This window comes from Aedes albopictus, chromosome 2, assembly GCF_035046485.1.
Source record: "Aedes albopictus strain Foshan chromosome 2, AalbF5, whole genome shotgun sequence".
In the NCBI taxonomy this organism is placed as follows: domain Eukaryota; kingdom Metazoa; phylum Arthropoda; class Insecta; order Diptera; family Culicidae; genus Aedes; species Aedes albopictus.
In genome coordinates this window covers 199,860,471-199,985,832 of record NC_085137.1, presented here as the reverse complement: position 1 = coordinate 199,985,832, position 125,362 = coordinate 199,860,471, and the positions used below count along the sequence as shown (strand labels likewise).

At 38.3% G+C, this 125,362-nt stretch overlaps 1 protein-coding gene across 1 annotated transcript; it reads right to left on the bottom strand.

Moving 5' to 3' along the window:
• Nucleotides 1-6,856: 6,856 nt before the first annotated feature.
• LOC109425166 (neurogenic protein big brain) lies at nucleotides 6,857-95,835 on the bottom strand. The gene is made up of 6 exons (XM_029869180.2): nucleotides 95,057-95,835; nucleotides 86,658-86,824; nucleotides 76,478-76,604; nucleotides 18,006-18,213; nucleotides 8,485-9,248; nucleotides 6,857-8,397 (listed from the first exon to the last, which is right to left on the bottom strand). The coding sequence occupies exons 1-6, from the start codon at nucleotides 95,227-95,229 to the stop codon at nucleotides 7,962-7,964; spliced, it is 1,875 nt and encodes a 624-aa protein (XP_029725040.2). The 5' UTR covers nucleotides 95,230-95,835; the 3' UTR covers nucleotides 6,857-7,961.
• Nucleotides 95,836-125,362: the final 29,527 nt, after the last annotated feature.

The following is a 125,362-nucleotide window of genomic DNA, read 5'->3' as shown; positions in this document are numbered from 1 at the left end:
TTCCTGCAAGAATTCCTCCGGGGATGCATGCAGGATTTTTTTTGGGAGATTCATCCAGGAATTCCATCGGGAATTCCTCCAGGAATTCCTTCGGAGATTCATTTAGGAATTCCATCGGGGATTCATCCAGGAATTCCTTCGGGGATTCCTCAAGGAATTGCTTTGGGGATTTCTACAGGAATTCCTACGGAGATTACTCCAGGAATTCCTTTTGAGATCCTCCAGAAATTCCTTCGGCGAATCATCCAGGAATACCCTTTGGAAGTCTTCCAGGAACTCCATTAGGAATCCTCCGTAGATTCCTTCAAGAAATCTTCCAGCAATTTCTATGGGAATATCTCCAGGAATTCCTGCGGAGATTTATCCAGGATTTCCTTCGGGGATTCCTCCAAGAATTCCATAGAAGATTCCTCCAGGAATTCGTTTGAGAATTCCTCCAGAAATTCAATTGGAAATTCCTGGTGGAATTCTTTTGGGAATTCTTTAGGGGTTTCCTCTTGGAATTCCTCCGAGGATTCCTTCAGCAAGTCCTCCGGCACTCCCTATGGAGATTCTTCCTAGATTTCCTGCGGAGATTCATCCATAAATTCATTCAGAGTTTCCTCCAGGAATTCCTTCGGAGATCCCTCCAGGAATTACTTCGGGGATAATCCCAGGAATTCCTTCCTTAAATAAATAAATAAATAAATAAATAAATTCCTCCAAGGATTCCTTCGGAGATTACTTCGGGGACTGCTCCAGAAATTCCTTCGGGGATTCCTCCAGGAATTCCTCCAGAGATTCCTCCAGGAATTCCTCCAGGAATTCCTCCAGGAATTCCTCCGAGGATTCCTCCATGAATTTCTCCGAGGATTCCTCCAGGAAGTCCTCCGAGGATTCCTCCAGGAATTCCTCCGAGGATTCCTCCAGGAATTCCTCCGGGGATTCCTCCAGGAATTCCTCCGAGGATTCCTCCAGGAATTCCTCCGAGGATTCCTCCAGGAATTCCTCCGAGGATTCCTCCAGGAATTCCTCCGAGGACTCCTCCAGGAATTCCTCCGAGGATTCCTCCAGGAATTCCTCCGAGGATTCCTCCAGGAATTCCTCCGAGGATTCCTCCAGGAATTCCTCCGAGGATTCCTCCAGGAATTCTTCCGAGGATTCCTCCAGAAATTCTTCCAGGAAATACTTCAGAAATTCTTTAAAGAATACCTCCAGGATTACTCCGGGAATTACTCCATGAATTCTTTCAAAAATTCCACCAGGAATTCCTCTAGAAATATTTTCAAGAATACCTTCAGGAATTCTTGCAGAAATAATTTTACAAATTCTACCAGGAGATTCTTCCAGAAAATACTTCAGGAAATACTTCAGGAATTCTTTCAATATTTACTCCAGGAATTTCTACGAGGATTCCTCCAAGGATTCCTCCAGGAATTCCTCCGAATATTCCTCCAGGAATTCCTCCGAGGATTCCTCCAGGAATTCCTCCGGGGATTCCTCTAGGAATTCCTCCGAGGATTCCTCCAGGATTCCTCCAGAAATTCTTCCAGGGAATACTTCAGAAATTCTTTAAAGAATACCTCCAGGATTACTCCGGGAATTACTCCATGAATTCTTCCGAAAATTCACAAGGAATTTCTCTAGAAATATTTTCAGGAATACCTCCAGCAAGGATCGGTATATTCGCCTCACTCCATTCATATTCACTCCTCTTTGCTGAAGCGAATCGAGAAAGATGCAGCAAACGGATCGTCGTGATCAAACACGCAACCCCATCACCAGTGGGAAGCGATGCGCAAATTGTTTGACATGGATATTCGTAGCCGTTCGTCGCAGTTTGGATCGCACGCGAATGAATGAATGGCGAATGGTGAAGAATGCTGGTGAGCAATCGAAGCGGCTATTATCATAAGTAGAAAGGAATTTCTGCATGTAATGCATACATTTTTACTGTATTCTTGTTGAAATGCTAGATTAGCAAAGAAAATAATTCGAAAACATCAAAAATTCGTATGCACAATGGCAATCGCATCACTCACGAATCGCATTCGCTTGCGATGCGAATGTGGACGAATGAGTAATTTCCAAGTGTGGCTTCCCACCATTCGCCGGAGATTGCTATCGTCGCTGACAAGCATACACACGAACTAAAGCGACAACCGTTCGCTGCTGACTGTCTTCGAATGTGGAAAAAGATAAAAAGGGGAGATCAGGAACCCTGCCAGGAATTCTTGCAGAAATAATTTTACAATTTCTACCAGGAGATTCTTTCAGAAAATACTTCAGGAAATACTTCAGGAATTCTTTCAATATTTCCTCCAGGAATTTCTCCGAGGATTCTTCCAGGAATTCCTCCAAGGATTCCTCCAGGAAATTCTCCGGGGCTTCTACGATGAATTCCTTCTAGGATTCCTTCAAGAATTCCTGCGGCGATTCTTCCGGGTTTGTTCCGGAAATTTCTCCAGGAGTTTTCCGAGAATTCCTTCAGGACTGCTTCGAGGATTCTTCTCGAAATTCCTCCTGGAACTTCTCTTTGGAATCCTCTAGGATTTTTTTTTGAGGATTCCTCCAGGAATTCTTCCGTTTGAAGAATTCCTTCGAGGATTTCTTCAAGAAGTCCTTTAAGGATTCCTCAGGGAATTGCTTCATAAATTCCTCTGGGAATTTTCCCGGAAATTTCTACAGGAATTTCTCCAGAAACTCTTCCAGGAATTCTTACCGGAATTACTCTTTCAAAAATTCTTCTAGGAATTCTCTTCGAGAAATTATTCATAGAATTTTTCCAGGTATTCTTCCAGGAATTCTACCTAGAATTCTTCCAAGAATTGCTCTTGGATTTTTGTCAAGAGTTCCTCTAGGAATTCTTCCAGGTATTTCTCCAGGAGTTTCTCCACATTTTTTTCCAAGAGTTTCTTCCAGGAATTCCTGTAAGAATTCTTCCTGGAAAAAATCCAGGATTTCTTTTTGAAATTCTTCAAGGAATTCTTCCAGAAATTTGTCGAATGATTCCTCCAGGCATTCCTCCAGGATACTTCCGGGAATTTCTCCGAGGATTCCTCCAGGAAGTTATACGAAACCTTCCGGAGATTCCTGCGGAAATTCCTCCAGGAATTTTCCAAGGAATTCTTCCAGAACTTCTTCCATGGATGCCTCTAAGAATTCTTCCAAGAAATCTTGCAGAAATTTCTCCAGGAATCCCGACAGGAATCCTTCCGTGAATTTCACAAGGAATTCCAACAGAAATTCTTCCGAAAATTTCTTCAGAATTCCTCTAGGAAATTTCCCAGGAATTCCTCCAGAAATTCCTCTAGAAATTCTTCCGGGGATTCCTACAGGAATCCCTTCTAAAATTCCTGCAGGATTTTTTTTCTGAGGATTCCTCCAAGAATGTCTCCGGGTATTTTTTCAGGAACTCCTCCAAGTATTCCTCTGGGGATGCCTCCGGGGATGTCTCCAGGAATTCCTCCGGGGTTTCCTCCAGCAACTCCTCCGGGGTTTCTCCATTCATTTCTTCAAGAATTCTTCCAGAAATTCCTCCGAAAAATTTCTTCAGGAATATCCACGGGGATTCCTCCAGGAATTCCCCTGAGGATATCTCCAGGAATTCCACCAGGAATTCTTCCGGGGATTTTTCCAGAGATTCCTGCAGGAAATCCTCCTTCAGGACTTCTTTCGGGGATTCCAACAGGATTTTTTTTGTGATACCTCCAGGAATTCCTGCGGGGATTGCTCGAGAAATTCCTGAGATAATAGCTCCTGAGAATCGGGTGATTCCTTAACCCTTCTTTGGCATTGGGGTCATTTTTGACCCAAACCGTACACTACGTCAGCGAGCTGTTTTCAACGTGATGCAAAAAGAAAGGGTAAGAAATTCTTTTGGGCAGTCCTCCAACAAATCTTTCGGGAATTCCTGGAGGAATCCCTAGAGGAATTCCTGCAGAAATCAACGAAGGAATTCCTGGAGGAGTCTCCGGAGGAATTCCTGAAGGATTCCGTGGAGGAATTCCTGAAGGAATCCCCGGAGGAATTCCTGAAGGAATCCTCGGAGGAATTCCTGAAGGAATCCCCGGAGGAATTCCTGAAGGAATCTCCGGAGGAATTCCTGAAGGAATTCCCGGAGGAATTACTGAAGAAATCCGTGGAGGAATTCCTGAAGGAATCTCCGGAGAAATTCCTGAAGGAATCTCCGGAGAAATTCCTGAAGGAATCTCCGGAGGAATTCCTGAAGGAATCCCCGGAGAAATTCCTGAAGGAATCCCCGGAGGAATTCCTGAAGGAATCCCCAGATGAATTCCTGAAGGAATCCCCGGAGGAACTCCTGAAGGAATCCCCGGAGGAATTCCTGAAGGAATCCCCAAAGGAATTCCTGAAGGAATCCCCAAAGGAATTCCTGAAGGAATCCCTGGAGGAATTCCTGAAAGAAACCCGGGAGGAATTCCTGAAGGAATCCCCGAAGGAATTCCTGAAGGAATCTTCCTCTTCTTCTTTAGTGCTCGACGTCCCCACTGGGACTTGGCCTGCCTCGCTTCAACTTAGTGTTCTTTGAGCACTTCCACAGTTATTAATTGAAGGGCTTACTTACCTGTAAAATGATACTCTATGCCCAGGGAGTCGAGAAAATTTTCCCGACCGGAACGGGAATCGAACCCGCCGTCTCTGGATTGGCGATGCATAGCCTTAACCACTAGGCTAACTGGAGACCCCTCCTGAAGGAATTCCCGGAGGAATTCCTGAAGGAATCCCCGGAGGAATTCCTGAAGGAATCCCCGGATGAATTCCTGAAGGAATCCCCGGAGAAATTTCTGTAGGAATGCCCGGAGGAATTCCTGAAGGAATCCCCGGAGGAATTCCTGAAGGAATCCCCAGAGGAATTCCTGGAGGAATCCTCGGAGGAATTCCTGGAGGAAACTTTGAAGGAATTCAGGGAGGAACCCTCTGATGAATTGCTGGAGGAATTCCTGGTGGAATCCCGGTATGAATTCCTGCAGAATTTCATGGAGAAATCCCTGGATAAATTCCAAGAGGAATCCCCGGATAGATTCTTGGTTGAATCCTGTAGGTATCTCAGGAAGCATCCCTGGAAGGATTCGAGGTGGAATCCCTTGGAAAATTCCTAGAGGTTTCCACAAGGAATCCCTTGAGGAATTTCAGGAGGACACCGGACATTCAATCAAAAGTAATACACTATTTTCCGTGGTGCAGTTTGGATCGGGACAACCTTAGCGAAGAAATGGCAGTTCAAATGGCAGTCACCGAAGAAAGTTTCTGCCACGAATCACTCAATAAGTTTCTTGAGCGATTCCTTTCGAACTCGAAACTGCGTTTTAAGCATGACGCAGTATGTAGATATCGTAACCCTAACTTCAAAGTGTATTGGAGGCCATTTGTATTTCATGGAATGTCCAATTACTACAATATGAAGTTGTTCGTAGCATTGCGAGGTCTAATGGACATCAACGTGACCAAATTTCTTGAACAGAGTGAACACAAATGATGGTAGATCCAGTAGATCTTAAGAAAATGTATTCCAAAGTCGTTTGGATGACCTAGATCACCCAATTCATATATGTACCATGAATTTTCTAGGGGTGCTTTGAGGCTTTTTGAGTACCGTAAGACTATGTTCTGTGATCATTCATCGTGTATAACATTTGGTTTAGAATGCTGGACTTGTGACACAAAATTCGGAGTACCTTGGAGGCCTTAGAATAGCTCTGGGAAGAAAAATTCAACAGACTATGATGGATAGTAATGCACATTGCATGTCAAGGATCAGTTATAACTATTGATGGAAAGCAAAACGATGAAATTTGAGCAAAAACATATATAATTTATGAAAAATACAAAAAAGGCACGTATTTTCGGCTCCCAGAAGGAAGGCACCCCCCCCCCCCCCCCCCCCCCCTGGGGCATTTCTTAGCACAATTATTTCCCTAAAAGCCGCCGGGCTAAAGATGTTACAATGCCTACTCCCAAATTCCACGGTGTATTACGGACGATGTGAGTTCTTGGACTTGCATTGGAGACTTGGCCTCATGACCCCCTTGCGCATTAATAAAATAAAAAAAAAAATAATACAATATTTTTTTTGTATCCATGTTGTTTACATCGGAATATTCAAACAATACACACTTAGAAAAAATCATCGACTTCGGTAATATTTTACCGAAATCTAAACTGTTAAGTTTTTTTATTTTTTTTTTATTTTTTATTTACTAGGTTTAATCACCGCATGACTTTATCATAACACAGCGCAACATTTTTTTGTCTCAAGAGCAAACTAATGTGTCTCCGAAGGATTTTGGGCCGCTGAATCCGAATCCGAGTTGAACGGCTAGGTAATAGTAGTTAGATTAATACTACTGTCAGTCTAGGGATAGTAGTATTCATCTAACTACTATTACCTAGCCGTTCAACTCGAGAACGCATGGCAAGGAGATCGTCGTTGTGATTGTGTTGCTCAACAATGGCCCTCTGTTTATTTCAATTTCTGTTCAATTTCTCTTATCGCTCGCTTGCGTATCTATCCATCGTATTCTTTCATTACTTTCCTTACTCCCTCATACTCCGAGTAGTATTCATATCACCGAAAAAAGCCAATTAAAATTAATTATGATGTTAAGTTTTTTACCGGAAAAATTCGGTGATGTTTACCGAACTTCGTTAAGATTTGACAGATAAACAATAGAATTTTATCGAAATTTGGTAACTTTTACAGAATTTCGGCAACAAACCATTTACCGAACGCCCAGCAGTTGAGATTTCGGTAAAAATTATCGAACGCGACTAGCTGTGTAGAGTACGTTAAAACAGCACTGGTCCATCTTGCTCCCACCTCCCCATATGCGTCCTCAAATAATTTCATAGCAATCAATCCTGTTTAAAAATTCGATACTTTATTATAAATCCTTTCATATTTTTCTAATCTAATTGGTAGATATTTACAATATTATGATAATACAACAAGTTTACTCGACTACATTATGAAATTCCTAAACCTGACAACTGCGTTACAATCGGATTCTTTTTTTGTCTCGAAAAAGATTTTGGCATTTATTGGAGTTTGGAGTTAACTTCAAGATAATAAATTGGTTCAGAAATTACTACGAATGATTGGATCCGTTTCAATTGGGACTTTCAGATAGTTTAATTACTAGAACAAGCTGCAATGAAGAAATCATCAGAATAGTAACGGCACAATACAAAAATATATTTTCACAAGACAAACTGAAGTAAGCAAAGGTAGTATGAATGCCTTGATTATTTATCGATATCGTTATCGATTCAAATGGTTGAACACTTACTTGGACTATCTAATCCTATCTAGGGTTATGCTAAAATCCATTTTAATATATACATTTGTACTAAGTTGCTAAAACATTGGAGAATTCTAGCGGAGAATATATAAGGATGACAGCTCAGATATTTGTTTTGTTCTATCAGAATTGTGAGAGAGCATTTCGCCAACATTAAGGTCAGTCGCTGTTGTTTTTATTATTGATTTTGTTTTTTTAATATGGAGTTTGTATTGATTGATGCATTTGACGTTTCTAACTGCAACTATTCCTCACAATATGTTTTTAAGGTCTATGTTAGCCAACAATGGTTTTTAATTAATAGTTTTCTAGGAATCAAAAGTCATCAAAATCTCAACAACAACTGTTTTTCAAGGTGTATACATAAATCTCCTACACACAAAAGTGGGTTTCTATCAGTCTTTATAATGTCAATAATTCGCAATGACGTTGAAACCTATTTCAAAATGTTTAGCCCTTTCAAAGTACTTGATAGATTGGAAACTCAAGAGAGTAGTTCTGTAGAAAAAAATGACAATAAATAAAATCTCTATAGTAGAAAACTGCTTACTCAAAACACGGACTAACTAATAGGCCTAAAACTCTGCTCCTAACTTACGAACAAGAAAACCACACATTTTTACATTGTTCTATAGTCTGGCACTGGGATTCATCCAGGGAGATTCAGTTCTGCCGCACGGCGTGCGCCATCGGGTAGCCCCCCGGATGGTTCTGAAGCTGGGGTGGCGGTGGCGGAAGATTGGTGTTCTGTATACTGACGGGCGTCCGATTGCCCATGGTCTGTTGTTGCTGTTGATGTTGTTGTTGATGTTGTTGCTGCTGCTGCTGTTGCTGCTGCGAAGAAGACGAAGCCTTGCGTTCCGATTGCATTTGAGTCATCGCAACGGGACCGGGTCCGTAGTTTGGCAGCATCATGCCTCCGTTGTAGTTGCTGCTGCTATTGCTGGCGTTCCTTGTTGGGGGTGTGATGGCAGGTCCAGGTCCGTGGTATGACCCGTACGAGCTGTCATCCGATTGGGCCGATTGGACCCGGCGTTGACCGTACATGGACTCCGGTCGGGCGGAGCGGGAAAACTTGGAGGACATGGAGTCGTCGCGGCTAGAATTTTAGAGAAGTGACCTGTTAGTAGATACCGTTAATGTAGGGTTTTGCTTTCGTTCTGTGGGAATGTATTTTGAGGCTTACCTGTTTTCGCGGGGCTCCCGATCGAACTTTAAGGCATCTGAGGAGCAGTTGGAGTTATTGCGAGATCCGTAGATGGGTTGGAAGCCTTGAGGTTCGTTAGGTTGAGGATGGGGTTGTAGCTGTTGGGGCATTCGTTCCGGAGGTCCTTGCTGTCGCATTGAGCTACGAATACCGTAGATGCTTTCCGATCGCTGTTGAAGTTGGTTTTGAACGTTCTGGTTTTGTAGATGGGAGCTCTGCGGTTGGGTGACCCTCAGCGGGTACAGGCTCTGGGCAGGAACTAGTGGTCCAGGTCGGATGCTCATATCGCGGTTCAGAGCGGTGTTGCTTTTGGTGTAGACGGACTGCGATCGGTTTAGGTTGGCACGGGTAAGTGGAGGTGACTTGCAGTACATAGATTTTGTACCACCGTAGATCGACTCAACGCGATCGGTCTTCGAGGTCGGTTCGGCAGTGTAGATGCTTTGGCAGAAGCGCTGTTGGCTTACTAGGGTTCCAGTGGATGGACGGTAGGTGTGGTACTTTCCCGTCTGCTGCGGTTTGTCCATGTCCATGTCGTAGTTGATGTCTTCGTCGGAGTTGACGCTGGAATCGACGTCATCTTTGGATTTCTTGGACGTCTTCTTGGTGCTGAAGATGAACTCATGCAACAAACCGGACACCATTCCTCCTATCAGCGGGCCTACCCAGTAAACCCAGTGGTTGTCCCACTTATTCAGCACGAACGATGGCCCTAGTGACCGCGCTGGATTCAGGTAAGGCATCTAAAAGAGTAAAAAGAGCGGAAAAAATTGATTTGTTAATGTTACGGTTTTCCCGTTTCTTGATCTTATCTAGGCACGATTCAGGATCCGTAAAATTAAAGAATGCGGGACCTAAATTCGAAATTGACCTGCATGGGTTTTCTAGCAAACAGCTAGCGATTGCACCCCCACCCTGGCCACCACTATCTCGAACTGCTTTCAGCCTTCTATTATTTAGGGTCGGTTGCTGTGCATTTGGTTTCCTATCTCGACCTCTCCGAGGGAGGAATGGTTTTTAAATGAAGGAAACGCGATGACAAAGACATTCGAAATAAAAAAAGTGGGACACCGAGCAGAACAAAACCATAATGCAGCGCAGTATATGGATGTTTAAGGATGCACATGTACAGCGAAGGAAAGGCCAAATGGGGAAGTTTTTTTTCGATTATGGTTTCGTAAAGAATTCTACCTGCGAGTGTTGCTCGGCCCAGCATTTCGACAGGATAAAGAAAAAGGAGGAAATCCTTTTTCAAAAGCGTTTGTTATGGTAAGGCTTTGATTGCTGCAGATGTACGTTTAATAAAATAAACAGCAGCATGTTCCTGTTCGAACAAAACAAATGTAGAAATTCAGGAATTGGAAGCTGTACTTATCCTGTACTTCTTTTTATCCAAACTTTAAAAACTTCATGAACTACTAAATATTTTGAGAATTGGATTCCAAAAACTCTAGAAATCATAAACTTTTATTTAAATCTCGGATTTTCCAGCACATTCAATAATGAAGGAAACTGTTTTGGAAATGAACAACAATTTGACTATAGCTGAGATATAACAAAGCTCTGCTGGTAATCCTTGTTTTATAATCTCTAAAGGAATTAAACTTGTAGAGGCATTGATCTTAACCCAACACACCTGCACAGGCGTACGATCACAACTTCCAATAATGGTCAATGGCTTCTTCCCTAAACATCACACCGACCGTATTGAGAGACTTTCAAAATCTTATTCCACCTTTTATTCATTGGCAAGCTTCTCGATCACGATCATCGATCGACCTGCATGCATCAGACAGCCAGCGGTTCAATTCAAATCAGCTGGGTGGCCTGCAGGCAGCATGGTAGGCCCAGCAATCAGCGACCAAGGCGCAAAGCAAAATACCAAAACGGCAGGTGTTTCTCGCAATTTTGGTTTCTTGTCGATGTCGTTCGTTACCGGGTTGGGTTTCTTCTTTGGCCTGTCTGTGTGCAGAGCCGGGTGCTTTGCTGCAACGTGACATCAGGAAATCTTATGCTTTATAAACTGAATAGGAAAAAAAAGGAAATTTCTAAGTAATCAAGGTGCCAATAAACTAGAACCATCACAGGCCCTGATTCGAACATCAAAATGATAAGCGCATTCACTCAATTCCGCAAGATCGTTAAATGAATCAACAGCAGGTGACTAGTAATTGACTTAACGTTCTTGACTATCAACAGTGCTATCATAGTAAACTTAAAGCTGGTTACTCAAGGTTTCCAAATTTTAGAATTTGGTATCTCCAGCTGTTCTTCCAATGATTCCTTTAGAAAATCTTTCAGGGATCCCAGAAAGTTTATTGAAGGATTTCTTCAAAAAATCCACCAGTGGCCTTTTCTGACATTTCGAAACACAATTTTTTATATTTTTTTTTTTCAAAAAACTCCTCTAGAACACCTGGGAGGGTTTTCGGCGTGGCAGTCGCAATTGCAATCAAACGATCAGATATTCTCCTTCATCCGACGTTTCGATGTGATGATGATGGAGAATATCTGATCGTTTGATTGCAATTGTGACTGCCACGCCGAAAATCCTCCCATGTGTCCAGATACCTCAGTCGAAAGCTGACTCCAAGCTCCTCTAGAACTTCTCCAGAAATTTCTCAAATTGTTTTTGAAATTACTTGCAGAGTTCCTCCAGAAGTCTGCTAAGATTTTTTTCAGCGAAGCAAGAAGGTATCTTAAGATGTTTCTTCAGGTACTCTTCTAGGCATTAGGAATTGTTCAAGAGATAACTTCCTAAATTTTTCCAGAAATTTTTGTCCAAGAGTTCCCCCACGAATTTCTTCTCGATGTTTCCAAGGGTATCTCCATGAGTTTTGAAACGAATTTCTTGAAACATTTAGAACATCCTTCAGAGATGCCTCAGAATATTGTTTAGTAATTATTGTGTATTATCTTGGAAAAACTTTTGAAAATCACAGAACGTGAAATTCAACAGGAATCTCTTTAGACATCCCAAGAGGTATGTCTGATGCAAGTGCAAGAGCCATTTCTAAAAAACATCCTTGTAGGGGTTTCTGAAGAAATTACTGCTATAATAAATTTCTCAAAAAAATCTAGAAAAACCCTGAGAAGAAATTTTGAAAAAAATATGGTAGAATTTGTAAAGACATTTTTGATGAAATTCTTAAAAATTCCATGTATGAACTTTCAATGAAATCCATTTTTGATATTCCTAAAACATTGAAGATATCTCTGGAGATAAACGTATTTTCTTAAAGGAATTTCAGAAGGAATCTCAGCAGGGATTTCTGAAAGAAGCCCTGAAGTAATTTCAGGTAGAATCCCAGCAGAAATCTTAGGATGTAATTTTTGACTGAATCTCTGGAAGGCTATCAGAAGAAATCCCAGAGAAATTCTTGAAGGAATCCTTGGAGGAATTTTTCTATAACTTCCTGGAGAAATACCTGGTGAAACTTCTCGTGAAACCCATGCCCTATCACCAAGAAATCGTAGAAAAACTAAATATTGAGAGATTCGTAGGAATGTTCCTGAAGAAATCCTCAATTAAAATTTTGCAAGATTTTCTGAAAGTGTTCCTGAAGAAATCTGTGGATGAATTTCTGAAAAAAAAATACCTGGAGAAACGCATAGATGATAAACGTCTACAAAGAGCCCAAGAATAAATATTGAAATATTTCTAAAGAAATCTAAATAGATTTTTTTTGGAAATATTTTGGAAAAAAATTGTGAAGGAGTTGACGAATTACACTGCTCGACAAAATTTTTCAAAATTTGGTGTTATGGTATGAGAAAAAAATAACCGGGGTTTGGCACCCTAGAAGTGTCATAGTGGAAGAATTTTTCAAAAATATTGGACCGGGCCTTCACAGTTCAAAACCGAAGTTTGTATGGAGGACTTGGGGTGTTCAATTGATATGTGCATTAGAACGTGCCGTGCCTATTTTTAGGCGTTTTCGGTATTTGGGTTAGTTTCGTTATTGTCTAACGCCTAAATATACGCACAGCGCGTTCTAATGCACATATCAATTGAACACCCCAAGTTCTCCATACAAACTTCGGTTTTGAACTGTGAAGGCCCGGTCCAATATTTTTCGAAAATTCTTTCACTATGACACTTCTGGGGCCCCAAACCCCTGTTATTTTTTTCTCATCCCATAACAAAATTTAGTGTTGAACGGTGTTATCATTCTTAGAGTAAATGTCGGATAAATTTCTGGGGCAATAAATAAAGGAAATCCTAAAGGAATCTCTTAATGACCATCTGTAGAAATCTCTGAAGAAATTTTTACCTGAATAACTGAAAGTAAAAATGCAACGATCACTGAAGGGATTTCTGCAGGACTTTCTGAAATCCTGAAGACATTTCTGGGCACATTCATGAGAAAATTTTCAATGGAATCCTTAGAGCAATTCTTCAACATATCTCTGGTAGTCCAAAGAATTTTTTTTGAAAATCCACTGAAAGATTTTTTTAAAGCAAAGCTTCTTGAGGGAATTTCTGAAGAAATCTTTATAGAAAATTGTGGTGAAATTTCCTATGATTTTTTTCAAATGAATCTAAGAGAATTTCTTAAGTTATTCCTAGTAGAGTTTCAGAAGAAACCCATAGAAGTTTACCTAAAAGAATTCCTGGCAAAATTCATCAGGGAATCATCTGGAAATTCACAGGAAGCCCTAGAGATATTTCTTTAAGAATTTCTGGAAGAACTTCTGTTTAAAAAAACTTCCGGAAGAGTTTCTCAAACAATCCTTAATAGATTTCTGGATTTAGTTCTGAAGAAATCCATGGATCAATTTTGGAAGAAATCCATAGACTTTCAATTGACTTGGAATCCTCGGACAAATTTGTAGAGAAATCTCATAAGAAATTTTTGAGGGAATATCCATTGGAATTTGTAAAAGAATTCCTAGAAGAATTCCTGAGGGCATCTTTGTAGAAATTTCTGAAGGAGTCTGTGGATGATTTTCTAAAGCAATTCTTGGATAAATTTCTGGAAGAACCTGGAATAAATTCTCATACGAATTCCTGAAAAATCTATGGAGCCATTTTTGTTGAATCCCATGAAAGCTATTCTGGAGGATTTTTTTGGAGAAAGCTTTGAAAGATCCTTTAACGACATTTTCGAAGGAAAATCTAGAGCAGATTCAAGGAAAATGTTTTTAAAGAAATCCGGTTAAGATTTTGCCTGGAATTCCTGGATAATTTTGCCTTGGAATTCCTGGATGATTTTCTTAAGGAATCCATAAGGCAATATCGGAAGGGATCCCAGGAAGGTTTAATAAAAATAATTTCTATAGAACTTTGGAGAAAATACTAAAGGAAGCTAATAATTTTCTAAAGGTATTAATGGAATCTTCTGGAATATTTCTCAGAGAAATCCTGGAAGATTTTTTGAAGGAATCGCTGGAGGAGTTTCTGAAATACCTGGATGATTTTTGGATGAATTTCTGAAGATTTTTCATTTTTCGAATTAATCTTTGATAGATGTTTTGAAAAGACAGTAGAGTAATTTCGGGAGGAATTTACTCTTAAATAAACTTTTGGAGAAATCATGGGACTTTTTTTTTCAAAAAATCCTTGGAGGAATCTCTGGAAGAAGTCCCAGTATCAAAAAGTTTTTCATTGTACATGTGAGTACACAAAAAAAGTAAAACTCACAAAGTTAGTATACATTTTCAAATTAATAGTCTTAAACAATGAACGCCGAATTCACCAAACACGGCTGTATTTTTACTTCAACTTGGTGTTAAAGTCGCACCACTCAAATCTGTACACAAACGTGTCCAGGTCGGACTCGATCATCTGGAGGCTCATCGTAAGATTCCCCTAATGTTTCTTCTAAGGTAATTTTGCTGAATTGTTCCATGTAATAAAGTATTTTCTGGTACTCCCATTTGCGTAGCAAGCTTTTTCTTTTTTCTCACTCACTCTCCTAAACAAACACGAGATAGAGAAGGATGAAAGAGGAGGCACAGACCCCCTCTCTTGCATCTCGCTCTTTCTCGTGTTTGTTTAGGAGAATGAGTTAGAAAATAAAAAAAAGCCTGCTACGCCAATGGGTATTCCATCATTAGTTCTTTCTGGGTTTCTTGAAAGAGTTTCCTCTGGTATCCTTGCAGAAAATCCTTCCAGTATACGACCAGGAATTGCTCCAGGAGTTTCTTCTGAGATTACCGCAGGGTAATCTGGGATTCCATCTGGAAATTATTTATGAATTCGTTATGCGTTTCGGTCATGAGCTTCTGCTGCATAACGTTTAAAATTTTCTTAAAAATAAGAGACGAACCAGCCAAGGGCTGAAAGTCTCTTTAATAAAGACAAATTAATCAATCAATCTTAATAATTTCTCCCGGATTTTGAACTGGAATTCTCACAAGAACTCTTTTTAAAAATCCGCCAACAATTAATTTCACAAAGAGTTTCTTCTGGAAATCTTCTTAGAGTTCTTCAGGGCTTCCACTAGGATTTCTTTCTGAGAATCCTCCATGATTTCCTTTCAAAAATCCTTCAGATAAACCTTCAAAAGTTCCTAGTGGCAGCTGTCCTATAGTTTCTTCTAGAAATCTTCCCGGAGATCTTTTTGAAATTCCTTGGGAAGTTCATTGTGAAAATTCTTCAGGATTTCCTTGTGGAAATCGGTTAAACTTCAACCAGGGAATCTTTCAGGATTTTTTGGGACACTTTAGTAGTAAAAAGATTCCTCCAAGAGTAAGATTTCTTCAGGAGTGCTTTATGGACGTCCTCGTGGAAATATTTCCTTCTAATAATCATGTCAGAATACCTTCTTGGAATCTTTCAAAAGTTTATTTTTGAAAGATGGAGTTTTTGGAAAAATTCGGCCAAGGGAATTTCTGCAGGAATCCCCAGAAGAACTATTTAAGGGAATTTCCAGATAGATTTTCTGGGGGAATCTGCTGCAGAAATTCCTGAAAGTATCACCAGATGGCATTCCTAAAAAAATCCACAGAGTAAGTTTATGGAGATTTTCTTAGCAGAAACTCCTGAAGTCATTTTCAGATGGAATTTCAGAAGGAATTTCAATGAGAACGAATTTATCTGTTATTATCGCGGATGGGACAATATTGCTGGAATTTCTATGAGATTTGCAAGAATTTTTCTAAAACATTCTAAAAAACATTCTGGGATACTGCCAGAAATTTCTTTGAGGATCATTTGAGGATTTATCAAACATTTTCTGGAATGTTTACAAAAAGAAGACTTTCGCAGGATTTCTTAGATGATTTAAGCAAGTATCCCATCAAAATGCATTTCTGTTCTCCACAACAGGAAAATTTCTCCAGAGATTTTTTTTAGAAATCTCCCCAGAAATTTTCCTTTGCACTTCTTCAGAAGTTTCTCAAGAAACTAAACTAATCCACGAGTTCCCTCAGAAATTTCCTACGAAATTTCTCTTGGGGTTTCTCAATGGATTGGTACATAAGTTCATGCTTGTTTTTCTTCATGTATTTCTTTAAGCATTTTTCTGAAGAAATTGCTTAAGTAATATTCTCAGAATTTTTCCAGGAGTTTTTCTTTGGGATTTTTTCAAAAACTCTTCAAAAAAATTCTCCAGAAATTCTTCTAGATTTTTTTAGAGGTTTCTTCAGGAATTCTAGCAAATGCTTCTTCAAATTTTTTTTTATCAATATTCGGAAATGGTTTCCAAAACTTCTCTAGAGTGTTCCTTTGGAAATTCAGAACTTTTCAGAAATTTTTGCTTGAATTACTCTAGAGGCTCGGTAGTATTCCATAAATTCAGGGGGTTTCTCGTATATTTATTTATTCAGAAATTTCTCAAGAAATTTCTCGAAAGATTTTTCTGGGAGCTCCTCCAGGGGTTGCTTCAAGAGTTCCTGCAGGTATTCCTTCAAGGATCTTTTCAGTTTTTTTTTTCAATTTTTTTTCTCAACATTTCTTGCAGAAATTACTTAAGCATCCATTCCTTAGCATTTTCAAACAATTCTTCAGGATTTTTTACCGCAGAGTAGGCTGCGGCTTATTTTTGAAAAGTTGTTGAAACCTGGAATTCGCAAGCTCTTCTGGATTCAAATGACATAAAAACAGGAACTTCTGAGTATGAGCCAAAAATATTGAGATTTAGAGTTGGCGCAAACGCCTCAAAGTCGAATTTTCGAGTGATTAAAAGGAGCGTTCACTTAATGTGCCAAAGCTTTTTCAATTTTCAACCGATTTTCTATATATTTTCCGTGAATTTCTTTCAAATTGATTTTCGAATAGACTTGTAGAATATTAAGTTTTTCCAAAGTCACACAAAAAATGAGTTTTTTTTAAATTTCATTTTTTTTACAAAAAAAAACTTTGAAACCCTATAACTTTTTAATCGCTTGATCAATTGAAAATGTTTTAGCGTGCTTTTATAGATAGATTTGTTGCTTAAAAATGATGAAATGATGAAGGATGAACTGTTCTTTAAAAAAAAAAAAAAAATCAACTTTAAGACGTTTACGCTAAGAGGTGCTAAATATCAAACTCAAAGGTTTCTTTTTTAATGTCATTTTAGTCCAGAAGAACTAACAAATTCCAAGTTTCAACAAATTTTCCAAAAATAAGCCGCAGCCTATTTTCTAGGTAGTAGTTGAGAGATTTTTGTGTACAAACCCCTTCAGAAATCGTACAAAAATTTTACTGAGAATTCCTTCAGAGGTATCTCTAAACAAGAGTTCTTCAAAGGATTTCTTCAGAAAACCCTCCAAAGGCCCCTCAGAACATTATTGAAGGATTTCTTCAAGAATTCCACCAGTATTCTTGTCCGCGATTTCTGCAGAAATTTCATAAAGAAGATTACTTCAGGGGTTCTTCTACAGATTTTTTAGGAATCTTTCCAAAACTTTCTCAAGCATTTTTTCAATGGAATTACTTGCAGTGTTCCTCCAGTCTCGCTTTTTTTTTTAAATTTCTAAACAAATATCCAACAAGAATATTGACTGCATCATCTTGCGTGTTAGACAATTTATATAAATATAATTATGTTCAGAAATATTTTTTAGCCTTCTTCGTGCATTACTTGAACCTGAACTTCACTCCGTTAACGTAGTGCATGCTCAGCGCGCCTGTCTGGGCCATAAGGACCCCAATGCACGGCTAGAGTTAAAGAAATCTACTGAAATAAAACCGTGTTAGCCATGATTAGACCAATCAAGATCTTTTCCATCTCTCGTTGATCATTGTAGCATGGCACAAGTAGTTTTTGGTCAAAAGTAATTTCAAAATAATTTTTGTTCCAAACTTCTTAAGATTGATCTCTTCTAATGGCTTTGGATGCACCACCGCCTAGCTCAAACCCGCAGCCGTCTGCAGGGCGAAGCCCTCAAAGATCTTCTCTGTCGCCGCCGCCGCCGCTGCAGTCAAAATCGATTCCCGCCGATCGATCGATCAATAGACCGTTATTAAGATCAATTTTCCTGGAACTGCACGGGCGGGGATCACCTCGGTCGGTGATGGGCGGTAGAGGAGGTAGGTGACTGCACTGCAGCCAGCAATCGGGAATCCTTACCGAGACGAAACTGCATGCACTGTAGGCCGCGCCGATGGCAATCGCCGACGAACCGAAGTACTTTTTGTACGAATTGGTCGAGATCAGGTAGGACAGCACCACGACGAAGGTCAGGATGAACTCGACACCGAAGCGCTCCCAGGCCGCCAGGGACGAGGTGTGCGACACGGCTGCCTGCAGGTTGCCCTGATAGCCGGGCACCGTCACGCTGAAAGGAAGAAAGGAGAAAACGAACAAGAAGAAGATGGTTAACAATTCGGTTTTTTTGGTGTCGTCAAACTGAATGGATGGAACTGTAAAAAGCTGAGAAGAAAAAAAAATATGTGAAAAGGATAATTAGGGTTTGAGAGCGAGATGGACCCCGGTCCCGGTCCGGTCCGGTCGTCGGTACGCGATGTTACTGGTGTGAAGCATGGTAGCACGGTGAAAAGATATGCTAAATGGTTAAGCAAAAGCGGCGGCTCTTTGGATGGTTCACTTTTTTGTGGTTTTAGTACTTGCCCAACAATAGGAAGTCTTTCCGTTCAATTATGGCAAGAGTGTGGGAAACGATCGTTATGGAACGATTATTAGTTTTGCATAAGTTATGAAACACCCGAAACACGAAAAGCGATTTCAATAAAACGGTTGACCGCAAAAAAGTGGTCGTTTTTCTGGGGGGTGTGTTACTTACTATAACCAACACAGTATGGTTAAGGAGGGTGAAAATTGCTTGTCACTGTAACGATCAAGTGAGCGCAATACATACTTTACGATTTCGTTCCCATTGAATATCGACACATGTGACAATATTTTCGTCCAAGGGCAGTGATTTGCATATGTCAAAATGATACTTATCGATACGGCAATAGGTACAGTCCCTGAGTAGCCTTGGTTTTTTTTTGGGACATGAAATCAATAGATCGGAAATTGGGTGCGATGATAGGTCATATTTTTTTTATTCATTATATTCGAATAAAAAGAAGCTAATGAGCTATTATGCGGTCTGTGACATGGGGTAAATTCATTACTTTTCATTGGAGGGTCGTACTTTTTCGGTCAGGTTCCGAGATTTCCGGAGGTTCCGACTACTTATGATTCTATTCGATAAGCTGATTTCCAATCCGAGTGAAGTGTAATGAAATCAGAGAAATTTCAGTTCAGAGCCATACAAATATATTCATAAAATTGTGGGCTAAACAAGTATATGTACCGATTTACATAGAGAATCTTCAAGTCTGCAGTCTAAATTTGATTGTTTGTGAATATATGAAATTTAATTTGTTAAGAAGCTTTATTGTTGTTTTATTGCTAATAAGGATTTGTCAACATGCTGAAAATTTTTTTTTGGTGAAAAGTAAGAAACAAACAAAAAAAAACAGGAAAATTTTGGCATATGGGTAAAATACCCTGTAGGAATTTTTGGGAGAGCACTGAAAGTATGTCGAAAAAAAAATGAATATGAAAAAAGACCCACTGTATTACTTTTCAACTACATATGTAATTATGAGAATTATTCGGAAAAAAAGTAGGTAAGGCGCTGTCCATAAACTAGGTAGACTCATTTCACCTACCAGACTCCACCACCTCCTCCCTCGTAGACTTTTGTACATACAAAACTTAAAATTTTGAAACTTAGTGTGGGTTCTTCCTTCGAAAGGAAAATAAAGCGTGGGTCGCGAGATGAACTAGCTTAGTGTTATATGTTGCCTAGGGTTATAGGGGCATGTGTTGCTATAACTCAGTCAACTTTCAAGCAATAGTCGTGCTTTTTGGGTAAACGTCTTTTTTTCAGAAAAGTTGTGTGTTTCGTTCGCTTTGCAGAAAAATGTTTTACCTAAAAATGAAAATTTTGGATTTATTCCAGAATCAATATTTCTTTTTTTTTTTCTTAAAATCGGAACAAAATTTGAAAAAAAAATCTGCTCGAAATTATTTTCAAAATTGGAGATCAATCGGTGCTCTAGAAACTGAGATTCGATCCCCCGATATGATCATTTTGTATGAAAAACAGTCAATGCGCACTTCAGTGCAGTACTGTACAAAAATTTAAATCAATTGGTGTGAAATTGAATGAGAATTCGCAGGAAGTGCGATGGTTAGAACATTTGACTATCACGCCGAGGACATGGGGTCAAATCCCACTCCCGACAAACTCGCAAAATGGGAGTTCTTCCTTTGGAAGGGAAGTAAAGCGTGGGTCCCGAGATGAACTAGCCTAGGGCTAAAAATCTCGTTAATACAGATAAAAAAAAAATACAGATACAAAAAAAAATAAAAAAAAGGTTTGCCGAAAACGTGTAGAGATATCGCAACTTTTACTACAATCAATAATTTCATTAGAATCGTTTTTTAAGAACTTCAGGCTCTTTTTGGGACCACTTTTAGCCTTAAGATAAAGATTTCAAATTTCGACATACTCGTTATCTAGCTAAAACATTCGATTTAAGACATTCATCTTTTACCATTCCATTTTTTTTTGAAAATTGGAATTAAAAATCTTTTACAAACTTAGGTTGATACCAAGTTCTGAAAAATAAAATAACCCACAGTGGTAAAAACAAATCTTGTTTTTGATTTGGAACAAATTTTTTGAAATTTTAAACTCCAATGATTTTGTCTCTTGGTATTTTCAGTGCATCTTTTTGCATTTATCTTTTTAAAACGTATTAGATAAAATCTTCGAAAGGATTTCCAAAAAAAAAATATATCTATGTTCTCACGCCTTTTTTTAAACGGTAGACTATATTTTCCTGGAGATAATCCTACAGGAACATGAAATCTTCGAATTTCTTAAAGAAAGTATCGTTTGAAACTCGTGGAATAGTTCCCACAAACAAACGAAGTATTATAAACTGTACAGAAAGATCTCTTGCAGTTTTATATAATTTCTAGAAAACCGTTGAAAACTTTTGTTTTTTTTTGTTTGAGCAAACAATATAGGGTCTGGGACCATTTGGGCAGGAGCACCTATTTTGGGCACTTGCTGCTATAACTCAGTCAATTTCAAACCAATTGATATGAAATTTTGTACATGGCTAGAGACTGTGCGTATCTTACCGGATTACAAAAATCAAGTCAATTGGCTGAATATTGACTGAGCTACAGCAGCAAGTGCCCAAAATAGGTGCTCCTGCCCAAATGGTTCCAGACCCTAGTTGAAGTCAGGCTTTCAATCCTTAAAAATTTTACGTATTTTTATTTGATTTGAAATATTAGAGCTTTTAGCCTTCAACATGCAAATTAAAAAAAAACGTATATTATACTATTAAAAGTCGGTTTTAAGTTTAAACTAATCTTACAAACTGAGTGTAAGCCATTCATGCTCCTTGCAATGTAATCATATTACAGCATCTAGAGGAGATGTATAATGAAGACTGTTTTGTTTGAGATATTTTCGGTGGTGGAAGTCCTAAGGGATAAAAAAAAACTTTCGAAAAAATCTGTATTCTGGTAATTTACACACTGGCAAGTGTGTAAATAAAATAATATAAAAATGAATGAATTATAAAAAATGTTTAAAATATTGAAAGCAAAATTTTTTTCTAACATTTAAGGCGAAACCGGAAGCATTTTCTCATTTTTTCGATTTTTGATTTTTTATTAAATAATGAAGCAATATTTTCAAAATCGGTTTTCATACACATGTAGAGAATGGATCAAGGTATCTTCTGAATTTTTTGAGGTGGAAAATGTTTTCCATTTTTGCAGAGACCATTTTTTGTGGAATTTTGTTCAAAAATGGTTTCTGCAAAAACGAAAAACATTTTCAATACAAAAAAAAAAACATCAGAAGATACCTTGATCCATACTCTACATGTGCACGAAAACCGATTTTGACAATATTGCTTGGTTATGTAATAAAAAATAAAAACCAAAAAGTGAGGAAATGCTTCCAGTTTCGCCTTAAAAGCAATTGTTTCCCTGTCAATTTCTCCAGCAAGGAATTATAAAATAATAATGGAGTTATCACGCTATGTTCAAAAGGAAGTAATATGAAAATTGAATGTTCCTCAAATGTTATTCCATAGGATCGTAGGTTTAGACTTCTAGTTTCAGTATCTGTGCGGTTTAAAATATTTCATCTTGGGGTTTTCAATTTTTATGATTTTTTTTTCCAATTTTTCATACAAATGGCGAAAGGTCATTTTAAGGTTAATTTCATCCCATATAAAAATGTATGGGAAAAAAACCCAAGATGGATTGTTTTAAATCACACATATTCTGAATCCAGAGGTCCAAAAATACGGTTCTAGCGAATAAACTTTGAGGTACATTCATTTTTCATAATACTTCCCTTTGGACATAGCGTGTTATAATAATAGTTTCAAGGATATTTTTCTCAAATTCATTGTACAACTTCTTACTCAGCATCATTCTTTTTTTTAATCCATCCAATGTACTTATGAGTTTCCCCCAGGCCTTTTAGTCCAAATCGTATTCCAATTTTCTGCAAAAATCTTCCTTGTATTTAAAATTAGAAAACGGGAGGTTTTCTTATTTGTAATACGAAAAAATGTGTCTCTATAGCTAATTTCCGTTTATTTTTTTTCAATGTTTTTTTTGAGAAAATATTCCGAAAACCCATCTTGAATATTTCAAAATAGGTCATTGGTGTAACTTTTTGAAAATTTCTCGAAATACTTATTGAAAAACTCGTAGAGTTACTAAAAATAACAAAACGTTAAATAACTATCAAAAAAACAGGAAAAAGAACCAAATACACAAAAAATATTTCTTCAAAAATACCGTTATGAAAATTCCACATAAAAAAAATGCAGACATTTTAATTAAAATTCATAGATCAGTTTCGTGAAGAATCGCAAAAAGGAGGACTTGTATGCTGATCGAAGGGAAGTTGTTGAAGTAAACATGGTACGAAGAGTAAATGAGTTTCCATGGAAACTGCAGAATATTTCTCGGATGTATTTTTGAAGTTTTTTAGGAAAAATAAGACGATTTTCCTAGAAAACTTTTGAATAAAAGAAGAACAAAATTTTTTGCAAAATTCCGAAATAATTTTTTGAAAAAAAAAACTCTAGAAAACAACATTTGTGAACAAAGCGTTGTGGATGTGTCAATCTGGGTGATTGCCGAGGTAAAGGGAGCCTGGGGAGACTCAATTTCTTTTCAAAGCATAAAAATAATTTAAATATACAAACAAAAATCAATTTGTTTTCACACAAAATCCTAAGTAAACATCTTTTGCAGGTTAATACGAGGTTGGACGGCTATGAATTCTCATAACAGCTTTTGAAATTGTGTTTTTGTGTAACTGTGTTTTATGACGCTTTAAAAAAAGGGTGAGTCTTGATCCCTTTGGATCACATGGATCAATGAAAGGGGACACAACAATAAATCTGGATCCAGAAACTGGCAAAAGGAGTCATGAATTAGTAATAAATGTGTATTTCTATGCAATGAAAGTACAGCATAAAAAGCGACATGATAGCATGATATGCTTTGCTGTAACATAACCTTGACGTTACGTTTTCCACTTTTAGAACTAAGGGGTGATACACAAATTATTTTCCGCAAAAATCGACCTTTTTCAACCTCCCTCCCCCCTATGTCACACGTTTTGTATGAACCTGTCAACTTTTTGTAAGGTTCGTCACGTTACGCAAAACTCCCTCCCGCTAAAAGTGTGACGTAATTTGTTCAGGCCCCTAAAAAGGAAATGAAATCATACCGCATGTATTCTGAAACACGACGAAAATTTATGAAATCACAGGCTTTATTCATTAAATTGTATCACTGTATTTGTAATAATCACCGTCAACATTGTGTTATCATGACTCATAGTCATGATATCATGAAGAGAAATATTTTATGATTTCAGACCTTTTTCTCATGACGAATGGCAATGGATTTTTTCAGTGTGGGTGGCCTTGGTGATTTTTAATTAATTTTCTCTATCAAATTAGAGAATTAAAATCGTGAATTTCAAAATAATGTATGCACTTAAATTTTTAGAAAAATACCATGTTTAAAAACAAAACAGATTTTATCCTCCTCAAGTAGTAATTACAAAACACCTTTTATCGTTAAATATTTACAAAGCGAGCTTCTGAATGTGTTTTTTTTTCGTTCATTTAATGTCCGAGGAATCATGGAGTGATCAAATCCTCCCGTATCATTGTTTAATGCTACTAACACTATAAAGAGTAGCTTAAGAATGGAGAAAACAAACCATAAACTTGTTATTCCCACATAATTGTGGTAGAAATTAAGCACTGCTCATCAAACATTTCTCTTTATCAAGAGCTTACTCCACACTACTTATAACGCAACCGAAACTTTCATTTAACCAAAGATTTTTAATTTATTATATTTGATTTAACGGTCCTAATTGCCAGCTCAAACAATACCTCGTAGTGCCAAAAATAGAGTAGGTAAGCGATACAGCCTAGTGCTGTCCCCAAGTTTGCCAGTCATGACAACCATCAACGCCAAAGGCTTTTCTGCCTCGCAACTTCTGGGAATCAATCATACTCAACTGACTGGATGGATAGGCACAAAGCTTTCCTCCTAATCAGCCAAATTCGCCGTAAAAGTTTGTTTTTCTCTGTCCTCATTGTGTGACGGTCAACGGATACGTATTTGTTTCTAGACCTAACAATTGCGTTTTCTGCTGAAATAAAAAAATGAGATGCCTCTCATAAGACGATTCACCTTTCCCGGTAGAATTGTGTGCTGCACAGGAAATACACCAGGATTCCTTTCCTTTCTTTGATGCGTTCCAGGTGCCGAACGAACTTGTTCTCCCGGGACCCGGAATCGAGGTATGTATGTTTTGAAACGAGGACGAAAAAAACATCCTAAATAGTAACCCAACACCTTTCATTTGGTCCTTCGACGACGCACCGTAATGCCCCGGAAAAGGATCAAACCGGTGCGCGTTGTGTGCACGAGATGGTGCCAGTATCTACATTAAAACGTTGAATGTGTTAAGCGGGGGTCTCTGTTTACCTTCTTCCGCTTATTCCATGTGCTTTTGGTCCTAGCCATGGTATTGGGAATTGGGATCAACATTTTTCGGCGAGAGTGAAATGTGAAATGTGAATAATTTGTTGCACCCGCCACACGGCAACCAGCCGCCGCTCGCACCAGCAATAGCAGGAAAGTTGCCGTCGTCAAACAGGAAAAACTTGCTCACTTTCCGGTAGACGAAAGAAAAAAACTTGCAAGTAGAAAGCACCTGCCCAAGCCCTGGGTCTCTTTCTCGTTTCGGGAATAGTTGAAATTGATGGCTCAGGTAAGCGTGATATTGTTGGAAAGTAATTATGCGCTGGTTTATCAGAGAAATTTATTACTTTAATTTTTTTGGGGTTTGTTTATTTAGAGAGTGGAATCGGTATACTTGTGAGATAACGACCTCTTCTTGAGGTAATTTGTGGTTTCGAATATATACACTCAAAGATGAAAGAGGGTTGTAAAATTAAACAAAAAAAAATGCATTTCATAGCTTGGTAGACATACGTGTACCTAAGTGAAATGTACTATTGTCCAAGAGGTGCTATAGCGCAATTTAGTTCACTAATGGACTATCGCATGAGTTTTCAAGAGTGCGAAAACGTAAATAAAAGTGTGCGATTACAACAAATCAACTCGGCGTGTTCAGAGCACTTTCAGCATAAATCAAAGAAATAGGCGCCGAAGACATCAACTGAATTTGATGTAAAAATTTAAAAACATTGCAATACTTCAATTTCAAGAAAAGCAGCTAAATTGCGATTTTTTAAATTATTTTTAAAAGAACTGTTTTCTGTTAACGGTGTGTTCAGAAAAGTTGTGTGTTTTGTAAGTCTAATTTATTTTGCTGAAAAAAATATTTATCTAAAAATCGAAATTTTGGAATTATTCCAAGATGGAATTATTCCAATATTCCTCAAGTATCATCCCAAAGAATCCTCAAGGAGTTGCTGGAGGAATTGTTCAAAGCATTCCTGTAAGACCCATTCTAGGAATTTTACAAGGAATAATTAAAAGCATTTCCCAAACAAATCCCTGAAATGAATCCTAGAGGAAATCCTCGTTGAAATACCTGAAGATATTGCTAATGGAATCCTTACATGAGTTCCTGACAAAATCTGAATTATACTTGAAAAACTTATAATTAGAAAGCACGAAATGTTGCTGATTGACAAATTGAGAGATGAAATTTGTGAAAAAAAAGTCGCATGGTGGGATTTGAACCCACGACTTTGTATTCGCTAGACCGGCGCTTTAACCAACTAAGCCACAGATCAGGTAATAATTCTGCGGAATAGAAAGCCAAACTGACTCCGAAGCAACACCGTGAACACTCCTTTTTGACAAACCCATCTATTTTTTAGGTTTAGATGCCAATCCACAACACACTCGCGTTTGTGCCCACTACAACTACAAGTGAGAGCGAATTGTTTTTATGAAGCCGAGACTTACTCTCGCACTAGTCGCACTCCGCATATCTAGCCACCAAGCAGTTTGTTTTGCTGGTGTCTAATTAGTATGCGTCGGAAGCTCGGCACGGTCGCACCCTCTGGCGACCAACTGCGCCGATCGACACAAGCAAGGGTACAATGATAAGTAGCGAATATGGAGTCGAGGGTTCACGATTTTTTTTTTACAAATTTCATCTCTCATTTTGAGCCTTCCAATTACAAGATTGTCTAGTACAGGGGATAGACAAAATGATCGGGACAGGCAAAATTTTCACTTTTCAAAAACTGTCCAATTAGTTGTAACTTTTCGAAAAGTGCATCAAATATTCTAAAATTTTCACTGAAAGTTTATCAACTAGTTGTGTATCAGTGGACAAAATTTGGAAAAGATTGGGCCATTCTGCACGAAGTTATAAACATTTTAGAAAAAGGTAGAATTATTCGATAGCCAACTTTGAGCTGTTATATCTTCGGATTAAATAAACCGAATGCAATGAAATTTTGTCCATTTATGACTTTTATAATGAGCTACAAGAACCTTTAACTCAATTTGAAATTATTTACAAGAGAAAAAGTTATAGCGATTTCAATAATTTTATGATTTTTTAGAAAATTGGTCTATTTTTAATATGCATCCCATTACTTTTTCAATAAATTGCCGCTTATGTTGTTACTTTTTCTCTAAACATATCTGTATTGAAGGCAATCTGAGGGAATTTAAATCGATCTTTTCCAAATTTTGTCCACTGATACACAACTAGTTGATCAACTTTCAGTGAAAATTTGAGAATATTTGATGCACTTTTCGAAAAGTTACAGCTAATTGGACATTTTTTGAAAAGTGAAAATTTTGCCTGTCCCGATCATTTTGTCTATCCTCTGTATGTTTCAGACATACCAGCAAATCTGGTAAAATGCCAGTAAAGGGCAATATATATATCATTGCAAAATCTGAATTACTTTGAAAAATTGCCCATGAAATTGCTGCAGAGGCCAGAAATGTCTCCAAAGTATCCCTAAATGATTTCCTGGTAGAAATCCTCAGTAAAATTGCGCAAAGATCATGCTATTAAGAAATTCTACAAAGCCTCTCTGGAGCATTTTCACATGATTTAAAGAATTATGGCAGAAAAAAAAGAAAGAATTCTTTGTGGAATTTCCAATATCATCTTCGAAGATTTCAGGAGGTATTCGATAATGAAATCCTGCAGAAATTCATCTGGAATTCCTAGAGAACTTCCTTAAGGAGGTTTTGAAGAAATTTTGGTGAATATTTAGAATAATTTTCTATGGAATCCATAGACGCATTTCTGAAACAAATTATGGAAGAACCCGCCAATGCATTCCTGGCGTAGTTCCCCAAGAATTCGTGAAAGAATACTTGAAAAAAAAATGAAAACTTTTGGAGGAAATCGCCAAGGACTCTCTGAAGAAATTCTCAAAAAATACTTGATGGATATTCCAGTAGAATCCCTAGATGAGTTCCTGAACGAATTTCAGGAAGAATTATCCAAAGGTGCCTAGAAAACATCTCCAGATAATAGCAGAAGAAATTAAAATCGCTATAGAATCGCTGAAAAATTACAGTTGGAATTCCTCGAGGAATCCCCCAGAGAAGCTCCTCTGAGAAATTTGCCACTCAAGAAATTTTCGTTGAAAGGTGTTGACTAATTCCCTAGACGAACTCTACATGAAACCATAGGAGAAATTTGCAACGAATCCTTTGAAAATAATTCAAACAATCCTAATCCCTAGAAGAAATCTTAATGTCGAGAATTCCGAAAGAATGCATTGAGGAATTTCTTAAGGAAATATGATAGAATACCCGATGGAGCTATTTGAAGAATTCTTGAACAAATTCCCAAAGAAGTCCCTAGGGCAGGGCTGCCCAACGTATAGCCATCTGTCCAAATCTAGCCCATGACTACACTTAATGAGGCACCCGACTAGAAAAATATATCAAGTTTATAACACATTGTGTTATGATGTTATAATTTTTTAAATAAACTTATTATGTTATAAACTAGATACAGGATGATGTTAAAATAACTAAAATTGAAACAAAAAGTACACCGGTCTTATCAAAACTATATCCTACTTTATTATAATAAGATCAATATTATAACACAATATGATAAAATTTTAGCTTCACGAAAACTAGTTTCTATCATATTTTGATACAATTGTTTAAAATGATGTTCTGTTTGTCAAAGAATCAAAACTTAATTATTTTACAATGAGTTATTGAACAACATTTATAACATAATATGATACAATTGAGTTATAATATTACACGGCGTGTGTATGGGAAAGGTTTATAACAAAAAAATAGGCATCGTCAAATTTTTCGCTATTCAAAAATAGAGGCTTTCAGCTTTCATTTGCACGGTCCCTCGAAAAAATCCACCGAGGGATCTCGAACAACTTTTTCAGAATACTGTTTTCCCCATACAAAATGAACGGTTTCAAATTAATCCCTATTTCTAGTTAACAAACATACCCAATTTTTGTATGAAAAAGTTCCCCCGATGGAATATTTCGATGTTGGGCTTGAATGAAAGCTAGAAGCGTCAACTTTCACGTAACGTAAAAATTAGCGATGCCTATTTTTTTGTAATAAATTTCTTCTACCAGACACACCGTGATTAAACATGATTATATCACAATGAGTTATAAATATCATGGTTTGTTATAATTATGTTATATTTTTGTTAGTATCTTCTAGTCGGGACATGACAAGCATCGACAATAGATGGGCATTTGAGCTCGCTAGTCATTATAATGAGTTATATATTGATAAACACGACAAATTTCATTTAATTTAAAAATTACGCACTCGTTTCACAAAGATCGGACTTCCGACTAGAAAATTGTAAGAAAAATGTAACAAAGTTATATCAAATCATGATATTTATTACACGTTGTGATATAATCATGTTTGACATCCTTGGTGTTTCAAAACTCTAAAACAAATATAAATATGTGTTATAAATGTTGTTTGATAGCTCATTGTTATATAATTTAGTTTTGATTCTTCGACATTTAGACAAAAAATGTTACAAATTGTACCAAGTTCCAATAGAACTAGTAATACTGATGTTGATATGAACTTTTATCTTATTTTGTTATTATTTTGATCTGATTATACCAAAAAAGGTTATTATCTTGATCGGATCAGAGCACTTTTTGTTACAATTTTAGTTATTTAAACATCATCCTGCATCTAAATTATAGAAAATATTATAATCATAATCTTATGTCAAGGGAGTGTGACAAGCAATATGACACATTACACCCAGTGAAATATTGCCAAACCGGAAAGGGAATCCAACCCGCCATTTCCGGATCGGCGATCTAAAGCCTTGTAAACTATGTAGAACGAATATTTTTATACCGCAATGTTATTTCACAACTAGGGTAACTGGGAGACCACTTTTTACAAATTAAAAAAAAATCAAGAGGTGGAGTGGACCTGGTGTGATGGAATGAACATCTGAGTACCATGCCTGGGATCGAAACCCAACTAGACAATCATATCAAATTTATATCATATTGTGGATTCATGGTACAATATTTTTCTATAACTGATTATGTTATAAACCAGATGCAGGATGATGTTGAAATAACTAAAATTGTAACAAAAAGTACACTGGTCTAATCAAGATAATAACCTATTTTGTAATAACCAGAACAAAATTATAACAAAATATGGTATCTAAAATTTGTAGCAATATTATATTTTTTCTTGTTGTCGACATATCAAAACTAAATTGTAATACAATGAGTCATCTAACATAATGGATAGTTTTTTTTGAAAACAAACAAAGCGTCCAATATGATTATATCACAATCAGTTATAAATATCATGGTTTGTTATAATTATGTTAAATTTTGGTTACAATTTTGTAGTTGGGAACCCATTTCCGATAAAGTGAGTAAATGTGGATTTTTCTTTTGGAATGGAAGTAAATTCGGGAGTTCCAAGATAGACTACCAACGGGCTAAAAATCTCTTTGAAAAAATGATAAAAAGATTTTTTGGAATCAATCTATTTTTATGTTTTCTAGTTTTGATAAAGAATAATTTAAATGTCGAGTCTTCATCATAGAGTGGAACAAAATAATATACAGTGGATAAAAAAACAGAAACACTGACAACCTGCTCCGAAACTGCTACCCGGAGACACACCATATGGGAACAATTATTACCCAATCTTGTGCTTATTCAATGATTAAATCTGTCAGCTCTTCATCAGCCCATTTTCCGGAACGATCTCTGCCAAACATCTTCCCCTACACTTTATTTTTTCTTTCCAACTCATGGTCCAAATCATTATTTGCATACTTCCCATGCATTGCGCTCGCGTGGTGTCGCTTCCAAGGGGATTTTCCCTTTTTTTTTGTGGTGATCCTGCACCACCAGATAGCAGACCAAGGGGGTTGGAATTGTGTAATAATTACACTTGACAGTAGGTACCTACCGATGATACGACCGCAAAAAAGCGGCGGTTGGTTTTTGCTTATGGCCATGTTCACGCACAGGAGCAGCAGGGGCAGGGCATGTTGATTTTTATTAACCCGCCCGATCACGAATCCACTTGTTTTCGGTAAAATTTATGGCGACCCTTAATCAAATCACGTTTGTATTATAAGCCCCTTCGTTGCCGATATGGTGGGTGAGCTGCACCGCATATGTGAGCCGGCTTGAAGAGAAGAGATTCAACTGTCACGCAGGATGACACACACAGGAAATTGCTGTTTAATGCTAGGTGCTGTTGTTTCTATGCATTATGCTTTTTTTTCGGGAAAATCCAAACCATCATTGTCACCCATTCTGTCGTTGTTTTTCTTTGGTAGCCCACGCTCACGCTTGGCAGCCGGGTGCATTGTCTTTCTGGCTAGGTTTGGTGAACAAAAGTGGATTCGTGAGTTATGGGCCTTTTCTTCTTTCGATGGCCGTCACAACGCTGCACAGGGGGAATTGGCGTCAGGCGTTCATGATATCGATTGGGAGTCGTCCATTAGAGGACGGCATATTTTTCAAAAATCGTTAAAAAACTCGAATAGGTATGCTATTGTGGATTCAAATCGCAAAAAAGAGAAACCATCGAGTTTGAACCAAAAATATTGAGATTTTTCCCCGATTTTCAATCTTTTTGTTTGAATCTCTCAAATTTATTTTGAAATGGATTTGCGGAACAATTTTTTTTTTTAAATTTCAAAAAATAGGAATTTGTTTTTATTTCATTTTTTTTTCTTTTTTTTCAAAATTTTAACTTTTGGGCCCGATAACTCTTTATCTACTTGATCAATTGCAAATAGTTTAGAGTGCTTTCGCGTATATGTTAGTTTCCTAAAAATGTTGTGAATTAACTGTATCTCTAGAACATTGTTTCAACATGGAGATGTAAAAAAAAACAAAAAAAAATAAAAAAACGCCCAAAAACACATATTTTATAAGAAAAATAAAGAAATTGGCATAATTTTTATTGTTTTTAATTCCTCGTTTTGATCTCAAATGAAAAAAATATTCTAAATAATAAAAATAAGGAAGCCCTCAATCTCAATTTTTGGAATGTTATGAATTTAAAAATATGTTCTTTTTCAAAATACAAAAATACATTTTTTATCAAAAAAATTTCCACTGCGTTCCGTACCCTAAAATGGAAACATAGTATATGACTTTGAGTAAAAACTGCCAAAAACATACGTTTTACGTGAAAAAAAATAGGTTTTTAGGCATGTTTTGACTGTTTTGGTGAAAAATATTTAAGAAAATACTATTAGGAATTGTTTGTTTAGAACATATTTGAATGACTAAAATATCTACAAAAACATGCTAAAAGACTTAAAATTCGTCAGCCAATTATCTGGCTCTGAGTTTAAAATTTTAGTTAAGAAAACGGAAAAAAAAGAAAAAAATAAGAGAAAAAAGTTTTTTAATTTTATTTGAATTATTAAAATTTTACTTAATTTTGATAAATTCAAACAAAAATATTAAAAATTGGTTGAAAATTGAGAACGTATCAGTTTTCAACATCTTTTAAAAAATATGCTCCACCCTTACGTCCGTGCATTACGATAGGCAGTGATACCGATCTCTCGACATAAAATCCATATATGTCAACATGCAAACTATTACGCTAGAAGCGGAGCGGACCTGGTGTGGTGGTTAGAACACAAGACTATCACGCCGAGGATCTGGGATCGAGACCCACTCCCGACATACTCACAAAATGTGGGTTCTACCTTCGGAAGGGAAGTAAAGCGTGGGTGCCGGGATGAACTCGTTAATACAGACAAAAAAAATATTACGCTACAAGCTCTCCTTAGACATCTGACCCCCAGTTCCCCCTCCGGAAGGTATAACTTCCCGTTACAGAGAAAGCGAGGGCGCCAAGACCGTCTCACACGTGGTCGATCGGTGGTACAATACTGAGAACAATACCGGTGACAGTGCCGAAACATGAAATTTGTTCTCCGTACCCTGGTCACGTGTGTAATTGATCTTGGCACCTGATGAAGTGTATGGGGTTGAAGTCGTGCCACGTCAGACACGGAGAAGCCATAAATAATTTCAATTCATACTGCTACCGAGGATATCAATCGAGCGGAAAAACTTACACCCGGCGATATGATGCACTATGGTTACGGTGCGGAAAGCGTCAAAATGCAAATTGACTATTGGGCGAGATTTTTTTCACTGAGGGACAATCGCACAAATAGAGCAATCAGAAAACCATGTCCACATAGTGGGAAAGTTTGAACCAATTTGGTTAAAATTTGGATCGGTATAGATGCAATGCAAGAGTGGTACTGTCTATCGCAACGTTTTTCCGGCTATAAAAAAAATCAAGATATGAACAGAAAGTGGCAATACTCAGAGTCCGCGTTCTCATTTCCTGAAATCGAGCAATAAGAATGGATCCAAGGCAGTATTTGCATAGTGATAGGCTACTCATTCATGTTTAATGTTTCATGGGTATAAAATTGAACACGTGGACTTTTTTCAACTTTCTTCATTTTGATTGTTAGAATTTTGGGATATTTGATGTTTTTTTAAGTTTGGATGCTACCTAGGATGATACTGACAAAATCACATTAAATTATTTTTACCACGTATCACCTGACGTACTCTTCACTGTGTGCAAAACTCTATCGAGAAGCGTGCATAAATTAGCAATAAACCTTTTCCGGACCGTCATCTCTCAATCGTGCACAGACAGACAGAAACTTGGATGTTGGTTGTTCCTACCACCTAGAGGCAGCAATCGTATCGTCGAGTTGCGGTTTGGAACAGCCAAACTAGAGTGCTCGTATCATCCCTGTACCTATAGTTATAACTCATATCGCGAAATTTAAACCGGAATTTGCATGCAAATTGAATGTGTCTCTGTATCGAAATTAGCATTCCCTTCCATTCTGGCTGCGTTGGCAAAATTTGCACTCAATGACAGCTCGGTGTGTACCACAGCTCAATCCATCCCTTTCCCGATCATCCTTGAAGGCGTCGGTAGGAAAGGGGACATTAATTCGCCATTATCAACACTCAATAACAATTACTCCTCAAACGGGCGTGGAGTTTCGGTTAATTACCCCCATCTGCCATATCCCAAAGGCAATGCAAGGCAAGGCTTGATCGCATCTCGTCGCGTCGGAACAGATTCTATGGGAAACTTTCTCTGTGTAGACATATAGAGTCTGGAAAACACGCCAAGAGGGAAATTGATGTGTTTGATGTTCTTGAAGTGTCTTGTAGGGGACGGACCGCGCTGAGATGTTCCATATCCGTTTCGAGAAAGACAGTGTTGAACGAGGCTTGTCTTCGTTGGAAACACTTTGAAATGGTAAGCGTTATCGTTTTTTGAATCATGGGCTCAAAAGTAAAATGGGGCATTCAGCTTTAAGGACAGACTTGTTAGAATCCCAAAATGGCCGCCACAATGGCCGACTTTGGCACCTACTCACGATTACGAGGGCACAAATCTCTTCATAAACAAAAGCAGCACACCTGGTCTTCTTATTTTAAGCTTATGAGAAGTGAGAGGAACAGAATAATAAAATGCACTGTTGTTTAATGCATGTTTCTTGAGAATTGTGCGTTTGAAGTTCTGAAGCACTGTTGAAGCGGGATTTCAATAGGTTTGTCCTTAATCGCAGATATTTCCGTTGATAAAAATTAAAATCATATTTTGAGATTGAGAATAAATAATGCAAGTGCCAACAAAAGTGTACATTCCTGTATTGCTCCTACAAAAATAAAATCATACAAATTGTTATTCCTAAGGAAATAGAAAAGGAATCGTTAAATTATTTGCATTTTTTCGACCGAGCAGATAAACTACAAATAAACTTGACCTGCACTAAAACCAACATAAAAAAACTCACAAAAATGTGCCTTCGTCGTCGTCCCTAGTGAATGGCTAACAATAATGTTCGTCCCATTCATTGAAGAGGTGTGCAGATGAAATTGGTGACCCTATTTGGCGCAACAGGAATAATAGCGCTGCGTACTCAAAGGGGCGCTATTAAAACAAGCTGTGCAGTCAAGGGTGATTCTTGACCTAGGACAACTGAATTGACAACGGTGTACGGAAAAGATGGTGCTTCTTTTCACAGTTCATCGTAGGGGTCCCACTTGCTGGTGAATTTATGTTCACCATATATTACATTCCACTGTGGAATACTGTTTTTATGGTGTAATGCAAAATGATGAACTTAGTTTTATTCGATCATGACGTTGTTCCATATTTTAGTGGAAGTTTTGAGTTTTATGTAAAACATAGGCAGGGTTTTATCTTATTTCCGTCATACTAAGGACTGATCAACAATGATCGAGTTTATTCTTGCAAATCGCCTAATGCCTTATGGCCAGTTTGATTTCAATGACTAAATCATAAATTAGTTTTCATATCTTGATAAAACATATTGTAAAACACCTACCATTTCCTTAAAATAATAAGATTGAATGATTGTCCCTTGAATTTTATTTCCATCTAGTCCACGTCTATTTCGGGCACAAAATGAATTCAATTCCCGTCACACTTTCGGCGTGACAGTATGGTGCATGAGGTGGTCAAAAATTATGTTTTGACCGTGGTTGTGTATTCGAAAAGTCGGTCAATTTCCGCAATCCAAATTAAATCATTCAAAGTACTATTGAGCAGAATTCTTAACAGTGCAACGAAGAAATATTTCTCTGTGGTTGTGAAATACGACGGTTTCGTATGCAGAAAATCCACACATACAATTACCTGCATCTTGCTCGGGACGAAGACAACTGTTTGTTTACAATTTACCGACGGGGAAAAACAATTTATTTCAGTAATCGAGCAAAATTTGCTGCTTTCTGCAGTAGAGAAAACCAACTTTGAAGTGCCACCGAACTTTTGTGTGGTGTGAATTGAAGATCAGTGCAATAAGTGGAGCGGGCGAAGTTAAACCTGAACGGTTATGAAAACTGCCATCTTTGTCATATGCAAAACGAGAAAAATTGTGAACGTGAAACATTGCATAATCTTTCAATTTCCAGTGCAAATAGGGATTGAATAGTCGACATCTTTTTGCTTCCATCTAATGTATCATTGACAAAGTTAATGTAGAGTATCTTCAATTGTAGGCTATTTTCCATCTGATATGACGAGAATTAGTGCATATGACTAAGCGAATTTCTACTCTAACATATTTTTTACCAACATATTTTGACTTCATTTTGAGGCGTACAAATCTGGTCAAAACGTGCAAGTAAGAAAAAAATACCTTTCATATGCTATGTTACGCCCAATAGGTTGACACATAAGACTGAAATGACTAAAGGCTAAAGAAACCTATTTTTAACAATTACGATTCTCAAACTGTTTGCCCCTTTTAAATCTATAGTGGTGGTAGTGTCCTATAATAATTCAATTAGATGCGCCACTATAGGAGCCAATATTAAATTATACCACCATAATAGGGCGGACCTGGTGTGATGGTTAGAACACTTGACTACAACGCCGAGGACCTGGAATCGAATCCCACTCCCGACAAACTCACAAAATGTGAGTTCTTCCTTCGGAAGGGAAGTAAAGCGTGGGCCCCGAGATGAACTAGCCTAGGGCTAAAAATCTCGTTAATACAGATAATAAAAAAAAAACATAATAGGAATTGTGTTTCTATAGTAGTTGATACAGCTTAGCTTCGCTTAGCTTGGACTGACTGTAGGTACATGCTAATATGGTTGATCCTCCGTGAATGATCTGAACTGTTACAAATTGCATCAAACTGAATATGCGACTGGAACACTCCACTGATTATCGAAGTGCAATTTTTAAGCAGCTCATACATTTTGGATCAAAATCAGAACCGGCCAGGTCCTTACAGTCAGTTGGAAAGATAAAGAAATGTTAGAGGGTGATGTTGTTGCTACTAGAGACCGAGAGCACTCTACGTCCCCACAACCAGCACTGGTATTTGTTAGTAGAGTAGACAGGGATTGTTCGTTGACTTGATTTTTTGTACACGGATAGTACTAACGGTGTCTACCAGTGTACGAAATTTCATGTGAATTAGTTCAAAATTGATTGAGTTGTAGCCAAAAAAAACGACCCGTGCAAATAAAAAATCGGTAGTAAGCATGAAAAGCTATGCCATATATGGTGAGGAGTGTGAGGGGGAAGCGGTGCACAGTGAAGAGTGAAAAGTGAGGTGTACTTATTGAGTATTGAGCAGTGAAGAGCGAGAAGTGAGCAAGTGCGGAGTGAGAAGTGAGAAGCGAGTAGTATGGAATGCGCAGTGAAAAGTGAGGGGTAAGAAGTGAGCAGTGTAGAGTAAGTAGTAAGTAGTCAGCAATGAATAGTAAGGGGTGTAAAGCAGTGAGAAGTGCATGATACCTAAGTATTGAACAGTGAAGAGTGAGAAGTAAGAAATGAATAGTGATGAGTAAGCAGCGAAGAGAAAGTCGCGAGGGATGATAAGAGAGAAGTAAGGCGTGAGCAGTGAAGAGTGAGAACTGTAAGGATCATTGAGAACTAAACGTACTCATTTTCAACCAAACCACCTTTATAAACCAGCTAGATTGTCTTTCCGGAATTATAGCGAAATGCATGCATGCTACTCGGAGTTTTCGAGCGACGCGTGTTAAGAACGATCTTCGGCGGTGTGCAGGAGAGCGGTGTGTGGCGGAGAAGGGTGAACCACGAGCTCGCTGCACTTTACGGCGAACCCAGCATCCAGAAGGCGGCCAAAGCCGGAAGGATACGGTGGGCAGGGCATGTTGCAAGAATGCCGGACAACAACCCTGCAAAGCTGGTGTTTGCAACTGATCTGGTTGGCACAAGAAGGCGTGGAGCGCAGAGAGCACGATGGGCGGACCAGGTGGAGTGTGACCTGGCGAGCATTGGGCGCGACCGAGGATGGAGAACGGCAGCCACAAACCGAGTATTGTGGCGTACTATTGTTGATTATGTCTTGTCTTAATGATGTTGAACAAATAAATGTATGTATGTATGTGAGGACATGCACTAAATTTCAGTTTGTGTAAGTCGTGCACACCCGATGAGTGGCTTGGGATTTGGCCGAAAATGTGTGCTTAGACATTAAAGCGTAATGAGTAGTGAATTAAACGAAACGAGCAGTAAAGTGCGAAGAGTCACGAGTGATAAATGAGCATTGAAAAGAAAATAATGAGGGTAGAGAAGTGTGAGTGAATGAGAAGTGAGCAGCAAGACGTCAGAAATGCAAAGTAAGCAGTGAGAAATGATTAAGAGAATGATAAATTAAAAAAAAAACAGTAGAGAAGAGTGTGAAGCAGTGAAGAGTGCGAACTGCGTGAGGAGTTCGGAGATAATAAATTGAACAGTGAATAGTGAAGAGAGAGAAAATAAAAGTTAGAAGTGATCAATATATAGTTAGCGGTGAAGACCGAATAGTTCGTAGTGAGAAATGAGTAGTGAAATGTGGGAAGTGAGCAATGAGAAGTGTCTACCAATGAGAATAGAGTAGTGTAAAGTGAGAAGCAAAACTTGAGCAATGTGAGATCCAGCAAGTGAGAAGACGGAATGGAGTAATGAATTGAAAGTGTAAAAACAAAACAATGGCAGCATCAATACCATCACCAGCTGTGTCAAATGTACAGCCAGTTTATTTTTTCAGTATGTATTTTTCATCCCTGGTGGTGAGGAGTGTGATGAGTGAGATATGATAAACTAAGAGTCAGAGGTGAGGAGTGAGTGAGAAGTAGGCAGAAGTGAGTATAGAAAAGACAATAGTGAGGAGTATGCATCAGTAAGGAGTCAGAAATATTGGGAAGTGAAGAGTCAGAAGAGAATAGTAAGAGATGAGAAATAAAAAATGAAAAGCGAGTAGTTAAAAGTGAGAAGAAACTGGGTACTGTCCAAAAACTACGTAGACTTATTTTTTACCTTCTCGAACCGCGTCCCACCATGTAGACTTTTAACCATACAAAGTTTAAAAAATTTTGATGATTATAGTTATTTAAAAGTTATTTTCAAATCCAAACAAATTCTCAACATCTCAAATGCAGATCTGGCACCAACAACAACAGGAAACATTGCGGTGAAATAATCGTCTAATGGCAGAGCAACAGCCTCAATTCTTCTCGAACGTGATAGATATTCACGCGTATCAACCATCTGCGTACCAACGACGATCCCTTTCTGCGTATGTCCTTCCAGCAAGCAGTGCAATATATCTCCACACACATCTCCGGTTGACGTCCCCGGCCGGGTGCCTGTTGCGCCTAAAGCCTCGCAACAAAAGCTCCCATTGTTCCTCTCGCAGAATGGTTGTTTGATGCATTGCTGCTATCGGAACGAACCATTTGAAAGACGCACAAACAGGGATCGGATGCTGCTGCCGCTGCTGCTACCGGCACATAAGGATAAGGAAATGTTCTTTTTAATTTCCACACACCCGGAGAAGGAAATCCGGGCGGAGGGTGGGATGGGAGCGAGCGGTTTGGTAAGATTGAAATCGGATGGATCGGATCTTCCCGTTGCTGCTCCTGCGGCACTTATGGTTCTGTTCGCGTCCTTCTTCTATCTGTTTTGCACCATGACACCGATGGGATGGGATGCAGAACGATGTTGGTAAGAAACCGCAGCAACAGGACAGAAGGCTCGCAGTTCGGTAGCCGTATGCATGATGGACCCGCGCGCGCAGATGTTCCCGATTGCCATGCATCTTGCTTTATGCCTTTTTTTCTGTCCCATGTAGGAGCGAGTGAGGTAGAATGTACTCCTCCTTAAGCTCTCAGTTAAAAACTGTAAAAGTGCTCAAAGAACACTAAGCTTAGAAGCAGGCATTGTCCCATTGGGGACGTTACGCCAAGAAGAAGAAGAGTTACTGATTTCAAAATGCAGTATATTATTTATCAACATTCTTAATATCAAGTCGAATAATGTATTTGCAAACCTTTTCACCAAGTGTTTATTTGTCATCTGGATACCTGGGCTAGGCACCAAAGTCAGAGACAATAATGACAAACTGACAGAATCGCCAAACTTAGATGTATTGTATGTTGTCTACTAATCAGTGGTTCAGTTTCTGTGCCTGGCGTTCGAATGAAATATTGCACATTTGAAATATTTCAATTTTGAATAAACTTTGCATTGCTGAATTCTCTTGTGGATTTTTCCCGATATTGTCTGGGTGGTTCTGTAAACGGTGCATTTTGAACTAATTGACTCTACCGAAGAATCGGATTTGAAGAGAACAATACCGTTTTCTAGAGGTAACGCAAATTCGAATCGGATATTATTTGCGCAGCAGTATGGGAATCGGACTTGCATCGTCCACAACGAGATTGATGATGAATAGCGTCACCGATTTGATAAACAAATATAGAATAGAGTATAAAAGCCTTTCTCCGAGCAGAAGGATTCGTCGCCCGGATCGTCCGAAAAGCGGGAAGGTGAGGAAGGCAAAATCTGTCATGTCACTCGATTACGACACAATTTCCAACGTGTGATGAACACAAACCAAAGTTGCAGCTGGTCCTCAGGAATTAAGCGTGTTTCCTTTTCGACTTGTACCGCGCGGTCTCTCTTTCTCGATCAAAGATCGACCCTGCTCGCTCCACACTCCCATACCACCGGCCGTGACTCTCGGATGTACACAATTTCTTATTATACAAAATCCCTCGAAGGCGATCGGATCCTCGCCGCCTTTTTTTTAAGCGATCAGAAAGCGGCAAGAGTTGCAGCGATCGCTGCTCAGTTTGCACCTGGCGTTTATGTGTGGCTCGTCGTCGTCCTCCTTGTCCCCATGACACACGCACTCACTCAATCCATTCAACCCGTACGCGACATGGCACCGCATGGAACGGGCCAGAAGCAACCAACCAGCAGGCCATTAAGTCGAAAAATGGAAAGGAAAAATTATCATAACCAAAAAAAAAAGGTATCCAAATTTGAAGGCAGCAACTGTAGATCTTACGAGTGCTCGTTCAGCTTTGGAGAGCGATTTAAAAAGATCGAATGCAGAGGTGTGCACGGAGAGCTTGAGATGGGGTTAAACTCAATAACAGTTTGGATGACGAAGAACATCGCAACTGATATTTAAATGTTCCGATCAATTCTTTGTAAACTATATTGTTGTGTTATCATACGTCTTTTGAATATTTGGTAATTTTTGCCATCACATCATTTATCGGAAGCTAATTCACATCTCGACGCTTTCTGTGAATTCTCTTTTTTTTTTTGAATGCCTCCCATGATTCCTTCTTGAATTTTTACTTGCGATTCCTTATTCAAATTCATTCGCAGCTTGCTACAGAATTATTCCACAATTTCTACCGGAGTTGTTTTTTGAATCTATCTAAGGATTGTTATGTGGAGGATAGCAGGTTACTTCATGGATTCCTCAAGAGTTCTGTTCCAGTGGGGTTTTGCGGTATTTCCTCTGTGGATTTTCTCTAGTGATTTTCCTTGGGATTTTTCTTAAAGGTTTTCAGGGTTCCTCGCCGAAATTGTTGAATGTTTTCTTCCAGAATTTCTCCCAGTTTTTCGAGATGTCCAAATTGCTTAAATCACGACTTCTCGTAAAATCAAAAACTACAGTTTGATTCCTTTCTTCAACGTTTCGATCCTTATTGGATCTTTCTCAAGGATTCTGTAATATATTTATTACATTTAAAGTTTTGTCCACACAAGATGATACACAGCATTTTCACATTAGCAAAATAGTTGTCGTTTTTTCGTCAAACAGATTTTTAAACTTTTTACCTGTCATTTAATTTTAAGCTACAAAAATAGTATCGTAATTCGTTAGTTATTTATAATATTGGTGTCAAGTTATACTAACAATTTCGTACGTTTTTAACCGGAACACCATAATTTTAAAGGTTTGGGTGTCGGAATTCGGACAACTGTTTGTTACTTCTAGTTGTTTTTGATTTGATGAGAAGACTGATACGCTGGAAAGATTCCAAAAACGATGTACAGATTGCTCAAGATTTGTTCTGATACGTCTCTCGGGATGTTTCCAAAAGTTTCGTGAATTTCTTACAAGGAACTTGGAAGATTTTTTTATGTAATTCACGACTGACATTCTTGGAAGATTATATTCCATGAAAATTTCGTCCGAAATTCCTCGACATTTATATAATATTTCGAAATTGTAATACTCTCTCTCTCTCTCTTCTTGGCGTAACGTCCTCATTGGGACAAAGCCTGCTTCTCAGCTTAGTGTTCTATGAGCACTTCCACAGTTATTAACTGAGAGCTTCCTTAGCCAATGACCATTTTGCATGCGTATATCGCGTGGCAGGCACGAAGATACTCTATGCCCAAGGAAGTCAAGGAAATTTCCTTTACGAAAAGATCCTGGACCGACCGGGAATCGAACCCGTCACCCTCAGCATGGTCATGCTGAATACCCGTGCGTTTACCGCCTCGGCTATATGGGCCCTAGAAGAAATTGTAATACTGGTCTAATCAAAATAATAGCCATTTTGTTATAATAAGATCAAAATTTTAACAAAATGTGATATAAATTCTAGCTTCCGGGTTACTGGTTTTGGTTAGAGCTAGAATGTATATCACATTTTGTTAAAATTTTGATCTAATTATAACAAAATAGGCTATTATTTTGATTAGACTAGTGTAGTTTTTGTTACAGTTTTAGTTATTTTAACATCATCCTGCATCTAGTTTATAACATAATAAGTTATTGAAAAATATTATATCATCATAACACAATATGATATAATCTTGATATAATTTCTAGTCGGGTATTTATTAATAAATCCATCAAGGCTTTCTGAGGAACAGTTTCTTGAAATTTGTTCAGAAACTCTTTCCAGAATTCCTTCGGGAATTCCCTAGGAATCTTCCACATCGTCATCCAGGAATTCGTTTAAGAATATCTCCAAGTATTCATGCTTCAGAAATCCCTCAATGAATTCCACCTAAAGTTTACTCAGGAATTCATTCAGAAATATCACCAAAGACTCCTTCAGCAGTTTAAGGGTTTCTTCATGAATGTCAGCAAGAGAAATCCCTTGGAAAATTTCATCAGAGGCTAGCGAAGAAATGTCTAGAAGGTTTCTTTTTGGAATTCCTTCTTCGGTTCCTTCAGAAATATCTCTTGGGATTTTTTAGGGATTCCTCTAGGAAACCTTTCAGATGTTTCTCCACAGATTTTTACAGAAGTAATTTATGAAATTACATAAAAAATATGAAGTAATGCTTCAAGGATAACCTGAAGAAGTTTCTAAAGGAATGTTTGAAAACTTCTTCAAGAGTTTCCTGAACAAATTTCATTAAAGCAATTTTAGAAAGAATCGTTGAAAGAGTTCCTGGTGGAATCCCTGGGGAATACCTGAAGGAGCTTCTAGAGATGGTTTAAGAGGAATTTCTAGAAGAATTTTATGAGAAACTTTTGGAGAATTTTAGGAAAAAGTACTGAAAAAATCCCTGAAAGGATTTCTTAAGGACATCCTTAAGAAATTTCTGAATTAAATGCCTAAAATCCCCGAAAAAAAATCTTCGGGATTCACGCAAAATGAAGAAACGAAGAAAGGCCCAGAAGGTTTTTTTTTGGAGTTCCTTATTCGGTTCCTTCAGAAATATCTCTTGGGATTTATTTAGGCATTCCGCTAGAAAATGTTTCAGATGTTTCTCCACAAAATTGTACAGAAGTAATTCATTTAATTATTTATTAAATATGAAGTATTTCTTCAAGGCTAACCTGAAGAAGTTTCTAAATGAATGTTTGAAAAATCCTTTGTTTGAGTTTCTGAACAAATTTCATTGAAGCAATTTTAGAAACAATCGTTGGAGGAGTTCCTGGTGGAATCCCTGGGGAGTACCTGAAGGAACTTCTTGAGATGGCTCTAGAGGAATTTCTAGAAGAATTTTGTGAGGAAACTTTTGCAGTTATTTTAGAAAAAAATACTGGAAAAGTCCCTGAAAGTGTTTCTGAAGGACACCCTTAAGAAATTTCTCAATCAAATGTTCAAAATCCCCGAAAAAAAATCTTCGGGGATTCATGCAAAAATTGCAGACAAAAGTACTATAGGAATTCTTAAATGAAACTATTAATAAACTTCTGAAGGGATTCCTGGAGGATGATTTGGAACAAACCCTGGAAAACTCCTGGAGATACTTCTGGAGGAATTCTTCAAAGACTCTCTTGGAAAATATCTGGAAGGTATTAGTGGATAAAAATCCCTGAAGCAATTTCCCTAGAGACATTTGTGGAGCAAATTTTATTGAAATGGAAGAATTTTCGGAGGAATCACCATAACCAAAATTGGACAATGCTGTGCAGTAACTCCAAGGAAAAAAATCTTAGGACATTCCTTGAAAAATGTCAAGATATAAAATCTGAAGTGATTTATGAAACAGCCTCTGGAAGAATCTCTGAAGGGTCTCTTGAAAAAATTCTTACAGAATCCCCGAAGAAAGGTTTCTAAAATTTTCAAGGGAAGTTTACGATCCATTACCTGGAGAAAGTTCCAGAAGTATTTCTTGAGAATTTTCTATAGAAATTCTTGAAGAAACGCCTGAGAGAATCTCTGATATTCTTGAAAGAACCCTAAGGGAATTTATATATCAAATTCATTAAGGAACCTTTCTTAATCTAAAATTCTAAAGTTCTAAAAAAGAATATTCTTGGAAGAGACGTGCGACTTTGTGAATTTCTGCCTGGAAAAATGCCCGAGTCACTATGATTATTTTTTTCAGCTTTAGAAAACTATTATATACAGTGAGATTTCATATATATCATGTATGACAGCTGAACAACTATTTGACAGTTACAGGGTACTCAGTAACATCGGTTTCCGGGTACATAAATTTATGAAAATTTCGGAATTGTATCTGAACATTGCTTAAGAAGCCAATTGCCGGTAAGTATTCCAGACATAGCTCTTGGAATAATCGATGGAAAATTTCCAAGACAAATCTAAGGAGGATGCCAGCAAGAAATCCTGGAAAAAAATACCAACGGTAGCCTGGAAAACATCGCGTGAAGAACTTTATGAAAAATGATAAGAAGACATCCTGTAAATCAGTCGTTAATAAGTTGGCAATATTTATGGGATTCTAGTGATACGACGTTGGTGTCATTCCATTTGGACCATAGTCAATCAAAATTTATCATTTAAACATTTATTTGTTGGACGAAACTTGATTTGTACATTTTCGAGACTTATGTCTTATCATTATATATGTAACAGGCATTTATATCGTATTGATATAAAAGATTAAAATTTATGTGATTTTTGCTTAACCTATGAGGATATTGACCATATTGTTTTTAATTGTTCTAGATATTTTGTACCTAGAACTAAATTTATTAGTGATATAAGGATACATCATCACAGGGTTCCAGAATCTGTTCGCGATATTTTGGGAAGCAAAAATCCTTGTTTGATGAAAATACTTTATAGATTTTTAAATGACATTTCCTGTATAGTATGATATTCCTTTTTTTTCTAAATCTTTCGTTTTAGAGTTTATAAGATATTTCAGCGGTAGATGACATTTTCATTCAAGATTAGGATTTTTGGCCCATTTTCAAGATTTGGCTCTGCTATGGATTAATGCCGTTTGAGCCTTTATTATAAGTTATTATATTACCTTTGTAAATGTTTTTTGAAAAGATGAAGAGGTTTTGTGCCTTTTTGAGAACGATTTCATAAAGAGAAAAAGGAAATCACTCAAAGGGGCTTTTCCCTCTTCCTAATTTTTTGTTAAAAAATAAAAACTAAACTAAGACGTCCTGCAGAACTCCCAAAAAAAAAATCTCCGGCGGAAACCCCAAAAGACATCTTGAGCGAATAACTAGGATAAATAATAAAGTAATATGAGAAACTCCGGAAGAAATCTGTTAGAGAAAGTGTCAAGAAAAAAATCTGAGAGAAATCTTAGATGAAATTTGAAAGGAAATCCTTTGAGAATCTTTAAGAAATATCCAGGGAAAACTGTAGACGGTAGCTTAAAAAAAAAAACAAAAACTCTTGAAGAATTTGCAGGAGGGACTCTGGGAGAAATTTAGTGAGGGTTACTGGAAGCAATACCAGGAAAACCTCTGGAAATAATCTCAGGTAGAACTTATTTATGTGGAAAACGCTTAAGAACTTAGAAAAAAAAACCGCTGAAGAAATCTCGGAAAGAAATGTGGAAAATCATAAAAGAGAAATCCCGGATACTTCAAAATGAATTCCTTGACAACTTCCAGGAAAATATCCAGAGATATACTTCTGCAGAGATCCAGGAATAAACCCTGGGAGAAGTCCCTCTAACATTTCTTAGAGAAAACGCAGGACAAACTTCACGAGGAGCTCTGGGAGAAACATCTATGAAACAAAAATCCTAGAAGGAAACCTTTCAGAAACCTAGTGAAAAACTTCAAGAGAAATCGATTGTAATTAGATCGTAATACGAAAGACTTACTGAAGCTTGTAAAAATTACGGTAGGAATCAAAAAAGTATCGTGCCAAAATTTAAAAGGAATCTTGTGAGAAATCTTGGAAGACAAGAAGTATCTTCAAAAGTGTTTCAGGACAAGCCCCTGACTGAGTTTCAGATTTATCCGCGTTCAACTGGAAATTGCTGAATATTATCGAAATCGTCGTCTTGTCCAAATTATCAGCTTGATCCAGAAGCACTTCTTTTGCTCTTCTAGTACGGTTATCAAGGATTGTGTAAAGCGGACCTGGTGTGATGGTTAAAGTACGTGACTATCATTCCGAGAACCTGGGATCGAATCCCACTCCAGACAAACTCGCAAAATGTGAGTTCTTCCTTCGAAAGGGAAGCTAACCGTGGGTCCCGAGATAAACTAGCCTAGGGCTAAAAATCTCGTTAATACAGATGAAAAATAAACATTTACATCAAAACTGCATTCCTGATTCATTCACCTGGACACGCCTTTGCCGCCACACCGAACGTCCGCGCTCAGCTCACGCTCGCGTGTTGACTGCTCGACTGCTCACTGTCCTCCAGGCGGCCAGGAAGACGAATCCTCATCAAAAAACGGCCCAGATCATAATTGCCGGGTGGCAGTCATCAGCTCATCGCTGGCACGAAGAAACATCGTAAATGTAAAAATAAAAAAAATCCTTTCAATTTTTTGTAGCGTGATTCAAAACGCGCGCGTTCAACAGCTGGCGTCAAATTCCAAGCAGACGGCATCTCCGAGTCCTTCTGCGATATAGAGAACTATTCCTAATAAGCAAAACTTGGGACGAAAAAAAAGAAACGATCGATCTGGTGCAAGCTGCTTTGCCTTTCGGTTGATCTCCAGCTATTTTTCTAAGTTTTGGGATAGAGAGACGAAAAATTGACCTGCTTTTCGATCTTCCAGACCCAGGACACGAGCAGTGAAAAAGGAGACTGCGTAAAAGATTTGTTCTGATTTCTATGCTGGTGGAAGAAGAAAAAAAAACACATCTGCGTGGGTCTGTTATTTGCAAGATAAACGACAACTGTTGCTTGTCGAGGGTGCAGCAACAGGCAGATTTTGCCGAGTTTCAGTGCTTCTTCGAGAAAGTACAGTTCTGGTCGGGCGATGGATGATGATCGAGCTGAACTTGGTGATCTGCAAACAAGACGATCGTATTATAACCATTAGAATGGATATACCCGCGATGATTGTCAAACAGCTTGATTTACGACTATTTCGACACGATCTGGAGATCCACTTTCCTGCGCATAGTTTACCAAAAACACAAAAATTAACAGTCCCACTAATTTTGGCCTATCAAAACAACCGTTGACGTTAATTTCCACCGGAATGAGCCATTAAGATCACCGCAGAGTGTCGCACGCCGTCTCCGGCTTCTCGGTGAAGCTGGTGTAACACGTGAGAATGCGCGTGACTTAACCAAGCGGATCTATTAATCTTCATTAAGTCTTCTGATCTTTGGGTAATTGCTTGGCGTGGCGCGGCGCGGTCGTCGTTCTAGGATGGTGCGGCTAATCCTGTGCGCACCCGCCAAATCAAAACAATCGACAATTTACAACCATTTCGAACGGACGGTTTGCGTGAGGTCTGTTGCCGAGAATTTTCGTATATTTTGAAAACATCTTCTCGCTCCAATCTCTCCGCAACCCTTAAAAGTCCATTATTATCGTCTAAATGGGGCCAAGCGTGCGTGTGGGCCACGACGACCGACGGATCCCGGTCCGATTGCAGGTTTTTGTTTATGCTTGGCCAAGCAAAACCACGTGCTTCGAGCGAGAGCGAGCCGGGCAACCGCAGTCAAGAACCACCTGCCATTCCGGTTTCGGCATGATCCCCGCTCGCTGCTGCTCAGTTGAACTGAGCTGATTGAAATGCAATCCGCGCCCGTTCGTCCACTGCGCTGCACTGACTGAATGCTGCTGGTTGGTTGGCTGGCTGATGGCGAGTGAGGCGCCGCGTCGGTGAACGTCGGGGGTCACACAGGCGTGCCGAGTTTGTTTTGGTTCGATGCGCTCTATGGCTGGACTCGTCGTCGTCATCGTTTGCAAGCATTGTTATGTGGCCACCGTAACTATGCACGTTTGGTTGTTGTGTTGACGTGCGATATCAGCTATTGATCCCAACTTTTTCTCTAATTGCTGCAGAAACTAAGTATAAGTGCCAAACAAAGCTTGCGCTAGGTAGATGGTAAGAGTTTTAGCTTATTCTGTTAGTTTCATCCTAATGTTGAACAATGCTTAATATATTTTCATGCGATTTTTCATCTCTTTGAAATAATTATTTATATAAACTTGAAGAACTTTTTTTTCAAAATCACGCAAAATATCAAAATTTTAACTTTTGAGTTCGATAGCTTTTCAATTGTTTGACCAATTTCAAATCTTCTAGCATGCTTTTGCAGATATTTTTGTTGTCCCATAATATTTTCTGAATAAACTGTTCGTTAAAATATTTATTTTTACTTTATTTTTCATCAATAAATGCCAAAACATGCCTAATATCTTGAAATTTAATTTAAAACTTAAGTCTAGTCTAGGATGATTTTTTGGCAGTTTTAAATCAAAATCAGATACTAAGCATCATATACAGGGTGTTGGGTTCCTGAGTACAAACTTTTTAAAGGATGATAGAAAACCATAAGGCCGTTACAAATATTTATTTCACTTTTTGTCCCATCACTCTTTGGCTGGTTGAGGGGGGGGGGATAAAAATAATAAAGCATTTAATCTGAACATCGGATTTGTTAAAGAATTTTTAGCAAGACCTGATATTTTGATAAATATTTTTTTATCTGCCCCCTCAAAATGCCAAATCCGGCCACAATTTTTTGAAGGGGGGAAGACAAAAAGTCAAAAATAAATTTGTATCCGCCTAAATGAAGAAAAACAATTGTTCTACGCATATGGTCAAATCTCATCCGTTACGTAGTTATTGAACTTTCCATGTTTTGGACTATCATTGCCTTAACTGGCTATAACTTGAAAATGGTTAAACTTATCGCAATTTTTTTTGACCCTGATTGGAAAGATTATTGAATTTTCTATCAAATGGCACCTTTGAATCGATTGGTTTAGTTAAAAAACTACGTTTTCTAGGGCAAATAGCTCTAAAGTAGTGTGTTTTAATTTGTTTTTGTCAATTATATTAAAAAAAAAAGCGTAATAATTTAAAATTCTTCCTTAGGCAAAGTTGTGACCCCTGTTCCACTCTACAATTCGTTCTCTGACATCAAACTTCTATCTTTTATCGTTTTCTTGCAATTTTGATTTAAACATCCCATTTCAGATCGTAAATTTGCAATGTCAAGGTATGCACTTTTTTGCGCACTGTGCCGCACATTTAAGTCGAAATTGCAAGAAAACGATAAGAACAAGAAGTTTGGTGTCAAATAACGAATTGTAGGGTAAAACAGGGGCCACAACTTTGTATTAAAAAGAATTTTAATTTATTACGCATTTTTCAAAGATAATTGACAAAAACAAATTAAAACACACTACTATTGAACTATTTGCTCTACAAAATTTAGTTATTTAACTAAACCAATCGATTCTTGAATCGATTCAAAGTTGCCATTTGATAGAAAGTTCAATAATCTTTCGAATTAGAGTTAAAAACTGCGATAAGTTTGACCATTTTAAAGTTAAAGCCAGTTAAGGCAATAATAATCAAAAACATGAAAAGTTCTGTAACTACGTAACGGTTGAGATTTAACCATATGCGTAGAGCAATACTTTTCACCATTTATGGTCCTCTATCACCCTTTAAAAAGTTTGCACTCACGAGCCTAACACCCTGTAAAGCCTGCGCACTTTAGAATCGGTACACTTTCAACCGGCTGCCGCTCAAAAACGGTGTCACTTGGAAAAAAATGTTGTTAGAAGCAATTGAAGCTTATCTATTGTAGTTTGTAGGAAACATATAAAATTTGCTGTTTTTATATTTTTATATGAACTATTGTTCTGAATTCGTAAATAGTGCCAGTTTTTTCTGCACACATTGAGCAAAAACCAATCATTGTCAGATTCAAGATTTGTGTAGGAATATATAATTATCAAACCCACCAATTACGCAGTATAGAATAGTTCTTGGTATTATGATTGTTGATTAAGGGAGGTAAAATATTCCATGAGTGTTTTAAAATTTCCAATATAGCTATGGTAAGCCTTTGAAGGGTTTAATGAAAAATCGAAGACTTGCATAGATATTTAAGGTCAAAAAAGTTGTTTTCGCATAAGCTTTAGTTCGGCAAATACGCATACGGGAAGGATACTATACGAATAGTATTGGTATACAAGAAACCAATGATTTGATGCAGAACAATATTAATAATCGTGGCTCGAAAGTTGTATGGACTATTGCTGATGAAATTCATTGGATGTGTTTTGATGGCGTGAAATATCTAACGATTTTTTAAATAAAACTGAATCTACTCAGAAGTTTTTTATTTGTGATCTTAGAATCACATCTATAGTTCCATAATCTATATGGTTTTGAGTGTTTTATCCATGAAAACCATCTTATTTTAGGCTAATTATGAGGAGTTAGCCTTAAGACTGTTAATTTCCGACTACTGTGAGAGAAAACTGCTAATAATTCCAAAAATAATCCAGGTTTCGATATGAATTAAGTTGGGCCACTTGAATTGGGGAATTGTAGATCCAAAAAACGATCTCAGGAAATATTATTTCATAAAAAAATTCTTTGAGTAAAATTATGTTTTGAATATAGCGAATGGACAATAAGGCTATAAGTTTATTATGGTCTTGTGAACCATATTTGTCAAGAGTTTAATGCCGTAACTTGTTTTGAGCATATGTTTGATGAGCATAATTTTGTTACTTCTTGAAATATCAGCCCGTAAACTGTGAAATTTAAAAACATTGGCGATCATTGGTTTGTGCAGAATAAAATGGCATGAATTTCACAATCAGGTCAAAATTTTATCTTGAAGAAATAAAATCTGATTTTTTCATATTTTTCCTACAAAATACAATAAATAATTTGCTTCTTACAGCATTTTTTTCTAGGGTAAACCGTTTTTGATCTGCAGCCGGTAGAAAGCGTACCGATTCTAAAGTGCGCAGGCTTTATAGGGTGTAATGATTTTTCACAAACATGTTTTTCGATGCATTTTCAACATGAATATATTTTTTAATTACTTTTGAATTTTTTTTTTGAACATTTCAAAAATTAGGGTATGAGTTTCCATTATCCATAGAATAAGTTTGTCATTGATAAAAGAAACTACGCACGAAAAAAAAATCAAAATTCACCCGAAATGCTCAATAATCATGTTGAAATATTTTTCTATGTTACACTTTATCCACAATGTTAGTAGGTAGCACAAATATCTACAAAAGCACGCTAAAATATTGGAAATCGATTAAGCAGTTTAAAATTTATAAGGTCTTTATGTTAAAATAGTAAAAAGAATAAAAAAAAATAAAAAAGCTTTAAATTCATATTTTTCTTTGTGATTATAGGAAATAAGGCTCTACAAGTATATGACAAGAAAAAATCAAAGAAATGCATGCAAAAAGATTGAAAAAAGGTGAAAATTGCGAAAGTTTTTTTTTTTTATTACTTATTCGTTTATTTGGAAGGCTCGGGCGCCACATGGGCATAACTGAGCCGAAATCTTTTGTTTTTACATTGATTTTACATTTTACAATTTATTACTGCCTTAAGACTATGTTAGTTTGGGAAGCCGAAGTACTCGCGGCTGTTTCGAGGTTAAGGATTGAAAAAAAAAAAATAAAAATAAAATTGGGAAGGACGGGTTTATGGGTTTAAAACTAAATTATTTGCTAACTTATACTAAAAACATTGACGGGACAAATTGTCCATATCTGTAACGGAACCAAAAAGAAAGGACTTTATTGGTAGACAACGACAAGAAGAGGACAAACGGAAGGGGGGCGACGACAGACAGGGTCGAACAACAAAACCAAAAGGCAGACAACGAAAACAAGGAACGTACTACATCAAACTCTTACATCAACATGTTTCAAAAACTGGTAAATCAGGTTCATGTATTCCAAATCAAGTCCTGCCAACACTTCTCTAACGGGTTTCTGTTGTTTTCCTCGGACCCGGAGAATTTCATGCAGCTCAGATCTGACCTCACGATACTCATCGCATCCCCACACGACATGTTCGATATCCTGGTAAGCCACGCCACAGACACAGAGATTGCTTTCTGAGAGCTCAATACGGAAGGTATGTGCATTCAACAAATAGTAGTTGGACATCAGCCGACACATTACACGAATTAAATCGCGGCCTAAATCCAACCCTTTGAACCATGGCTTCTTCGACACCTGTGGAATGATGAAGTGCAACCATCTACCCATCTCTCCATCTCTCCATTTGTGTTGCCAGCTGATCAAGGTCTCCTGACGGGCCAATGCAAAAAATTCGTCGAAGGCGATTTGACGCTCGTAAATATCGCCTCCGCTAGCGCCCACCTTAGCCAGAGAGTCCGCTTTCTCATTGCCCGGAATTGAGCAATGTGAAGGGACCCAAGCTATGGTGATGATGTATGAGCGTTTGGACAAAGCACTCAAGACTTGGCGTATTCCATTCAGGAAGTACGCTGAGTGCTTCATCGGTTTCATTGACCGAACAGCCTCCAGAGAGCTAAGACTGTCGGTAAAAATGAAGTAGTGCTCAGGTGGAAGAGTGCAAATGTACTCTAAGGTGTAGTATATAGCCGCTAGCTCAGCAATGTATACCGAACCTGGCTTTTGAAGCATGTAGGTGGCGCTATGAAATTCGTTGTAGACACCGAAACCACTCGAATCATCGGTTTTCGAACCGTCTGTGAAGAACTGTCTGTCCCCGCTAACATGCCCGAACTTACTTGCAAAGATCTGTGGAATACCTACGGAACGAAAAGATTCCGGAATACCGGTGATCTCCTCCTTCATAGAGAGATCAAAATCCACTGAGGAGCTGTCGAAGTTTGAGAAGTTGTCACGATTGGTGTTAACCGGAGATGGGCTTACCTCCAGCGTCATGTACCAGTAGTACACACTCATAAAACGAGTTTGAGGGTTCTGTTCGAGCAGCTTTTCGAAATTTTCTATGACCAATGGATTCACAACCTCGCATCGGATGAGGAACCGGAACGATAACTCCGCAAAGCGGTCTGTCAGAGGCTGTACGCCAGCGAGTACCTCTAAACTCATAGTGTGAGTTGAGTTTATGCAACCTAACACGATCCGAAGACAACGGTACTGAACCCGTTGAAGCTTCAGCAAGTGTGTTTTCGCCGCGGATTGAAAACAGAAGCTACCGTATTCTAAAACCGACAGAATGGTTGTTTGGTACAGCCTGATCAGATCTTCCGGATGTGCTCCCCACCATGTTCCGGTAATAGTTCGCATAAAGTTGATTCGCTTTTGGCATTTCTGTATCAGATACACAATGTGCTTCCCCCAGGTGCATTTGGAGTCGAACCAGACGCCGAGATATTGAGAAGACATGCTATGAGTGAATGTCTTACCCATCAGATGGAGCGGAAACTTTGCCGGTTTGTGTTTTTTAGAAAAGACAACAATCTCAGTTTTCTCCGGAGAGAATTCGATACCCAGCTTGAGAGCCCAAGTAGACAAATTGTCCAAAGTATCCTGTAGTGGTCCTTGCAGATCGACTGCTATTGATCCCGTTATAGAAACAACACAGTCATCCGCAAGCTGTCTTAACGTGCAATTTTCCATGAGACAATCATCTACAGGGGATAGACAAAATGATCGGGACAGGCAAATTTTTCACTTTCCAAAAAATGTTTAACTAGCTGTAACTTTTCGAAAAGTGCATCAAATATTCTCAAATTTTTACTGTAAGTTCTTCAACTAGTTGTGTATCAGTGAACAAAATTTGGAAAAGATAGGACAATTTTTCACGAAGTTATAAAGATTTTTGAAAAAGATAAAATTATCCGATAGCCAACTTTGAGCTGTTATATCTCCGGATTCAATGAACCGATTGCAATGAAATTTTGACCATTCATGACTTATATAATAAACTCTGGAAAGCATTTAACTTAACTTGAAATTTTTAAGAAGCGAAAAAGTTATAGCGGTTTTATTTTTTCACGATTTTTTAGTAAATTGGTCTATTTTTAATATGCACCCCATTACTTTTTCAATTTATTGGCGGTTATGTTGTTACTTTCCTTCAAAACGCATTTATATTTAAGTCAATTAGAGGGAAACTAAATGAACTATAATTTGCATCTTGAATTTTGAAACGATGTTGATGTTTTGGAGAATTTGGTGTTTCATTAGAAAAATAATCTAATCGTAATAATTTTGTTCTGTGTTAAGAATATTAAGTTAAGTCAGTGGTTTTTCATAGTTCATTATATAAGTCATAAATGGTCAAAATTTCATTACATTCGGTTCATTGAATCCGGAGATATAACAGCTCAAAATTGGCTATCGGATAATTTTACCTTTTTCAAAAATCTTTATAACTTCGTGAAGAATTGTCCGATTATTTCCAAATTTTGTCCATTGATACACAGCTAGTTGAGGAACTTACAGTAAAAATTTGAAAATATTTGGTGCACTTTTCGAAAAGTTACAGCTTATTGAACATTTTTTGAAAAGTGAAAATTTTGCCTGTCCCGATCATTTTGTCTATCCCCTGTATGTCTCTAACATAAAAATTGTAAAGAAGGGGGCTAAGACATGAACCCTGGGGGAGACCCATGTAGCTAATTCGTGAAACTGTCAAGTCGCCATGAGCAAAACTCATCTGCTTCTCAAACAGCAAATTATACAAAAAGTTGTTCAAAATTGGTGAAAGGCCACTTTCGTGTAGTTTGTCGGTGAGAACATCGACACAAACTGAATCAAAAGCTCCCTTAATATCCAAAAACACTGAGCCCATTTGCTGTTTTTGAGCAAAGGCAAGCTGAATTTCTGAAGAAAGTAACGCAAGACAGTCGTTCGTTCCTTTGCCTCTGCGGAAACCAAATTGTGTATCAGACAACATGCCATTCGATTCAACCCATTTGTCCAGTCGAAAGAGAATCATCTTCTCCAACAACTTCCGTAGACAAGACAAAATCGCGATTGGACGGTACGAATTATGATCCGACGCGGGTTTCCCGGGTTTTTGAATAGCTATCACTCTCACTTGCCTCCAATCATCCGGAATGATGTTGTTATCCAGGAACTGATTGAACAAGTTCAACAAGCGCCTCTTAGCGACGTCGCACAGTGGAGCACCTAGTACATCAAAACTGATCAAAATTATTTAGACGCATTTTTACAACCCAAATGCAACCCAAATTAGTAATGAAACGTATTTCATAGTTTTCGTATTTTTTTATTTCGTCATTAGGGTGACCAATTTTATGATTGTAAAAGTCAAGATTTTTCGAAACTAAAATTTTTCAAAAAATCGCAACTTTTGAACCAGTTGACCAATTTAAAACTTCTTTTTTTTTTGCTTGAAAGCTGTTGAGTTCTAGTTTTCAGCAAAAATACGTTCAGAGGACCAAATAGTGTTTTAAGGCAAATAATATCATATAATAATATAATTATCACGATTTTTTCAAAGTGTTGCAACTTTTGAAATCGGAAATATCCGGAAGGTTTTCTTTCTGCATTTGAAAGAGGAACAATAGTTTTATCATACACTAAACGCAGATTTTCCGGAAACAGCCGGAAAATCAACTTATTTCATTTTTAATGTACGGTAAAGGATTCCATCAAATATTTTTTTCAATATTTTCATATATTGTATGTAAATTCAACGTCAATTTGTTTGGGTTTCAAATTAACAGAATAACAACATTAACCTTCTTTAACAAACTGCATTATTGAATTGATTGACTATCAATTTCATTTACTTTGTACGGTCAAAACTAGCACGCGCTGTGAGTTATATCAAAGAAAACGGCTAAACTTCAGCTTCACTTAACCTCTTCTGATAAGCGTAAACAAAACATTTGTACACTGCTTAGCTGTCAAACGATTACACGATAACTACACTTGGCAAAAACACAACGGAAAACCCAATTACTTCATTTTGAGTTTTTCCACTTATGATCAGGTTTTGATCTGATTTACTCCAATGTGCGTCGGGGAGATTTTTAAGCAAGTTGAAGTTAAGGCTCAAATAACTATCATTCAGTCATCAGCAATCATCAATTATTCAAAAGCAGTTTTCTTCCTCTAAGTCACAAAACCGTCATTGAAAATTATTTCACTGTTATCCAGATGGTGGCCAGAATGCAGTGATAAAATTTTATCAACATTGGTTGAGATTTCAGCGAGAAAACTGCTTTTGAGTTTTTGCTAAGCGATGATGGTTTGTTTCCTCTTAATGCGATCCATTCCTGGAGCGGAATTGTTACATGAAAGAAGAGCAAGTGAGAATTCAACCATCGAAAACGGCCTATCCATGTCGTCCCTATCCTCGGAAACATCACGAATTATTCGCTCCACGGGTACGGAATCTGGACAAACTTTTTTTGCGAACTTGAGAATCCACCGAGGAGAGCTTTCTCGATCCTCGTTTACCGACGACGCGTTACGCATTCTTCTCCCGACGTTCCAAAGAGTTCTCATTGATGTCTCGCGCGATAAACCCTCGACGAACCGACGCCAGTAACCGCTTTTCTTCGCCTTGATCAAGTTCTTAAACTTGCCTTCAAGGGCAGTGTACCGCTTGAAGTTTTCGACCGACCCGCGTTTCCGAAACTCTTTGAACGCAGCGGACTTCTCGCGATAGATTTCTGTACACTCGCTATCCCACCACGGATTGGGGGGTTTCCTGCGAACCGACGGACCTGGAACTGGCCGACGTTGTGCCTGAAGCGCGCTACTGATGATCAGTTCTGATAGAAACTGATACTCTTCCCGCGGTGGAAGAATTTCTACCGATTGCTCTCCGTCGATAATTGCTTCCGCGTACTTTCCCCAGTCAATGTGTTTTGTGAGGTCGTAGGAAATGTCGATAGATGGAGGTTGACGTGAACCATTGGAAATAGAAACAACGATCGGAAGGTGATCACTACCATGGGGATCCTGGATAACCTTCCATGTACACTCCAGCGATAGTGAGCTCGAACAAATTGAGAGGTCTAATCGGCTGTCTCTAGGACGGCCATCTTTAGCTGGAGGTGCCACTCGCGTAACTTCTCCGGTGTTCAAAATTGTCATGTTGAAGTCGTCGCAGAGGTCATATATCAAAGTTGAACGGCTGTCATCGTACAGTTCCCCCCAGCCTGTACCATGGGAGTTGAAATCCCCCATGAGCAGCCGTGGCTCAGGCATAACCGAGCAGATGTGGGCGAGATCCCTGCGAGATATCGCAGTTCTCGGTGGAAGATATATGGAGGCAACACTGAGGGTTTTACCTCGGATAGTCACCTCACATGCGACGGCTTCGATGCCTGTCATCGGTTGAAAATCGACTCTGTAAAATGAGTGCTGCTTTTTGATCCCTAAAAGCACCCCTCCGTACGAGTCGGACCGATCAAGACGGATAATGTTGAAATCGGAAAAAGGTAAGGTTACATCGGGTGTCAGCCATGTTTCGGATAGCGCAAAAACATCGCATTGTAAATTGTTAACTAAAAACTTGAAAGCGTCTAATTTTGGTACGATACTACGACAGTTCCAGTGTAGCACAGAAATCATATCTTCGACCTCGGTGATTAAATTAGCCATCGAAAGATACGAATGTCGCAAGGAGGGGCATTTTAGAAGCCAACTGCTTCAAAAGAGGAGACACACAAGGAAGAAGTGCTTTGACAATGCTCTTCACTGAGTCAGAAGCATTAAAGAAGTTAAGGATGATGTCTACGATGCCAGAAAGCGTGAACATCGGAGCACCAAGGGGTTGTTCCTGGTTCTCCGAATGCTGTCCCTCTGGCTGAGAAGTCGAAAAAATTGGGACATCTGGGATTTTTGATGTTCCCGGGAGCGAAGGAAAGTCTCGTTCATCTTGGATTTTGAATCCAGGAGGTGAACGTTTGGCGCCTTTCTTAACACTCTTAGAATTTGTCACGGTGGGTTGGGGGTCACTGCTAGGCAGATTCCGAGGTTTTTTGGTGGGTCTCTGGAGCCTCACCCGTTTCCTCGTTTCACCCTTAAAAACAAAGGGAACCCCGTCCCCGACCTCAGAGTCAGAGCCCTGATCATCGAGAGACAAAGACGAGTAGATGTTGCGTGATTCAACGACCGGAGCAGCTTGTCTCAGCATTTCGGCGTAGCTTCGCCTTGAACGCTGCTGCAACGATCGTTTTTGATGTTGTTTTCGCTGTATGTACTTCGGGCAAACATTGAGATCGTGTGGACGGTCGCTACCACAATAAACACACTTGGGCGGCGTTTTACACGCACCGTCTACATGTCTCTCCCCGCATGTTGCACAGCGAGGTTTATTGCTGCAGTACTGGGCGGTGTGGCCCAGCTGCTTGCAATTGATGCAATTCATTACCTTCGGTACATACAGCCTCACAGGTAGCCGAAGTTTGCCAATCACCAGCAGATCTGGTAATGCAGATCCGGAGAAGGTCACACAAAATTCTTCAGATGGTGTGTAAACCTTCTTCTCGCCCTCCTGGGATACCGAATGCAGTTGCCGGCAATCCAGTATCTGGACAGGAGGTAGAGAAGGGTTATGGAAACGACCACAGCCTTGCATGATCGTTTCGCAGGTCAAAGATGCGTCGGCGACCTTCCCCGAAATCTCTATCGACGCGCTCGGAAGGTAAACGAAGTACTCAAGTGTAAACAACTCGCAGGCCACAATCTCATTAGCGTGTTTTCGGTCGCCTACTGTCACCCGAAGCTTAGCTGTACCGACCATGTCAATGGAGACAACGGAAGAATACCGCTTAGTCAGATCCTTGCTGATTTGAACGGTGTTCAAACGTTTGCCTTTGGGTCGGAAGAAAACAACATATGGCCCGCCAAAGTCGGGAGGGTAGGCCTTGAGGCGGGGGGACGTGGAAACAGATTTGCTGTTGGTGTCCATTGGAGAAGCAGCAGGGTGAAGGGAGACAAAGGGGTTCGCATTTATATCGCCTTGTTGGCTCGAGCAATCCGATGCCAATAACAAAGCTTCGCTGATGTGGTACGACGTACCCCCGCCATCATTGTCATCGCCCATTGTGGCAGCTAACTACCACCACGGGGCACTCAAAAATCTTAAACTAACACTTATCACGGGGACGAAATAATCAAAAAACAAGGGACAAAATTAACTGTACAGGGAAAGTGAGGAAAAAAAAGGAAAAAAACTGCTTATATACCAAATTAAATCTAATCAAAGAGACAGTGGAGAGGAGGGAACAACGAGGGGTAACTTTGAATACTTAGCTTTGTGCTCTAAAACAGAGGCTCGACGACGACAGGTCCAAGCGATGGGATCGCCCGCACTGGGAGGAGGCGCGCGGTTGAACGCTCTCTGCTCTTCTCTCGGTGGGCTGCTGCTGTCGACGACGATGAGCTTGGGTACTCACTGGAAGAACCCGACCACGGCCGCGCGAGCGGCGCGGTATGCGGGGGGTGCTGCACTGTTGTGCTCGATGAAATATCAATGCGCCACGTGATATAATGAAAACGTGAATTTTTTACTCAAACCAAACGAACTTTTGCGGCAAAATTTGTGGCCTAGCCAACCGCACGCGTCCCACTAGGGATTATCACTTAATAACTTGATCACTCGGAAACACTAGCACGAAAAAAGCCACCGAACTGAAAAGTATCGGGAGACAAACCGGACGAACGAAAAGATGCGACTGTCTCGCACGAACGCTCGCCAAAGAGTGAAAATTGCGAAAGTTATCGCACTTATAGAGAAAATATCCTTTTATGACACGAAAATTCAACTTTCAGGCGTTTGATCTCAAGCATTTTTGGATCAAACTCAGAGGTTTCTCTTTTTATGTGATTTGGAACCAGAAGAGCATATGAATTCAAAGATTCAACAACGTTTGAAATCAAAACCACACCCTTATGCCTTATCAAAAAGGGCGCAATCAAACCATGCTGATGGTGTCTGAGACAGATTCCCAGTCGGCTAAGGGACTTTTTGTAATGAACATTTGCTTGACTTGCTTGAGCATAGAACAATTTTGTGGCTGCCACAATTTGCAAAGCACTCAGTTAATAGCTGAAGAAGTGCAGAAAGCTGAGTGGTAGGCTCTCGCACTTAGTGGGGATATTATAAAAAAAGAAAATAAAAACAAACAAGAGAATAACAAGAAAAATCAATATAAGGATGTTTTCTAAACATTTATCCTGGAATCGCTTCCAGAGTTTCTATATTACACTGAAAATTATCCAGGATTTTTTTTACAATAATATTTTCAGGTACTTTTCCAGGTACCTTTTTTAAAGCTAGATTAAAAAGTATAAGCTTTATTGTAAAAGTGTCAGCTTTATTTAAAAAGCTAGATTTAAAAGTATAAAAACAAACATCCCGACCCCCAACATCTCATTTTCAAAATGCTGGCATTTCGTCAATTTTCATCCATTTTTTTTTTTTTGAAGTCATCCTTAATCGATCAGAAATTGGTGCAAGTTTATTACACCAAAGCGGCCTTGCAATATCCGGAACCATTCCGGAGATATACCGGATTGTACTGGGGTCTTAAAGGCTGCCGAAATGGCTAAAAATGATTATTTCGTGTGTTATTATGTATGTTCGAACCTTTGTTTTGGAGTGGAATTTTCATTGCGTGCAATAAAACACAACTGCGCTAACAGATTTGAATAAGTTAACCCATCCAGATCACCGTGACAGGTTCCGCGGGGGCCTCATTGGGGACACTTCTGGTTTTCATCCAAAACATGGTGTGCGACATATCAAACTTCATGATTTAGAATGACTTAGTCAAAAACGATACCCTGCAGCCTGTATCAACTAACATGGCCACCGAGGAACATCTAGCTTAGGTCCCACGTGGGTGACATCGAGGACATTTCTGGTTTGCAACCAACACATGCCGTGCGACGTATCAAACTTCATGATTTCAAGAGAATGGGGTAGACAAAATTGACTGAAGTATGTAGCAACTGACATGGCCGCTCCAGAACACCTGAAACAGATTCCGCGGGGGCCTCTCAAACACAATAACACGCGAAATAATCACTTTTAGCCATTTGGCAAAACAGACCCCTCCCTCACCCTCTGACCACAGTACAATTCGGAATATCTCCGGAATGGTTCCATATATTACATGACCACTTGAGTGTAGTAAACTTGCACCAATTTATGATCGCCAAGTGCGAGTTCGAAAAAATCGGATGAAAATTGACGAAATGCCAGAATTTAAAAAATGAGTTGTCGGGGGTCGGGTATGTGAAGGTTCATAATCGATCTGGTTGTGGTTTCAAGTTGTACTTAATTTATATATTTATTTCAAAAATCTGTATTTACGAGATTTTAACAACTGACTAGTTCATCTTAGACCCTGAGGATGGACTTCCTTTCGGCAGCCTATATATTGCACCCAAATTGTATAAGAACTCGACCTGGATTTTATCCCGAAATTGTTACTAAAGCTCCAACCATAAGATTTTCCAGAGTTAAAACTGTTTCAGATATTCTAGGAAAAAATTCAAAAAAACAATTGATTGATTGATTGATTTGTCTTTATTTGAGAGACTTTCAGCCCTTGGCTGGTTCGTCTCTCCACCCTCAAATTCTGTTGGAAATCTCGAGAGACACAGCAGCTTAGTCTTTTTAAAGAAACTTCGTATTGTATATTTTCAAAACTTTTATTTTAATAAATTTAAACCTGTGAATTCTTAATCGGTTGCCTTGGAGCAATCCTATAGAATGTTCAGAAATTTCACTAAATTGCAAGAAGGCTCTTTGCGCTGAGAGCTTATACTAGTGAGACTTTCTAGATATAAAAAGAAATTTAGGAATTTCTACAAATGGCCGGGGTTCTGCTAAACCGAACTAAGCGCCAAAAACTTTATTCCGAGATAATCAAGCTTAAAGTTCAACCAGTCACAAATAAACAACAGCTAAGATTATTTGAAACTTTTCCGCACACTTGTAACTTACAAGCCTTTATTAACCATCAGAGATGAAGTATATATGTAAATTATTTGAAATCATTGATATAATCACATTTAATTTCTCAGTGCTTTGCACTCAGTTCACTCTGGCTGAACAAAAAGATTGGAATATGGTTTATAGTTCAGTGTGGCTGACTGTGTTTCTTTGTTTCAGAGAAAACCAGTCGGATTATGAAAAAATCTTGTTTTTTCATCATTTATGAAGTTGAAATCGATATCACTCACAATCCTTACATCAATCAGAGAGGACGCGTATAGTATGGTAGCACAGAGGTCTCAAAAAAGTGTGAAATATGCCGTTTGAACGGCAGAAACCCTCCCAGTCCAGCCCTTCCCACCCATGTTTTGTTTTTTCATAGGCAGTGCATGTGCACTAATGTGCAGGTACAGAGCAAGAGTGATTATGTCAAATGATGTCCTGCATGTCCTGAAGTCCTGAGATGTGAAAGTGGAGCAATTTGTGTACTTCAAATGTATGCTGGTGGAAGAAAACCATGAAAATGTTCTGCCAAAGTGAACCAAGACAAAAAAAAAATCAAAAAATAATGAAAGAGATTCGAACTTGGATCATTCAAGTGATAACCAAGCGCGTTACCTCTAGCTCATTTTACCTAGCTGAAGGTCAGTCGTTAAGTCTGAATCAAGTTCTAAACATTCTTCTCAAGGATGGTTTTTGTGAAAACGCTATTTTTCGATCAGCCAAAGTGAACCAAGTGTTTGATTTTTTTCAAGCTCTATTATTCTAATTAGCCTTGTTGTTCAATGACGGCTTCTGTATTACATTATCAGTATGAGGTGTGTCGACATAATGCAGGTATTCAAAATCAGTTAATTTTTGTATTGTTGAGAATAAATTGATTCTGAAATGCAGTGGATTTGGTTCGGTCTGGCTGAATGTGATTTGGAAAAATGGCAATCAGCGCCATCGAAACATAATTGGATCCTGCAACACCCATATTTCTAATTACGTGTTCAATTCTATCAAAGATTGTTAGTATGAGTCGGTTAGAAGTTAGAAATCTGACGGTGATGAGGAGAACTTGAAATGTTCATCATCTGGGCCAAAACTGAAATATTTCGCTGATTCTATGGAATGGTTTATAGTTCACTCTGGTTGGATGCAATTTTATATTTTGTATGTTCTGCCACACAGAAATTTTGAATTTACTCCACGAAGAGCTGTCAGAATTACTGGTTTTTAATATGGAAGGAAGATCATCTCATTTTTCATTCAATGGTTAAGAAAACTCAATTTTTCAAAAAATGGTCTTTAGTTCGGTTTAGCAGAACCCCGACCAAATAATAATAATGTTTCGCCTTATTATACCTAGCGTATTGCTTTTTTTTAAAGGTGTCGGATCATTTTGCGGTCGTTGACAAAGTGGTTTGTGTACTGTTCGAACAAGTGATCAAAACTCCGATCTGTGAGATACTCACACACTGACGTTTTTAAAGCAAATCAAATGTAATGAGGTGAAACCGAAATACAGTAAGGACCCGATTTTGTCAGTGTAATCAGTGTAATCAGTTTTTGTACCTTTTAATTCCATCCTGTTTTGCTTACCCTTTGACAGATACGCGTATTTCGACTACCATTTGTAATGCTCCTCAGTTTCAGTTATCCACTGTTGATAACTAACACTAAGGAAAATTACAAGTGGTAGTCGAAATACGCGGGTCTGTTAAAGGATAAGCAATACTAGGCGGAATTAAAAGGTAGGTACAAAAACAGATTACATTCATTCGAAGAGGGTATTCTGCTAAAAGGGTTCGAGAAGGCGGTACAAGATATGATAAACAGAGTAATGTGTTCCAAAGTTTTCGTTCGCATTCGAGTTTTTTCAAGCAACCACTCTTGTTCGTGTGGGATGAATGTAAAACTCAGAAATCCCTACAAATGTATGACTTTTTTCAAATCGATGGCTTATCTATTTTTTGACATTACGCTGTTATAGTGGAATCGCATATTGCAAAGCTCAAGCTGTTCGGTGAAAAAACCTTCAGTTTTCGCTAGATATATCTTGAACAATGTGTGAAATAGGTATCGCTACTGGCACCATCACAAAAAACTTTATTTTAATCATCATGATTGGTTGAATGGCTATCCACACTCCACAGCTTTTGTTCCAAATCCATTTTTTCGTCGTGCCAAAAATTTATTTGAGCTGATTTCACAAATGGACCAACCGCCATCCGACATAGAATGTCAAACAAGAAACGGAAAATCCAAACTCCATTTCCACTCTCAGTCAGCATTGCCAGCAGCCAGCGTTAGGAAAGCATGTTCACTGTTCAGCATCCACAGTAGCTAACCACCGCCGCAATTTATTGGCCGTAAATTTTTGGTCAAAATTCTCTCGTGTGAAAATGACATCTTCTCCGCTGGGACCAAAGCCCCCGTTGATCCCCAGTATTTAGGTAGGTACTTGACTGCAGTAAATGCAGCTTGGTTTCGTTGTAGGACCACTTGTTTTCAACGAATGCAACCATGCCTGGACTCGTTTGCCTTCTCTATATGGTATCACGTTCTACGAAACAAACTCTCCCCCTTTTCGGTGTTTATATTTCGGAACAATCTTTCGTCGGCAATAATTAATACCCTCCGATCGTTCTCTTCTGGATCTGAAGTGCGACATAAGTTTTGAGTGATTATGACAAAAAAAAATGAAGTTACTTAGCTTCGTTAAGACGCTCAACCAGTCCATAAAGAGCAACCCAAACAAATGAGTGATATGCCGCTCGCTAATGAAATTAGCTCCCACAATTTGTAGCTACCGTCTTCGGTGGTAAACTTGAGATGCTCCCTATCGAAAGTCGGTGGTTCCTTATGCCAGCACCAATCAACGTCATTGTACGACAACATCGGACCGGGACAAACTCATCATGGCAGCGCTAACAAACTGCATCATCGAACGCGAGCAGTCGATGTAATGCGGGAAAAACAAAAAAAAAACAATTTCAAAGACGACGTGTGGAAAATGAGAAAAATTCCCAGAACGAGATGTTATCGTTCGCCGAACGAACAAAGAGGAGTCGCGCCACATGTGAAATCCCTATACGCTTCTTGTCGCTTGACATCGACCTCGTGACAAGTTCTGCTGTTGGTGAGGGTGCTGTTTGACATGCTTTAAAGCAGTCTAACTGGAATTGATCCACAGCGATAAGAAGGATCATTTCTCGCGTTTTTGGTTAATTTTAGTGTTTGTGATGTGTACAAGAGGGCCTGTTGTGTTGAGCTGACACAAAAAAAAAATCGGTAGGGAGCAGCCAGCTGAACGACCGATAGCGTTGTTCGGTGGATGAACTACATATCTCAGAACATAAGTCATAATTAATGTGGAGCGATTTGACATGCGGTTGTGGTTTTTGTGATGTCTTACGCATGGTGTAGAACAATGTTGATAGTGTCTTAAAATATCAAGGGTTGCGTGCAGTTAAGAACACTATGGAAATTGATATAAGTATGATTTTTATCGTGAATTATTATCATTATTATTCATCAAGACAGCTTAACAAAAATTAAAAATTCCATTTAGACGACTTTATAAAAAGTTGTTGAATTACAATCCTGGCAGATGAATGGGACCCCCCCCCCCCAATATACAGTAAAACAATACACAAATCCTTTGCAGGCCCTAGAGCCACCCTTCTGATGGTTGTTAATTCAGGGGCGTTCCCTCCTATTTGGAAAAGATGCAAATACTTATAAAAATAAACAGATACATGTATATTTTCATGAGAGACACATTTGCAATGCGCCTATAAATATTTCCCTTACTTTGCAGAGTTGCCAAACATTTTGAATGCCCGGCCAGCAATTTGGTTGTTATATCGAAATTGCAACTGAAATAGTCACACATATATAGCATTAAAGAAATCGTATTCAATGCACGAAACAAGCATATACATACTAAAGTGGAGGCCATATGGAAACATATATACGATTACTGCGATCCCATCCAACACAATTTACGATTTCTCGAAAAATTTCTACGATTTTGCCGATTTTATCCGTTTAAATATACGATTATGCATGATCTTATTACGATTGAGTGTACCAATATACGATTCAAGATTTTCAAATAAAATAAATGGTGTTCAGTGGGAATCGATCTTAAGTCCTTTGATTGAGAACTGCGCGTTATCTCTATTGGCTACATTGCCAAGTTAAAAATCGAGAATTTAAAGTGAATCGCATGAAACGAAAAAAAAGCATGATCCGGTGCGAGACTTGTGGTGCGAGCGTTGTTGTTGTGCATTGAGTGGCACCAAAAGTGGTGCCGTGCCAGAGGTCCGGAATTCATATCGTTGTTAGAATCTATACATCACTTATTGTAAGTCATCTGCTAGTATGAAAACCTATATATTTGGTTGAAATTATTGCTACCTCAACCACGGTGTGTGACCATGTGTCAACAACAACAAAAATATTAATTTGTGATAAATACCATTATTTTTTTTCTCTCCACCATACAAATATGTAAACAAAGCCATTTACGATTTCCGAGATTAGGATGCGACTATTAAAAGTGCAGTAACAATCATAAGCGACTGTAAAAATGAATATACGATTTCTACGATTTCATTCACTTCGTATACGACGCAAGTGTGACGAAAACGATCAATATGCAACATTGTTATAGTTGTATACGATTTCGCAGATTTTCATCATACCTTTAGGTAGCAAGCTCGATTTAGCGAATTCATATACGATGTGAAGCGACGATTTCCACGATTCAAAGAAATCAAATATACGATGCTAGCGATCTTGCAGCTTGACACTAAGATTGTATGTTTTTTTTCACGATTATATCCGATTCTGTTCGATCCTACCGATAGTATCTCGCACCTTTTATTATCGGAGACGACTATATGAAACAAAATCGCAATTGAAATATAACTTGGCATGAAATGCGATTTTACGCAATCATTGTCAACAAATATACATATTATTAAACAATTCTGATTCAATATATGAAAATATTCGATTTTTTCCACACAATGATTTACGATATGTAGTTGGCTGGATGGACATAGAAAATCGCGGATTAAAAAAGTACTAATAGGGGGATTAGGGGCATAATGGACACTCGGGGCGAAATGGACACCCCTGTTTTTGCCGAAACCGTTGACTTTTATGTAAAACTTTCAATGCATAAGTGTAAAGGAACAAGTCATTATTCTATTTTTCAAAAGTACAATTTATACTCCTTCGAAATAACCAAAATATCATTGAAATTGAAGAATGTTTTTCGTATGGTGGATTTCTTATAATTTCGAAGCAGCAGCAAATAAGGTATTACGAGTGATTGAGTGTGTCCACCATACAAACAAGTGAATTTTTAGCTTATCTACATGTATTCGCAGATTAAGCAATGGATGCAGTATTACATTTTTGATCAGAACTTACTCAAAATAGCAATTTCAATGTTATAGTCTATTCGGGGCGAAATGAACACTGGCAATTATGAATGGATGTACGCGCGTTGCATACTGTTAGGCGTTTTAGAGAGTTTGAAAAAAAATCGATCCGATTATTTTAGCCTAAATTTTATTTAATTAACTTTGAAGTTATGTAAACTCGTCTAAGATGGAGTATCATATCTGTGGTATTGATCTCCGTTGGCAAATTACTTAACTAGTCGATATTCTCAAAGATACAGCATAAAATATGCAGGGGTGTCCATTATGCCCCGATGGGTGTCCATTTCGCCCCGTACCATTCCTGCCAGCCCTAAAAAACACACGGTTTTCAATTCATTATTTCTTCACAATAATGACATTCTACCAGCTGTAAATGATTGAAATACGTAGGAAACAAGTTAAAGTTGTAAGCCAACTGATAATATGTTTAGTTTTTGTCGGTTATACAGGTCTAACATGCTCATTTGCTTAGGGTGTCCATTATGCCCCTAATACCCCTACAGCTATACCTCGACTTAGTGGCAGGGATTGTTGGCATGCACAGTGCAGTGCGAAAAAAAGTCAGTGCTTCACGCAATCTCAAGTGCTTGTCTTCCGTTTTTGCCGAGAGACCAAGACAGACGGAAACGTATGAGTGAGAGCTTTCTAAAAAAAGACAATCACACCGTCTACGACCTTGCGGCCTCTACAAACTGAATACATACTACTAACATTCGGCAACGGGAGTGAGAGTTTTCGTAACTGTGCGAGATACAAATCGCAGCACACGCACTACGGAGAGAGTGCTTATCACAGTGCATTTGTTTGTAAACCGGGGTCAAATTGATTTCCGGGTTGAAATTGATCAGTCGTTTTTGAAGTAGATAAAGCATTTTTTGAATAGTTTCCTTACAAATAGCATAAAGTATCAGATTTCAACAGCACAACACTTAAAACAAAACTTTTAAAATTATGCTTTTTCGAAGGGTAAAACGTCTGATCAATTTCGATCCGAAGATCAATTTGATCCCGGTTTACGGTACTTTCAACATACAGAAAAACACTTAATAAAGTAATTAGAGAGTTTGTGTTTTCTGCAAAGTTTTTAAGCTTGTCATGGACTTACAAGTGATGAATCGTTAGATTCGAAATTTAATCAATCTTGCGTAGAGTCAAGCACTGTGTCAAGCACAGAGATAAACACAGAGAGAGAGTGTATACGATAGAGAGCGAGGGACAGGAGACCACCAGCGTAAGGCAAAGAAAGCGTGCAACACACAACCAATTGCACGTTCTCGCCTCTCTCTAATTTGTTGAGCTGTCTCATAGCCTAGAGTTTTGAGTCGCACCCTATCCATCCTGCTTAGTGAACCCTCAATTATATAGATCCTCAATTTTATGTACATTTTATCTTGATTTTATGTACATTTTTTTTACTAGAATATTTTCAATATCCAATCAGTTCAAAACTTGTAGTTTGCACAATGATGATTCACAACGCAGGGGTTTACAGCCTTATGACACGTAGAGCACTTCATATCAATAGATTGTTCCATGGAGCACCCATAATACTGCTAAAAACACCTCATGGCATATCGTTTATATATTTAACTGATTCTCAAACTTCCCTTTCTGGCTTCATTTTTATAAAATGTATCTCTCGCTTTGTCGATGATCACGATGAGCGGTGTATAAGGGATGATTCTCTTGCGATATGTTTACAGATTCCTTAGCAATGACAACATTTTAAGCGGATGCATGCAAACTGCCCATTCGCCAGAGTTTTCCTCAAAGCTTTCCAACAAATTTCTTTAAAGATTTCTTATGATTTCCTCACACAGAATTGTAATTTATTCCTGATATTTTTGGTAGATGCCTTATATTGTCTTGTTTGAATTCCAAAATTTGTGGCAAATTCTATATAAATGGTCATTGTAATGCTTCGATTGCTGCCACGATATTTGATAAATTATTTCCAGTGCTGTCATGGTAAAATCAGATTTCAGTGCCCCTACACTGGTACATTGTCATGGATGAATTCCTGGATAAATCTCTGAAGCTTCAGCAATTCCTGAAGAAACTGCTGGTACAACTTCTGAAAGAATCCATGTTGAAATTTCTAAAGTTATTCTAGAAATATTGAAGAAGTCTCCAAAGATAATTCGGAAAGTATCGCTGAAGAAATTTCGGAAGGAATTAAAAAAACACTGCAAAATTCTGGAAGAATTTTTGAAAAACTTTCCGAAAAAACAGAAATATTTCAAGAATCCATGAATCCATAGATAGACTTTCTGAAAAAAAACCTGACCAGGAAAACACCTGGATTTTTTTCTTTTCTTTTAAACTACTTGGGATTTTTTGGAAAAAAAAATCCCGGAAAAATCCCCTAATAAAAGTCCTAAAAAATTTTTTTTAATGAATTCATGGAGGAATCCATAGAAAAATTCCTAGAGATATACTTGGTGGAAATCCTGGAGGAATTTCTGAGAAAATACATAGAGGAATACCCGGTGGAATTTCTGATGAAATTTCTGGGTGAATTTCTGCAGGAATCTCTGCTAGAATATCTTCCAGCTTTTCCGTAAGAATCCTTATGAGAATTTCTGAAAGATTGCGTAGAAAAAAAATTCTATGACATCCAAGAAATCTTTGGAGAAATTTCTGATAGAGAAATGTTTTTAAGGAATATCTTAAGGAGTGTGAAGAAATCTTGAGAATTTCCCTAACAATCTCTTGTACAATTTCTAAAGCAATTCATGGAGAAAATTCTTCTGAGCTTCTGAGGAATTTTGAAAGTGTTCTGAATTGTTGATTCTTAATGTATTCGTGAATCATTTTCTAAAAATATCCATGGAGTATTTTTTGGGAAAGTTAATAGAAGGTTTTCTAGATAAAAGTTTTGAAAAATTTCAGATTCCTCCTTGGAAGAAAATCTTAAAAAAATCCTTGATGCCTTTCTGAAGAAATCTATAGAGCAATTCCTAGAGGTATGCTTGGAGGAAATCCTGGAGTAATTTCTGAGAAAATACATTGAGGAATACCCGGCGGAATTTCTGATGTGATTTCTGGGTGAAGTTATGCAGAAATCTCTGCAATAATGTCTTTCAGCTTTTCCGTAAGAGTCCTTATAAGAATCTCTGGAAGACTTTGAAGAAAAATTTCTGAAGGATTTCATAAAGGATTTTCTAAGACTTCTAAGAAATCTTCGAAACAATTTTTGAAAGAGAAATGTGTTTGAGGAATACTAAAGAAATGTGAAGAAATCTTGAAAATTTCCTTAACCCCTTCGGGACGAATTTTTTCACCAACCTCGCTTCTGTAGAACGCGTCAGCGAGGTACAAATGACCCAACCGTCCTGAAAGAGTTAACAAACTCTTGTAGAATTTCGAAATCCATGGAGAAAATTCTTTGGAAAGCTTCTGAGAAAATTTTGAAAGAGTTCTGAATTTCTGATTCTTAATATTTCCGTGAATCATTTTCTTAACCCGCGAGTGGTCGCGTCGTGTACTGAGTACACGCACCATGAAAAAAGCACGCTTGTAGTACACTGCGTGACTGTGGTGGGCATTTTTTTTTTATTATAGTACAAATTGGGCCGAAGGGTTTCAGATTTGAAAATTTTTCCACAAGCTGGGCTCATAAATATATGAACAAAAAAAATTGAGAAAAATTCAGGGTCGCCTATTTTTCCGGAAAACTCAGGTGGAAATTCTTTGTTTGCCCCTGACACTACTTACTTTGAAAAATCATAACTCAAGAACCAAGCATCATAGAAACACACTTTTTTTAGGAAATGGTAGCAAATTTTCTCAGAAATAAAAAAAATATGAACTGGAAAAAGTTTTCCACGGAATTTTCTACAGTTGTGAAAATTTGTAAAGAAAAGCCGGAAAAGCAATGCTCGAACTCTTGGAAAATTTTCAAAAAATATTTTTGAGAAGTTTATTTCACAAGCTTTAATCGCTGAAATTTTTGGAATGCACTTTTTTTTCGTTTTTGAGTTATGGCCAGTTTCGTTGAAAATTGTCCAAATGTATGATATAAGCCTTTTCTTTGAAAAATTATAACTCAAGAACGAAGCATCGTAGAAACAAAGTTTTTTTTAATGAAACTGAAAGCAAATTTTCTCAGGAATCTATGTACGCATATATTATTTGGTCATTTTTCACATAATTGGCCATAACTCCAAAACGAAAAACAAGTGCATTCCAAAAATTTCAGCCATCAAAGCTTACAAAACTACCTTTTCAAAAATATTTTTTTGAAAATTTCCCGTGAGTTTGGGCATAATTTTACGGCTTTTTTTATGAATTTCCTCAACGGTGGAAAATTTTGTTGAAATCTTTTTCCTTCTGATATTTTTTTTCATTTCTGCGATAATTTGCCTTCATTTTCTTAAAACTTTGTTTCTACGATGCTTCGTTCTTGAGTTATAATTTTTCAAAGAAAAGGCTTATATGACACATTTGGACATATTTCAACAAAATTGGCAATAACTCAAAAACGATAAAAAAAACTGCATTCCAAAAATTTCAGCGATTAAATCTTATGGAATAACCTTCTCAAAAATATTTTTTGATATTTTTTTACAAGTTCGGGCATTGTATTTTACGGCTTTTCTTTTTGAATTTTCTCAACTGTGGAAAATTTGGTGGTAAACTTTTTCCATTTCATTTTTTTTTTGATTTCTGAGAAAATTTGCTTTCATTTTCCAATAAAAAACTTTTTTTATATGATGCTTCATTCTTGAGTTATGATTTTTAAAAGTAAGTAGTGTCAGGGGAAAACAAATAATTTACACCTGAGTTTTCCGGGAAAATAGGCGACTCTGAATTTTTCTCATTTTTTTGTTCATATATCCATGAGCCCTGCCTGTGGAAAAAGTTTCATGAAAATCTGGGACCCTTCGGCCCAATCCCGTACGGTAATAAAAAATGCCCTGGTGTCGTTGAGGGTGGCCGAGGACGCGACTGCTCAAGGGTTGAAAAATCCATGCACTATTTTAAGAAAGTTCATGGAAAGTTTTCCCGATGAAAGATCTAAAACATAGGGGAAATTGTGTATTTTCGGCAGTTTTGTTCTCTTCGTCATGGGGGGTTTCTTGAAAGTTGCCGAACTCAGAGTTGGCCTCAAATCCTTCCCAACCAAGCTAAGTTATACGACAAAGTTTCAGAAAATTTGGCCGACAAAAACCCCCCATGACGAAGAGAACAAACCTGCCGATAATACCCATCGTCGCCCTATCTGATTCCTACATGGAAAAAAAATCTGAAAAAAAATGTAGATGAATTTCTGGAACAATCTTTACAAGCATTTTTGAAAAGAATTTGTGATGTATTTTCTGAAGGAAAACATGCAACGTTTTTGAAAGCTATCCGTGCATGACTTTCTTGAGGAGTTCTTGGAGAAATTCCTGGAGAACATTCGAAAGTGTAAAGGAATTCCTAGAAAATTTTGTGAAATAATTTCTTAAAGTTAATCTACGAGAAGTTTCCAAAGGAATCTTTGAAAGAATTTCCCTTAAGAATCCCTGGGAGATTTTTTCAGCAACTCGTGAAAGTTTTTTTTTGGTTGAATCCTAGGATAGATTTCAGCAAGGGTCCATGAAAGAATTATGGAAAAATCTGTGGAAGTTTTTTAAAATAATCCTTGAAGAATTTGTAAAAAATCTCAATCTTCAAAGTAATCCTTGGAGAAATTTGTAAAGAATTCTCTTGGACGAAAATATGGAGAATCTTCTGAAGAAAATACTAGTCGAATTTAGAATGAAAGCCATAGGAAACTTTCAGAAAATCCCTCGAAAAATTTGTGAAGGAATCCCTCAGGCAGTTTCTATAGAAAAATTCCCGAATTTTACATTTTTTTAAAAAGGTCCCTGGAGGAATTTCTAAATAAATTCCAGAAAGATTTCCTGACACAAATTGTGATACCGTAAACCGGGGACAAATTGATCAGCGGGGTGAAATCGATCACTCGGGTACTACGTTGTAATTCCATATTAGGAACTCTTAAGCGTCGTAATGATCTTAAACTTTTTACGTCATCTGATTCGTATATGTCCAGAGATGAGTGTAGACTTTTATTTTTTTTTAGAAAAAAAGTTAGTTTTGCCTTATTTTTTCAAGGAATTTTCAATGTATTTCTCATTTAGCTGAAATCATTGCTACTAAACAATTGATTGCTAATAGGACTTCCCGTGAATTCTCTGTTTAACATTTTTGTGGAGCCTTGGTAGGAATCAGAAAATGAAATAGTTATTAAATGTTCATTTTATGAAAAATTAGTCATTTTTTGTGATAGAAATCACTTATTTTAAATTAAATTGCCTGCCTTTAGGCATTTATGAATTTATTAATTTAAAGTAATAAATTCACTAGTTGTAAGATTTTAGACGCGTTATTCGGTTTTAGAAGAGCAAAATTAAGCGGTGATGGAAATTTTCCTTTCCAGCCGATGCTTAGTGGTATACTGATCAATTTCGCCCCAAAGTGACATTTCCAATATTTTGATATTTGAAGTTATCTAACTTAAAGTTCAAATTTGTTGAACCAAATTCTGTCACATGGTCCCATGGAGATCCACTGGGTACTGGATTTACAGAAATTCTTTTGGAAATATTTGGATTACCACTGATGTTATGCGCAAAAATTGTTTTAAAGTGATCAATTTGACCCCGGATTACGGTACTTCTGGAGGTGACATTTCTGGAGAAATTGAAAGTTGCTGGGAAATTTCTGATGAAATTCTTGGAAAAATTTCCAAAGTAACCCCAGTACAAATTTTTGAAGGAACTTTTGAAACATTTTCTGTAAAACTCAGGAATAGTTTCTGATGGCATCGCTGAAAGTTTTATGGAAGATGTATCTGATGGAATCTCTAAATGAATTTTTGAAAGAATCTCTGGAGAAATTTCTTCCCGAATTCATGGTTAACTTAAAAAGAAAGAATTTCAGTAATAAATCATGCATGATACTTTGAAAGAATTTTTGTCGAATTTGTAGAATAAAAGGAATTTCTAAACAAATCCCCCGATATAATTTTTTTGAATGAATTCATGGAAAATTTCTTGAATTCATGAGGTTATTTTTGGTCGAATATTCGCACAAATAAAAAAAAAATGTCTGAAGAAATTTATGGTTGATTTTCTAAAGTTTCTAAATAAATATCCAGAGGAACTTTTGAAGTAATCTCTGGGCAAATTTCTTAAAAAATCTCTGTAATGATTTGTGAAAAATCATGGAGAAATTGATGAAGCGATTAATGCCAAATTTCGTAAAAGAATTTTTTGTGACACTTCTGGAAGAACACATTGAAGATTTTCTGAAATAATCTATGACATGATGATTTTATTTGGGAAGTTTTCTTCGGAGACCGTCATAATAAAGTTGAAAAATTCTGGGTTCTCTTACTTTTATTTAACATTATTTTTTCAATAGGCATTTTCAAAGGAATCCCTGAATTAGTTTCTGAACTTTTTGAACTTTTTTGGGAAATTAATGCAAATAACGTTTGTGTATGTCCATTGCTCAAAATATTGGCTTTTGGATCAACCATACTTTTTTGTAGACAAAACATTTCGATCGTAACAAGCAAGCGTTATTTATCGAGAATTTCTAATATTTGCCATATACTCCGAGTCTTTCATCGACAACACAGTTTTTTAATGTTTTGGTACATTTTGGTTAACAATTGGGTTTTCAAATTTTGTAAAATATATTGATTTTTTTCATTTTATACGAAAGAGTTCCTTTTTTTGAGCTACTGTGATTTTTTTCAGACATTCAGGATTTCATTTTGATACCTAAAATCTATTTCAAGGAGACCTCTAATGATAATGACCCATCAGACCACAAAACTCTTCACGTAACCAAACATTAGATTTGCAGTATATGATTTTGATTATTGTTTGAGTACAATTACTTCAACAGCGATACAATTCTTTGGAACAGAAATTGACGATTCTTCAACCTGTGACTGCATGTACCAAACCTAAGTGGCATTCAACGTACTCACTAACTGCTCTCCCATCCCGTTTTTGACTAACAACCCACCGCACTAACCCGGGGCAAAGATGCCTCTTATATTAAATCGTCGTATCCTGTTTGAGTAAAAAAAAGAAAAAAAAAAGAACTGACCACACCGTGGCGGTGGGCACTCGTCGTTCTCTGTCATTGTGCGTATTGTTGGCCAATTTGTGGAGCCAAAAATTAAGAGCTGGCCAATTTCGTTCGTCGCTCGCAAAACATCAGCTTCAAAGCCCGCATAAAAATGCAGCCCATATAATTTTGGGATACCCGACAAGAGCAAAAAGCAAAAAAAAAAAGAAAAGAAAACTGCATTGCATCCCAGCCGCGGCACACGTCTTCGTAGCCGTCAGCGCCGAGCTTTCGGGGTATCACCTGCCGTACTGCTGAGTCCACCAGGTTCCCTGGTGGTGTGTAAGTCGTGAATGTGGTTCTTCTCTACGTTTGCCTTTCGGCATTGGGCTTTTCTTTGCTTCCTATGCTCTTTCGAGGAATGAATTTTCATCAACTTTGGATTTTAAGGTGCATTCCTTGTCGGCACTAACCGGAAGACTACTATCTAAGTTATTTCGTCAGGGAGGTATTTTTGCACACACATCTTTTTCGTTTCATGTGCTTCAAGGAAAATGTAATGATTCTTTTTTTTTTCTTTGGATTGAACTTACCCGTAGAGCAGTGCAGCGCCGGCGATCGAACCTCCACACTGCGCTATCATGTACAGGATAGCACGCAGGGGAGATATCATGCGGGTTATGGCCAGAGAAATCGTCACGGCCGGATTGATGTGGGCTCCTGCAAGAGAGAAGAAAGACGGAAGTTTGGTATTTGATGAGCGTGTCATAAAAGCCGCAGCTATGTTGAACTGGAAACTCCTTGCTTCTTGCGTTCATCTTTGGGGCGCTTTGAACAGGTGCATTAAGTTTCCAACCAAAGTTGAAAGCCTCTTGGTACACTTTTGAAATATCAATCAACTTGGTGTTAAGAACTTCACCCCATTCGCCGCCCTTAAGCATAATCTTTCTCGGATCAGCTATCACACCGGGACCGGTATTGTACAAACAGTGGTAAAACGCGAATAAATTTGATATAACAGGAGTTGAAGGAACGTGATGAGCTTTTATCAAACAAGGCTAGAAGCAGGGCAGGGAAATGTCACGGTATTTCATGAAAAAGATGTCATGGCGATTTTTATTTTTCATAATTTTCTGTTTTAAATGTTCGTCTATGAGCATTACAAGTTATGATAACTTCAATAAACATTTATTACTAGGGATAGTGAAATTTACGAAAAATAAACAAAATTACATTCTTAGTTGACGTTTCCCATCCCTGGCTAGATATAAGTGTATCAAGTCAATTTCATCCCATAATAAATTCCTTGCAAATCTTATGTTAAGATGTACATGGGATAGTTTTTGATACCCAAAATATGATCAAAAACATTTTTGCCTACATATTCCAACAAAATGAACCCACTGTCCATCACTAAAAGTGCCATGCCCGGGAAAACTGCATCCCACAAGGTGTGAAGCCCAACCCGAGAAAACTCGTGTATAAACAGACAAGAAAATTGAAGATTTATCTTCGCATGGGAAAGTTTCATTCTCCGCCTGCTGGAGCCAGCGCTTCTACCGTATAGTTTTCCTGCTGCTCTCGTCTTCTGTTTTGGAAAGGATTAGAGCTTGTAGCGCGCGTACCATCATAGCACTACGCTGATGCTGATAACCTACCTATCGTCCTAATCCCTGATCGCGTTGGTTCAGCCACTTCCACCTCTTGCAAAAAGTGAAATTACCAAGCGTTCAACATTGGCGATTATTATGATAATGACTCGGTTTGGTTGGTCGGTCGCGGTCGTTCGGTGATAAAAGTCTTCACCCGAAACGGCGAGCAATTTCTCCCTGCTGGCTGGCTGGCTGGCTGGTCGAAAAGTAAGGAAAAGAGTCGCCCATCATCGCATCGCCACGCCGCCGCGCACTTGAAGTGGATGATGCACTTGGAAGTTCAGTGAGCTTATGCACGCGAGAGAAAGACGAGGAGGGGCCCCTTCTGAGCATGTAATTACAGGGTACATGGGTTGTTCTGCCTGTACGTCCATCCATCCATCCATCCATCCAAGTGGGAACAGGGGAAGGTGGGAGAAAATATGTAGAAAGGTTGTTGACCTTATTTTGGGAAAGTTTTTCGTCATTGTTTTAAATTTTTCGGTGCATTGTAGTGCACTTGAAGTGCATTTTTACGGGGAAAATTATGGTCAGGGATGAAGGATGATATGATTTATTTGAGTGATTCAAAGTTTGAGTTATTATGCACCATCGGGTACGTAGAACGGAATTGAGGGAGCGATTGGTTCGACGAGGAGTGTAGATCAGTTTTGGAGTAGAGTAACAAAATGCATGCGATAATGCTGCAGCAAGGAACCCGACAGAATGTGAAGCGATACAGACAGGGGCGGAAACAGCAGACCCAACTTTTCTAGAGGAAAAAAAACGCTGCCTGGAATAAGTAGAGTGCGAGGAAATGGATCTGCGGTGCTGCTTACAAGAAACACAGAAGTTCTATCAGAAGCTCAACGCATCCCGTAAAGGGGATAAGGACGGAAGCCTCCTGACAGACAAATGTCAGGTGATCGAAAGGCGAAAGGTGAAGGCAGCGCTTCGACGAGGACCTGCATGGCGAAGAGAATGTTGCCACGGGGGATCGAGGCAGCAGGGGGAATTGACTATGTCGGTGCAGCTGAGGACGGGAACGTACCAATTCCCCGGAGCTTAAGGATGCCATCCACCAGCTCAAAACAACAAAGCATCTGGTAAGAACGATATCGCAGCACAACTTATCAAGATGAGCCTGAAAACAATGGCCTCCTGTCTGCACCGGCTAGTAGTCAAGATCAAGGGATTATATGTCATCAACAAGAAAGATCACAACCCGAGCAGGAATGAATAACTGACACATAACTGGAGTATACCAAAGTCAGGTATCATACCAAGACAAGGTATTGTGGTTATCCAGGTATAGAAAATAACTTATTTTGGTATTTTGTAGGTATGTATTGATAAAATACCTCAACGAGTTATTGGTTTGGTGTTGAGGACTGCAGCTTGAGGTATTATTCAATTATGGAAAAATCACTATTTGTATGGAAAAATGGCCGATTATTATTCAGTTATTACCATACCTGATGTCATTATTGACGTGTTATGCGTAGAATATACACCAGGTCTTATTTTAGGTATTTTACCTCTTATGCAGGGCTTCTTAATACCTCATTCAGGTTGTAGGTATTCGGTTTTCAATACCTGGGTTTGGTATTCTTCAGCTATTTTCTCCTGTTCGGGAAGTTAATACATGAGGACTTTCGAGCAATCATCATTTTGAATGCTGTTTACTAAGTGCTATCTCACATCATCTTTCATCGTCTATCACCCAAAGTTAATGAGTTCGTGGGAAGTTACTAAGCCACCCAGGTAACCAATAAGCATTTGAATAAGCGTATTTCTGTTTCATATCTGCATTCGACCTGCTTACTGCCGTATCATAGCAGTTCGACTGCTAAACTGCTCTATATTAGCAATTTGAATGCTTCTTAAGATCTGACAGCAGTTGTATAGCATTTCAAATGCACGGTAAGTTTTGGTTAACTGGCATCATAACTGATTCTTTATTTACCTGCTGTAAAGGTGCATATAGTGCCGAATTAATGCCATTTTAACTGCTTATTGGTTACCTGGACAGTTTCATCGTTGACCGGTCGACGGCGAGCCAGATCTTCACCGCACGGCAACAGCAGCCGGGGTACAACTTTCACGAAAGCCTGCCATTTTTTGTTTGTTTTGCGGATGACATGGAACTGAACTAGACAAGACAAGCCTTGGTAGCAATGTTAAGATAGACAAGGATACTTTAGAAGTGGTAGGAGATTTCGTCTACCTCGGTTCCTTGCTGACGGCTGACAAAAACAAGTTTTTTTTTGTTTTCGACTGCGATAGTAGGTATTTAGCTTGAAAATGACTTTTCCAGTCTTGACAAAATTCAAACACAGCTTTTTAATCTTGTCTGACGTTTCGTTCATATTTAGGACCTTCCTCAGAGACTCAATTATTGCCGACAATAAAAAGAGCCGTGAAATACGAAGGCACATTATTAGTGGAAGTCGTGCTTACTACTACGGCCTCCAGAAGAAACCGAGGTCAAAAAACATTCATCCGTACCATATACAAGACGCTTCACTTTTACGCTAAACTTCTTTTTTATACAGGATATTTTTTTGCGGATTCAATTTATGCACCTTTTTATACCTTTATGTGGAGAAAGGGAAGGCTATTCAGTACTAGGGGCAGCATTCATTTATTACGTAACGCTAAAACTGTATTTTTTTAAATGTTGGCGAAACTGGATGCATTTCCTCATTTCTTATGTTTTTGTTTTTTCTTTTCAAAAAATGAAGCAATATTTTCAAAATCGGATTTCGCACACATGTAGAGTATGGATCAATGTATCTCCAGATTTTTTTCCTGATGGAAATTGTTTTTCGCTTTTGCAGAAACCATTTTCAAACAAAATTTCACAAAAAAATGTTTTCTGTAAAAAAAGAAAACATTTTCCACCACGAAAACATTCAGAAAATACCTTGAACCTTACTCTACATGTGTACGAAAACCTATTTTGAAAATATTGCTTCGTTATTCGATAAAAAAAAAACAAAAACATAAGAAATGAGGAAATGCATCCAGTTCCGCCTTAACACCTACACGAGCGAGGGGCAAATGGATGAACTAGGGAACCTTGGAAGGGTAACAAAAACGGGTCACAGGGAAGGGTTTTATAGGTTCCGAGGGATTACAAAACATTTTAATGGATTTCTGCAACTTATAAGCAGAAAGCATTTCAGCGATTTCAGGGGGTTGCAGGGAGGTTTCACAACGGTTTCAGGGACTCTGGATTTCCAAGATCGTTTTAGCAGGCTTTAGTTAACCTTCAGGCGCATTTCAAATGGCCTCTTGCGGTTTCAGTGGGTTTTTGAGGTGTGTCAGGGGGTCTATTAGGGGTCCTAGGGTGTTTCAGGGGTCTTAGAGACTTCTCAGGGGGACGTAGGATAGCTTCAAGATCATTTCAGGGCACCTTAGGGGATCTCAGGGGCATTTTAGGAAGTTTCAGATGCATTTCAAACAAGTTTGAGGGAAACTCAGGGGTTTCAGCGTCATTCTGGATGTTTACAGTTGCTTTTCTGTAGGTCCCATGGGATTTCACAGTTTCAGTGGCGTTTTAAGTGTTCTCAGGGTCACTTCAGGGGGCATCAGGAGGTTATCAAAGGCATTTCGTGAGGTCTCTTAGTGGTTTCGGAAAGTTTTGGGGACTTCAAAGGGTTTGAAGAATGTTTGAAGAGGTCTCAGGTGCATTTCAAGGGGTTTCAGGGCTCTTGTTTTGTTTTCTATAAGAAAGAAGTTTCTAAGAAAGCGAAACAAAAACTGTATCAAAATCGATGCTTCATTGCCCCTCAATGGCAATTGAGTAATGCGACATGCACTACACTAAGGTTACGGGTAATGTCACAATAGATCTAAAAACTGGTCACAGTGACAAACCCGAACAGGAATAAAAAAAAAAATAAAAAAAATGCGTCACCCACAATTATGGGTTAATTCCATTTGAATTGCACGATAAAATGACTGGCAGAGTGACCCATAATTGTTCAATGACTGTACTTTTTTTAAGCTCACTGGAAACCTCTTACAAATCCTTTCGATTCCATCTTATAGCCAAAGGATTAAAACCTATTCTATTGAACCAAGTTTCGCCATTAAAGGCACTAACTTAATTTAGGCACAATTTTCAACTTTTTATGCATGCATTTATGTACCCTCAGCCCGTGGCATAAATAGAAGCTCCAGTGCAATCCTGTTTCTAGAATTTAGTTTAATTTAATTTTTTGATACAGTGTTGCCAAACACGTTATTTTTTAGTTTGAAATGTTAGAACCACCTTTCTGTCGAATGATTACATTTTGATTTTCAAAATTTTGAGATCGCTACAGACGTTTTTCTTCAAAAAATCATTACTTATTCAAATGACGTTACTACGGGTTACAGTAAACTAGCAAACATAAAAAATATCTCTTGGCAGCATTCAAAAAAAGAAATATTGATACAAAGCGTATAAAAATTAGACAGGTGTAACTTTTGTTAGTTAAGGAAAAAATGGTTGGAAATTGTCTTTTTTTAATCATAACTATCTTGACAGACCAACAATCTCTACACACGAAAATCTGGGCTTTTGAAATCTCAAAAAAGCAGCATTGTTTGGGCCATTAAACTTTAAAAACGATCCAGGAAAAATTGCCAAATAGATCCATTAATATATTTTCAATATTCCATAGAAGCATATAAGGAAACCATAAAGCAGTCATTTGGATCCAAAAAAAGTTCTTTTCATGAACTGCTAAAAATGATCCATATAAACGATCAAAAAAAAATATAAAAAGATATACAGAAACAAGGAAAACGATTTAAAGAAAATATGAAAACGATCCATAAAATATGTAAAATGATCCATGGAAAGTAGGAGAATGATCCATAAAATAAAGGAAATGATCCATACAATTTCGGAAACGATTCATAAATTTTTCATAATGATCCATACAATTCAGGAAATTATCCATAAACCTTCAGAGTAAATTTTAGGAATATATCACCTATTAAAAAAAAATCATGCATCATTTCCAAAATTGCATGGATCGTTGTCCAATTTTCTATGAATCATTGTTTATATTTTATGGATCATTTTTCTTTTTTCCTATGGATCGTTTTGCTATTTTCTGTGGATCGTTTTTATTGTTTTTAGGAATCGTTTCTTGTTTTGTGAATCGTTTCATTGGTGTGGTTCATAAAAAACTGGAATTTCTAATTGCTGAATTGTACGAAAGGAAGGGAGTATTCGACAATGTTTCATGGATCCAATAACTGTTTTATGGTTTTCTGAAAAGCTATTATAGGATCATTTGTAAATATTTCATTGATCATTCGCGACTTTTAAATGCAAAAGATTATTTTCTCCTCAAAAGTGGCTCTCAGACAAATTTATATGAGTGATTGAAAATAATAAAAAAAACAGAACGGTAAACGGTTTGTTCTAGTGCCACCCTTTGAAAAAATAACTCAGAAAAATAACACATCCATAGTTTTATAATATGCAGTCATTCCATAGAAAAACGATATAGTGCAACTCCGATTGTTGTGAAACTTGATGGGTTTGTAGTTCATCGAAAACAATTAGACCCGTATTTTTTTGTTTCGTCATTAGGGTGACCAATTTTCAGATAGACTGGTCCTAAAAATCAATGTTTTGAAAAACTAAAAATTTTCAATAAATCCTAACTTTTGAAACAGTTGACCGATTTTAAACTTTTTTTTTGCTCGAAAGCTATTGAATCTAGTTTTAAGGAAAAAATACACCAAACTGTGTTTAAGCGCAAAACTTATACATTTATTTTAGTTCTTTCACGTTTTCGTGATCTTGGGACCAAAAAGGTACGCTGGTTTTATATTTTTATCAGAAAGTTCAGGAAATTTGGGGTAACATTTCAAAAAATCAGAAATGTTTGTATTTTTTTAATTTTTTAGATATGATTTTTTGAATATAGAGAGTGATATATTTTATTACTAGTTGCTCAAAAATTGCCTGATATTGTAAATCATCATATAACCATGCTTTGTATTACTTTTTTAAGTGATTCCTGATGTTTTTGGTATCGATAGTTGAATAAGGATTCAAAATTTTCTCTAACCACCCCAAGCAAATTAAAAAAAAAATGTTTTGAATGGGAAAATTTGGCCTCTTATTTTCAAAAAAATCATATCTCAAAAACTGAAAGACATGCATCTCTATTTTTTCTATATGTTACGCCAAATTTCCTAAATTTTCTGATAAAATATAAAACCAGGGTACCTTTTAGGTCCCGAGACCATGAAAACGTGAAAAAACTGATATAATTGCAGATTTTTTGCATAAAAAACACAATTCAGCCCCTCTGCAACGTATTTTTCCTAGGAACTAATTCAATAGCTTTCAGAAAAAAAAAGAAGAAGTTAAAATTCGTCAACTGGTTCAACAGTTACGATTTTTTGAAAATTTTAAGTTTTTAAAAACCTTGAATTTCAACGCCAACGTTTCAATTAAACCTGGAATATGTATCACTGATTGATTGTTCAATTCCTTTTATTTTTAAATCTTTGCTAATTAAAATTTGCTAATTCTTCATAATCATTATTTGAATAAACTATGATTTTTGAAGAAAAAACGCCTGTAACTCTTGAACCAAATGAGATAAAGACATTATCTGCGAACTAAACGACGCGTTTTCAAATGCTCTGTAAGTTGGAATTTTTGATGAAATTGAAACTTCAAAAATACTGTTATAAAACCTATTTTTCTTGTACCACCTTAAGTAAATTCAGAAAAATGGCTCTGGATCGGTCACTTTTAAAGGTACATCAAACTGTCTTTATCAAACATATTGAAAATTGATAAATCCAAAACTTTTTCCAAGAATCTGTAAGTAAGAAAAAAAAAAAACAATTAAAAAATATTTCTCAACGTACATTTGAATTACACTAGTTTACAACATTTTTGAACTCGGAAAGCTGATGATCATTTTTGGTTTAGAATTATGCCCTGAGTTCGAAAACGTGAAAGAAAAAAATTACAGTAGAGCGGGAATTTTTTCGACTTTCCATACAAGGTTGATGATTTGAAATCGATTTTTGTTCTATTTTTAATCAAAGTCGCTCACTTCACACATCCTATTCTCCGTACCCAATGCTCCGATCGAGCTGATTTTTTTACTGTAACTCGCCTACATATGATATGTCAAATAAACGTTGAGAAAGAATTTTTTAAATATTTTTTTTTCTTATTAAAAAAAATACATTTCTCCATATATTTTTGGAAATTTTGTTAAAACATAAGGAGATCGTCCCTTAAATTCGCAAATATCTTGAATTTTATCAATCTGACGCAAAACCTGTATTCAGATGATCGAATGGTATTATATTCAGCTTTTAATTTATGGAAAAAGATTTGAAATTGGTTGAACAAAACGCAAGATATTTGAAATTTAGCAAATACCTTATTTTAAAAAAATTGTAAAACTCGCTATTAAGGTAAAATTCAAAAACTGTTCTACTTTAATTTTTTTGAAGCACGATTTCGAAATCAGCGCTAAAGAGTGCTTCAAAAATTTTGGTCGTTGACAGAAGTTCACGACTTTCGTTTTATTTTGTAAACTAGTGTTATTAGTTGATAGCCAGTTGTTGTAACAATTTCAGATCAATTTGAGCATTGGATACGGAAATAGCGTGAAGAAAGCAACTTTGCTTAAAAATAGAACAAAAATAGATTTCAAATCGACAGCCTTGTATGGAAAGTCGAAAAAAAAATTCGCTTTACTGTATTTTTTTTCCTTCGCGTTTTCGAGCTCAGGCCATGATTCTTCACTAAAAATGATCATCAGCTTACCGAGTTCAAAAATGCTGTTAACTAGTGGTATTGTACTGATTTAGACGTAGTAGTACGTGAAAAAACAGGGTGCTTGACATAGCAATTCGAAAATCTAATTCCAGTACTTAGAAAATTCACGAAACCTTCATCCATCATTCCGCAAATTCAACCCTGATCCCCAACCGAAATGCCAATTCCCCCGCGGGTCGACAATTGGGTCCAATTTTGACGAAAGTGGCTTCTCGCCATTCTTTCTGGTGCTTGCAGTACCTAATGGACCAAACGCATCGTAAATTCATTCGAAACATTAATTGCGCAGGCAGCTGTCCGGGCGGAGCGGTCATAACCCTTTTCCTGAGCCTACCTACCTACACCATCTTCACCGCGTGAATCGCACGCTTATTTGTTCGACTTGGAACGAGAGAGCGCAACCCAGCAATTAAACGCGCATTACTCCGCGCAAAAAAAGGACACACAAATTTCGCCGGTAAGGCTTTCCGCAAGTCTGAAATGGTTATAGTACCGACCGGATAATTATTCTCCACCGCCACACCACTACCGCCGGTGGCAAATTCTGGCCCGTCGTCGGTTCTGTCCCGGCTTCGGACCCGGTCCCATCGTCAGCTGCATTCATTTCTTCGGACATAAATAATTCAGCAAATTCCATAAACTTTCCTTTGGGATGTATCATTTTCGGACGGCTTATTGCAAAAGTCCATTATTTACTGCGGGGGAAAATCCTTCCGGAGGTAATTTCCCAGCCATAGCCGTATCCGTTCCGATTCTAACGAGGGCAACAACGCTTGCCAATAAAATTCAATAGATACTGTTTCAGATTCAGGACCGAGCCTCGGGAATTTCCATGGCCCATCGTCGTCGCTTCTAGATCAATTACGTAGAAAAAAGCATTGTAAAATGGGGGCACTTTGATAGTTTTTCCGAATGATTTATATTACCTACACCTTGCTGGTAGATATTGGTCATATTGGTGGATATTGGGGTCAGTATGACCCAAACAGGCACGATGAATGAGCACTATGCCTCGTGATTCGAAAAATCTAACACTTTAGAAGGGTTAAATTGTGCAGTAAAATGCAAATAACATAGGTTGGAAAGGCATCAACAACCAAGCGTCTCCTTTTATTTCTGAAACTCTTTGAAAACGCATGGTTGGAGACAGAATCACCTCAATATATTAAATGAGGGTAAAAATTGGATCAAAATTGCTCCATGTCACGGTTCAGCCGGGTAGCGGTTTTAAAGATTTTCCAGCGCCGTAAAAACCCCGTAAGCAGCAGGACGAAGCATCCCAGCCCAGGCCCATCTTCCCACAACGCGCAGCATCCTTACCTGAAACGTGAAGGAAGCACTGGGTCAGTGCGGTGACGGCGAAGCCGGACGAAAGAGCTGTCGCTAGCAGAACTGAGGATACGCTGGCACCGACGCCGGCACCGGCCGCAGCGCCGCACACGATAAACACGTAGAAGAACGATGCCAAACACTCGGAGGTTATCGATCTGCGGGGAAGGCGAGAAGAAGAAGAAGCAAGTTAGTGTTAAACGCATGGTAAACGAATGAGAATTTATGAAATTTAATTTGCGATAGTGGTACAATGGTATACGTTGAGGAATGGAAAGTTTTTATTGATTTCAGACTGCCTATTTATGACCAAAGACCTTTTTAAGTTTAGAAAAGTATGCGATTCTCAACTGATTCTCAGTTCTACGACATATTTGAACCCACGTGTCATTATTTACAACAAAAAATCTATAGTTTTGCAAAATAGTTACAAAAAAATGCATGGACGTTACTTATTGTAACGATACGTAAACACCTATGCAGTTAAGTACAGCCAGGCACTCCTGAAACACGGTTCGTTCGAGAGTGCGATAGGAACCTGGGTTGTAGGAATCTCAGAACTTTTAGAATTTCGTCAAAAATCTAGTCTTCGGCAAAGTTGTTAGGGTCATGAACAATCTGGAAGCATACCATTAAGATTTAACCACTATGTAGCCCCAGTTGTCAAGTAAAGTTTACAACTTCTATATATCTGACCAATGTTGATTGAAAAGTGTTAGCATCTCCATTGGAAGTCCATAGCAATTACACAGACTAACAGGCAATTTTCGTGAAAATTCATAGTCCAGTTCACACTACCATCACCTGGTGGACATGATTAATGAAACACTGCGTTGTGCAATAACGTCAACAGATGCCGCTAGTGTGCTTCTTGTGGTGATGGCCATAAACGCGAAGATTTTAAATGATCGATAAAAGCATGGTCAATGGAAAATTTTGACAGTGTTACATCTGCTTGACTGTGGCAATTTGACGATGCACTAATGAGTTGGAAATTTAGTGCTAGTTATCAAGTAATGTTTTGAACGGCTCTATTTCGGGATCTAAAGGAAACAGAACAGTTTGGTCTTCGGAAAAGTTTCAATTTCTATGGAGCAATATTCAATTTACTCAATATGGGTACGATTTTCATTTTTTATGGAGCATTTGCCTTTTATTATGGAGCATTTAGTATTATTTATTGGTGGAAAATTCCACCAAAAAAAAACCACCAAAAAATCAGGGTCGCCTATTTTCCGGGAAAATTCAGGTGGATTTTTTTGTTTTCCCCTGACACTACTTATTTTGAAAAATCATAACTCAAGAATGAAGCATCGTAAAAACAAAGTTTTTTTTAGAAATTGAGAGCAAATTTTCTCAGAAATCCAAAAAAATATGAACTGGAAAAAGTTTTCCACAGTTGAGAATATTCGTAAAGAAAAGCCGGAAAAAATATGCCCAAACTCGTGAAAAATTTTCAAAAAAATATTTTTAGGAGGGTTATTTCATGAGCTTTAATCGCTGAAATTTTTGGAATGCACTTTTTTTTAGTTTTTGAGTTATGGCTAATTTTATTGAAAAATGTCCAAATGTGTCATAAAAGCCTTTTCTTTTAAAAATCATAACTCAAGAACGAAGCATCGTTGATACAAAGTTTTTTAATGAAAATGAAAGCAAATTTTCTCAATTCCAAAAGATAATAAGTGGAAGAAATTTGAAGAGATTCGTGGGCGGCGAAGTTCTACGTTAATAATTTTCCGATTTATGGTATTATTTTCTTTTAATTTCTTTTAGTACTATAATTATTCCATAATTATGACTGGATTGTTGGCAACACAATTCACAAATACCATGGCGAGTGCTTCTTTAGAACTGTAAATCATGATTGCTAATGGTTTTTGTACATTTAACTCAGGGTGCCTGGTAAGCTCATCTAGAGATCAGAAAAAGTTTTTTTTTTTATTTACGTGCAAGATTATTGGAAAATTCCTTGTGAGATAAATAAAAGAAAATCGGGTTAAGTACGGTTCCTTTGAATTCCACTAAGAATTTGCATCCTTTGACAGATACGTATTTCGACCTCAACTGTAAGGTCGTCTTCAGTGTCTTGTACTTGACTCGACTGAAGAGATCCATCGCATTCTACACGTCTCATACATCATAGGTAAAAATAATAGGTAGCTAAATCTAGGTAGTTTTTTTTTTTTTTTATATATCTATATTAACCTCCACCATAGAATAGGTAAAATTTCCCTCCACCACCGAATAGGTACATTTTCCACCAGCACAGGATAGGTAAACAAAGTTCATGTATCACAGGTACATTATGAAACGCACGCCATACGAGAGTGATTAGGGGGTAATAATTTGAAAAGCCACGAACTTCCATTGCCTTGATCCTTATTCAACAGCGTGTTAGGTACCTGTTTGTATATCTCTAGACTCTCAGCAACGTCCAATTTCCAAGGTGAAGTTACATTTCGCAAAATTTGAATATCCTCTGTAGTTACAGGGTGGCCCTCCTCAAAGACATGTTCAGCAACTTTCGACCTGAAATCGTATTCCAAACCTCTATTCACTGTCCTCTGCGCCTTTCCCACCTCCGCCATATGTTCCCTGAATCTAACCTCCAAAGACCGTTTTGTTTGACCAACGTAGACCTTATCACAATGGGAGCAACTGATTTTGTAAACGCCAGCCTTGTTTAGGGTGTTGACCGGATCCTTTGTAGAGCCTAATGAAGTCTTCAACTGATTGCTTCTGCTAGAAAATACTAAATCGATCCCGAAATTTCTGAACCTAGAACGTAAATTATTAGTGATGTGTTGATCGAAGGGGACTGATACTCGCTTCAAAGATTCTGAAATAGGGGTAAGAGTTGTTAGGGATCCTCGATATCGCAACCTCTCCTTTTTGTCAATGATGGCCTGAATTGTCCTCTCCTTATATCCGTTGATTTTCGCTGTTTCGAATATGTGAGTGAGTTCCTTATTCTTCCCGTCATCGCTTAGAGGTAGAGTCTGCATTCGGTGAACCATGTGGTGAAAAGCTGCCATCTTATGTTGGAAGGAGTGATTCGACGAATAGGGGATGACACGCATGGTATTGGTAGGTTTCCTGTAAATCTCGAATTCGAACGACGAACTGTCTTCCCTCTTAACTAATAGATCCAAAAATGGAAGTTTTCCCTCCTTTTCTTCCTCGTGAGTGAACCTGATATCCTTATGTACATTGTTGATGACCTCTAGAACCTTAGATAAAGCTTCCCGTTTGATCACACTGAAAATATCGTCGACGTACCTCCACCATTTCTCCGGAAGTAAACCTTGCTCCTTAAGCTTGGTTTCTAAATTTGCCATGAAAAGCTCGCATAAAAATGGGGATAGGGGATTTCCCATGGGAGTGGAATTCAAAGGAACCGTACTTAACCCGATTTTCTTTTATTTACAGATATTCCCCTAACAAGCCCAGGTTAATCATCATCCTTGTGAGATAATCAATTGATCTCTACTCGGATCCAAGGTGATAGTTGTCCGAGATTTTTAGAGAACCATTTGAAAAATTGACAATGTTTTTGTGAGCTTTACTGAACGAATTACTGATTTTTTTTATTATTTTGGGAGATTTTTCCATTGTTGAGGAAACTGATCGTATGAAAATCATGAATTTTTTTTGACGATGTTGAAAATTTAGAAATGCAAACGCATTATTCTAGAACGCATTCTCATTACATTGATATTCACTAGGCTGCGGCTTATTTTTCAAAAGTTGTTTAAACCTGTAATTCGTAAGCTTTTATGGATAGAAATGGCATAAATAGAGAAACCAGTGAGTTTGAGCCAAAAATATTGAGATTCAGAGGTGGCGCAATCGTCTCAAAGTTGAATTTTCGAGTAATAAAAAGGTGTTTTTACTTCAAGTACCATAACTTTTTCAATTTTCAACCGATTTTCATTTTTTTTAAAAGAATTTCTTGCAAATTAAATTTTGGATAAACTTGTAGAACATTATTTTTTCCAGTCACGCAAAATATGAGTTTTTAAAGATCTAATTTATTTTTTTCTTCTTTTTACGAAAAAAATAAATTTTGGAGTCCGATAACTTTTCACCCGGTTGACCAATTTCGAATTTTTTGTTTGCTATTGTAGATATTTCTGTTACTTATCTTAACCAGCAACCTTATCTTAGGGATATGGAACACATTGACGGATTTTTTTTTATTTTTTTATATGTATTAACAAAATTTTTAGTCCCAGGCTAGTTCATCTCGGGACCCACGCTTTACTTCCCATCCGAAGGAAGAACCCACATTTTGTGAGTTTGTCGGGAGTGGGATTCGATCGCAGGTCCTCGGCGTGATAGTCAAGTGTTCTAACCTTCAGACCAGGTCCGCTCCACCATCTTTTTTTTTATTTATTTTTATTTTTTCCCTCGCATTTAGAACATGAAAATATTGTTTGATTCAGAACACTCCAAAAACTGAAGTTTAAGGCTTCCATATTATTGTTTAGAATATTTTTTTCACTTTTAGCCCGAAACTAAGCATGAAAAAAATTAAAATTTTGCCAAAATTCTGATTTTTCCAATAAAATACGTGTTTTTGAGCGGTATTTATCCATTTTGAAACGATTTTGTAAAGATACAGTTTATTCACAGCATTCTTAGGTAATAACAATATATACAAAAGCAAGCTAAAAAATTGAAATTGGACAAACGATTAAAAGTTATAGGACTCTCAAGTTAATATGTTTTGTAAAAAGAAGAAAACATAAATTAAATCTTGAAAAACTCATATTTTGCGTGACTTAGTGTTCTACGAGTTCATTCAAAACTAGCAGTCCCGGCAAACGTCGTCCTGCCTGCCTTCTATGTTTTTTGACATTCGGTTCCATAAAGAAATGCCCCTCAAAATGGAATTTCAGATTTTCCCGTTTTTCTTGCCTTCCCGGACACTTTTTCAAATTATTTTTTTCTCGTACGAACACGTCGGAGTCCTGGCGGAATGCAACAGTGAAAGAATCATGTCGATCTGTTGACCCGTTCCCGAGCCTATTCGTGACATACAAACACCATTCCATTTTTATTTATATATATAGATATATAGATTTAAAATTATGGCACTTGTAGTGAAAACACCTTTTTATTACTCGAAAACTCAACTTTGAAGCGATTGCGCGACCTCTAAATTTCAATTTTTGGCTTAAACATAGAGGTTTGTCTTTTTGTGTCATTTGAATCCAGACGAGCTTACGAATTCCAGGTCGCAACAACTTTTGGAATATAAGGCGCAGCTTAATATTCACCCCAATCCCGAAGAGTATCGACTGTTATTGCATGTTTTTTTCTAATAATATTCCATAGTAAATATACTGTCGTTGGAGGTGAGAATGGGTCAAAAACAGTGAAGAGAATTGTCAGACAAAAGAGGTACAAAACAAGCAACAAAGGCGGAAGCTGAATTTGTTGCGTACTTTTCAACTCATGAATAATCAATTATTACTAATCCAAAGTCCAAACTGTTTGATGATAGATCTTCAACAGAGTTACAGTGTTTACCGACTCGAAGTTATCGTTCGAAAATCGCAATGAAAGGCTTAAAAATTTCTAAACTCGTGATATACGATGTTTATTCTATTATTTTCAAGTTGGGACAAACTTATGTCGCATTGGGTGGATTGTCGCAACAAATACAGGTTGCGACATTATCATTATTGTTGCGCGATTGTTGGATTTTGATTCACTGGTCAAAAATACATACTTTCACATTCATTGTTCTAAAACTTTTACTTCTTTATATGACAAAGTCCTTTGATCATTGGAATGTGATCATAAATAATAATTTTCAAGCTTTTTTCGACGATTTATCAAAAATTAGCTAATTGCGGATGGGCTTGGTGGTCTACACGGTAAAAAATCTGCACTCTGATATGAACAGATTGGCACTTGAATTCGCACTACTGTTCAATCAGTTTGTTATCATCTAAATATCATTTGAAAAATAACATTCAATGCCTCTTCAATTTTAATAGAAGTCCACTTCAATTCGTTGTTGACAATGTTTTGATTTCAAAACCAAAATTTAAAAAAGTGTATTCCCGCAGCACCCAGATTCGAAACCAGGACCTTAAGAGTCACGGTCTTCTGATTTACCACTACACTACTTCACATCTGATAGTGAGGTGCGAATCGAAGCTAAACACTTTCTACCACCTGTCATCTATATTTACTTTCATGCCCAAAACAGTCATTACCAAATCAACAGCTTTTCACTTTGCATTGTATTGCTTTGTACATTAGTGCAAATCGAAGTGATTTTCAGTTGATTTCTCCAGTGGGTTTGTTTTGGTTCTCAAATCAACACTGACAGCATTGCAATATCAAAGGAAAAGTATTTCAGATCTTGTTGATTGGGATGGTGAACAGTTAAGGGATTTTTCGCTTACATCGAGCGTGCAGAACTTTTACCGTGTAGTGGCTACCGCTTCTGATTCGTATGTAGAAGGTCCTGGGTTCAATCCCTGGCCCGTCCCTTTGCTCCTACTTTGTATCTTTCTATGTAGTTTCTCCCTCTTCTCTACATTTATACAACCCAGGCAACACAAGATCGCATATGATGTTGAATACATAGGATGCAAAAGTGGAGGCGATATGCGTACTGTTTATATGCTGTTCCATTTACATGTACGCATGTACGCATATGGCCTCCACTTTAAGGGACATCCATAAAGTACGTCACGCTAAGAGGGTGAGGGGAGGGGGGTTCTGAAAAGTGTGACAAGCAATGTATTAAGTATAGGAAAATCCCGTACGAAGGGGGAGGGAGGGTCGAAAATTCCCATTTTTAGCGTGACGTACTAAATGGATGCCCCCTAGCATCATATTCAACATCGTATATGACTTTGTGTTAGCTGGGAACTCATGTTCATGTTCCTTCATAGCCATCGCTAGAACCAGAAACAGGTTGGAAAAATCCGTTTCTCTTCCTTCAAACTTTCTCTGCACAGTGTTAACCTATCAGTTAATACCAACGAGTTATGAGTTATGCAATCATGCGAACGGTGACGCATATCTTTAGAATAACAAAAACACAAGATTCTATCACATTACGCCTGGCATCCACGCACCCATGTGTGAGCCCTCTGCCAACCACATGCTACCAACTCTCCCGACATCCGTATGAATTGTGGAGACGCAGAGGTATATTCGGTCTGATATGGATACAAATGATTGCAATTATCACTTCCTTCCCCTTCCCCACATTGACCTGCAACTTGACGTGGCAAGCGTCACTGTCGCCTAATATAGAAGATCACCAAAGCTCACACACTGAAGATGCCTGCTAATCCCCGGCAGATATCTCATTAATTCCTTGTGTGCTCAAGCTCAAAAAATAACTAATTGCTTTAGAAACCTTACTTTTTGATAAGAACTGCTGGCAACTACGAGGATGGCATCATAAAATTTTTGATTCGATATTCGCATTATTTGATGAGATATTTCAGATAATATTTTGACCCAATCTCATCCCCCTGTCCCATTGTCAGCCCCAACGACAGTCCCAAAAAACATTTTCGCTGTACAAGAGTTCACTCTTAAGCAACCTTTAGCCTAAGAAACTATTGTTCAGCTGTTACTTGGGTACCCCTTTAAATGTTTCTGTCATTCTCAAAAATCACGTGACAAGCAGTCTATTTGGTGAAATATTCAAGACATCAAGACCCGTTATTTGCGCCGACGAATGTTGACATTATGATTTCGTAGTAAAGTATCCAATTTAACACTACTCGGCATGCATACGAAAATTCCGAGAAACCCATTCCTGGACGACATTGGCAACAGAAAAGAACCTCAGCGCTTGTCCTCAAGCTGGTTTATTCAAACAAACAAACAAACAAGCAAACAAACGAATCTTATCTAGAACAAACTAAGCGCATTTTTTGTGGTCGCATTTCAGCGAAAAAAAATGTATCAGTTTGATGTCTGCTGCTGAGCATCTGTTGCGTATTATCGTTTCTGTTGATTGGCAGTACAGTTAACCCTCCATGTAAGGCACTAAAGGGTATATTAAGTGGATGGGAATAGTTACTCGACATCCCTTTCTATCATAGTTCGGCTAACTAAGCACCAGTAGCACGCATGGTCACTAGTAGTTTTAAGTTGAGAACGAGTCAAAGCCTGAATAACTTTGAAACTTTTATACGCGGTTCAACCGTAAGTATTGTTCGACTAATGCGGATGGAAACCGTATGGTTGAAATACGTCTTTGAAACAAGATTACTCTTAGGATGAAGTCTTCGATATTTTATTTGAACTTTTCCTTGCAAAATCCAGTGAAAAGGTTTCAAAATAAGAAACCATTATAAATTTAGATAGTATTAAATCAATTATTAGTCACTATTTTAATATCATACCTCCAGAATTCCAAACTTCGTAGTTCATTATGCATGTTGATTGACCGTCCTTGCAGGGAATTGGACAGCTTAGCTCCACCCGGTTCCCGGCGCAGATTCTCCAACCGCTCAAACAGCTGCACGATATGGAAATCAATGTTCGAATCCGGAACGTGAAGGCTTTCCTCTGCCATTCTGCCCTCACTTAGCACTGCCTTCTTTTCACTGTCACAAAAACGCCGGCAATCACAAATTATTTCCAGAGACAACGAACACCGTCTCTGTTTCACACACTCACACCGCTGGTGGCTCTCGATTGGTCAATTAGGTTCAATTTAATGCTTCGATCTCAATTAGGCGCCAGAGGTCACGATCGATCCCGCACGGTCCCAGTCAGCACTTTTCTGAATTCCACTTAGGTCGCACTGAAATCCTCCTCCACATGCTCAGGCTTAAACCGTCGAACCGCGTAAGAGCACTCGTTGCAGCAGCAGCCCAATTGCACCCTCACCTAGTTATCCGACTAGAACGCGTGTGTATCACTTGCGCTCCGGAATCACGAGAACATCACACACCGCACACACAGCACGCGAACCACCCGCTCGAAGACGACGACGTGAGTACCGTAAAAGTACGTCCTTACCGGGAGACGACACAAACGAGAATAAGCGAAAAAGTGAAATAAGATTCTATGCTGCTGCTCACTGATGCAGCCAGCAGCGGGCGGGTGTCCCTGGGGTGGTGGGTGGTAGCAAGCAGATGCGATGTGGAAAAGGAAAAGGGGAAAGAGATGCACAAAATCATATCTCGCGCTCAGTATCATACGGGCGTATCTACAATGATCGATTTCTCTTCATCGATTTTCTCTCTGGTTAAAAACTTGGCCGGCAAATCATTTTTGGTCGTTTTTGTTGTTTTAGATGCTAGTCCTAGTCGTCCTTCACCAAAATACACCGATAGATCATCCGACTATTGGTCGTATTTCCCGGAATAATCAGAAGAGAAAATCGATGAAGAGAAATCGATCATTGTAGATACGCCTGTATGATACTAAACGCGAGATATGCTCGCTCTGTGTGACGACGACGACGACGACGACCGCCGTGCCGCGCCGACAACCTCGCCGGTCCATGTGCATGCAAGCGAAGCGAGGAGCAGTCAGACAGTGGTTGAGCAAAGGGGAACCGAAGATAGCCGAATTTTGCCGAATGTTTTGTGCGTTGATCGGTCGTCTGCCGGTGGCGGCGGTGGTGGCGAGAGCAGGATACCGAAGGATCGCATGTGCTTGTTGCGTTGTTGCTTTTCACGTGCGTTTTTTTTTCGGTAGCATAAGCATAAAACGAAACCTACTTGCATCCCAAGGAGTATGCAGTTGTTATTGTTGCATATCTGTGATGTTCTTTTGGCTGAATTACGTTGGGAAGCACTCAAAGGTGGTTAACCTAAAAGATGGTTGGTTCTCTAGACCTAGACATTAGATTTGTTAATTATGTATTTATAATTTTAAATTGCATTGAGAATTATGTTACTTGATAGCTCATGCAGTCTGAGGCTTTATCATGCCAGGCGTAGTTCACAAATTACGTAAAGCTCTAGGGGGTGGGGGAGTATAGTCGAGCGTTACGGTCCATACAAAAAAAATGGGATTTTCATACAAAAAAAAACAAATTAATCCACCTAGTGGTGATAGTGCCTTTCTCGTCGAACATGTCACAACACAATCTTTCCGGCAACGTAAGTCAAAGTGTTTCTGAATCCGAATATTTTTATAGAAAAGCAAGCATTTTATCAAAGACATCATTGAATTGACTTAAAACTTATTGATTGCACATAGTCTGACGTTATGTTCAACGTATAAGCAGTGCTGAAAAATATCAGACTTCTCAGTTGACTGCTTGAGCACTTTGTTGAGCACCTTCACTAACACTGGAGGCTGATCAATATCAAGACGATACTAGCAAGCTAAGCTATAACTCTTTACACAATCACAGACCACAAAATTTTTTTCTGAACATTTGGGCTATATCTTATTGACCGTTGAAAACAAGAGCGATAGGTTGTGAGTATAGTGCGACGTCTGTTTGTATGTGGGTTTAATTTGTAAGATTTTGTTCTCTTACACATATTTATCGCTTGCATTGATTTTATTTACTTTCGTAGTTCCGGCGAAGCACCAAACGCTGGTTGTGCAACTCTACCGGTAGTCTGTAATGTGGTGTGAGCCTATTTTCTAGTTAACCGTTCCTCGGGTTATTCAAAAAGCCGTGATGTAATATGTTGCATGGTACATTTGGTTACTTTCGATGCGGTACCGGAACAGGTTCCGGAGCACAATGGGTCTCCCAAATATAGTCTGAGACTATTTCATTGCTAACGTTCATTAGGTTACCAAAAAAAAACACGATTTGATTTATCTCATGCATGGGTGGGTATAGATCACTTTTACATTTGACCACTTCCAGTGGGACACCCAGAACTGGTTTCGGGACACTTCCGGTTGTCTAAAATATGGTCTGTGGCTATGTTCTTACGAATCGATCATCGTGTATTCAAAAAAGCTGCTATTTGATGTACTGTGAAACACTTATTTGTGCATTTCGCCAGTTCCGGCGAGACACTCGAAAGTGGTTCCGGTACACTACCGGTAGTCTTAATCCGTTAACGCCCAAGGTGTCTCACAATTTAAATCTTTAAATAAATTTTTGTCAAAGGTCAAATTCCAATAAAATAAGCATGATTTGACGAAAAAAATGGAAGTCTATGGTGTAGTTCCAAAAAATTTCTTCATTGTAGGTCCTCAATATCTGATAATTTTCTCGAGTTCTATTTCAGCACAACTTCTACGCTATCGTTATATTCTGATCCGTATAGATACAATACAGCTCTAAACAAGTGAGAGAGATGATAACCACTCAAAAATAATAGAAAAAGTACTTATAAATTGGGACAAAAATATAACCCGATAAACGCCTAAAAGTATGCAATGCATGGTTCTTGTAATTTCATGTAGTTCAACATTTCTTAAATTTATTTTTTTAAACAAATCAAATAAAGAATGCGCACTATGTGTAGCATAACCAATATTAATAGTTATTTACACAGAAAAAAATATGTAATGAAAAATCAGCGAGAAATCATGCACATAGGGAATGCTAGAGTTTGTGCACTTTTACATGAGTTTCAATGTAAGATTACATTACTATCGTGTAAATTTCTGCCAATCATCGCGTAAACCATCATGGACACCAACCGGTTACGCGACTATTAGCGGAAATTTACACGAACGTAACGTAATTTTACATGATATCTCATGTATATATACACTAACTCTAGCATTCCCTTTATGTGCATGATTTTTCGCTGAATTTTACATGAATATTTTTTCTGTGTATGTAACGAGTTGCAAAAAGTTGATTTTTTCAGCACGAGTCGTACATTTATCCAACGAGGCTTGCCTAGTTGGATAAATACGACAAGTGCTGAAAAAAAACTACTTTTTGCAACTCGTTGCATACAAAATTTTATGCAATGATATTTTCATTATACAACTTATTTGAGTTGCATAACGTTCATAATGCAACCCTAATGAGCTGCACTATGAACATTATTCAACTATTTTTCATTATGCTACTCATTTCAGTTGCATAATGAGTCAGTTCGGAAAAATTAGCCATAATAATACCGAAATGAGTTATATAAAATAGAAAGTAGGATACAGAATTGCATGAAATACTGTAGAGGGTAGACTTTACACAGATAATGATTAAAGTAATTGAGTTTTTCCTTCAGTACCCCACAAAATCTCTTTAAGTACTCACCAAACGTAAACTATTCAGAATTTTTCCATTTTTCGACCTCAACTATAAGGTCGTCTTCAGTGTCTCGTACTTACAGGTATTCCACTAACACACCCAGGTTCATCATCATTCCAAGTTTTGATATAAAATTTTAACCAGATTTAGTCTATACGGCTTCTCAACTTATGTTTGTACTATATTATACTCCATGATTTTTTATTCGTGAACAATATGTGGGTTTTATGGTGCTATTCTGGGCACTATCAAAGAAACTTCGAAAAGATAATGTGTCTTTCAGCTACATGAAAAATGATAAACCATCCAAAAATTCAATTTTATTCGATCTACCAATTGCAATTTATTAATACGTACAAAAGTCTGAAAAACATAACGCTGCGGGAAAGCACATTCCTGGCAGAAATCCATACAGTAAATCCCGGGAGAATTTACTGAAGGAATTCTGAGAGGCATATGTGGTGGAATTCCTGTGAATTTCAGCTTGGTAGGAATCCCTGAAATAATCACCGAAGAAATCCCGGGAGGAGTTACTGTATAAATCCAGAGCAAGGATCCCGGTTCGTAGAAAGAATTCCATTAGGATTCTCTGAATATATCTCGATAGAACACTTTGAAAGTCTACTAAAATGAATCTGTGAAGTAATTCCAGCAGAAATACATTAAATATTGCTGGTTAAAATTTCTAAAAGAACCCTTTCAGGGTTTTCTAAAGCAATTCTGGTAGAAATCCCTGAAGTTATTTCTGAAGGAATCCCGTAAAGAATACCTGATGGAATCCTTAGAGGGAGTATGAAGCTAGGGTTGCCTGAAAAAATCTCGGAAGAAATCTATATTTTTTCATATTTTTTTTCGGGAGGAACCCCTGAAGGAATCACAGCAGGAATCCTGGAAGGAATCTTTGCAGAAATTCCAGCACAAATCCCTGAAGGAATGCAGAAAAGAATAACTCAAAGAATCCTTTCAGGATTTTCCAAAGCAACACCTGCCAAAATCCCTGAAGAAAGCTCCGGAGCAATCCGTACAGCAATCTCGGAAGCAATATCTGAAGGAATCCCGGAAATAAACCTGGGAAGATTCTCGAAAGGAATGCCTGAAGTAATCCTGGAGAAAAATCCTGAAGGTATCTCGAAAAAAAAACCTCAGCTCATCTAATCTCATCTCAATTCTTCACCCTATTCTCTAGCCTCTACCTTACTGTCTTCTTTGCTCTCTATTCCAACCCTCTACCCTACGCTCTATCATAGCTTTCAACCCTACCATCTGCCCTACCCTCTACCCTATCCTCTATCATAACCACTGCCATATCCTTTACCGTACACTCTAGTCTATATTGTGCTTAATTGTACCCTCTACCCTACTCTCTACCCAATCCATTTTCCTACCCTCAACCCTACTCTCTATCCTACCCTCTTCCCTACCCTCTACTCTATCCTCTACCCTAATCTTCTACTCCACTCCCTCTACTCTATCCTTCACCCAAACCCTCTACCCGACCGTCTGCTCCACCGTTTACCCTACCCGCTACCCTACCATGACACTCTACCCTTTTTCTCAAAAAGCCCGATCGATAGATATGTACCCATATTGCATGATATCATAGCTCAAACTACCATACTGTTGCCGCAATCTTCGATATTGTCCGCCATCTTGGATTTCAAAATGGCATCAAATATCGATTTTTGACTTCTACACATCAAGCCCGATCGATAGATACCCATATTGCATGGTAACGTAGCTCAAACTACCATTCCGTGGCCGCCATCTTGGATATGGTCCGCCATCTTGGATGTTAAAATGGCGTCGGATATTCATTTTTGAGTTCTACTTATGAAGCTCGATCGATAGATACCCATATTGCATAGTATCCGAAGCAGCATTGCCGTTAAAAAGCATATCCAGGAGTTTTGACCGCCATCTTGGAACCTAAGCCGCCATCTTGAATTCCAATACCCCTGCTACCACCTCAACATCCTAAGAAATGTGCATGCCAAATTTGATTGAAATTTCTTGACGCATTCCAGAGTTATGCCTATGTTCCGGCATACCTATATACATACTTACATACATATAAACATACAAATAGACAAACATACAAAAATATAAATACACAAGTATACAAACATACAATCATACATACATCGGCTTTTGTATGTATTGATTAAAGACTCTTCCGAAGAAATGAACTATAAATTATTAACCATTGTCAACAAGATCCCAGGGAAATAATTTTATTTTCGCATAGGAAATGAAGCTCATAGATCGTGACAATATGTATTCTTTGCAGCATCGTTTACGCCACCTAGTGAACCAATCACAAACTATATTGTCCACTATGAGCAAGGTATGGATGTGGAGAACATCTTCTCTGAAGAAAGTATTCTAAAATTTTGCATAATTCTGGAGATATTCGCATCGAAAAGACTGTCCTATTTATAGGACGCTGGGCGTTCGGGGCATCTAGATGCATCTGTCCTATAAATAGGACGCTGGGCGGATATGGGTTAAAGTGGCCTGAGACTTTTCTTGCTGACCGTTCTGCGCGTTATCGAAAAAGCCGATATTTAATGCGCGGTGTGCATGCGTTTGGTTCCGTTCAACATTTGACCACTTCCGGCGGAGCACCTGGAACCGGTTTCGGCACAGTATTGGTTTTCCAAAGTGTGGTCTATGATTGTTTCCCTTGTTAACCGTTCATCAGGTTACCAAAACAGCTATTTATGGGGCTTGTTCTCCTTTACATTTGACCACTTCCGATGGGGCACCCTTAATCGGTGAGGAATACTACCGGTTGTTCCAAATATGGCCGGAATTTTTTTTTTGCCAAATCAAAATACGTAAAAATCCGCGATTTGATTTGTCGCATCGGTTTGGTTCACTTTTTTGTTTGGCCATATCCGGCGGGACACCCGGAACTGGTTCCGGATCACTACCGGTTCAGATACATATGGTCTGAGAATATTTTCCTGCTGACTGTTCATCAGGATATCAAAAAAGCCACTATTTGATACACAGATAAAAATAATGAGATTTACACGTCATGTAAACTTAATTTTAGTCATGTAAACTTAGTGTTTTGATGATTTACATGATATATCATGTAAATTTGTGTTATATGTCATGTAAATACTTAGAGTCATGTTGAATTACATGATATATAACGGAAGTTTACATGACATTTTATGACTTTTACATGATATGTCATGTAAACTTCTGTGATATCCCACGCTCCAATCATGTGCATCATATGTCACAGAATTTTACACTCTTTTTTCGATCTGTGTATGTCACATGTATGGGTTTGGTTAACTTTTAAACTTGGCCATCTCTTACTGGACATCTGGAACCGGTTCCGGAACACTACTGGTTCCGATGTGTTCTGAGAATGCTTTCTGGCAAACTGTTCATCAGGTTATCAAAAAAGCCGCGGTATGATATGTCGCATGCATGGTTTTAGTTCAATTTTATATTTGGCCACTTCCGGCGGGACACCCGGAACCGGTTCCGGAACACAACCGGTTCAAATATGGTTTGTGAATATTTTCCTGCTTTCCTTTCATCAGGATGTCAAAAAAGCCACTATTTGATATGTCGCATGCATGTGTTTGGTTTACTTTTATACTTGGCCACCTCCAGCGGGACATCTGGAACTGGTTCCGGAATACTACCGGTTCCGATATGGTCTGAGAATGTATTCCTTCTTACTGTTCATCAGGGTATCGAAAAAGCTGCGGTTTGATATGCCGCATGCATGGGTTTAGTGCACTTTTATGTTTGGCCACATCCGGCGGGACCCCCAGAACCGGTTCCGGGACACTACCGGTTCAGATATAGTCTGAGACCATTTTTCTGCTTACCATTCATCAAGTTATCGATAATGCCGTAGTTTGAGGTGTAGCATGGATGGGTTTGTAGCGTTTTCATATCTGGCCCCTTCCTGTGGTACCGATCCGGAACACCTAAATGGCCATAACTCCGGATCGGCTGGCCCGATTCGAACCATTTTCAATAGGAAACAATGGGACCACATTCCGCGTCGCATGCAAGTTGCATGCAAGTTTACTTACTAACATAAAGTGCTAAAATCTATCAAATTTGATTTGGTAAAACGAAATATTTGGCATGAGTCATTCATTTAGATGTTAATTTACCAATTTACCCATTGATTGATTAAAAAAAAAATATTTCCTTGCTTAATGGCTTGCAATCGAAAAAGCTCGAAATCGCATATTTTGCCCTATAAATTGAGGTATAACTCAAAATTGTGATGTGCTGGAGCAATTGTGAGCCCGGATTCGGATTCAACGGCCCAAAATCTGTGAGAGACACTTGAGACAAAAAAATGTTGCGCTGTGTATTTTGAGAAATAACACAATAACGTTATTTGCATAAAAGTCTAAAAAAAAATAAAAATCAGGCATTAACTCAGGGATTCCTTGAAAAAACTCTTTGAGGATTAATTTATCCTGGAATTTCTTTACTTATTGATTCATAAATTCCTTCAGGGATCCCATCTGAAATTCTTCAAGGGGTTCGGAAATTTAGAGATTCTTGACAATCACTTGAAAGAGCGTGGTTACTGGTTGTGCTAAATTTGCCGAACGATCTTTCTGTATGAGTAGTGAGTAGTGTACGGGGAACATTTTTTGTTCGGGCGAACTATCACTTTATCGATTGAACTGTCATTCTATCTACGGAAATTAAAACTGATATGTTTATTTAACCATCAAAACAAAGTAATTGGAACGCAAAAAAATCAAGCTATACTCAGAAAAATGAGCCCTTTTGATTGCTAAAGAAAATGGCAATATTTAATTCACTAAACAACCCATTTCTGAGGTGTTTAACAAAATTAAGTGAATCCAGAATTATCAATTATATTACGATGGTCTCCGAATAAAACTTCCAACGTCATATCATCATGTTACAGAATATTCAAGAATATCGTCCATGTGATCCTCCAGATGAGTCACAGAGATTTATTTAACGAAATTTGGTAAGAATTGCTTCACTAATTTTTCACAAATCATTTCAGTGATTTTTAGAGAAATTCGCCCAGGGATTACTTCAGAAATTCTTCTTGTTATTTATTTATAAATTTCTCTTGGCATTGATTTGGACGATCTTTCTTAGATTTCTTTGCAAAATCTTCCAAAAACTCTTCAGAAATTTTTGTAAAACATCTTTCTATTTTCGTTTGCGCAAACTTGTCCGAGTATTCGGCCAAAAAATCTTCCAAGGATTTCACCAAAAAAAATCCTACAGCAATTTCTACCGAACTTCCACTAGTGATTTCTCCAGAAGTTTCAGAAATGGTTGTGTATGATTTTTTGTAGAAGTTCTTCCAGGGATTTCTTCAGAAAATCCTTAAGAGAATTACCTTTTTTCGAGAGTTTTCTAGATTTTATCCGAATAGTCCTACAGATATTGCGTTAGGCATTCTCTCAAATGATCCCCCTAGGATTTATTTCAAAATTTTCTCCGGGGAACGATCGGTAAGAGTTCGGCTTTGCAGTCTAAAGTTCTCTAGAACGACCGTTTAGGATTCGTCCCTACGTTTCGGCAATTGTTGGTGCCTTCTTCAGGGGAAAAATCACAGCAAAGACATTAGACGGTGAACGATATTCATGATTTTCCCCTGAAGAAGGCACCAACAATTGCCGAAACGTAGGGACGAATCCTAAACGGTCGTTCTAGAGAACTTTAGACTGCAAAGCCGAACTCTCACCGATCGTTACATCCAAACAGTCGAACCCTCGAACTTTCTCCGGGGTTTGCTGTAGAAATTGCTCTCGAGAGTTTTTTTATGTCTGAATTTCTGTTAGAAAAAGTTCGTGGGATTTCTCTAGAAATTCCTCCAGGGACTCTTTAAAAAATGTGAGATCCATTCAGGAATTTTCTGCAGGGATTCCTGTAGAAACTTCCCGGGGAGTTCCTTCAGAAAATCTCCCATTTTATTATAAATATCTCCAGATTTTCCTCCAGAGATTTCTTCACAAATTCATCCATTACTTAAAAAAAACTTCCAAAGATTTTTCGATGATTCTTTCATGGACCCTAGCTGAAATCCGTCCTAGGATTCTTTAAAAAAACCTTTTACGAGCTCCTGAAAAAATCTTTGGAAAACTGCTCATAGATTTAGTTCAAAAATTCATCCAGGAAATCCGAAAGAAATTCAGTCAGAATTTTTTTCTCAAAATCTTGTAGGGATTCCATTTGCATGGATGACTTCCACAAATGTTGCATGAGTTCGAAAAATCTTGCATAGATTATCCCAGAAATTCAGCTACGAATTTCTTCGGATTTATTTATTAGAGATTCCTTCAGATATTTTTCAAAGCATTTATCTAGAAAACCTTCCAAGAAGTTTTTCAAAAAAAATCCTTGATTTATTTCTAAAATATGATTCAAATTTTGAATAAGTTGTGAGTTTCTGATTCTCAATGTATCAGAATCAGAAACTTCAAACTCCTTCAAAATTTTTTCAGAAGCTTCCTAAAGAACTGTGTCCAAGGATTGCTTTAGGAATTTTACAAGAGATTATTAAGGAAATTCCTTAAATTTATTCACATTCCTTTAGATATTACTTCAGCTTCCAAAAATTTGCTCCAATGATTTCTTAAGAAAGTCTTGGGAAATCCTCCATGGGTTAACTCAGAAATTATTCTACAGATTTGCAGACACAGAGGATTGCAATAGGATGGCTAGAAGATACTTTTGCAGAGATTCCTGCTGAAATTGACACAGAGATTTCATCAGATAGTCCGCCGGGTATTCCTCTATATATTTCATCAAATATTCATCCAAGATTTCCTCCTAGCGTACCTCTAAGAATTCCTCTATGGGTTTCTCATAGAATTCATTGAAAAAAAAACGTTTAAGATTTTTATTTTTGGAATTTCTCCAGGATTTTATTTCCAAAAATATCTCAAGAGGTTATGTTGGTTATTCCACCAGGAGTTTCTAGGTATTCCTTCCGGAACTTCTTCAGAAAACCCATCTATGAATTTTGAAAAATATTTCTTTTTTTCAGGAACTTATTGAGAATTTTCTTCAGATTTTTTTCAAATGCCTTCTGAAATTTCTTCAGCGATATTTTCGGAATTATCTTTCGATACTTGTTCAATGTTACTAGAATTACTTCAGAAATTTCAGCAGGGCTTTCTTCAAAAGATGTTCCGAAAATTCCGATGAAAAGATGTTCCGATGAAAATTTTGAAGATCTTGTGAATGAGCAGTTTGCATGCATCTGCCAAAAATGTTGTCAGAAAATCACTCCGTATACTCCACTTATCGTGATCATCGACCAAGGCAGGGATATTTATAAAAAAAAATGAAGTGTTAAAAAAAATGTTAGGTAATTTCGCCGATCCATTGTAGAGCTCTAATGGTAATTCAGTGTCCAAATACAGGCTTCAGGAGCAAAGAGATGGGCCAGAGGTGTTGGGTCTCCTACATGCGATTAAGAAATGATAGTCACTACATCATGCAGGTCGTTCCTAATTATGTTTTGTTTCCTGATGTAAAAAGTAAGTTAAAATTACTTGCATGAGATTAACGTACAACAAATGATAATATTTTTCCATAGTTACTGTAACCCAAATATCATATCATAATGCTAGTAAAATCTCGAGAACAACACATTTTCTAGAAATAGGCTTACACAAATATACAGCTTGTACTTCTTCCCACATTCAGGAAACAAGTCCTTCTCAATATTGGGCAAAATTTGTTGGCATCTCACTTGCATCTCCGCCTGACTGGCAAAAATGCATCCCGAGAAAATAAAGTGCTGGAAACAGAGCTTTGAAAAGGCATAAAAATTCAAATTCATTCGTACGTACGAGCATTTTTTTTTTCTTCCCGTCTGTTTCCCACCGTACTGCACCACTATCCGGCAATATTTTTCCAAATTCAATTAATTCCGTTTGAATGTTGGTTCTTTATCTGGCGCCGCCGTCGTTATGAAGCCGGTTCAACAAACTAGCGAAAAGCGTTCGTTCGTAGGTACGTTTGTTTTGCTCTCTCGAACATCATTTTCTGCACCACTGCACATTGGGCAAAATCAAGCCCAAAGGTGGAAAAAATTAATTACTTTCTTAATACAAGACACTATGTGACCATCAATGGCTTATTCGAAAGCAAATTTTCTCAAGAATTGGTTGGTGGATGATTCATGTATGGGCAACTTCTCTGAAGCGAGTTAAAGAGCCCGCTTTACCCCAGTTCCCCCTACAATTTGTGAATTTCTGTTATTTTACGGCACTTGTTATGATTTTAATGATTATTTCGCTGGGATACCATCGCCCCACTCCCATTGAGTAACGTTACATACAAAAAGTTATAAAAATATTGGAATTTTAGGGTGTTGTGGGGTCAATTAGGCAATGGTATATTTTCAAGGTAGAAATTCATTTTATATTTTTATTTATGATTTTTTACGTGACAATAACTTAATAAATGATCGAATACACATGGTTTATTCCTGAAGAACCCGTTTTTGGCGAGTTTGATCTTAAATTATTGGTTATATTTAAGTTTTCCCGCATACAAATATGAGTAGTTCCCATCCTTATACCACCGATTCCAAACATTTCCAAACGATGAGCCATTGCTTATATACTCCAAAAATATCCTAAATGTTGTTTGCGCATAGCCCCATAGACGGGAGGTGACGGCAGCATATAGTTTTAGAGCTTAGTTTACCCTAACTCCCCTATAAACTTATTTTTTTCCTGTTTTTGAATTGAAACAACTTTAACTTGAAACTTCTATTCATGATATGAGTTAATATTGATGAAGAGCTAACCAGTTATATCTCTGCATCCTATGAAATTTGGAAATTAAGGGTACAATGGGGTTAAATGAGAAAAAAAAAATATTCCAAAAGCTTGAATGACCATATAAGTTGACAAATAGCTTGTTTGGCAGATAATTTCTATACGAATGATTCTTGTACTTACGACATCGCTTAAGCGGGGTGTAAAGCCTGTTTCACCCCAATTTCCCTAAAAGTATAATCAAATTGTTCCATTGCAGTTAATATAAGGTACACCGGGGCAAGTTGAAACGGGTGGGGCAAGATGAAACACGAAGTTTTGAAATAGATTTCAGTACAATTTACAAATTTATCCTTCGCTAAAAGATTGTTTGAATTTAAAACTATGTGTTATGGCGATTAAACTGTTTATCATCATTAGAAAACATCATGTTAACCCGCTGTTTCATCTTGCCCCACCCGTTTCAACTTGCCCCGGTGTACCTTATATTAACTGCAATGGAACAATTTGATTATACTTTTAGGGAAATTGGGGTGAAACAGGCTTTACACCCCGCTTAAGCGATGTCGTAAGTACAAGAATCATTCGTATAGAAATTATCTGCCAAACAAGCTATTTGTCAACTTATGTGGTCATTCAAGCTTTTTGAATATTTTTTTTTTCTCATTTAACCCCATTGTACCCTTAATTTCCAAATTTCATAGGATGCAGAGATATTACTGGTTAGCTCTTCATCAATATTAACTCATATCATGAATAGAAGTTTCAAGTTAAAGTTGTTTTAATTCAAAAACAGTAAAAAATAAGTTTATAGGGGAGTTAGGGTAAACTAAGCTCTAAAACTATATGCTGCCGTCATCTCCCGTCTATGGGGCTATGCGCAAACAACATTTAGGATATTTTTGGAGTATATAAGCAATGGCTCATCGTTTGGAAATGTTTGGAATCGGTGGTATAAGGATGGGAACTACTCATATTTGTATGCGGGAAAACTTAAATATAACCAATAATTTAAGATCAAACTCGCCAAAAACGGGTTCTTCAGGAATAAACCATGTGTATTCGATCATTTATTGAGTTATTGTCACGTAAAAAATCATAAATAAAAATATAAAATGAATTTCTACCTTGAAAATATACCATTGCCTAATTGACCCCACAACACCCTAAAATTCCAACATTTTAATAACTTTTTGTATGTAACGTTACTCAATGGGAGTGGGGCGATGGTATCCCAGCGAAATAATCATTAAAATCATAACAAGTGCCGTAAAATAACAGAAATTCACAAATTGTAGGGGGAACTGGGGTAAAACGGGCTCTATAACTCGCTTCAGAGAAGTTGCCCATACATGAATCATCCACCAACCAATTGTTGAGAAAATTTGCTTTCGAATAAGCCATTGGTGGTCACATAGTGTCTTGTATTAAGAAAGTTATTATTTTTTCCACCTTTGGGCTTGATTTTGCCCAATGTGCCTTGGATGTTTTTTACGCGGAAGGGAAACAAACAGCAAGGAGAAATGACCAATTAAGTTGCTAGAATTCAAATGAGTACCACCGAAGGAGTGCAGTTGCAAATGATAATGCGAATCCAAACTTATTTTGTTTGTTTATTTGAGAGCAATTTGCATTTAAATAGACGATACAAACAACGGATGTACACGCATACTCTTTCTATAGGTGGTCCTTAAACTTGTGTGCATGATTTGAAGACTTTAAAAACATGTTTAGTTTTCTCAAACTTTTGTTTTATTTGAGAAACATTGTGAAAGGAATATCAGTTGTTTAAAGTTAGGCTGAACTTATCAAGCCACAAAATATATCTTTGAAGATGTTTATTTTATACTCTATTATACGCTATTGTTTTCTACCGGCTTTCGCACGACGTATCCAACCCACTGAAGTTTGTCGTCTTCAATTCGTTTCAAAATACTTGCTTTTTTGTACTCTTGATACTAGGGGTCGCAGTACCGACCACTTTTGGTGGGTACCGGTATTTCGGTACTGGAGCTTACAGTACCGGTAGTACCGGAAAAAGACATATGAGTTATCTATTTTGTACAGAAAAACTACAATGTACTAGACATTAGTAAATTCCGGGTTTCAGGGATGTCAAAACATCTAGCCAGAAAATTTTAAATCAAATAAAGCATATCCAAAGATAAAAAATATAGAAAAGAACTTGTAATCTTCCTCAGTGTCAGTTATTCACAGATTACAAGTGGTAGTCAAAATACGCGTACCTGTCGAAGGATAAGTAAAAGAGGGCTGAATTAAATGGTACAATAACTGATTACACTCATTCAAAGAGGGTATTCTGCGAGGGTTCGAAAAGTCGGTACAAGATAAAAAATAAATGGGTTGTATGAAACCGTTTTTGGAACTATTGTTTAGCTTCTGTGTAATTTCACAGGCAATATCTTGATCAGATAAAAATAGAACTTTTAGATTAATACTTGCTAGGTGAAGACAGAAGAAGGTTTACTGATTTTTCCTCAATGATGATATCAACAGATTCTTAAAAGTGAAGAAATATAAAGAAACCCTAATCTAACAAGTTGTATACAAAGCTAGTTAATCTGAACAGTAAATTTGAAAAAGCATCTTTCTGCTTTTTTTAATCCTAGGTCACAAACGAGTTCTCTTTAACTGCGATCCAAGCATTTGTTTTTTTTTTATCTGGCGTTGTGCGTATCAGGAGAATTAGTTTCGCTGGGAAACCATGTTTTGATGTTATCTGCTAAAGCTCATTTCTTTCCACTAAATCGTATACTGCTTTAACCTCCTAGACACACCACGATGACGTAGTGTACGTTCAGCGAGCCTGTATGGGTCATATTGACGTTAACATCCTACTAGGGTTAAAATCTCTGAACAAATGCCAAGCGCAAGATATACTCCCGAAATTTGTTTATGATCCTCCACAGGTTAATAATTTGTCACGTCGGTCTCTTTATGATGTGTCTGCCTGTTAAATCTTCATAAACATTTGTTATCAATAGTCTAGTTCCAATAAAATAAACATAATGTATTAATAGTGGTAGTTCTAAAAAACCCTTCAATGTAGGTCCTCGCCATCTTATATTTTTGAAGCTCTTAGCAAAACTATTATATCATCGTTGTTTTCTGATTTATATAGTTACAATGCATCTTAAATGAGTGAGAAAGATGACTAGTTATTATTTCTCTCTGTTCCTCTTACTATCCTACTCTTGTTGGCTCTAACGCTGGAGGAAGATTCCCTATAGAAATCCTGGGAGGAATCCATGAAATTCACAGAAAAAATCCCTGAAGTAATCCCGGAAGAAATCCCGTACATAATCCCTGATGGGATCCTTACGAAAAATATACCGGCTGGTAGCTCAGCAGGAATACCTAAAATAAAGATATCCCGGGAAGAATTATTGGAGAAATCCCATGAGAAATGCTAAAAATCCGGGGAAGAATTTTTGAAGAGAGCCCAGCAAGAATCCTAGCACAAATACCTGAAAGAATCCCATTAAGATTCCCTAGAAGAGTTTTTGAAAGAATGTCAGGAGAAATCCATGAAGAAAAATTAGTAGGAACCCTTAAAGGAATCCTTTTTGTAATCCCGGAAGGAATTCCAGCAGTATTCCCTGAAGGAGAGCCGATCAGAACACTTGAAAGTAACCTTTCAAAATTTTCTAAAGTTATCCCGGCAAAAATGTCCTAGAGGAATTTTGTGAGAAATATTTGGTAGAATCCTGAGAGGAATCTCGGTTTAAAGAGATTTCTACAGCTCTTAAAGAATCACAGACACACCCCGAGAAGAATCCCTGATAAAAAACGAGAAGAATCAACACAAAGCTGGAACCCAGGCACGTATACGCACTTAGGATTGTCTTAATATATCTCGGTAGAAATCTTTGATCGAATAACAGGAGGTATCCGTGAAGTAATTTCAGCGGAAATCCCTAGAAAAATACCGACTAGAATACCTGAAAGAATCCTATCGGATTTTCAGAAGTCGCCTCGGCAGAAATTCCTAAAGAATCTCGTAGCGAATCCTGTTGGACTCCTTAAACGAATCATGACAGGAATCTCGCTTGAAAGCTTAGCAGGAATTCCCAAAAGGATCATGGAAGAAATCCCGGAAGGAATTATTTGAGAAATTCCTAAAAAAACTCAGGAACAGTTTTTGAAGGAATCTCATCAGAAATTCCAACACGAATACCTGAAAAAAAAACCCACCAGAATTGGTAGAAGAAATCTCGGCAAAAATCTGTATTGTTTCCAATTTCTTTCCGAAAGTAATACCTAAAGGAATCCCAGCCGGGAGTTCTTTACAAATTACCAGAAGAAATCTTTGATGCAGTTCCAGCAGGAATCTCTGAAGGAATGCCGACGGGACCTTCAAGAATCCATTAAGCATTTTTTGAGCAATCCTCGCAGAAATCCCTGAAGGGTACCCAGGAGGAATTTCGGAAGAAACATCTGGAGGAATCCTGGGAAGAATTTCGCGAAGAATAAGAAAACCCGGAAAGAATTCCTGAAGGTATCTGGAGAAACTCTCAGCTTATTGCTTATATATAGGATTTCTTCGCCCTACTCTCTACCTTAACCTTTTTTCCTATCCTCCACACTACCTTCTTCCTTACCGTCTTTCCAACAACTTTTCAAACGTCTGTATACGTCAATAAAAGAATGAGCCGATAAGGAGAGCGTCCAACATAGCTCTGGTCCTCACAAGTTCCTACCTCACGCTTCCACGGTCAAAGACCACAAGCTAAGAGTTGTGTGCTTAGCTGGTAGTGCAGCTTGAGCAGTGTTGTCCTACTGACTTCAGCTAGATTGAGGAGGTACGTCCCGAGCGTCTGTTCACCAAGAAGGTGCGGCTCAAAAAGCGTCTGTTTTGGAATCCAGCGACTGAGTATAAAACGCTCCACTACCGGAAGCTATTCCTAAGGTAGCAGCCCCACCACGGTGATTATGGGACCTTAGGCCAACAACCTACTGTTCTCGAAACCCAAAGACTGTTACAGAAACCAAAGAGAGTTTACGCAATGATTCAACGGCAACGACTTTTAGCGCGGAACAACGGACACAAATTGGAACTTGGAATGTATTAACCCTAGCCTAGTCGGGTAAAGTGGCACAACTAGCCAATAAGGCATGCCAAATGAAGCTTGAGATCCCAGAAGTCGGGCCGAATTCTGCTATTCTCTGGCAGCATTTTGGAAACCTTTCTCAAGTGTTGGCCACACCATCAACACCAAAGCATGTTTTGCAAAGGGTTCGACGCATTACCCTTGTCAACATCGAAGCTCCATCAGTGCAGGAAATATTACTGTGTATCGTTCTTAAAGTTCTCTGCAAAATGATCCTTAACCGGATAAAGGAGACGATTGACGCAAATGTCCGATTACAGCAAAGTGTATTCCGTGCTGGAAGATCCTGTGTGGCCCACATTCCCAAGCAACACACATGTTATAATATAGTTACGACAGCGCAAGTTTTGGTTGTATAGAAGTTAATTTGACGTAATTTTAACATTGTGTTGAAATAACGTAAAATAAACATCTATACGACCAAAACTTGCGCTGTCGTAACTTTCATATAACATGTGTGTTGCTTGGGTTGTCACGCTCCGTATCATTCTGTAGCAAATCAATGAATTCAAAGAATCTCTCTACCTGGTTGTCATTGATAACGAAAAAGCTTTCGACCGTCTCAATCTCGAAAACATGTGACAAGCCCTCACATCGAGAAAAAAATCTACTCAATGACTGAGTTAGCCTTACTCAGAAATCGAAAAATCCTTTGTTTTCTTACTCAGTTTCGGCTAAAAGTGGGACAACCGGTTGCAATGGGTTGTTCCACCTTTAGCTGAAACTGAGTAAGAATACGAAGGATTTTTCGATTTCTGAGTAAGACCAACTCAGCCACTGAGTAGAAAATTTTCTCTGTGCAGGCGCAAGGGTGTCCCTGTGAAAATCATCGGCCTCATTGATGCACAGTACAGGGCATTTGCTTGCAGAGTACTCCACAACTATGTCTTATTCGATCCCATCCGGGTCGTTGCTGGAGTGAGGCTAAGATCTTTACTATCACCGCTACTGTTCCTCATCATAATGGACGAGATCCTGGTAGGTGCGATTGACCGTGAACCAAATCGTGGGTGGCTGTGGCAGCTCATTACCATGGAGCATCTAAATCAGTGATTCCCAAAGTGGGCGAAATCGCCCCCTTTGGGGCGAAAATTAGGCCCAGGGGGGCGAAAATTTGAGAAATCACAATTGGGGGGCGAAAATACTAAAAAGGGGGCGATTCTGAAAATCTAAATAAAAATTGTGGGCTTCGTGGCCGAGCGGTTAGCTGCGTCAGTCGTTTAGGTGTCTCGTAAGCCTCGGAGTGTGGGTTCGATTCCCGCTCCAGTCGGTGAAAACTTTTCGTCAAACGGAAAATTCTCCACTGGGCCACTGGGTGTGTAATATGTGTTGTCCGTTGTCAAATGTTAGTAATGTTCAGTCTGTAGAGGCCGTAAGGTCGAAGACGGTGTAATTGTCTTTTAAATATATTTGGAAACTCCTATGATGAACATTCATGAATCGTGATTAGTTTTTGTCAAAAGTATGAAAAGAACATAGTTTTTTTTTCACGAATTGATGAGAAAAATTGCGTTTCAACTCATAGGCGGACTTATTCATGGAATTTCCAAGCAAAACCATGAATAGGGTCAGGGACCATTTGGGCAGGAGCTCCTATTTTGGACACTTGCTGCTATAACTCAGTCAATTTCAAACTGATTGACTTGAATTTTTGCACATACATAGATACTGTGCGTATCTGATCGTGTCTCAAAAATCAAGTCAATCGGTGCCCAAATAGGTGCTCTTGCCCAAATGGTCCCAGGCCCTATCAGTCGAATTTCAGAACACTTTTCTGATAGAATTCGTATCACAGTGTTTGAAAGTATTTCAGAGAAGCTTCTCAGAGGAATTCCAAACTTTACTGAAGCTAATTTGAAAATATACCAAAAATTCTGCGTAAAATTCTATTTAAATATGCCATTTAAATCTAGTCATGAATACTGCATATTTACTTATTTGATAATTCATTTAAAACACAGAAAGCATTCGAATTTATACGAAGCTCGTTGATTTGAATCTGGATGTGGATTTGGAAAAACGTAACTACATTTGAAAATACACCGATATTTATTATTATTATTATTTTTCCTTATAATCGAGATTTTCAGCCCTCGGCAACAAACCGATATTTTTCTGAGTTGCACTTTTTTCACATAGGATGTTTGTAATTGTTTTCAAATTCTCCACCTGTCTGACTACTTGTGACCAAACATTGACTCTCAGTGTTTGACAAAGTCCTTTTAAGAACAATGATGATAAGGGCCCACATAGCCGAGGCGGTAAACGCACGGGTATTCAGCATGACCATGCTGAGGGTGACGGGTTCGATTCCCGGTCGGTCCAGGATCTTTTCGTAAAGGAAATTTCCTTGCCTTCCTTGGGCGTAGAATATCTTCGTGCCTGCCACACGATATACACATGCAAAATGGTCATTGGCAGAGGAAGCTCTCAGTTAAAAACTGTGGAAGTGCTCATTGAACACTAAGCTGAGAAGCAGGCTTTGTCCCAGTGAGGACGTTACGCCAACAAGAGGAGAGAGGAGAGGAGGATGAAACATCATATGTGTTCACACCACAGTTCGTTCTTTTTCGATTAATAGATGTTCAATTAACAATGGTTTGAGAAGTAGGCATAAACACGATTGTAATATTTTTGTAAGTACGATTTAAATTCATTTATTTTTCAAATGCGGAAAATCAACGCATTTACAAAACAATGTAATGAAAATGAGAGAGACACAGATTTAGATACACTGAATGGCACTGCTAGATTTGCCACAGTAGAGCTTTTAAAGGCATTAGCTAAGCACAGCCTTCTACTATAGAAAAAATGAAATCTCACCTAGGGGGGCGAAAATATTTTTTTGAAGCTCTAAGGGGGCGATACCTCTTAAAAGTTTGGGAAACATTGATCTAAATGATTTCGTACTGGCTAATGACGAGGATCTCCTAGTTCAACGGCGTTCTGATATGCAGAGCAAATTCGACGAACTTCGGCAATAGGACTTACCATCAACGTCAACAAGACCAAATTGTTGGATGTAAACATGGTCAACCCTTCCAGCTTTACGGTAATTGGGCAAACAGTAGAGAATGTTGAAAGCTTCTAATATCTTGGTAGTTAAATGGCGGTCGATGGCGACTCCTAGATCGACAAAGCTATCAAGAAGGCGAGGGCCGCTTTTGCATGTTCAAGAAATGTATGAAAAACAACTAGATTAGTCGACGCACCAAAATCCGAATGTTCAACTCAAACGCGAAATCTGTACGCCAGTGAAACTCGGTGTGTATCAGTGGAGAACACTCAACGGCTCTTGGTCTTCATCAATAGATGCCTGGGGTATATAATTCGTGTATGACGGCCTGACAATTGGATATCCAACGTGGAGCTCCATCGTCGATGTAATCAAAAGCCAATAGCAACAGAAATTCGGGAGCGAAAGTGGAGGTGGGTCGGCCACACTCTACGCATAGGTTGAAACGAAATCTGCAAGCAAGCATTAGATTGGAACCCAGCAGGACATCGCAGCAGAGGCAGACCCAGAGGCTCAAGGCAGCGCAGCTTCAACAACGAATATTGACCTGGCCACAGGTCAAGGCAATAGCGGGCAATCGCCCAGGATGAAGATTTTTCAATTTGATCTTCTGCACCACCGTGGGTGCTCAGGACTGAAAAAGGACTGGATTCTCTACGTGGCATTAAATACCAATCAGTTGACTACCACGAGTTCCTTAAATGTGAAGAATACTAATCTCGAATATCTGGATCCCCAAGTGGATCATTAGTTTCATTATCAGCACTTTCCTGAGAGAGATTTCCTGAAATCATCATATAGCTAACATTAATAGTTTGGGCCTAAGTCTATTTGTACAGCTGGTTACAGCTCTGGATCCATTGTGGATTGATTGGTAATTACTCAAATATGATAGAACTTTACGATTCTTCAATACTGAACTAATTGCATATCATTAGCATAACATCCATTCCAAATTAATGTCATGAGAACGTCTTCATTTTGGATAAAATTTATTGTTTTCAAATACCAGAACAAAGAAAAATGCCTCCCAATAATACCTCAAGTATTTGCAAGGCGAACTCTGACTGGAGAGCAGACATCAGTCGCAGTCCGACACGCACTATCGTCTCATGAAGTAAAAACCCCTAAATTTGAACAAACAAGACACACGAAAACACAAACTTTGCCAGAAAAAAATCAAACTAGGGCTGAAAAGATCCAGCAATAAAACAGCAGCCATACGTCGTGGCTTTGTCTTTTTAAACCGAGAGCACCGGCTCATCCGCCCTACTGTTCGTAAGTACGACCGACCAGCAGCAGCAACGTAAGGACCTCACGTCTGTCAGTTTGGCGATCACTACTGACTGGTGGGTTCGAAGCCAGTCGGCAGGTGTGTAACCAGATTCAAATTTCAACCAACTTTCTGTGCCTGTTCTGTTGTTCTTGCTGCTGTTGCTGCTGTTGCTGGTGGTGGTTGTTGATGTTGCTGATATATCTTGCTGGAGTTTCTGTCTTCACATGTGGATGCATATTTTTTTTTTGGGTTCGGTCGTTTTCGGGCCTTGAAGTGTCTGCGCTGGCTTGGTAGGAGGAACAACACATGTTTTCGATCCTTTGTTGTTAAGAATCTATGTTTCATAGATACGAAAGAAAATCGTTTACTTTTTTTGTGTTCGTTTGCAATTATCCATAGTAGATGAAAGGTACATTTCAGATTTTTATTATATTTTTCAAATGGTAAAATAGAATGTGGAAATCATTTGTGATTCTTAATCTGGTTGTATTAAGCATATTTACTATCACGTAGCATCAGAGTTCCTCAAAAGACGAGCCATCAGACATTCAAATAATTCCGATTAACATAATAATTCATCATAATCTATTTATTAGTTTATGGCTTGTTTTATGGTGTCCTTGATCTCCCAACTATGGCCTAATCCCAAACGCACCGTGTGCGTTAGAGCATAAATTATCTGGATTTCTCTTACAATTTCTATCACTAGTCAGCTGTGTACCTTACAGGACTCCGCAAACTAACGTCAGCGAATCAAATCAGATAATTAAGATCGATTTCATCACCTTGCGGAAGCAACAGATCAATTTTCAGTTCAATTGGAGGTATAGCTATATCAATTCACGCAAGATTGTTGCAATTCGCTTTTGGTAACATGTTCTCCGTCCATCGCGGCGCACCGGAGCCAACTTTGTACGAATTAAGTGGAAAACGTGATTGCAAGAAATCGGTGGAGATTAAAATGCTACGACAGTTTTTGCATGTTTTAATGTGACAGGCGTGTCGAAATTCAATTAACAACATTCCTGATGTTGGATCCCAGCAAAAGTGACATTGATTGCATATTTGGGACTTTCGATACAAGTTGGTAGAAAGATATATTGATGCTGTTATGTGGGAAAATGTCTTCCATGAGTTTTTTTTTCTTTGCTGGCTTTTGAAAAATTATCAGCTACGCATTCTTTATTTTAACATACTGCCAAACGTCATACATTCAATTTTGCTGTTGCGTGTTGGATGCGTCCACGCAAAAAAAAGTTCATGTAAAAAAATCACGTAATTTCGAGATTTTTTTTCGCGATGTCTTGAAATTACGCGATTTTTTTAAACGAACTTCCAATACACTCAATCCTGTTTTGCACGACTATTTTTACGCGGTATTTCCTAAGTTATGGGACTTTTTTTTTACGCGATGTTGGTCATTTGCGGAATGCAAATCGCTTAAAAAAATCCCTTGGTATTCCAATGCCATTACCCTGAAAGCCATTACCACGAATCATTCAGGAGATCACCAAAAAATGTTAGCCGATTAGAAGTTGATGAAGGTGATTATATGTTAGAAAAGGGTTATTAGTAATCTACAAAATTGACTGTCGAGATTGCCACCGAAACTATATCGGGATGACAACAAACAAGCTGCAAGCCCGCATGTATGGACACCAATCACACATCAACGCCCTGGAGATATTGCTACAAGATGGAAACAGCTATACGGACCCACCAATACAACAACTAAAGGAGAGGACAGCGCTAATGGAACACTGCATCACCCACCAACACCGTTTCAACGTGAACAACCCATCCATCATAGACATCACCTACAAACGACAAGCTTTGCAAGTGTTGGAGATGTGCCACATCGCCACTACGCCCAACACCGTCAACCGTCGGACAGACACCGACCATCTCAGCTGTGCGTATGCAAACTTCCTCGAAACCATCAGGCGGAGCAGAGAGGAGCGAATCGCGTCGTCAAATCGTTTACGTAGTCCACAAATTAATGATACCAACATTCTCACACAACCAACACTAATTAACCCAACCACCCAACAGCCCCCAATACGTCACAACCCACAGTAATCTCCCGTTCTTCGACGGTGAAACATCCGTTTAAAGTGCAATTCCGGACAGTGTAGAAAAACCCCCAGTAATTAATTTTCCCATTAATTTAACAAGGGTACATGTTAAGTAGGTTTTAATTAGTTTTATCTCCACAACAACCCTCTACAAAAAAAAAAAAAAAAAAAAAAAAAAAAAAAAAAAAAAAAAAAAAAAAAAAAATTTCAACCTTAGTGAGGCCATTCCACAAAAATCCCGATATACCTCCGTGCAAACACGGCATTTCACAAGTTGGTTAACTTCGAGTAAGTAAACGTTAAAATGTATAATTACCAAGAATGAAACCATCAATAAACCACAGGCCCTGAAGAAGATCCAAACCCGAGGATCGAAACGTCGGCGATGAAATAACAGAACCAACGCTTATTTCTGTGACTGCAAGCCGAAACCATTAAAAGTTATTAGTAACTAGTGTATGAATGCTCTTCTTAATTCTATGTAAATTCTATTCTAAAACAGACGATTTTGGTACCGATTTTTTTTGTTATTTTGTTAAACTGGCTGTTTATAGTTATTTCTATGAGAGCTACAAGTATTTCAATCTGACATTTTCCGTTCTTTTAAAAGTTGGTTGGCAATTCAAGTAAACAGCCTAACAACCATACCCTCATCACATTCGTTTTAAACATACATCATTCAGTACAGAATAACTCCAGATCATGCCAATTGGCTGGCTTTTTGATGAGAATGACAGAAAAGATGTTATTCGGCCAAAAAATCATTTAGGTCGACAGTCATGAGGATAAATGCCAAATTGTCACTAAGAAGTTTGGGATAGATTAGCTGTACTTAGCATAAATTTCCTTCACAATCGCATGTGATGATTTTTTCACCATAGGTTGTTTTGAGCTACTCAAACATGTAGGTAAACTGGTGGCAAATCAACCAAATTGCATTTCATCAAATATTTTCCTTCTTTTAAAAATAGAGTGTCCTTTTGAGTTGGTAGTGTCCAACCGTGTACTGTTGCAGTGTTGTTTGACAGCCAAACTGTTAATTCTTTTATAGAAATTTCTCCTTCTTTGCATCAGATGCTGTTATTTTGAGCTTGAGTGTTATCCCAAGCAACACACATGTTATAATAGAGTTACGACAGCGCAAGTTTTGGTTGTATAGAAGTTTATTTTACGTAATTCTAACATTGTGTTGAAATAACGTAAATTAAACTTCTATACAACCAAAGCTTGCGCTGTCGTAACTATTATATAACATGTGTGTTACTTGGGTATATAGTTTATTTGCAGATAAACTATTAACTTCATAGGGGATTTGTTCTTCTTTGAATAATAGGCTGTTCTTTCAATTAAAGTTTTTGGTAATTGACTGGCGGCCAAACTGTTCTTCCGATGCCGGCTGTTCGATCGATCTATCCTATCATTAATTTGGCCTAATGACCACTCCGTTCAATGTGCGTGGCTATGCTGGAGTGTAGCGATCCAATTGACATATAAACTAATGATCTTGATTGAGTCTATCAGTATGCATATTGGCCCTACTATGAAGAATTGGTTGTATACTATTTTCCGGAATTCCTCATTTTTTGGATATTTCACTCGAAAAAAACCCGAGTTTATTATATTTTATTTTATTTTATTCATACTATTCATCTGATATGGCACGGTAAAGGCTGGGTATGCTGCGCAATTCAGATCCAATTGTGATCCACTAGCCTCTGCCCAGCAACTCCTATCCCTACCTCCACGCGGTACCGGCCGGAAACTATGAGCAACCTTAGGGAAGATCGGGTAACCAACCCAAGTGGGAACTTTGGTCATAGGCTGACAGGGAAGGGGGGGTTTGCTCCGGCAAACCTGGGCGTCTGTTCTCCAGGAGGAGCGGCTCACAACAGCGTCTGATCCCCATGTTAGGGGCGGCTGATCTACGTCCGAGTGCCAGGGAAGGATTCTAAGCTCAACTATGCACTATGGTCCTCCGGGAAGTAGGGGGTTGGTGTCAGGCCCTACGAGCCAGCCGTAAAAAACCATTGTAGCGGAAAATCAGCAACAGAATAATACGAACCGAGACCAACGGCAACGACCCCAGCGAACAAAAAGGACTTGCGATTGGAAGCTCGGTACGTGGAACTACCGATCTCTCAACTTCATTGGGAGCACCCGCATACTCGCCGATCTACTGAAGGACCGCGGGTTCGGCATCGTAGCGCTGCAGGAGGTGTGTTGGACAGGATCCATGGTGCGAACGTTTAGAGGTAATCATACCATCTACCAGAGCTGCGGCAACACACGCGAGCTGGGAACAGCTTTCATCTTGATGGGTGATATGCAGAGGCGCGTGATCGGTTGGTGGCCGATCGCCGAAAGAATGTGCAGGTTGAGGATCCAGGGCCGATTCTTCAACTTCAGCATAATAAACGTGCACAGCCCACACTCCGGAAGCACTGATGATGACAAGGACGCATTTTACGCGCAGCTCGAACTCGAGTACGATCGCTGCCCAAGCCACGACGTCAAGATCATCATAGGAGATTTGAACGCTCAGGTAGGCCAGGAGGAGGAATTCAGACCGACGATTGGCAAGTTCAGCGCCCACCAGCAGACGAACGAAAACGGTCTACGACTCATTGATTTCGCCGCCTCCAAAAATATGGCCATACGTAGCACCTTTTTCCAACACAGCCTCCCTTATCGTTACACCTGGAGATCACCACAGCAGACAGAATCTCAAATCGACCACGTTCTGATTGACGGACGGCACTTCTCCGACATTATCGACGTCAGGACCTATCGTGGCGCCAACATGATGGTCAAACTGCGCCCAAAACTCTCCGTCATCAACAATGTACGGTACCGGCGACCGCCACGGTACAACCTAGAGCGACTGAAACAACCGGATGTCGCCTCAGCATACGCGCAGAATCTCGAGGCCGCGTTGCCAGACGAGGGCGAGCTTGATGAGGCCCCTCTAGAGGACTGCTGGAGTACAGTGAAAGCAGCCATCAACGACGCAGCCGAGAGCACCATCGGGTACGTGGAATGGAATCGACGGAACGAATGGTTCGACGAAGAGTGCAGAACCGTTTTGGAGAAGAAGAACGCAGCGAGGGCGGTAATGCTGCAGCAAGGGACTCGACAGAACGTGGAACGTTACAAACAGAAGCGGAAACAGCAGACCCGCCTCTTTCGGAAGAAAAAGCGCCGCCTGGAAGAAGCGGAGTGTGAAGAAATGGAACTGCTGTGCCGTTCCCAAGAAACACGGAAGTTCTATCAGAAGCTTAACGCATCCCGCAACGGCTTCGTGCCGCGAGCCGAAATATGCAGGGATAAAGACGGAGGCCTCTTGACGGACGGACGTGAGGTGATCGAAAGGTGGAAGCAGCACTTCGATCAGCACCTGAACGGCGTGGAGAACGTAGGCACGGGAGCCCACGGCAACGGAGGAAACGACGACGCCAGTGCAGCGGAGGACGGAAATGAACCAACTCCCACGCTGAGGGAAGTTAAGGATGCCATTCACCAGCTCAAAACCAACAAAGCAGCTGGTAAGGATGGTATCGCAGCTGAACTCATCAAGATGGGCCCAGAAAAGTTGGCCACCTGTCTGCATCGACTGATAGTCAGGATCTGGGAAACCGAAAGCTACCGGAGGAGTGGAAGGAAGGGGTAATCTTCCCCATTCACAAGAAAGGCGACCATTTGGAATGTGAGAACTTCAGGGCGATCACTATTTTGAATGCTGCCTACAAAGTGCTATCCCAGATCATCTTCCGTCGTCTGTCACCTAAAACAAATGAGTTCGTGGGAAGTTATCAGGCTGGTTTCATCGACGGCCGGTCGACAACGGACCAGATCTTTACCGTACGGCAAATCCTCCAGAAATGCTATGAATACCAGGTCCCAACGCATCACCTGTTCATCGACTTCAAAGCGGCATACGACAGTATCGACCGCGTAGAGCTATGGAGAATCATGGACGAAAACGACTTTCCTGTGAAGCTGACTAGACTGATTAAAGCAACGATGGACGGTGTGCAAAACTGCGTAAGGGTTTCGGGTGAACTATCCAGTTCATTCGAATCTCGCCGGGGACTGCGACAAGGTGATGGACTCTCATGCCTACTCTTCAACATCGCTCTGGAAGGTGTGATGTGACGAGCCGGGCTCAAAAGCCGAGGAACGATTTTCACAAAATCCGGTCAATTTGTGTGCCGTGGCAGAGCTGTGCATCCGCCTGAAACGCGAAGCAGCAAAGGTCGGACAGGTGATAAATGCCTGAAAAACAAAGTACACGACCGGATCCGTCTGGGTAGTAATGTTACGATAGACGGGGATACTTTCGAGGTGGTGGAGGTATTCGTCTACCTCGGATCCTTACTGACGGCTGACAACAACGTGAGCCGTGAAATTCGGAGGCGCATCATCAGCGGAAGTCGGGCCTACTACGGGCTTCAGAAGAAACTGCGATCGAAAAAGATCCACCCACGCACCAAATGCACCATGCACATAACGCTAATAATACCGGTGGTCCTCTACGAACACGAGACATGGACCATGCTCGAGGAGGACCTGCAAGCACTCGGAGTTTTCGAGCGACGCGTGCTAAGGACGATCTTCGGCGGTGTGTAGGAGAACGGTGTGTGGCGGAGAAGGATGAACCACGAGCTCGCTGCACTTTACGGCGAACCCAGCATCCAGAAGGTGGCCAAAGCCGGAAGGGTACGGTGGGCAAAGCATGTTGCAAGAATGCTGGACAACAACCCTGCAAATCTGGTGTTTGCTAGTGATTCGGTTGACACAAGAAGGCGTGGAACGCACCAGGAGTGGACCAGGTGGAGCGTGACCTGGCGAGCAGTTGGGCGCGGCCGACGATGGAGAGCGGCAGCCATAAATCGAGTATTAGGGCGTACTGTTGTTGATTATATCTTGTCTTAAATGTGATGTTGAAAAAATAAATGAATGTATGCACCATACAAAACGAACACACGACCGTATATTATAAATTACACAGACTGTAGTTAACCCTTCAGCACAAGCACTGTTGTAAAAAGTACAACACTGCCAAAAAACCTCACTCGTCATCGCGAGCGCGGTGCAGTTTCGGTTGCTTGATGACGCGCGTCCTGAAAGGTTAGAGTTACTATGCACCAAGTCGTTCCAAATGTTGTTAAATTGACTGTTTTTGTAGTAAAATGCTAGGTTATCAAAATACTACAGACATGGTAAAAATAACGGAAAAGCCTTTTAATTGAAATATAGTAAAATCAACTGTGTTTGGCGTGATCGGACATTGTTGTCTGCTGAAAATTGTAGGTAGGTTGTGCTTAATTTAACCCCCTGATATAGTGTTTTTTACCGCAAAACTCTTTTCCGTGTTTCCGAAATTTATTAGGAATTTCGAGGAATTCCGTTTTATTTCGTCCGTGTTTTCCAGAGATTTCTCCAAGAGCTCCGAGATACTTCCAGAAATGCCTTCTCGCGAATGGAGCTCTTGGAGGAGTCAAATAAGGAGCAATGTTCAGAAGATTTTGAAAATATCTCGACAATAAATGTTGCAGAAGAAAATACATGTAGGATTCTTATATAATAAAAGATCTAAGAGATCATTCTAATAAAATCAATATAATTTTCCAGAGACGGGATTGGAGGGTTAGAAGCAAAGGGGTGCAAGTGACAAAAACCTATTTTCGTTTAAAGTTTTTGACCGAATTTTCATCCCATACATGTATGGAGTTTCAAAAGCAACCCAGCTTTCTCTGATTTATTGTAATTTTTCCAATCATTGTAGAAACAATCCTAAAAAAAGTTCATGAAAGCTTGAAATCTTCATGATATACTCAGTTGAAAATCGACAAAATGGTCACTTACACCCCTTTGATTCTGGGCCCCTCAGATGTCTCTACGAAGCATCAACAGAGCACTTTTCCAATAAAGGTAGGATCCTGAACAAGTTAAATTAAGTAATAATTAAACGGACCCTTAGGCCTTGTGTTGTTTTCTAGCCATCCTAACGTTCTAGAAATTATATTCTAAGATTTGAAAAGGATATTTGAAATAAAAAAATGTGTTTCGTTAGTACGTACACTAAACAAAGCGGTGGTGTTAGTACTATCGAATTATGCCTGTTTATGCCCCCTCCCCCTTCAAAAATCCCAAACTAACATTCCTTTCCTCTCCCGATCTCTCGCCGTCATGGACTTTCAAATATTGAACTCTCAAATTGTGCACTTTGAGAATGG

What these genes read in the sequence shown, in the direction of transcription:
- LOC109425166 (XM_029869180.2), bottom strand. Translation starts at nt 95,229, where the DNA reads ATGGCAGAGGAAAGCCTTCACGTTCCGGATTCGAACATTGATTTCCAT. An exon ending in GGCGCTGCACTGCTCTACGG is followed by an intron (nt 18,214 to 76,477) that starts GTAAGTTCAATC and finishes TCTTCCTTTCAG; the next exon opens with CGTGACGGTGCCCGGCTATC. An exon ending in CGGGAGCCCCGCGAAAACAG is followed by an intron (nt 8,398 to 8,484) that starts GTAAGCCTCAAA and finishes CTAAAATTCTAG; the next exon opens with CCGCGACGACTCCATGTCCT.